The sequence below is a fragment of the Ictidomys tridecemlineatus genome, chromosome 9 (assembly GCF_052094955.1).
Source record: "Ictidomys tridecemlineatus isolate mIctTri1 chromosome 9, mIctTri1.hap1, whole genome shotgun sequence".
Taxonomy (NCBI): domain Eukaryota; kingdom Metazoa; phylum Chordata; class Mammalia; order Rodentia; family Sciuridae; genus Ictidomys; species Ictidomys tridecemlineatus.
Window position 1 is genome coordinate 65702068 of NC_135485.1, and position 144179 is coordinate 65846246.

The window sequence follows — 144179 nt, forward strand, 5'->3', positions numbered from 1 at the left end:
GAAGCTCCATGTGTCACTCAGCAGCAGTGAGACTTTTAATATCACAATCTTGAAACTTTTCAAAATAATTGGGAGATTTAGGGGGGTTATATGGGATTTTGTTTCCCCATTTTTATTTTTAAAATTGTAGAAAAAAGTTGATATAAACTGGACCACCATTAGCTTTAGAGAATGGCCCAGCACTGTACAAGTATTGAAACAGCAAGAAGTGACAATACATATTTTTATTTGGCCAGGAAAATTAGCAAGAGGGACCTGTGGTGCTGTCGAACTAAAGAGGGCACCACAGCAAAAGGAGGCCTAGATTTTTGTTGTTTTGTTTGTTTTTATGAGTCTTATGGTTTTCCTTTGTCTCTACTACTGGGCTAAGCAATAAAAGTATAAACTGGGGCCAGTATGGGTACTAAAATACAGAATTACAACTTGTTTGTCTTATAAGTAATCACCTTATTAATAATTAAATAAATTACCTTCAGTTGTTACATTAAAATTTGTACTTGCATAAGGCTTTACGAGATAATAGTTTTAAAACTTGTAAGGATAATACAATATAAAACTAATAAGAGTAAAAGATTTAATTTTATAATAGTTATAAGTTAAGGAATATAATTTTTATAATTTGAAACATTTACTTATTTATATATAGTGTTTTTGTTTACTTTAGGAATAGAGTAATCTTTATAACAAAAGCCTATCTTCTGAATTTAATTTTAAATAAACTTGAATAATTGTCTTAACTTGGAATGATATGAAAGAATTTTAACTTGGGTATGGTGACCACTTGTTCAATCTTAGGCAAGATGTTTTGATTTTGAAACTAGTCTTAATTTTTTACTTGAATATTATTTTATAAAAAATTATACAGAATTTTTAAATTAATGTTAACTAGTGAGCGTAGTTTATCATTATATATGAAACATGAAACAGACAAGGTAAGAGAGCCTTTAATTCCCTCTTAAGGGAAAGAGGCAAAACATTTGTAAACTTTAAATAAGTTAGGCTCTCTTTGTTGTCTTTTAGAGATATATTTAAGTTGACTTCTCAGGAGAACATAAAATTTTATAACATTTCTCTGTAGTCATCATGAACCATAGAGTGAAGCTGCTTGAAGAGGTATCCCATCGGCTTATAGGAGGGTGCAGTTGGCTGAGCGGGCAGGCCAGTGGTGATACCCTGTCTTTCATCCATAATGAGGTGGAAAGGGTGTTTAGGGTTAGGAAGAGAGAGAGAGTGTAAGAATATGTAAGAGCATTCCTGAGCTTTTAAAAGGAATTGGCTACTAGCTTAGGGGAGGTGAGGGTCCAATGAGGGGTCTCCTTAGTGGCCTTGTATAAGGGGTTGGTAAGAAGTGCAAAGTGGGGAACCCAATGCCTGAAAAAGTCTGCCAGACCCAGGAAAGAGAGGATGTATTCCACTGTTTTGGGTGGTTGTAGGTCATGGAGAGCTTGAATTCTGTCTGATGTGAGGCTTTTAGAGGTTGAAGTGAGAAGTGTACCTAAATAATTAACTGAAGAGGTAGTAAGCTGGGTTTTGGCTGGAGAGGCCCAAGAGTCCAGGGACCCCAGGAAATTGAGGAGCTGAGCAGTGTGAGTTCACAAGCCTTGAATGATGAACCGCATAGAAGGTCATTCACATATTGTAAGAGTGTGCTGCCCCCTAAGTCACAAGCAGTTAGATCCCATGCCAAGCCTTGCCCAAAGAGATAGGGACTATCCCTGAAGCCTTGGGGTAGGACTGTCCATGTCAGCTGATGATACCTTCCCATGTGAAGGCAAAGAGCTAATAAGAGTCAGGATGGAGGGACACTATAAAGAAGGCATCTTTAAGATCCAGGACAATAAAGTGAGTGCTCAAAGGGGGGACATGAGAAAGAAGAGTTTCAGGGTTGGGAACCACCAGGTGGATGGGAATAACTGTCTCATTCATTAGGTGAAGATTCTGGACTAAGTGATAGGCTCCTGAGGGTTTGCATCCTGGCAGTATGGGAGTGTTGCAGGGGGAGTCAGTAGGAAAGCGGGGTCCCTGGGTTTAAATTGCTCCCTATAGGTTTTGGAGATGGGAAAATGGGGACATAAAGGAAGTTTAGTTTGCAGTTTCAGCTAAATATGTACTGGCTTGTGGTGGGAGGCTATGACCGGCTTGAAGATGTCCCAGTCCTGGAGATCGACTAGGTCAGGGGACGATGGCACAGTAGATCCTGTCTGGTTATTAGAGAGGTAAAGATTAGAGGCAGAAGAAGGACATGGGTGGTAGTATTCTCTGGATGTGTTTTGGGCCGTGGCTCTTAGTAATTTGAGAACATCTCTGCCTAGGAGAGGAATCGGACAGGATGGAATGACTAGAAGAGAGTTTGTGAATGGGTGTCCCTTCAGGGCACAGGTCAGCTGAGCAGTTCAGTTTGGGGAGGAGGGTTTGCATTCAATCTCCATAACTGAGTCCTTGGAAGAAAACACAGGCCCAGAGTGGGCAGGCAAGACCGAATAGGTAGCCCCTGTGTCCACAAGGATGGTTGTGGACTTAACCACTACCTGAACTGTTATCCTGGGCTCCACCTAGCTGGTCATACTCTGATGTAGAGGCAACAAGGAAGGGCCAACCATGGGGTAGTCACTCTTCAAATGTTCTGTGTGCTTACAGATAGGGCATGGCCTGGAAGGAGTGTGTGGCTTTGGGCATTGGTGATTTCAGTGACCTTTGCATCCACATTTGAAGCAAGTACCTGGTGTAGAGGAATGATGGAACCTCCATGGAGCTCTTGCTTGAGCTGTAGGCCTCAGGGCTCTGGTAAGGCCTGGGTTTGAAGTGTTACCTTTTTCTGTAATTGAGCCTACCTAGCTAGTTCAGCTGACTCCTCCTGGACATTATAAACTTTAAAGGCCATTTTCACCAGATATTGGATAGGGTCCTGAGGGCCCTCCTCAGCTTGTTTGAGCTTTTTTCTGATATCATAGGCTGACTGAGCCTGCTAGATGTGGGCTCACTCATGGGGGTAAGGATGGAGGACAGAACAACTGAGATGTCATGCCAGATAAGATCATAAGTCTGGGAGAGGTATTGGCATTTTGAAATATAAGTAGAAATGTCAGCAGAGAAGGACCCAAGGTGCTCTTCAATCTGGGAAAGATCTTGAAGTGAGAATGGGACATGTACTTGGACAATCCCTTCAGCATGAGCCACTTCCCTGAAGGGACAATGGAACTTTGGGTTATCTGGTAAGAGGGTCTGGTGGGAGTGGGTGTGGACACTGACAGGAGAAAAGAGGGGTGAGTGGGTGGAGGTAATCATGGCTTCAGGAGAGGAGGAAGGAGGGGGGTGAGAGGGATTGAGGGGGAGGGAAAAGTTGTGTCAGTAGAAGAGGTGGGCAGAGGAGCCTTGGCTGCAGGAGAAGAGGGAGTTGTATGGAGCGAGGGAGGGAGGAGGAGCTGTGGTGGCAGGAGGAGGGGTGGGAGGGGTAAGAGGGGTGGCAGGAGCAGATTGGTGTGTATTGGGAGGGGGAAGACAGGTAAGGTAGGGCTGAGAGCAGCTCGGGTGGTTCTGAGGATGTGGAAAGAGAGGTTGAAGAACAATGGGAAGGAGTTTGGGATTTTCCAAGGAAGGAAGGAAGGAAGACTGGATCAGGAGAACAGATAGAACAGAGAGGAGGGCAGAGCAGAGAGTAGAGGGAAGGGGACAGGATCATATCTCAAAAAGCCTGAATGTTTTTGCCCACTTTCCTGTCCAGCAACAAAAATTGTACAATTCAGTGAGGGTTTCAAATCAAAGTTCCTTCTGGCGGCCATTGTGACTCATTGTTTAAGTCTGGTTCTTTTTCTAACATTCTCTCTCTGGGTTCATGTTCTGCCTTAAACCCCTTCAATCTTTCAGCTGAATTCTCTCAGATTCCATTGATATTTTTAAAAGATTAATGTTTTGCATAGTTTGTCTGGCAAGTTCAAATATTTGGCATCAGTGCCAAGAAAGTTATAGAATGTAGGAGGTGTCAGGTTTCCTTGTATTGTGAAATTTCTTGTATTTGTGCTAAATTTGCCCTGCCGATGAGATGGATGTGTCTCTGCTATTTATTTCTTTATTTATATATTTTTAATCTAGGATGGAACACAGAGGAGCTTAAGCACTGAGCCAGCCACTTTTTTTCATTTTCATTTTGAGAGAAGCTGTCACTAATTTGAATAGGGCATCACTATATTACAGAGGCTGGATTTGAAATTTCAATCCTCCTACCTCAGCCTCCCAACTTCTGGGATTAAAGGCAGGCACTGCCATGTCCAGCTGTGTCTCACATTTGTTTTGGATCCATTCTTATCATCTGCCTTCTCCTGGTGCAGTCAGCTAAGGATGGTTTGGTTTGTGATGTTGAGTTTCTTTAAGGGCTTCCTCCGATGTCATCAAACAAATATCTTGTGGCATTTTTTTCTATATTAAAGGGTAGGCTAATTGACAAGTCCCCTCTCTCCCCACCCCCCCCCAAACAAGCAAACAGTGGTTTTATGTGAAATGAGATACCTCTCAGTTTTTGAGAGCTATTCCATTCCCTTAATGACTGGTTGTCTCAGTTGTTGGGGTTAGTATCAAGACTTCCTGGAAATCTTTATCATTTTCCCCATATTTTTACTGATGCAATATGGCTCAGTTCCTTTACTTCTACCGCTTGGTCCCTTTTCTCTACTCATCTTTCCCACATTCCTTTTCCATTTTGTTCTTTATTTTTTGCATATCAGAGAAAACGTACATCCAATATTTGTGCATCTAAGTTCTTTGGAGATGTTGATGTGTAGGTTTTTTTCCTTGATGTGTCCTCATCTGGTTTGGGTATGTGTGCAATGTTGGCTTTATAAATGTGGAATGTGTTCCATCCCTTTGTATTTCATGGAGTAATTTGAGGAGCTTTGGCATCACTTCTTCTTCAAAGATTTTTGGTGGACCTCAGCTGGGAGTCCATCCAGCCCTGAGTTTTTCTTTGTTACAGACATTAATGAAGAGCCTTCCATCTCATTACAAGTCATTAGTATGTTTGTGTTTTCTTTTGCTCTGGATTCAGTTTTGGGAGATCCTATTTATCTAGAAATGTATTCATTTCTTCTAGGTTTTCCAATGTATTGGAGTACAAGTTTCAAAATAGTCTCTAATGATCCGCTGGATTTCTGTGATATCTATGGTGATTTCACCTTTTTAATCTCTGATTTTATAAACTTGGCATTTCTCTGCCTTTTTCTTGGTTATTTTAGCATGAGGGCTTTTCAATCTTGTTTACCTTTTTAAAGAAACAACTATTTCATTGGTCCTTAGTGTTGTTATGTTTGTTGTCAAGTTCATTAATGTTGGCTCCGATTTTATTTCCTTCCTTCCTTCAGTGTTTGCTCCTCCACCATAGCCTGGCTTTTACACCATTTCCCATTTACACAGTGCACGCTGTCGGCTTCCTCAGTAGAGGGCGCTGAAGTGACACCGCAGGAAGCAGAGGCCTCTTGTGGTTAAGCTACTGCACCATGGCTCTGTCATGCTGGTATGAGTCCATGTGAGGGCAGCGTGGATCAGGTGAGGAGATCCTCAGATCCTGAGGAAGGCTTTGGTCTCCAGGAAAATTTCCCAACACTTTCCAAGCTGATCTTAGGTGATGGTGCCCTCCTAGTGAATGGTCCAACTGTAGTGGGTGGCACCTGGCTCTGAGTTCAGAACTTGGCAGTCCCTGGCTCTACCCATGCCCACCTGAGTGGTAGCACACCAAACACACTGCCCTTACCAGGCACATATTCCCAAGGGTCCCCCATCCCTTTCTGCTCAGAGGACGCTGTGAGAGCCATGGCTTCTGCTCCCTCAGGTAAGGAAGGTCAAGGTGGGCTGGGGAGTAGACAGCCCTGGATGCTCCTACCATGTGGTCACCCATGCCCACCGACTTGTCCCCTAGAGATGAAGACCTGGCATAAGGCAGAAGCTGCTGTAGAGGATTGAAGCTGCTGCTGACCTTGAGGAAGGAGGTAGGTGCAGGCTGCACATCTGGGAAGGCACAGCCAACTTGGGTGGGGGCCAATGGTTCTTAGAGGGGTGCTCCCTGGTGACGGGAGCTGCCACACTGTAGGCAGGCACACCCAGGATGAGCATCTACCTCTGGAGGCCTGGAGGGGTGACCCATGTGTTTAGGGTTCTGGGGCTGGAGGTATGGGGTACCTGTGGTGTCTTTAAGCTGTGTGCAGGGGTGGATGCAGTGTGAAGATCCTCCAGGTTGGGGGCATACCTTGAGGTGTCTGGTTGGGACCCCCTGTTGTGCAGGAACAGTTGTGTGGGTCTCAGTGAGGGGGGCCTTAAAGGAGAGACAAGCTCCTGGGGACAGGTAGGCCTGTTTGGGGAGGCCAAAGAGGGCCCAGCGTTCAGCAAAGGAGAGGTTCAGTTTGGGGACAAAAAGACTCCCTCCTGCACACACACATTCGCGGTACCCAGAACCACCACCACCAGGAGACAGAGGCCACTTCTTGGGGGTCTCAGGTCTGTGGACTGCTCCATTGGCAGGCAGCGTCCCATCATCTTAACCACCTTACACAGGAGAATGACAAACAGACTTCTGCTGCCCTGCTGCCCATTTACTGTCCCTTGGGCCATGGTGGAGATTAGTCCAGCCTCTGGATTTATAGCTAGTCACCTCTGAGGTCCCTGTAGAGGTAAGGAACATTTATAGTGGTGGGGCTGATGATGGCATCTGCAGGTCTGGACTGAGTGTGCATGGGTACACACATGGCTCTGTGTGTGTGTGTGTGTGTGTGTGTGTGTGTGTGTGTGTGTGTGGTGTGCATATGTCCAAGTGCATTTCCAGACATTGCATGTGAATCGGTGTGAACTGTTTTTGTGAGTTTGTTTAGTGTAATGCATGAGTATATATGAATAAATAAGGTTATGATTTGTGTGTGTGTGTGTGTGTGTGTGTGTGAGAATTGCGCTTCTCTTGTCACCCCCCACCATTGCTCAGCTTGGCACCCCTTTGCAGCCATGTTTGCATCTTGTGAGCTGTCAGCTCGAGATCTTGCATGGTGTAGACATTTTGGGCCAGCCTGGTCTGTGTGTGTGAGTGTGTGTGTGTGTGTGTTTGTGTGTGTGTGTGTGTTTGTGTGTGTGTGTGTGTTTGTGTGCGTGTGTCTGTGTGTGTTAGGGGTGGCATCATGTGGTTGACGAACTGAGCACCACTGAGGCTCCCCTCCCCGTGCAGTTGCAAATTGAGCACTTACTCACATGCTTTCATTGAGAATACAATCCAGTCTGAGGACAGGTAGATAAATAGTAAGTTCCATGGCAGAAATAAAGGTCAGAAAGACAGGGAAAGGGCTCACCAGAGGTGGTGGTCAGCTTGGCCTCGCTGAGGGGATAATGATTGAGTAGAGCATTGAAGGAAGGGAGGACATACACTTGTTCAGGGAAGGGTGTTCCTGGCAGAATTATCAACACCTGCAAGATCTTGAGCTGGGAAGACAGAGTAGGAAGGTGGCCAATGAAACCAGAGCAGAGTGAAGGAGAGTGATGATGTGGACAGAGAAAGAACAGGGTCCACCTTGCAGAGTCTCGTGGCTGCTGAGGTGTTTGGCCCTTACCCTGGGTAAGATGGGAGCCCTGGGGGAGTTTGGACCAGAGGAGGAACATGGAAGTATCAGGGACCAGTAGGAAGGAAGCACGGTCACTAGGGTGTCAGGCCAAAGAGGAAACTTCGGCCTATTCTTTGCAGAATTTTGCCTCTGGGCTGGGAACCCCAGGCTCAGCCTCCACTTTTCAGCATTCAGAGTAGGGCTGGCAGAATCCTTGTTCATTGAATGGGCACAGAACTTCCAAGAAGGACATTTCTGGGTCCCTTGAGTCCTGTAGGATTGACTCAGTTGAGCCTGTGTGTAGGCTCATGGGGGCAGAACTTCTCATGAATAATGCAGTCCCACCCATATGATGTGTTTTGAGGCTGTTTCAGGACTCTGGCAGCACAGCTCCTGGGAGCTTTGGATAGTGTTGGGTGTCTGGTAGCCTTGATCTTCCTGGTTATCAATAGTGAGAGTGGCAAGAGGGGCCTGGCTTTCTTGTTTGCTTGTGTCTTCTGTGCCATGCTGTTGGGTCTCCCTGCAGAAGCCTCATGAGGTGCTGTAGTAGCTTGGGCGAGGATTTTGTCATGGGTTAACAAGTAGGAAAGGGCACTTTTGTCACCCCCAGGGGCCTGCAAAATTGCTAACGCTTCGGGCACCTGATGCAACAGGACATGGCCTGAGCCTTGTTCCCAGGCCTCTGTCCCTAACAACCATGTGATTCCTACAAAGTCCCTGCTCACATCCCCCTGTTCCTGCTTTCTAAGCACAGGTGGTTCTAGAGCTGACCACCACCTCTGGTGAGCCCTAGGTTCTAGCCACCAGCTGGCACCACGCTCTGTGACCGGTCCTCCCTGGAATTTGCCAAGGCTGTACTTAAGATATAATAAAACAGCAGCTGATAAGGCTTGCTCCCCTCCAGGAAGCCCAGGATTCAGTTAAAGACATCCTGAGTAAATAAAGGCATAAAAACAAACAAACAAAACAGAAAATTACCATATGATACCTAGCTGTTCAATAGACAATCTCATTTAACCACCCCCATGCTCTGTGGAGTGAACAACACACCTTCACTGGTGCATTAGAAAACTGGGACATGGACATGGCAGGTATCTTGCCTAAGGTCACAGAGCTAGTGAGTGGTTCAGCCAGGGATCTGGCTGCAAACCGTGCTTTACATTGCTCTGCAGCTGCAACCAACGGCCCCCAGGTGGTTGTGACCTATGCTGGGAGTGTGAGTTGGAGTTGGCAAAGGGCCAGAGTTTGGAATCAGACAGTCCTGGGTTCCAATTGTGGTCCTGCCCATTTAGTAGCACCTGAACCTCTGGAATGACGGTCTCTTTTCCCTTGTGCAGCAGTGTTGCTGACCTGTTCTCGTGGTGCCATCTGTATGCAGGAAGGACTGCTTCGCTCACTCCAGTGGGAGCAAGATGGACTCAGCTGCAGGGGGTCAGTTTCTGCCCTCTGCTTACAGATGACTTTGCAGATGCTCTCAGAGCATGAGCTTGATCACCTGGATAAGCCCTTGGTAGAGGTGCTGCAGGCCACAGAGCTGTGCTATATGTTGAATGCAAGGGGTATTTCTTGATGTCCAAAGGGACAAGCTCTGGGGGGAGCCTCCTGATCCTGCCATGGAGTTGTCCTGAGCCCTTGGGTGAGGGGTTTCAGAGTTGTAAATTCAGATGGGTCACTGTGTTTTTCTTTTAGTGATATGAGAAGATGGAAGATACATATTTTTATGCTTTTTCTGTTCCTGATATTTTAGGAGCTCAGATTGTGGGTGTTCTATGGAATGCAACAGTTGCTGCCATACCGAGGCCACATTGAAAAATCAGATAGCTGAGGCCCTAGGAGTCAGACACTCAGTGATACTGGGGTCTTTGAAAGCATTCCCTGTAGTTATTCTTCAGTCAATTATGCTTAATTAGTAGACTAGAATTATAGAATCTTCAGTTCATCAAACACCAATCCTAAGTGCTTTGCCTTGTCTCCTATAACCCACAAGGCTGACTTCCTCTTGTGTAGGTGAAAGTAGCAACTCCTCTTTATTAGCAAGGAAGTTGAAGCTCTGAGGGTTTAAGGACTTGAGCCAAGGCCAGACAGCTATGAAGCAGCAAAGCGGTCCACATTTCAAATTGGATAAACCCTAACAATGTTAGCTAGATCAATAAGTAAACAAGCATAACTTTACAGGAGAAAAAAAGGCTGACAAGTGCGTTGCTTTGGCTCACATGTTTGGGAATTGTGGGCTGAACACAACAGATTCAGGCACAGCTTTATCCAGAGGTTGCAGTGTCATCATCAGGACACTGCCTCTCTCCATCTCCCGACACTGCCTTCTTTGCCCACCCTGTCTCTGGGGGTGGTGGCATGCTGCCAAGCAGCTTTAGAGACACAATCTTCTAGTTTGGCATTGGAGGAAAAGACAGTGTCCTAACGATGATAGTGAAAGTCATGGGCCAGCCTGGGTCACTGCTTCTTTCTGCCCATCATGGTGGGATGGATTGATCTCAGTGGTCAAGCCTGGAGGGGCTGAATCATTGTGTGAGAGAAAGAAAGAGTCCAAAAATATTTGAGGGTAAATGATGAGACAGGGAGATGAAAGCCAAGCAGGCAAGCCACAGATGTCCCCACTGAAGAGGTGAGAGCAGCTGCATTTAGAGCACAGCCCCTTGCAGTAGAGGTGGCTGATTTTGCCCCTGTGCCTGTCTTTGGTCTTAAGTGCTGCCTGCAGGCTTACTATTTGCCAGGTGTCCACTCCTGTTATAAGGAGTGGACACAAAATCCTCCCCCAAAATCCTGTTATAAGGGCTCCTGTTTCATGGGGAGCTCTTACAAATGATGGCTGGGCAAATCCCAACTTCCACCCTGTGTGATTTCCTGCAGAGGACTCAACTCTGGGGTTTACCCTGTAGAAAGAACATATTGTTCTGCATATTGTTCCACTGGATCAGGTGAGCAGACCCTGATATTGTACAAACTGACACCAACTGGCTGCATGGAGAGAGCATCCTCAGCTTTCCTGGGTACCTCCAAGTGTCCAAGTGCAGTACCCAAGCCTGGCTCAGATTGCCCAGGTCTTAATCAGTGGAGGCAGTTGTATCTACAACCATCAACTGTGTGGCTTTGAAACATCGGAAACTGATTTCTCACAGATCTGAAGGCTGGCAGGCCAAGATCAGGGGGCCAAGATGGCAGGGTATGGTGAGGGCCCTCCCTCAGGGTGCAGCTGACCCACTTCTCATTATATCCTCACTCTATGACTTTTCCACAGCTTCCAAGCCCTCTTTTCCTATCCTGGGGGAGCTGTGGAGACAACAGTGAGCACAAGGAAGGCCCCTACCCTCTTGATGCCCACAGTCTAGTAGGAGAGACTGAGCAAGGACAAGTAAACTGATGAAGAAATAGGATGAATTCAGAAATGGTTGAGGAAGCAGAGGAGACAGAGGGTCAGGGTGTTCCTAGGTGGCAGTCAGAATGGGCTTCTCAGAGGAAGTGTCATGAGTGCTGAGAGCTTATTGATGGACAGGAGCTTCTGGGCCAAGAAGTGGGAAGGGCAGCTCAAAGGTGCTCAGGCAGCAAGCAGCTGGCAGCCTCTGAGGGAGCAGGGGTGGAATGAAGATAAGTAGGGACAGCCCAGGGACAGAGAGGGAGAGGTGGGCCACCCTAAATCTGAGTCTCCCCTCAAGGCCTTCTGAGGAGGTGTCAGGCAGGGCTTCTGAGCTGTCACCATCAGACAGCTTCTCTATAAAGACCCCAAAGCCCCTTGAAGGCCATGCTGTGCTGAGCTTGGAGAGAGGCAGGTTGGGAAGGAGGTGCTGGGTCTGTTTGCCCCAAGCTCTGGTTGCCTGCCCTCAGCCTCTCCCAGTGCAGAGTGACAAAGCACACTTCTTCCTCCTCTTGTTTTTTACTTGATAACTTTTTAGAGAATTTTTAAGCTCAAAAGTGAGGGGAAGAACAGAGATTTCCCAAATGCTCCCATCCCTGCCCAGCCTCTGCCTCTGTCACCATCACTACCCACCAGAGAGGCACATTTGTTCCAGTTCAGAAACCCACATCATTGTCACCTAGAGTCTGGAGCTAACCTTAATCTTTCCTCTTGCTGATGCACATTCTGTGGGAATGGACAGTTGTAGAATGACATGAACCCACCTTTGGCCATGACCATGATGTTTACTGGCTGTGATCTTAGGAAGCAGGTGCGTTGGCGATCAGGACAGAGCAACCTGAATCCATGTGGAGCTTCACTGATGCAAAGTGCAGTCTCCTCACAGGCCTGATGGGCCTTGCCTTCCTAGGTCAGCAGCCTCATTGGAAGCTTGGGAATGGTCAAAGTGACACCGACATTGCATGGGTGCTATGAATCTTTGGGCTTACACAGGAAGCACTCACTTCCAGGAGGCACCCATAGGGGTTTGTTGAATGCGTGGATAATGGTACTCTCTTCCAGACTTGGTGTGGGACACCCTGGATTTAAATTCCCCCACCCCCCGGCACTTGTAGCTGAGTATTCTGTGGCAAGTCATTTCATCTGACCATGACTCATTTTCCTCATCTCTAGAGGGGGGATATGACCATCACATTGAGTTACCATGAAGAGATGAAGAAACCATATCCATGAGCATGGGCCAGAAACACAGTGGTAGGTGGTGCTACTAAAACAAATGTATGCACACTTACTATGCAGCAGCTACTGTCTTCAATTCTTGAAAGGTACTGCATTCTTCCCAAAATTTGGACATTCCTCAGAAGGTGCTGGAGCTGCTGTGTAAAAGATGTGTATTGCTTCCAAGCCCTGGCACATGGCCATCTCCTGCTTGGTGCTGGGAATTCTGGGAACTCAGTCAGCTCTGGGGAAAGTAGTGTTTTCAGAGGAGCATCCTGCCTGGATGTTTAGAAAACCGAGTAGGATGAGCCCAAAGAGTGTCTGCCTCAGGTCTGGTTCTGTGTAACTATAGGCAGCCTATAGCTCTGGCCTTACCCTGTGAGCATATCCCCTCCCTGTGAGAAAGTTCTCTGCCTCAGGCCTCATCACTCTGAGGCTTCAGGAAAAACAATTTCCACATTTAGGAAGGAGTCTGTGGATTGCATCTGGGAGCATTCCAACCTGCATGTAGCCAGAATAGGGACACCTGGGGAGAAACGAATAGGGTCCTGGCCCTGAATAGCTAGGCAGTAGGTGGTTTGGCTCAGTCCTCACTCAAATGTATGTGTAGCACCACCATGGGCCATCATTTGGCCTATTATTTAGCAATCAATTCAGACAAACCTACTAGTCCTCCTGGAGTTCCAGTATTGTCAGGAAGTTAGTCAAGCCCACCAGCCATCTTGGCAGATGAGGGGCACAGGATGTTAGAGGTGTCAGCATCCTCACCATCTCTAGGTGTAGAAACCTGCAGCCAGTTGTTTGTGAGGAGTAGCTTCAAGGAAAGAAGGGGGTGTTCTTTGGGCCAGTCAGGAGGGCTCCTGTTTCATGGGGAGCTCTTATAAATGATGGCTGGGCAAATCCCAATTTCCACCCTGTGTGATTTCCTGCAGAGGACTCAACTCTGGGGTTTACCCTGTAGAAAGAACATATTGTTCTGCATTGGATTCTGGGCACCAAAGGAACAGAGTAGTGGTTGGGGCCTCAGAGCCAAGGCCTGTGGGCATCCCTTTCCAACACAGCCAGTCCAAACCCAGGTTGCCACTACTTTTCTGTACAGAGACCGGAGAGCAAGTGTGGGGAGCCCCTTCCCCACACATGTGCCTCACAGGTTTCCCTTCTGATCTGGTGCATGGACTTGCCTGGCTACTCTTTGGGAACCCATGATGCAGGGACCTTGGGAGGTTCCAGTTAAACGAGAGACCCTGTCCATCATGACTCCCTGTTTCACTTCACATTCCACAGCACCCTCTGCTCCATCATCAAAATGCAGCTGTACCTCTATCCAGAATATTTTTGAGGTCCCAAGACTTGGACAACCTGAAGCTTCTCAGGACCTTCCTGTTGATCATTATGCCTGAATCAGAGGGGAACTTCCATGTGCTTCCCCAGCTGAAGAACACAGATCCTGTAAGTCTGAGCTCTCTGGTGATGGGGTCTGGGGCGGATGACTGAAGGTGTGTGCAGAGGAATCTCAGCTGGTGACCCTGGGATCTGCCATATGTTCCCAAGCACACAACTCCTGACATCCTTCAGCTGGTGGAACCTAGTCTGGGAAGATGGCCAATTGTGGAGGAGGGCCAGGACTATTCTCAGAGGCAGGGTTCTAGTGTGAATTGGGAAAGGCCCAAGGAAAGTCAGTCATGTTGGGTGTTTTCTCCTGCAGCTCTAGCACCATATCAAGTGATAGAATTGCCTCCAGCAGCTGTGGCCCAATTTACTTGCTTACATTTGGGGGAGCATATCATCACATTCCCTGTGAAGGAGGAGAAATAGCCCTCAAAATCAGAGGTTGGTCCGACACCAGCATTGACCACACAGGAAGATATGGAGCCACCAGTGGCCACTGAACCTTCAAGAAGAGGAGGAAGCTTAGCTGCCAATAAGCAAGTCAGTGGATATTGAACATTATCTTCCACTTGGTATATATGTATGGTACATATGGTGCTCCAAGCTGCCATCCCATCCTCTGAAAGAGAACCACCTTTCCTGGCAGCAATATAAATTCAGGGTCCAAAACAATACAGGCAGGAGGTCAAGAAACTATTATTCCATAGCCCTCCACAACTCCTAGAATGTATCCTCACTTCCCTAGTTCTAAACTTTCCAAAGGCATCTCCCACATGTGAGCTCCTGAGCATTACCCAGTGCCAGAACCCCCAGCACAGCTATCCTTTGCCTCCCCTCTGAGATTATCTATTTTATTTTATTTTTAAAATTTTTATTGTTGGTTGTTCAAAACATTACATAGTTCTTGATATATCATACTTCACACTTTGATTCAAGTGGGTTATGAACTCCCATTTTTACCCCATATACAGATTGCAGAATCACATTGGTTACACATCCATTGATTTACATATTGCCATACTAGTGTCTGTTGTATTCTGCTGCCTTTCCTATCCTCTACTATCCCCCCTCCCCTCCCCTCCCCTCTTCTTTCTCTACCCCCTCTACTGTAATTCATTTCTCCCCCTTGTGTTTTTTTCCCTTTCCCCTCACTTCCTCTTGTATGTAATGTTGTATAACCCTGAGGGTCTCCTTCCATGTCCATGCAATTTCCCTTCTCTCTCCCTTTCCCTCCCACCTCTCATCCCTGTTCAATGTTAATCTTCTTCTCACGCTCTTCGTCCCTACTCTGTTCTTAGTTACTCTCCTTATATCAAAGAAGACATTTGGCATTTGTTTTTTAGGGATTGGCTAGCTTCACTTAGCATAATCTGCTCTAATGCCATCCATTTCCCTGCAAATTCTATGATTTTGTCATTTTTTAATGCAGAGTAATACTCCATTGTGTATAGATGCCACATTGTTTTTTATCCATTCGTCTATTGAAGGGCATCTGGGTTGGTTCCACAGTCTTGCTATTGTGAATTGTGCTGCTATGAACATCGATGTAGCAGTGCCCCTGTAGTGTGCTCTTTTTAGATTTTTAGGGAATAGACTGAGAAGGGGAAGAGCTGGGTCAAATGGTGGTTCCATTCCAAGCTTTCCAAGGAATCTCCATACTGCTTTCCAATTTGGCCACACCATCTATTTTATTTCTCTTCAGATCATATAAATCTTTCACCTTTTCTATTTTATTTTTTGTGATGCTAATTCTTATGGCATTGTAAGTATTTTTAGTGGCATTCTTTTATGTTGACCTAAAAGTGCTTAATCCATTTCCCAGGCTGTGCCACCACCAGTACTGCGTAGCTGCTGATGGAGCCCATGTAGAGCTCATAGGTGCTGTGAGAGAGGATACAAACAGGCCATCCAGGAGGAGGTGAGATAGATGCCCCAGTTATGGAGCAGGAGTGACTGACTCATGAGTGTTGAAGATTTTAGGCCATTATAACTCATACTATGATCTATTTTAACTGTCATGTGGCACTACAAATCTCACTCATATAAGATAAAAACCTTAATATGTACATTATTATTGCTCCACAGATCATGGCTCACCATCCTCTTATTCTTCAAGACACAATATTGAAGTTAGAACCGTTAATGACTCAGTAATGGTCTGTACTCTTTAAATAAAAGGAAGAGTCTTACGTTTTGCACTTCAAAGAAAAAGCTGTGCATCTTACACTACTTTGTCACACTGAGAATGCAAAGGAAAAGTTCAAGAAGGAAATTAAAGTGCTGCTCCAAGGCATATGTAAATGACTAAAAGGCAAAAAATGCCTTATTCCTGATCTGGAAAAACTTTTTATATTCTAAAGAAAAGAAGAACACCCCACGTTCTATGAAGATGAATCCAAATCCAGATAAGGCCATCACTTTAGATTGTTATACTGACAAGAGAAGTGAGAGAGTGGCAGAAGAAGTTTGAAGGTGCCAGAGTTTGGTCCATTATGTTTTTGGCAAGAGGCTCCTCTCCATATAGTAAAAGTGCAAGGCAAAGAAACAAGTGCTGATGTAGAAGAACTTGCAAGTCATCTAGAAGGTCTTGCTAAGCTATTCAAGGAAGATGTGTTGTGCTTGGAGGTATTGGTGTCTGAAGTTCAGTTATGGCAGTGGTGGCAAAGGAAACTGAGGAGTCTGTAGGTGGCAACGTCAAGCCAGGCATCCAGAGAGTTGCATTCTCATCCTCTGGCAGTGGCAGGAGTCTGGTCCCAGTGCAGTGATGGTGGCTGCGGCATCACAGGTGGCCCTGTGGGGACTCCAGTGGCTTCAGTGTGGAGCTCTGTTAGCGGTGATGGTGACAGCTTGGGACAGCAGGCCTCAGAGTCAGAGGGTGACTGGAGGCTGTGATGGCCTCTGCAGTGGCTCCTCCAGGCAACTGGTATTGCTCCTCGTAGGGCCTGCCTGCCCACAAAGCAGGGCGCAGGAGCCGATGGTACCCAGACACCTGCTGAGGACTTTATGCTGCCCATTCCAGCAATGCCTGGCATTGGCCTTGAGTCCACCAGGCTGCTCACCTAATCCTTGAGTTCACCTACCCCTCCCTGACTTGCACCCTCTGAGGGATGAGTAGGCCTGCTGCCAGCTGGGGCAGCCTTGGGAGAAGGCACCCACCCTCCCCAGCTACATCTCCCCTGGGCTGTGGTAGCAGAGTGCAGAGGCGGGAGGTGGGGGGGCCTAGAAAATCCTCACCCTCCAAGTGCATCCTGGGGTGGGACAAGGTGGAGGGCACAGGTGGCAGTGGGAGTCTAAGGGCAACGAGTTCTCTGTCTTGGTCTTCTGTCACTCCCAGCCACAGAAATGCACTTTGGGGGTGAAGATGTCCTAGGACCTCTGCTTTCTGCACCCACAGTCCACGCAGGAAGTGGCTGGGGATGGTGAAGTTCTCTCCCAAGACCGCCCCAACCTAGCAGACAACCTAGTTCCTCAGTAGAGAGGCTATATCAGGCGATGGGATGAGCAGCCACACAGTGGCCTCATGGTTGAACGAGACATGGCAGCTGTGGGAAGCATAAGGTCTTGGGCAGCTGCCAGGGTACCAACGCCTCCCGCATTCTTCTTCCTGAGCAGGCCAGTCGACCAGGGACAAGACCAGGGCCTAGAGCTTCCACCACAGATGACATTTCAGCTACTGGTTACCTTATCACTCTGACACCCACTATCCCATGCCCTTGCTGCCATGCCAGCCTGGAACTCTTCACTGCAGCCAACCAGACTCCCCACAAGGCCACTGGATGCCGCTTTCACTGACCTGCAGCTGGTCCCCAGTTACTTCTGCAGGAAGAAGATGCTCCCTGCTGGACACTGCCTGTGGTTTCTGTCCCTGCTTCTGAACTTTTATGGTGCCACCACCATGGTGCAGCACTCAAACTTCCAAACTCCAGATGGACACCAACAATTCCCACCAAGGCCCCAATGTCATTGTGCTTTACACCACACCTGCTGCCCGACCCCTATACTGAGGCTGGACACTTGATGCATTTGCATGTTGCTCCTTCACCTGCCAGAGTCTGGAGCTCCACCCTGCTGCCACCAGACTTTAACATGGATACTAGACAGTGACACCTAGTACTGGGGCCAACTTCACTGCAACTTCCAGAGTTTGGTCCATTATGTTTTTATCAAGAAGCCTCTCTGCATAAAATAAAAGTGCAAGGCAAAAAAACAAGTGCTGATGTAGAAGCTCTTGCAAGTTATCTAGAAGGTCTTGCTAAGCTATTCGATGAAGATGTGTTGTGCTTGGAGGTATTGGTGTCTGAAATTCAGTTATGGCAGTGGTGGCAAAGGAAACTGAGGAGTCTGTAGGTGGCAACGTCAAGCCAGGCATCCAGAGAGTTGCATTCTCATCCTCTGGCAGTGGCAGGAGTCTGGTCCCAGTGCAGTGATGGTGGCTGCGACATCACTGGTGGCCCTGTGGGGACTCCAGTGGCTTCAGTGTGGAGCTCTGTTAGCGCTGATGGTGACAGCTTGGGACAGCAGGCCTCAGAGTCAGAGGGTGACTGGAGGCTGTGATGGCCACTGCAGTGGCTCCTCCAGGCAACTGGTATTGCTCCTCGTAGGCCCTGCCTGCCCACAAAGCAGGGCGCAGGAGCCGATGGTACCCAGCTACCTGCTGAGGACCTTATGCTGCCCATTCCAGCAATGCCTGGCATTGGCCTTGAGTCCACCAGGCTGCTCCCCTAATCTTTGAGTTCACCCTGCCACTCCCTGAGTTGCAGCCTCTGAGGGATGAGTAGGCCTGCTGCCAGCTGGGGCAGCCTTTGGAGAAAGCACCCACCCTCCCCAGGTACATCTCCTCTGTGCGGTGGTAGCAGAGTGCAGAGGTGGGAGGTGGGGGGGCCTAGAAAATCCTCACCCTCCAAGTGCATTCCTTGGGCTTACAAAGGTATAGGGCACTGTGGCAGTGAGCGTCTAAGGGCAACGAGTTCTCTCTCTTGGTCTTCTGCCACTCCCAGTCACAGAAATGCACTTTTGGGGTGAAGATGTCCTAGGACCTCTGCTTTCTGCACCCACAGTCCACGCAGGAAGTGGTTGGGAATGGTAGGTTCTCTCCCAAGACCGCCCCAACCTAGCAGACAACCTAGTTCCTCAGTAGAGAGGCTATATCAGGCGATGGGGTGGGCAGACACACATTGGCCTCATTGTTGAGCAAGACATGGCAGCTATGGGAAGCATAAGGTCTTGGGCAGCTGCCGGGGTACCAACGCCTCCCGCATTCTTTTTCCTGAGCAGGCCAGTCGACCAGGGACAAGACCAGGGCCTAGAGCCTCCACCACAGATGACATCCCAGCTACTGGTTACCTTATCACTCTGACACCCACTATCCCATGCCCTTGCTGCCATGCGAGCCTGGAACTCGTCGCTGCAGCCAAACAGACTTTCCACATGGCCACTGGATGCCACATTTACTGTCCTGCAGCTGGACCCCAGTTCATTCTGCAGGATGAAGATGCTCACTGCTGGACACTGCCTGTTGTTTCTGCCCCTGCTTCTGAACTCTTATGGTGCCACCACCATTGTGCAGCACTCAAACTTCCAAAATCCAGATGGACACCAACAATGCCCAATAAGGCCCCAATGTCATTTTACTTTACACCACACCTGCTGCCCGACCCCTATACAGAGGCTGGACCCTTGATGCATCTGCATGTTGCTCCTGCACCTGCCAGATTCTTGAGCTCCACCCTGCTGCCACCAGACTTTAACATGGATACTAGAAAGTGCCACTCAGTACTGGGGCCAACTTCATTGAAACTGCCAGAGTTTGGTCCATTATGTTTTTGCCAAGAAGTCCCTCTGCAGAAAATAAAAGTGCAAGGCAAAATAACAAGTGCTGATGTAGAAGCTCTTGCAATTTATCTAGAAGGTCTTGCTAAACTATTCGATAAAGATGTGTTGTGCTTGGAGGTATTGGTGTCTGAAGTTCAGTTATGGCAGTGGTGGCAAAAGAAACTGAGGAGTCTGTAGGTGGCAATGTCAAGCCAGGCATCCAGAGAGTTGCATTCTCATCCTCTGGCAGTGGCAGGAGTCTGGTCCCAGTGCAGTGATGGTGGCTGCACATCACTGGTGGCCCTGTGGGGACTCCAGTGGTTTCAGTGTGGAGCTCTGTTAGCGGTGATGGTGGCAGCTTGGGACAGCAGGCCTCAGAGTCAGAGGGTGACTGGAGGCTGTGATGGCCTCTGTAGTGGCTCCTCCAGGTACTGGAGGTATTGCTCCTTGTAACGCCTGACTGCCCACAAAGCAGGGCGCAGGACACGGTGGTACCCAGACACCTGCTGAGGACCTTATGCTGCCCATTTCAGCAATGCCTGACATTGGCCTTGAGTCCACCAGGCTGCTCACCTAATCCTTGAGTTCACCCTGCCCCTCCCTGAGTTGCAGCCTCTGAGGGATGAGTAGGCCTGCTGCCAGCTGGGGCAGCCTTGGGAGAAGGCACCCACCCTCCCCAGCTACATCTCCCCTGTGCTGTGGTAGCAGAGTGCAGAGGTGGGAGGTGGGGGGGCTTAGAAAATCCTCACCCTCCAAGTGCATCCCTGGCGTGCGACAAGGGTGGAGTGCACAGGTGGCAGTGGGAGTCTAAGGGCAACGAGTTCTCTGTCTTGGTCTTCTGCCACTCCCAGCCAAAGAAATGCACTTGACGGGTGAAGATGTCCTAGGACCTCTGCTTTCTGCACCCACAGTCCACTCAGGAATTGGCTGGGGATGGTGAGGTTCTCTCCCAAGACCGCCCCAACCTAGCAGACAACCTAGTTCCTCAGTAGAGAGGCTATATCAGGCGATGGGGTAAGCAGACACACAGTGGGCTCATGGCTAGTGTGAGACGTGGCAGCTGTGGGAAGCATAAGGTCTTGGGCATCTGCCTGGGTACCACCGCCTCCCGCATTCTTCTTCCTGAGCAGGCCAGTCGACCAGGCGCAAGACCAGGGCCTGGAGCCTCCACCACAGAGGACATCCCATCTACTGGTTACCTTATCACTCTGACACCCCCTATCCCATGCCCTTGCTGCCATGCCAGCCTGGAGCTCTTCCCTGCGGCCAACCAGACACCCCACATTGCCACTGGATGCCACCTTCCCTGTCCTTCACCTGGACCACTGTTACTTCTGCAGGATGAAGATACTCACTGCTGGACACTGGCTGTTGTTGCTGCCCCTGCTTCTGGACTCTTATGGTGCCACCACCATTATGCGTCACTGAAACTTCCAAACTCCAGATGGACTCCAACAGTGCCCACCAAGGCCCCAATGTCATTGTACTTTTCCTCACACCTGGTTGCCGACCTCTATACTGAGGCTGGACCCCTGATGCAGCTGTATGTTGCTTCCGCCCCTGCCAGACTCTGGAGCTCCACCCTGCTGCCACCAGACTTTAACATGGATACTAAACAGTGACACTCAGTACTGGGGCCAACTTCATTTCAACTGCAGCCAAACCCTTGTCACTATGGCAGATGAAAACACTCATGGCTGGAAGCATCTGTTGTTACAACCACTGTTTCTGGATTCTTCCACCATCACCGCCACCATGAGTAGGAAGCAAGGAACTCCTAAATCAGAGCTGCATGCTGACACCGCCACATTCGCCCCCACCTCACACCAATACTCAACTCCTGACTTTTGACGCCTGATGCCCTATGCCCACAACAGCTGGATGCTGCTCTTGCCACCATATGCCACCATTTCATGATGGTGCCATTGCAGTGAATTGACCCCAACGATGCTTCTCTGCTCAAGATGTATAAGAGCTGGGAAACTGATCATTCTCCGTTACAGTCACCTCACCAAGTTCCACTGCATGCTGCCTGCCTTTTGTCACCCCAGGACCAGACACCAGTCCTCAGGACCCTAGAGGAGTTGTGGCTCTAACTCAGGGAACTCATCCAAATAAACAAGTGAGCACTCTAAATAAAGGCTGCAGTCCTCACAGCAGGCAGTGGGTGGGACTAGGTGGGTCCAGCTCACTGGTGAGAGGGTGGGGTTAGAGCCTGGGAGCTGCTGGCAAGGTCTAGACCTGATCCTGTAGGGCAAGATAGAGAGGGATCTTTGGCTGCTCTGGAAGTCTAGCCCTGGAAGAACCTTCTGGTCCTTTCTCCTGAACTTTCCATGGTGTCTCCTTCTCCTACTCCTCCGCTCTTCCCTGAGGAGACTCTGTGTCCTGGACATAGGGTCATGTGGGCACAGGGTCTCTGGGCAGTGGAGTGAGGCCCCAGTACATTGCGGCAGGCTGGGGACAGCCAGACTGGCCATACCTGGACTTGTAGGAAAAATAGCCTATTGGGAAAATACCCTCCTAGTTCTACCAAATTTAGCCTAACACTGGCTTCTTCCAAGAGATTATCAAGAAAGGAAAAATATAAGTAAGCAAGTTTGTCTGGCTAAGGGGTGGTTTGAGGAGAAGTAAAGACTTCAGATTGGGTAGAGCTGGATTTAAATCCCTCTTAACTGGGTGACCTTGACCAGGGTGCAGAACTAGGTACAACCTTGGGTTTGCATCTGGTAAAGTAAAGTTGGGTGAGGAGGATAAGCCAGGGGTAAAATTAAGCTGTTGAGCAGTACCTAAACTTTGGGAGCCAGGAAGGCATTTGACATGATTTCCATGCAGAAATATATTCTGAGATTAAAGTCAACCCACTTAGAGGTGCACCTTTGGAAGGCAACTGACCTGTGAGCAGGCGGTTGAATTTACTTCATTTTTTAGATGAAATAATAATATATTGGAAGATCATAGGCCGATGTTGGGTCAGGCTTGTGAAATTATAGGCTGTTTTCAAATTTGTTTAAAGAGTTAAATCTACATAGTTCAAGCCTCCTGGGATATCCCCCACCTCTTGTCACACCCCCACATAGAGCACTATCTACAATCCCTTACTCTAATTTTTAGAGTGTCACCAAATATGTCAATGCATGTATGTACATATGCAGAGATGTACACAATGCAAAACTTTGTTCCTTTTAGCCTGCTTTGGAACCTCCTGAAAATAAAATCTCTTATTCTTACGTACATTCTTTTGCAGCTTTCCCTCCTTAATTTGTACCCCTTAAGCTGCGCATCAGGAAGAAGGAAACACCAGAGAAACTCAAAGATCCGAAGGACACCAACCCTGCTCAAGTCACTCTGGAAGCTGACTAGCCTGAATGTGCCCAAAGCTTGAGGAGACATCAGCCCTGCTTCAGCCACTCTGGGTTGGATGTACAAGGTGAAAGATATACTAACCAAAAGGAAAATGGACTGTTTCACTCTTTAAGACAGCTCTTCTACTGTCATTGCCCACCCCTTACTTCTGTCATATACAGAGTCCTTTGTTTTGTCTTGACTCTAGGACTGATAACAATCAAACACATAGTTAATAATATCAGAAAACAAACACATGTACCAGTTCAATCCTGAAAGGGCATTGCAGTTGAGATCCAAGCTCACTATTTGGAGGATGGTTTCCTTTTCTTGGTGGATTCAAAAGCTTAATTGACATAGCATGGATTGTGCTCTGAACTTGTGTATTGCTTCCATGTTTGTTTCCTCTTTTCATTAAAACTAGTGGTTCTACAATAGAAGCAGGTTTCCTTTTTATAAAAAGAGAAACAACAACTATGATATTACATTATATAAAGCTTTAAGCCAAGAAGATAATAATGCCCTTTGACTTAGAGGATTAAATAATGAGCATCAAAGGGGGTAATGCTGTAGTTTCCAAAAGACTCCCACCTTAATTGTAACACACACGTCTCTCTCCTAATCAAGAAGAGATTATTTTAAGAAGTCAACAAAATTTCCAGAGCACTCATTGTGCTTTGAGCTCCTTTTTGTTGTAAAGGCCCGGTTTCTCTGTTTCTCTTTCTTGTAAGAGTTAGGCCTGCAGGGCTGGGGTTGTGGCTCAGTGATAGAGCACTTGCCTCGCACATGTGAGGCCCCTTGTTCAATTCTCAGCACCACATAAAAATAAAGGTATTGTGCTCATCTACATCCCAAAAGAAAATAGTCTCCAATCAAGTTTTTTGATGTGTGAAAATTTCTGTTTTCTGTGTAAAACATTGTGAAACCTCTGTCCAACCTATGAATGTGGAACAAAGTTAAGTTATATTAAACATTGTGCTGTGTAACCACCCACTGCAATGTTAGAGAATTTCCAGACCTGGGCTCCAGAGCTTGTTTGGTGTTATCCCCTCTGGGTTGCTGCAGCTTAAATAAATCTGCTTCCTCCAAATTCCTCAGGTGTCCAGACTCATCTTTCCTGCATCAATGCCTGCTTGAAATGCTAGAATGTCCTAATTCTCGAAGGGCCTGAAGAGACAGTCTCTCAGACTCTGTCACAGTATGAATTCTAGGAAAAGTAATTCACCACAATGAATCTAATTTCAGGTTTCATTATAGGGACTTCCTGGATGTAATATCAAAGTTGCATGATAAAACTTGTATACGTCTATTGAGTTGCCATGATATACTCCATAAAGATATATAAATGACATATTTGAATAAAAATTTAATCTGGGGGAAAATATGTTTTGTGAGAAATCTAAAGCCATGCTTGCATTTTGTGGTATTTTAAATATTATGCTGTAATAATATTATATTTTATTATTACATTTTTAAATCTGAAAAAGACATCAGAATTTTGTACCATAATATTGTCAAAAAGGGAAAATTTTATTGATTAGAACATATGCTTTCCTGTTTTTAGAGCTAACAGTTGAATTAAAGTTTTGCACCAGACACCAAGTCCATCAGAACCTCAGTCTGGTGAAACCACCTCTTGGTGCCTGCCCAGGCCAATGCCCATGTGTGCCTGGCTCTTTGCCATCCAATAGATATGAGGCCTGAACGAGGGTGGTGGAACCTGAATTGCAACCCCCTTAGTGATTATGTTTGGGCCACTTGGACAGCTGTGCTCTGCTTTAATTTCTTCTCTATGAGGACTTGTGTCCAATCTGCCCATGGGGCTGTTGAAGATCAGTGAAGAACTTCACCAAGTTCTAGGAAGCCTGGTTGCTGTACAGTGTGAGAAGGGACATCCTGACAAAGGTAGCTCTGTGACTGACCCCCACTCTCTACCTGCTTTCCTTCATGATCTTTGTGGAAGGCAGGGGGATTTTGTTCATCTGCCATGCCGCATGCCAGCTCCAAGGCAAAGGGACCCTCCTCTGACCTCTACCTGCCAAACCAAAGAAAGCCATTGTCAGTTGTCTCAGTGGGTGAGAGATGTTAGATCGCAGTTAGTAGTGACCACTGAAATGCAAACAAATAACAGCGAATGTCATGGGTTTCTTTATGTTGCTCTTAAGACTTTCTTTAAATTACTTTTAAGGCAAGTGGGTAGACAGATAATGCAGAAAAACAACAGGTACACAAATAATCAGAACAAAGAGAGTCAATTAAGAAATACACCAAGAAAGATTAATGGGGCTATTACTAACTCTTGTCAGGGTCAATTGGGGTCATTGTGAAGCTAGAATTTATGGTCATAAGTGTCTCAATAAATTTCAGAAGAGACATTTTCTTAGCATTATAGGAGAAAAAAGTTAAGTTCTTTCTGGTCTTTGACCCCAATACTCACAGTAACATAGTATTTACTTGTAAATGAAGCCCCCCACTTAATATGATGGCCAATATGACAGTTCTGGAGAAGAACAACTAAGTAAAAACTCTACCCCTTGACATGAAGGAGTTGAACACCTGATTGTCAAAAAGTGGTGAATGTGGACTCAGTTCCCAGGGCAACCATAAAATACCAATGAATTTGGAGACAGCACTCTTTCCTTCACTGTTCTCTGCTGGGAGTGAAGAACTTTTTGGAGAATGCTCTTTGTTTGAGCCTTACTTTATTTTTACTTTTAGAAAAAGTTATCTTGCATTATCTTTGGTTTCTGACTTCAAATTTTCTTTCTTTGGAACACAAGACCTGAGGTTGGAGTTTCAACCCCCCACTCTCCAGTGACATCTAATCAAGTGCCTTGACTCAGATTGACAGCCATCTACAGGAAGGAATTTAAACTTCACCTTATTCCTCTCCCAGCTTTGGTTGAGATGATGTCTAACTTAGCCTCTGATATCTTACAGTTTGCTTTGAGTTTCTCTGTCTACACTTTCCTCTGCAGAAACCTCTTCCATATATCACATTCATGCTTTGTCTAATGTCATTTATGTTGTCACTGTTCATCTTTTTTTCCTCTTAATAATAGTGACATTTTTTTTCCTACTGACATGTAGATGTACACTTTCTCTTGCTTTTTGTGGCATTCTTTTGCGCAAGGCCATCAGAGAGGCAATGAGGCTCCACTGTTGTGGCTGTTGCCTTATGGTGTCCCCCTGACTCTCTTCAGTAATGGGCATCACACCACCATTTTCATAGGTTACTTCCAGAATCTGGAGGGCAATGAGTTAAACCCCTTTATCTACTTACAAATCTTCTCATGGGGCACTAGTTGAAGATCCCTCATAGCTAAGAAATATATTCTCAGTTGGTATCTTTTCTTCACCCAAATGGTTGTTATGGTCCTTACTCTATAGTGCCTTTGCATGGACCCCATGTCCCCTCACATTTATTATTCCAAAGGAAAGCCAAGGAATACAATGATTCTTGCTCTTTTCTATGTCAGTAATCCTGCTGTTATTTTTGGACTATCTATGTTTCCAATAGAGTGACACAAAAACTCTTGCTCCCCTACCCCACTTTTCAATATCATGCCCATCCTACTCTGATGAGGCCTTTCTAGTCAAATGAGTCAAAACTTTACTGGCCTAGGAACCTCCAAACCACACCTTCCTTCCTCTCAACAATGTACCTAACACTCATCTGTCAATATCAAATTCTCCCACTCTCCTCTGTACCCACCATTACCTGCTCCCATTCCCGCAACACTGTTTTCCCTCATCATGAGTCTGTCCCTATTTAGCCTACTACCAGTTTATACACATTACAAGAGGAAAATGGAGAATATTGACTGGTAAGAACACAGGTACATTTTTCTATGCAAGATCTAAAACAGGCCCAACAGGATTTAGGAAGATTTGCTGATGACCCTGATAAATATATAGAGGGATTCAAACTCAGGCCTTGAGGTAATCTGGAGAGATATAACAATAATTTTGAGCCAAACTCTAACAGAGACCTCAGTTTGCTAAGGTTTGGGGATGATTTATATTTTCCTAACACTTTATACCTTGTGGGCCCTTCTGCTGTTCAAACTGAGCATCCTCATTGGAGTTATGATGAATCACTTTGAAGGTGATACAGAGATCACCTGATCATTTGTCTCAAGGCAGCACTTAAAAATTATAGGATGAAACCTATTCTATGACATTGGCATCAATTGATCAGGGGTTGGGGTGAAATCCCAGGACTTTTGTAGAAATATTGAAGGAAGGCTTAGTAAATATACATTCTTAGATCCTGCATCTCTTGAAAGACAACTTATTTTAAAAGATAAATTTATTCTTCAATTTGCCCTAGATGTTAGAAATTCCAAAATTGGTAGCAGGCCCTGGGACTTCCCTTAAAGTTAGCCATGCAGGTCTTTTATGATCAAACCAGGAGGAAACATGAAGGGACCTAAGAAAGGAGAAAACAGGGCCAAGAGACCAATGGAGCATTTCATGGCCACCCTCTTTTTTTCCCCACAGAACCCTTGAGCCTCTGTAGGTGTCTGTCATCATTACAGAAAGTGAGGGAACTAGAAGAAAATCTACCCAATTAAGGACAGGTTTCCAAAGACTTCTTGCCCTGTATGTGGCAGGACAAGCCACTGGAAAGTGAAGCACATGCCTGAACCCCAGTGGCTGGGGAGACTCAGGCAGGAAGATTGTAAGTACAAAGCCAGCCTCAGCAAAGTAGCAAGGCCCCAAGCAATTCAGGAAGACCCTGTCTTTAAATAAAATATAAAAAATTGTTGGGGATGTTGCTTAGTGTTGAGTTTCCCCTGACTTCAGTCTCTGGTAACCCCTACCATAAAAACCAGATTTACATTCCCCAAAAGATGCTCTGTCCTCACCACCCTTGCCATGGAAAGAAGTTTTAGTTAGGGGTTTTCTAGCACTTTCTGGTGGAAGAAATTTCTGGTCTTTGGAACAGCTCAATGTATCTAATATTTCTCTGTCTCTTGGTATATCAATTTTATGTTGATAGTTGTATCTTGTTGTTTTTCTCATAGGGCATTTGCCTCTAAAGGATTTCCTCTATTTCAGATATTGAGGCCCCATAGATAGAGCTTAACTCATAATCAAGAGCATTTCACTGACAGCAAGTATGGAAGATACCTACCCTTATCAGCAGAAAGTAGGTATTAGTCACCCTTGTCCCAGATATGATTTAGGGTCTTGAACCTTGGCAGGGGGTATTAGGTAGCAGTTAGTAGTGACCAGTGAAATAGAAACCAATAACATGGAAAGGTCATGGGTTTTCTTTAAAGTTACTTTTACCCAGCTAGTGCCCTTCTCGGACTATTCTCTGAAGACCTTAAGAGAGCGTACTACGGGGATACTGCCACATCGATATTCATAGCAGCACAATTCACAATAGCTAGACTGTGGAACCAACCCAGATGCCCTTCAATATATGAATGGATAAAAAAATGTGGCATTTATAAACCATGGAGTATTACGCAGCACTAAAAATGACAAAATCATGGAATTTGCAGGGAAATGGATGGCACTAGAGCAGATTATGCTTAGTGAAGCTAGCCAATCCCTAAAACACAAATGCCAAATGTCTTCTTTGATATAATGAGAGCAACTAAGAACAGAGCAGGAAGAGCAGGAAGAAAAGATTAACATTAAACAGAGACATGAGGTGGGAAGGAAATTGCATGGAAATGGAGGGAGACCCTCATTGTTATACAAAATTACATATAAGAGGTTGTGAAGGGAATGGGAACATAAACAAGGAGATAAATGAATTATAGTAGATGGGGTAGAGAGAAAAGATGGGAGGGGAGGGGAGGGGGGATAGTAGAGGATAGGAAAGGTAGTAGAATACAACAGTTACTAATAGGGCATTATGTAAAAATGTGGATGTGTAACCGATGTGATTCTGCAATCTGTATTTGGGGTAAAATGGGAGTTCATAACCCACTTCAATCTAATGTATGAAATATGATATGTCAAGAGCTTTGTAATGTTTTGAACAACCAATAAAAAAACTTAAAAAATAAAGTTACTTTTATGGTTTTCTTTACGTTACTTTTAAGGCAAATGGGTAAACAGATAACTTACAGAAAAACAACAGGTGTGGAAACCTTAAAGAATAAACAGGGAAAAGAGGGCCAATCAAGATATATATCCAGAAAGAAAGATTAACGAGGGCTATTCTAATTCTTGACAGGGTAAATTGGGGTCATTGTAAAGCTAAAAATTATGGCCATAGGTGTCCCAATATATTTCAGAAGAAAAATTTTCTCAGTAGTGCAGGAGCTGTAAGGTGAATTATGCCTTGTCATTAACCTGAATATTCATATTAACAGAAAACTGACTTGTAGATGAAGTCCTCTGAACAAGAAGGCCACCATTACAGTTCTGGAGAGGACCAACTAAGGTCAAAACTCCACCACCCAACACAAAGGAGGTGAACACCTGATTGGCAAAGAGTGCTGAAGGTAGACCCAGTTCTCAAGGCAACCACAAAACACCAAAAAATTCAGAGACAGCACTGTTTCCTGTTGTTCTTTGCTGGGAGATGACCTACTCTCTTGGGAGTGCTCTTTGTTTGAGTCTTAGTTTAGTTTTACTACTAATAAAATTCTCTTTTCTGGTTTTCAGTGACTGACTCAAAGTCTTATTTCTTCACAACAGAAGAACTGGGGTTTGGAGCTTTAGCGCCACCCCCTCCCCCCGCAGTCTCCTATGACAGGAGAGTCCCCAGTAGGAAATAGGAGATTTGAGGTGATGCTGAGATAGGTTTTCTTGAAAAGCTGGGGAGCTCTGCCCCGAGCTCTCAGAAGTCTCCAAGATTTGGGTTCCACTGAGCAGCCTGGTTCCCAGCACAGCTGAGTTGTGGGGAGGGGCCAGCTGTGTAAGCATCTTCACTCCAGGGTTCTGGCTACCTTATCTCTAAGCAGGCCAGCCCCTGGATGTGTGACAGTGAATCCCTGAATCTCCCAAAGAGAACCCTCTTGACATATGCCCATCTTGGGAAAAGAGACACAGTTGTTGGCCAGTTGGTGGTGTTTCCTCTGTCCCTCATGGGCAGTGTTTTGCAATAGATTGTCTTGCCTGGCTTCTCTGCATATAGGACTAGTTTATACCACAGAGGGTTGCACGGTCAGGTAGCCCAGTCCAGAGGATCGTGGGGTGCCCATAACAACCAAATCTTTTTAGGAGAAGGATCCCTGTCCAGTCTCAGACTGGAGTAAACATCAAAGGAGATTTGCAGTGCCTTTTCTTCATGGTGCCCATAGGACCACTCTCACTTCTGAGGCCAGGCCTCTCACAATGGCCCTGTCCCCATGAAAATAGATGCTTCCTGTGTCTCCTCCCTTCCCTTCCCCTCCAAACTCCCCACAATGTTACAAGTCATCCAGAAGGATAGCCTCACATTAAGACACAGAGTGCACACAAGCCAGACATAGCACAACTGTCCATCAACAGAATCAGGATGCATAGCTTATGAGACTCTCAGGTGCAAAATTTAATGCAGGAACAGTGAGTAAACAGGCTACATACAACCAGAAGATGACTCACAAAATACTGAGTGGAAAGAACAAAATGTGCTCTATGTTCCCATCCTTAAGACCTTCAAAACCAGGAGACATACAATTAATCTTTGGGGTGTGAGGACATGGTAATGACAAAATCCAGGGCCAAGGCCACCTTATGGATGTAACAAGTAGGTCAGGAATAATATGTGTGTGATTCTATGGTGCTGGGGATGCTGTAGGTCCTGAATGGGGAGGTGGGTGTCAGCCCACTCATGTTATAATTCATCAATCTCCACAGATACATTTCATGTACTTTGCATATGTATTTTATTTCACAAAGATCACACAAAAATAAGCCACCCTACCTTTAGGCCTATGTTGGTGTTCTCAGGGCACTGGCCCCCTTATGTCTTTCTCAGATGGTCTTAGTTGGGAAGACAGGGTGGGGAGCTGCCAGGGCCAGAGGACAAACAACTCAGGTGGCCCTCAGCCAAGGAACCTTCTAATACCACTTTCATTCCTTCCCCTGGGGTTTCCACCTGCCCTCTGCACTGCCATACATTTGCTCCATACCCCCTGTGTTCTGTTGTGTTGACCTGGGAACCTGGATTCCTGACTCTGACAGGCCTGCCTGGAGTGGCATTTTCTGACCAAGTTCTGTTTCTTATAAAGGATTGGCTCTGGTGAAGCAAGCACACCAGCATCCATGGTTAATGGAATCTCTGGAGTGGTATTTTAGTGTGAATTTACTCACTTACTTAAAGCTGAGTATGTATGAATATATTAGTTATATAATGATGGGAACTCCATCTCCTTGTTAGGCCCCTCATTGGGTATACAAGGTCAGAATACTTGTCCTTTTGGAGAGGACAGGTATGAGAAGACAGATTCATGTGATGAATGCTGCAGAGCAGTCTGGGGCCTGTGAGAGCCATCACTGAGCATAGCAGAAAAGGGATCCCTAAAGAAGTGATATTTAGCTGGGCACAATGGCAAACATCTATAATCTCAGTGGCTATAAAAGCTGAGGCAGGAGGATGGTGAGTTTAAAACCAGCCTCAGAAATGATAAGACACTAAACAACTCAGTGAGATACTGTCTCTAAATAAAAATACAAAACATGGCAGAAGATGTGGCTCAGTGGTTGAGTGCCCCTGAGTTTAATCCCTGGTTTAAAAAAAAGATGTTTATAGGAAATCAATGAACCTTAAATTATGCTACAAGTGATAGTAACAAAAACAACATGGTATGACACCAATACAGACATATAGATTAATGGTACAGACTAGATGGTACAAAGACAAACCCTCATAAATTCAGTTATCTCATACTAGACTAAGTTGCCAAAAACATATATTGGAGAAAAGATAGCGTCTTCAACGAATGGTGCTGGGAAAATGGAAATCCATATGTAGCAAAATGAAATTAAACATGTTTCTCACCCTGTGAGAAACTCTGCTCAAAGTGAACCAAGAATTTACACACTAGAAGAGAGAACCTGTGCCTAAGAGAAGAAAAAGTAGGCTCAATTCTTCACCACTTTGGCTTAGGAGCTGACTTTATTAACAAGATTCCTAAAGCATGAGAAGTAAAATCAATAATAAATAAATGGGATGGAATTAAACTAAAAGATTTCTTAATAGCAAAGGAAACAATTATTAAGATGAATTGAGAGTCTACAGAATGTGAGAAAATAGTTATCATATGCATAATCTCCAGGATATATAAAGAACTCAAAAATCTTGACACCTAAAAACCAAATAATCCAGTCAATATATGGGCAAAGGAAATGAACAGACATGTCAGAGAAGAATAAATATAATCAACAAATATATGAAAAAATGTTCACTCCAGTTATCTCACTCCAGTCAGACTGGCAACTATCAAGAATATCAGCAACAATAAATTTTGTTGAGGATGTGGGGAAAAAGGTACACTCATACAGGGCATGTGGGGCTGGAAATTGGTGCAACCATATGGAAAGCAGTATGAATATTCTTCAGAAAAAAATGGAATGGAATCACCTTTTGACCCAGTTATCTCACTTCTCGGTTTATATCCAAAGTAACACAGCAACATCAAAGTTTACTGTTGTTCAATTCACAATATCTAAACTATGGAACCAAACCAGGTGCCTTTGAATAGATGAATGGATAAAGAAAATGTGGTATATATATGTGATGGAATATTACCGAGCCATAAATAATGAAATGATGGAATTTGCTGACAAATGGATACAGCTAGAAAATACTGTGCTAAGTGAAATAAGCCAATCCCAAAGAACCAAAAGCCAAACGTTTTCTCTGATATGTAGATTCAAATTCACAGTAAGGGAAGGTGTCTAGGGAAGCATAGAGACACATTAAATTAGATACAGGGGAATGAAAGGAGGAGGGGGTATAGAAGTATGTGGGTTAGGAGAATAAATCACACATTATTACCTCGTGTGTAAATATGAAAACACAACCACTGTAATTTTATGTCATATACAGTCAGGAGAAGTTATACTCCATTATATATGAAGTGCCAAAATCCACTCTACTCTCATATGTAACTAATTAGGACAAAAAAAGGCAATATATTTGAACACGATAAAAAAAAAAAAAACTTATGATATTTTCACTGGTCCTTTTAGTGACTATGACCCTACATGCTGCACCTATGGGCTAGAAGGGATAGTTGGCTCTTTTTCTAGCAAGTCCACTATCTGTACAGAAAGGGGAGGCCTGGTAAGCATGTTGCTGGAAGGATTTCAACTACAGTTGTCAAACTGAGGGCTGAAAACAGTGCCTAGGCCTGCAGGGATTGCAGAGTCATTGAAAATTGAGTGGAGTCCTTTAGGAATTTACTGCCAGTGTCCATTCTCTACACCAGCCCCTAGTATACACCATGGCCAATCAGAGTTCCATGTGTGGCATAGATAGCATTTTGTATTATTGATAGACTTGTTTATTTTCTAACTTTTGAAATACCATACATATATTTTTTTTTCAAAATCACTAAATCAAGATAATTAGAATTCTCATTACCTAATTCATTACCTAATAATGAAAGTGATAAAATCAGAAAGTTCCTCTAATTTGTTAAACCTTAGTAGGAACCATTATCAACAGCACCAGCAGCAATGTTCACACAGGCACATCTAAAACAAGTGACCACTTTAACAGGACATATTTTAACTCCAGATTTGTAAACTTGAAACTGTAATTTGGGGGTCTTGGAGGAAAGAAACAACTTCTGACCTCCTTGTGGTTCTTCTTCAGATAGGCCAGCTCTTCAGTCAAGTTCTCAACCTGCATCTCCAGATCACCTCTGGCCAGGATCAGCTCATCCAGTACCTTGTACAGGCCAATGATGTCAGACTCCATTCTGGCATATAGCCAGGTCATTCTCATACCTGAAATTTTGTTTATGGATTTAACACAATGAGTTGGACAAGGCCAACATTTCCAATGCTGGCAGAAATGATCTGGAAAAGTAAAGGGAGACATGGAAAATAAAGTCTTAATATACTAATAGCTTACAACTATATTTTCAACACAAAATCAAGTGGTAATATTAAATGCTTTTATATTAAGAGTTAAAAAAATGTTACATTTAAACTATGGCCTGAGGATACAAAAGCAAGGATGATGGTAAAGCCCTACTCTCATTTCACGTTCTGTAATTACACTTAAAGATAAGTAGTATTATTCTCACTTTATTGAAGAGGAAACTGAGATTCAGTGAAGTCACCCAGCTAATATGTGCAAAAGGAAGACTCAAACTTCTGTCTGCATGGTGCAAAAGGTAAGAATTGAAAAGTGTGTTGTCAGTCATGGCCAGGAATAATGGTGGCATCCATGGAAAGGACCTGTTTTGCCTAAAGAGAGACACTGATGGTAGAAGTGATAGGATATTAGAGAGGTGTCAGAGATGACTACCTGTTTCTGCCTTGATCAATGAGGAGGACAGTGATTAAAAATTAGCAAGGTAGAGAAATGGGAGGAGTAGGTTACAGGAAAAAATGATTTATCTAAATTAATTTATCTGAATTTGATGCATTGTACTTCATTAAAAATAAGAAAATAATGTATGTGTGCGTGCATGCGTGTGTGTGTGTGTGTGTGTGTATCAAATAAACACACACACAAATACATATATAGTTGATTCAATGAAAACACAATGGGGATAATTCCCTGCCCAGAACCCCTGCCTTGTGTCTACCCCTTCTTCAATCCCAGCATGCTCTTGCATATTAGATTCTTTCTTCCTTCCAATATCCTCCTGTCATTATGTATTTTCTGACCTTTGGGCCCTGTAGTACTCAACTCCAGGCACATCAGGACCAGGAGAACCACTAGGGATGAATTTGTCCTTGGCCACCCCTCCTTCTCCCAAAGAAGCCACCCCAAACTTTCTCCTCATTTTCTTACAGTCTCCATTGGATGCAGAGGCCAGGCAAAGGCAAGAGTCTGCTTGAGGCCTTGACCTTCTGATCCACAGAGCATCCTGCCTGTGCAGACCTGGCTCTGCAGACATGCCATCTCTGCAGCCACCCAGCAATCTACTCAGAAATTCTCCACCTTTGGTTAATGATCATCTGCTGAAGATTTGAAATTCCTTAGATTTTTAAGAAGAGGTCCCACATGTTTATTTTGCACCAGGACACACAAATTCTGCAGCCAGCCCTGTACACATGTCCACATCCCAATGGCACAAGCCAGTGAAGGCAACATCTCTGATCTGTGAGTAGCAACCTCATTTCTATCTAGGAAGACACACTGCCTTAAATTACAGGGAGGTACAGGGAAAAAAGAGCTCCTTCTTTTGTTTCTATGAAATACACAGTCTTATGTGCAATTTCATGTTTCTTCCTAGGTAATAACTTAGGAGGGAACCCTTGGGAACAGAATACAGAAATATCAAATTATGGCCTATTAACTGTGCCTCATCATTTTTTAATGGCTTAGAGTGAAGGCTGCTCTCAATGTCGGTGGCCCTCAGTTACAAGTAGGGAGCATGGGCTGCTTAAATATGACATGGAGCCCTGGGGAGGCACAGGGAGAAGTGATGAAGTGATCCCAGTCTGAGTCTTGAAGCCCCAACTGCCACCCAGTTCTCCCCAGGATGGAAGATCTTCTTACCAGCTGGGGGGATTAGGGGAACCTGACTTGTGGTCCTAGCTTAGCCCTGAATGACATGAAAATCTGTCTTACCAATTCATCACATTGGAAGATTTTTGCTTCTTTCAAAGTTCTTCCTGAGATAGACAAAAAGTCCTCATCAAGCCTAAAACACCAGCTTTTAAATTATCTTTTTGCATTCTGCTTTGTGAAAATTAAAATATTTCCAGTATGATCAAATCAATAAAAATCAAAGCAATGGCAATTAGATATTTGCTAGTCATAACTATTTTTCTTCAATTCAAGATCCATCACTGCTTGTCTTCAGTGTTGAAAATACTGAAATTCAGCAGTGGAAAGATTTCTGTTCACAGTGGGAGTCGCTAGCTGAGGAAGGATGCTCTGAGTTCATTGCTGGGAGTTTATAGTATGTAACTATCTGAGGAAGGACATTCATCATTACAGGGAGTTCCATGAGCAGCTCAGCAAGAAGGTCTAGGGAGAGTTACCTCCCCACTCCAGTCTTATCATTGTATAATAGCCATACCCAACTTCCTTTAGAGAAGACTAATAGGATTTTGGAATAAGACATTGCTCTAGTTTCAGTAATATTTCCATTTTTTATCTTAGAAAAACATCAATTTAATCAGTAGAACATATTTTAAGACACTCAATTCAATGACTTGTATAATTGTGGGCCTTTCTCCTCTATTATATTCATCACTGTTGGCCTTGATTCTCAGTAGGATTTTAACTGTGTTACAAAAATTTTCTTAAGTGCTTTGTCATTTTTCCTGAGATAGGCACAAATTGCAAACCTAAATCAATTACCATATAATCAAAGCAAATTATTTCCCAGTATAGTTATATTTGAAACTAATGTCTGCTCCCTGCCCAAATACCACTATCTTTAGAGGAGTAAAAGAAAACAAAGTTCTCATATGTTGTTTCCTGAGTCTATTCAAAGAATCTTCTGAAGTGGAAAGAGCAACCTGTGTGGTTCCAGAAAAAGCATGTAGCTTCACATGAACTCAAAACTTCTGCTGATGATAGTGCAGTTAACATGGTATCACACTTGGAACATCAACCCAATAAAAAGGCTGAGATGAAATAATTTCATCTTTTGCAGAAAAAGTGGAAAAAGATTTCCATATTTCCAATCTGCCAGGTTCTGTTTATTACCTCTCTAAATATACATTTGTTCAAGATACAATCCATAGATGATAAATGTCTGATTCTTTTCAATTATCAGTGGCACTACTTGGAATGCGCCCATTGGGCACATTTAGTTACATAAGCTTTTCAACATTTGAAAAGGAAATTGCAAGACAATACTTTGTTCTTTGCAGTTCTTTGCAGGCTGCAAAGTTAGTCTTGGGTCAAGTCAGTGGTAATATTTTGAGTAGAAAACACTGCTGATTTGGACACCATCTTCTCAACACAGACCTATATATCTGTCAACATACATCCAACTTCTCACTCAATTGCCTCCTGTGGAATATGTGGTATAATAAGCAATCCCAAATATCAGAGTCATATTTCTGAATTTCCTTTGGGTATATATTGTTTTTTTCTTTGATTTTGTATCTCTGTTGCTAGTCAACATTCTCCCATGTGCAATAAAAAATGATTACAACTTTGATAAGAATCTATTTTAGATATCCAAAAGTAAAAAAATTAAAACCAACAAACAAACAAAGTACAAACTGTGGTTTTCAACATCACATCAGGTCTTTCTTCCTTTGTAGCTCAAAGGTAAGAGAGTTGGACTGTGATTTATTGGTTCTTGGTGACTATTCTGGCCCACAAGGTAAGCCAGTTTATGGGTATAGTGGCAAGGAGCAGGAACTCAGATGATGCCCTTTAGTAGAGAAAAAAAAAAAAAAAACTTTTACTTTACATCTTAAACTTACATTTACATTCTCTAAGTTTACACTGTCATAGATATCAATTCAGAGGTTGAAATTTGCTCAGTTTTGAACAGCACATTTTAGAGATCTGAAGGCAAATCAGTAACAAAATACTCACTGGCAAATTGTAGCTCTTGTGTACAGTTTGTAAGTTAAACACTGTCCTGTATCCAGGTCCAAGCAGATGGTGTCATAGAAAACATCAATAATGAGCAGAAGTAAAGTACCAGATTTTGAAGACTGATTCACAATGTAAAAGTCGTAACTGGAATTACAGAACACGGGGGTGTCAGCTTATTTCAGAGAAGAAATACGGTAATCCTTGTATCAGATGAAAATTTTTCATTTGCTGATTTACAGAAATGTGATTTATAGACAGATTTATAAGCCTGTCTAACTAACAATGATTTGATAAAGCAAATCCATAAAGGACAATTAAGTGCAGGCAGAAAATAAGTCTCCTGAGATTGAGACTTGAAATGTAGGTACTGAGGCTTAGGTAAAGAAATAGAATTGGCATATTTACATGGCAATAGGAAATTAGATGCAAAATTCAAAGATGAGGCTTCTTGTTTCTCCCTAAGAATTGGTGGAATACACTCAAAGTCAGTAAATGACACCACTAGTAAGATTAATCTATTTTCATTTGTTGTAAATACTGAATTTTATTTTTACATGTAGAGTCTTATGTAATGTGTTGGTTGTTCTACTTGTGCTTTTTAAAATAGTTCTTTCCTGCATTTGACTATATTGATCCATGTTTCTGCCCTTCCTTAATGCTACTTCATTTCTTCCCTTTTATTGATATATATCATATTTTATTTCCCATTGTGATTTCACACAATTCAATTATGCAAATGAAACATCTAAGTAAACTTAACCAGAATCTTTTTTTTCCCCAATAACTGGGAACCTTAAAATGTTTAACTTTATAGCCCTTTCCTGTGTAAATGTTATTATACTATCAGAGATCTACCTTGTTTGTTTTTTTAAAAACACACTTACAACCACAAGAATGAGACTCTTTTCAAACATGAGTATTTTCGTTTCATTTTCAAACATGAGTATTCATCCAAACCTCAGAGACTGTCTTTGATTATTATTCCTTCCCACATTTTTCATACAGAAACTTTTATTTGATATACAACAAGTCTTATTTTGACTTACAATTTCCTGAATGCTCTTTTTTCTTATGTTCTATATCTTTATGGCTCACCATTGCATTACAGATATTTTAATGTATTTTCTATTTAACCATTTTCTTTCTGTGTAAACTGCTCTTTGGTACTTCCTCCAATTTTTCTTCATTTTTGTAAAGTTTATCATTATTAATTATCCAAATTTAAATTGATGTTTTAATTCAGCATTTCTTATTTACTTTTCTAATGACTTTTATTCCTTTAATAATCTTCCCCACATCTAGGGCTGCAGTTCAGTGGCAGATCACTTGCTTAGCATTTGTGAGGCACTGGGTTTGATCCTTAGCACCACTTATAAATATGAAAATAAAATATAGGAATGTTGCAAATCTTCAACTACAAAAAATAATCTTCCGCTGTAAGCATATTTTATTTATTTATATTTTAATATTTATTTTTAGTTTTTTAGATGGACACAATATTTTATTTTTACAGGGTACTGAGAATCGAACCCACTACCTCATGCATGCTAGGCAAGTGCACTACCACTTGAGCCACATCCCCAGCCCTAAGCATATTTTAATATGGAGTTTTTGCAACCATTTTATTTTCTAAGAATTTTGGATGTCTCATCCTGTTGTCATAATGCATCATTTGTCCAGGTTCTTACAGGATAACTGTCATAAGAAAAACTGGTTTTTTAAATATTGTTCCCTTTAAAAGCAGCAAAATGTTTTTAAAAACAGAAAAATTCTTCAAACTATTACATAAGTAAGCATTTTGATAGGGCATATTTCATGTTCATTTTGTGATGGCTCCAAGCTCTCAAACACATAACTTGCTACTTTCATATTCATACTTAAAGGCATTTTAGGCCCACAATAAAATTAACCTTTATTTATTACAGACACAAATACTTGATTAAGAAAGTTAACTAATCACAATTTCTAAACCCTAATGAAGAGTCCCTGGACAAGAGTGAAAAACAGACAAAATTAGTCATCAAGGTTCAGAAAATGTTTCTAAGGTGAAGTTACTGGGATTAAGTGATTTGGCCAAGGTGAACTGAGAATGTTATAGATGCAGATGTCAAAACAAAACTGTCTCACCACTGCTCCCTGGTTAACACCATGTCAATAACAGTTCCTGGAGATGGATTTCCAAGTCGATTATTATTTTCAACAAGAAAAACAACAACAACAAAAAAACCCCTGAAATTTATTCATTTCTTCACCATAATAAAAATTAGCTTGATATTTTAAAAATTAGGATGTTTACTCAATCTCATCTCAGAAGGATTCAGAGTGCTAGAACATCACACATTTAGCACCTGTTTAAAAGCTTGAAGACATTGGACACCCATCCATACAGCACAGTTTATAGTCTTGATTGCATGTACCAAAGTAGGGGAGTAAGAGGAGGAGTCTCTTCAGAGGCACCCATATCCTATGAGAAGAAACCTTTCCTCTCAACCTCAGGAAGAGTCCTGCTGTCTCTCCTGGGCAGCAAGCCCAACAAACAGATGAGGCTGAGGAGACAGCTGGGAGGGAACCCCTGCCCAGAGACTTAAAAACTCTGGGATCAAAGGAGTGATATCTGCAAAACACTGACAGTGTGTTCATGGACATCTTTGAATTTCAGAGGCCTAAAAGAGCTCCACACAGCACTCCATGGAAGAAAAAGGGAAAAGATATTGCCATGACACTCCAATCTGTACCATGACTCAGTGTAAACCACAAAGTCAAAGGGTTGAGGCTGTTATCTATCCACCCAGCCACATGTCAGTTAGGGCTTTTTCTTCTCCCCAGAACAGATTTTTCACAGTACAGCTTACATCATCTAAACAGTACAGCTTACATCATCTAAATTTATGTATTCACCTGTGTGTACAATCATGGTCAAGCATAGCTTGAACCAGACCACCTCCCACTCTATCCTAATAGACTACAATAGATTGTGGTGCAAGTGATATGCTTCTAAACCAGGAAGTCAAGGCACTTGAAGGGAACCTGGAAACATATAAGTAAATCTCAACTTGGGACAAACTGCCCTCTGCTATTTTTTACAATATCAGGGTGCACCTTACTGTAGCTTTCAGGACTGTTTCACTCACTGAGTCCAAATTCAGACTAGTCCGAGGTCTCTTTCATTTATTTATTTATTTATTTATTTTAGTCTAGGGGATCTCAATGACAATACCATTGAAATTTGAGACAGACAACTCTTGGTGGTGTGTGTGATTGTATCATTGTGTTGTGTGGGGGGTATTTTGGATCATTTCTGTTCTCTACCCACTGGACTACATGCCAGCATAACACTGTCCCAGTGTGTCAACAAAAAAGTATTTTCAGTCACGAACAAATTGTCTCTGTGGGCATTGTCTCCACTTGTGGAGGACTACAGATGTACAGTTGGTACACCGACCCCAAGGCTGACCTATCCACAATCTCCACTCCCAGTTCCTGGAAGATACATTCAGAGTACCACCTATTTGCAGAAAAAAATAAATTAGATGGTATCTTAAAATTTCAGAATCATTTGGATTCTGAATTAATCCATGACAAAAAATATGTACATGTGTACATGTGTATTTATACAGACATACATATACACAGCAGTAGCCAAAGAATCCAACTAAGGATCAATCCTTTCACATATGTACTTTGATCAAGGTATCAGTCTCTTCTGATATCTTAAGCATCTTAGAAGGGTTTTTGAATACACACAAATAAGAACTGTCAAAATTACTACAAATTACTGATGTTGTCAACATGCATGACTGCTGTAGTTTTGCCTCCTGGAGAATGGAACCAACTGAAAACGCTGTTCCCAGAGATTCTTCCTTTGGGGTCAGTACCTTAGGCAAGGGCTCATCCATGATAATCATATGAGGGAGCATCTTGCTTTGCAAGAGTGACAGCTATTATGACAACTACAACATGTCCAAAAAATTATAAAATGTCTCAAATTTTTATCCCCTGAATGTTTACTTCAGAGTTAGCACACCTGACCATTGACATTATGTGCTATATTTATTTGTCTGCCTCTTTATCAAAATTTAACCTTCATGAGATACCTTATTCAGCATTTGGTTCTATGTGTTCACTGCTGAACCTAGAAAACACTTCAGAATGTCCATTCAGTGCATGGTGACACTGTTGTCCCATTATTGCAACATTGTTTTCTAATTTCGAAGAAAAAAGCTGTACCAAATAATTTTAGTGTTTTCAAATAGAGAATAGGGAAAATTATGACTTCTGTGGAAATGGAAGATAGATTTTCCCTAAAGAACACTCTGGAATTATCCTCAATTGGGCCACAAGCATCAATGGGGAGGGGCATCTATGAGGGCCATTTATCAAATACTTAAGGACTACAAACTCATTTTTAGGTGTGGTGTGGTTTCCACTCTAAGGATGAGGAAAAGTAGCTCCAGGAGAAAAGGAAAGGTGTGAAAATAGAGGCACATCTTCATTTATGGGTAGATTGCATAGAAAGGCCTAAAGAAGCCAAAATCCTATACCAACAGGCCTCTAGAAGAACAAGTACTTGATGTGCCCTGGCTGGTTGGAAGATGGGAGAGGTGTGTGGAAAGGAACTTGGACAACATCTAAGATCTGAGATTGGTCTACAGCTGACAGAGAGCAAAGCATTGGGACCTCTGTGCTACTTCCATAAGGAAATGGCTTCTGTCACACCCAGAAGAGCCTAAAAGAGAACCATAAGCCTCTAGAAATTGTGGCTTGCCTGACATCTTCATTTTTATTTCATGATGTCCTAAGAGCCTTGTGGTAACAACTGTCTCACACAAAGAACTACACAAAAGCAGGAGTTGTCAGCTGCTACTTTTGCACTCTGTTAGAAATGAAAAAAAGCATAGCAATAACAAAAACAAACATGGACCCAATCATTCCTGCAAAATATTTTAGAAGTTGAGAGTATAACTTTGCCAGAAATTTAGGACAGTTTTTGGCTAAGAACTACTTGAATGAACCCCCTACAAATATGAGTCAGGTCCACCTCTTCTGTTTGGTAACCAGGAAGCTGAGAACTAAATGTCTGCCAAGGCTTACTTACTTGGTTAATCCCTCATCCATGCTTGCCACAAATCCTGCTATTGACTTCCACTGATTTACAACATCATAGAAACAATCAATACCAATGAACGTTGTTTTTCCAACTTTTTTTCAGAAAAAAGTAAATTCAGAACAGAAATATGAACAAAACTTAATTATTAGTTTAAAAAGTAGACTTTTAAACTTCACTTTGCACAAATAGAAGAGAAGTTAATGAAATTCCTACATACATGTCTCCACCTTCAAGAAAGCTCCTCCCATCTTGCAAATCATCTGGTAGGCAACCTTTGTGGCCACAGTCAGTAATGACTAGGTTCTATCCATGGGATGTACTACCACACACTGGATTCGAGTCAGGCATTGAACACATAAGTATATATATTTTTTAATTTCATCACACCTGTTTTTCCCACCATTGGACAGTATACAAACCACCTGGAAAGTAAGCATACATCAATATCTTTAAGACCGAGTAACGATAAGAGAACTGAAAACTATCTCAAGGTGGAACACTGACAAACTAGTGTCTATTAAGTGACTATTGGAGTCTAAGAAAGCAGACGGTGTAGAATCACATTCCATCCCATAACTATGAGGGGGTGAAAGAAAAAGGCTATAGGATTGGCTATTTGGCAATGTGCAACCAATGTTTAAGTGTGCAAAATCCTTTGTGCCAATGACTCAATTTCTAGGAAGTTAGTGTGAAGTTAACCAGGATAGTTTGAAAGTATTGACAGAAGGATACCAGGATTAGGACAGTCACCATTTGCAGGATGACCTTTATATGTAGGGCACTTGCTAAATATTTTTCTTGACCCAATTTATTCTTTTAGAGACCCACTAATAAGTACTATTGTCCCCATTTTAACTCTGGGCAAACAATCTTGGGAGTTCACAGAAACCATCTGACTTACAAGGTGCCACACATTGCACATGACCTCCAGCAGGACACTAAGCAATTAGGAAGTTGGGCTCCAACTTGGTCTGTTCCTGATTTAATGAGAAAGAAAAAACACATTTTTTTTTTTTTTTTTTTTTTTTTTTACTATAAGGATACCTACAGGAAGGTTTGGGAAACATATTTTCTTATCAGATTATAAACTTAATTATATATTAAGTGAATTTTTCTTCCTTTCACTAAAAAGGATGTAAAATTTCAACTATATTGTCTAAATTGATCAAGATTAATAATTTTTCTGCTACTCATCACATTAGTTAAAAATCATTCTTTTTTTAGAAAAGTCAACTTTTTCAGGTTTTTAATTACTGGCACACGGTAGCTTGTGAAGTTTTTTAAAAGTTTCATAAGAATGAATTCTACTTGACTCTCATATTCTTTTTCTCTTCCATCTTGACAATGTCAAATGCAATATTTTCAAAAAACTAGCCTTCAATTTGTTGTTTTCCTTTTGTTTGCGGTACTCAAGATCAAACCCAGAAGGTTTTACTAGAGCCTCAACCTCAGCCTTTTGTATTTTAAGACAGGGTCTTGCCGAATTGCCCTGGTGGCCTACAGAGTTGTGATGCATAGCACTTTCATGCTCTTTCAGTTTGAAGTTGTCTTTCCATTGGGTAGTTTAAAGTAATCTCTAATATAGCTGTTCCTTGGAGGCCATCTAAGATTGCAGTTTTTTGAATAGCCTGGCCCTGTTGCCTCCTGAGAAGACAGAGCCAAGGTGGATCAAAGTACAAGATTGTGGGTGTTTAAGGCTCAACCCGATTTACAACCAGTAAAGAATCAAGGGCTAGGATAAGAAAGAATAGGGACTAGGTGAGATGATCTCAGCAAGTGAGGCTGTGATTTCCCAAGGTACCTCCCAATCCCAGTACATGTGGCTGGGAGAATTTAAAGAAACTGACACACCTCCTAGAGGAAGAAGTAGAGAAATTGAAGACCAGGACCTATCAAGGAAAGGCTGTTCAAGTTACATTTTGAACATTCACCACATAGAACTAACCAGATTAATTACACTGAGTGCTGCTGCTGATATTTGACAATAGGAATCTTTAAGCTAATTGTGGATATAAACACTGGTAGGTACAACTGTTTTGGAACACTGATTAACAGTATCTAATGACCTTGAACCTTCTACTCCCAGGTGTATCCCCAACAAAATCACATACTTGCATGCATAGTAGACATGTGCAAAAGAGTATCTATAGTGGAGCTATGAGTAATAGCAAGACTAGAAACATCCCAAATCTACACCTACAATGGAACATGTTAAATTCACTACAATGATATACTAAGCAAAGCAGGAAAGTGAATTTACTAAGGCTATGCCCAAAACTGAATTCAAAGATTGAGCAAAAGACAAAAAAGACTATGCAAATATGATTCTGAATAGGGAAAATTAAAAAAAAAAACAAGCATCACTAAGGTATGGTGACAGAAATGGGGGTAATATTTTATTTGCAGGATATGACTGAGAGAAACAAACTAAACAAGTACAATGAAGGAAAAATGGTATAATCCATTAAGAATTCATGTCTATGTAAGCAAATGAGAAAATAAAGCATGAAGAATCCCCCAAAACTCCAATAAATACAGGAGGAAAGTTTGGAGAAAAAAGATCATCAGTTGGTAAGAATTATTATAATTAGTAGCAATTACTTCAGGCAAGAATCAATGCATGCTGAAAAATGGGTGAAACTTAAATGAGAAACAAAAATTTGCATAGCCTTAAAGTATCTTCCCTCGAAAAACATCATAAGAAAAAAATCATAAAATGAAAAAATATCTTCTCAACCAAGGGTCAAAATTAAAATTACCATTTAAACCAACAGCCTGTGCTTGCATATAAAATGGATTGAGAAAAACCCACAACCACATGTGTGGTATTCTGCAAGAATGCATTACTTGAATCTAATTAGGAGGAAATTCACATTGAGAGACTCTACAAAATAGCTAGGAGTAAAAATTTGTTCCCAGGATGTAGGCTCCCTATTTACCTCTCTTATTGTTTCTCTTGCTGAGAAAAAACTTTTTAGTTTAAGTAAGTCCCATTTGTTTATTCTTGTTATTAATTCTTGGGCTATGGGTGTTCTATTAAGGAATTTAGTGCCCGACTCAACAATATGTAGATCGGAGCCAACTTTTTCTTCTATCAGATGCAGAGTCTCTGATTTGATATCAAGCTCTTTGATCCATTTTGAGTTAACTTTTGTGCATGGTGAGAGAAAGGGATTCAGCTTCTTTTTGTTGCATATGGATTTCCAGTTTTCCCAGCACCATTTGTTGAAGATGCTATCCTTTCTCTATTGCATGCTTTTAGCCTCTTTATCAAATATAAGAAAGTTGTAATTTTGTGGATTGGTCTCTGTGTCCTCTATTCTGTACCATTGGTCCATCTGCCTATTTTGGTACCAGTACCACGCTGTTTTTGTTACTATTGCTCTGTAGTACAGTTTGAAATCTGGTATCGCTATACCGCCAGATTCACACTTCCTGCTTAGAATTGCTTTTGCTATTCTGGGTCTTTTGTTTTTCCATATGAATTTCATAATTGTTTTATCTATTTCTACAAGAAATGCCGTTGGGATTTTGATTGACATTGCATTAAACCTATAGAGAACTTTTGGTAATATTGCCATTTTGATGATGTTAGTTCTGCCTATCCATGAACAGGGTATATTTTTCCATCTTCTAAGATCTTCTTTATTTCTCTCTTTAGGGTTCTGTAGTTTTTATTGTCTAAATTTTTCACCTCTTTTGTTAGGTTGATTCCCAAAACAAAATCAGACTCTTGTCAACCTAGATAAGGTGCTAGAGGAATCTACACAACAAACTTTATTTGCTAGTTGTTACCTATGATTCATTTGCCTTCTTATAATTTTCCTTACCTATGGTCCATTTCTTTTATCTTGTCTCTCTCTAAAATTCAGCTGTTCTTTGTTGAAGATGATATGTAACTTGGAGTTCTAGTCATCTCTTTGAGAACTACTCTTTCCCTGTGCATGTGACACATATACATGAGTTTACAGGCTATGTATGATCTTCTGCTTGTTTTTCTCTCACTAATCTGTCCTTATTTACAGGGGTCATTTCCAGCTAAGAACTGAGGAGGATAGTGGGAACATTATTTTTTCCTCCCTTACAGGTCAGAGTACCAGAGAAACAAGTGTGAGGGTAGAGAGATAAGTCACCAGGGTCTTAAAGATCAGGTTAAACATGCTGTCACCCCCCCATCTGTTATTTTTACATAATTTTAGACTTGAAGAAAAACTGTAAAAATAGTTCAAAGAATTGAGATATCTCTTCCACATTAACATTTAACTCTCTCTTTTTCTCTTTCTTCCAACCCCCCACTCTCCTTTGCCCCTAACAACTCCAATGTATTGTTTCCTAAAAGGGAATTCTCTTGCCTATAATGATAAAAATTAGAAAATGGAACACTGAAACAATACAATTATCTAATCCACAGACATATTGTGTTTTTTGCCAAATCCCAGTAACACTCTTTATGGCAAAAGAAAATTCAAGATCATTCACTTCACGGAGGAGTCATTTCACCCTCTTTACTAGGGAACAGTTTCTGAGCCATTTTCTATTTCACTTTGGAAGAGTATAGGACAGATATTTTGTAGAAATCCTCCCAATTTGGACTTACCTGATGTTTTCTAATAATCAAATTTAGATCACTGTGGGCAGGAGAAAACAAAAAAAGTGATGCTAAAATCTTCTCAGAGCTTCCTATCAGGAGACGCAAGCTATTCATTGGTACCATCAGTGGCAAAATCAACATTGATCATTTGGTTAAGGAACAGTCCATTGAAACTTTTTAAGGTAGAATTTGAGACTGTGTTAAAAAACAAACAAACAAACAAAAAAGCAAAACCCTTTCATCCTCTGTTTTTAGCAGCCAGTGATAATTTTTACCTGAATCAATTATTAAAACAGTTCACAGATGGAGATTATCTACCTTTTGACTGTAAATAAGAGCTATTTCTTATCTCCATTTATATGTTTGCTTCTGTTTATGTATTCATTTATTTGCTTTTTTATTTACTTTGATCTCTTCCTTATTTTCTGGCTAAATGTAAAATGTTTTAAGCTCATTTTGTTTCTTTTTCTTGCCCAGCCTAATAATCAATCATTTCTCTAAGGAGCCCAGGCTCCTTATAATGGAAAATGGTATTTAGAAATCATGTATCAATAAACAAATGAAAGAATGGATTTTAATGAATTTCTCTCAGTTTACTCAGATGTTATTTAAATACAAAGGTAGGTTTCTAGATAAGCAAGGCTGTTTCTTTTGGTTAAATTATTATTATTCATATTGCAGAAGTTAAAAGCACATCTCTGTAAAGAAACTACATGAGTCCAGATCTTGGCTACTCTGCCTACCACACACATACAGTGGGCAAGTTGTTTAAGCAGTCTGTGTGTTAGTTTATAATCTATAATAAAACAGGAATATTAATAGTACCTATCTTTATTAAGAGGATTAAATAAATAGATGCATGTAAATGCACACAATAGTATTTGACACATTGAAAGCAGTTAATGAAAGTTAGTTGTTATTACAATTACACTGATTTCTAGTAAGTGGAGAAATTGTTTTATGTTTATCTATTACACCTTACTTTTATTATTAAATTCACTTGTAAATAAATCAAAGTGAAACATTAATTTCAGTTTTGAGTCTAAAATCTTCTTATGATGAGATGCCAGTAATTATAGTAATGTGAGAAAATATGTGAATGTAAATCTTTGCAAAGCATAATGGTGTTGTGGAAAAAATGTGAGTAGTACTGAAATCTCTACCACTTGAAAGTTAGTCATATAAACATATCCAAGTTGCAGAAACCATCTAGCCTAAGTTTTCTGATCTGCTAAATAGGAATCTATTTATAGAACTGCTAAAGAATAAAGTGATAAAAGCCTATGTAAAACTTCTAATATACAGTTTGATATTTACTAGAATATAGATTATATATATATATATACACATACATACATACACATACATACATATATATATTCACACACACATTTGTGACATACAATGTCATGTGAAACATTTTATTTCACAGATGTGTAATACTGAGTGATTTTAACTGAATAGATAATATACATATTTTAAATTTATTATAGTGCTATACTTGACTGATACACTTTTTTATTTTATTTAAGATAATTTCTATAAACCAAGATAACCTGCAAAGTAGCAGTAAATCAATACATACTGGGAGATACAAATGACCAGTTTTCCAAATCTTTAATTTGTACAAAGTTGTGTGGATTTTTTTTTTTGATACTTTGAATTTTGAAATTTCCCTGTCTCTAATATTCACTTCAAAATAATGACAGATTTTAGAGAATAGACACAAACTTACCCTTAAAATGTCAGTCTTTAACTGCAGTTCTGTGGGTGGAGCTGAATGCATTAACCCCAGGAGAGTACCCATGTCATCGTCCCCATTTGGAGAGAGCACCAACTGCTGGATAGTCATCAAGGCATGCTGCCGGCATTGAGGGTACTTCACTATATTGTGTGCACATCTTGCACCTCCAAATTCCCGAAAAATTCCTTGAAGGGAGAACAAGTACAACACTGAAAAACTTAAAACATTTGAGATAAATCTGAATTAAAATTCAATTTCTTTCATTGGTAAAGTAATTCAAAAGAATCCAATTAAAACCTACCCAGCTATTTTGCCTTTTAAGTGAAAATTACACTGCAGAATGTCAGCAAAGGTATATGCACATTTTCTCTAGACTCCTAATACAAGATTAACTCCCTGATATGTTCACCATGTCCAAATTCTCCAAATCTAGAACATTCAGAATTTCATAGGTAGATACCAGGAATCCCAACACTGAAGTCAATTTCTATAGAAGGTTTTCATGAAAATACTCCATATAAGTGAGATTTAAACTAGAAAGGGCTTTCAAAATAATAGCAAGAATGGAATAAATTACCATAGGAAAAATTATAAAGAACCAAATTTTTGTCAGGCAGAGCATAAGAACAAAAAAAGACAAATTCTATGATAGAAAACATCAGTTATTGTTTTGTTCCAAAGCCTTCAGATAAACTTATTCATTTATTTTATTTAATCCTTATCTCCTTCCATACAGAAGTCCAAAGTGATATAGTTAGTAATTAATCAGGCAGTATTTGTTCACCACGAACAAATTCTCCAAATCCAGAACATTCAGAACTTCATAGGTGGATACTCAGAAACCCAACATTGAAATCAATTTATATAGAAGGTTTTCATGAATATACTTATGCCTACAGTGCCTACCTCTATAACCTGTACTTCTGTTCACAAATGATATTGTTCTCATGTTGAATATCATCTTCAAATACAAAAAAAGGACCAAGTGACATAAATCACTAATCAGCATTTCTTCCAAGTAATTCTACTCTTTATGCTTCTCCCCTCCTTTAGCTTTTTTAAATTTTTGATTGATACTTTCTATATTTACATAAAGATGGAATTCCCTGTCGTATATTTATATATGCATATACCATGATTTTGTTAAGTTCATTCTATTTCCTCCCCTTTCCTGTCCCTTCTCCTTCCTTTTAGATCTCCTTCTTCTATTTCACTCATCCTTCCTACACCTTTCTAATGTCCAATTCCAATTCCCCTTTGCCCTTATTTTGCTATATTTTATACATATGAAAAAAATCATTTGACCCTTAATTTTCTGAAACTGGCTTATTTCACTTAGCATGATATCCTCCATTTCCAACCATTTACTGCCAAATGACTTAAGTTCATTTTTCTTTATGGCTGAGTGAAATTCCATTCTGTATATATATGATGCTTTCTTAATTCATTCATCTATTGACTGTTACCTTACAATATAATACAATAATAATCCTCAGCATGTCCTAAAAAGATATCTGTGATCCAAGCCCAGTCCAACACATCTACCCCTACTTATTCCTCTCAAGTTGTATTGACCTTATTGCTTGCAGATTTTTTGAGGTTCACTGAAATTTCAAGTAATCTTGTTTTTAAAAGCAAGAATGATATTTTATAAATACAGTTGAGAACTTTGTAATGTTTGGAACAACTAATAATAAAAAAAATAAATAAAATAAAATTTCAAATAAAATAAATAAATAAATACAGTTGGGCTATCTATTAATTATGGAGAAAAGAAAGAAACATTGAGATGAAAGATAAAGCACAATATTTAATGAAATCTTTTATCTGAGAAAGATTAAGTTTTATTAAAGAATCATGTTGACATTTCCAAATGACACTCTTAATTTTTTATGGTTTGTATATGAGTTGTTCCCACCAAAGCTCATGTAAGAAACAATGTAAGAAAGTTCAGAGGTGAAATAATTGGGTAAGGAGAGTCCTAACCTAATCATTGTATTAGTCCACTGATACAGATTAACTGAATGGTAACTGTAGGCAGGTAGGGTATGGCTGAATGAAGGTAGGTCACTGGGCATATGTCTTTAGGGATTGTATTGTGTCTCTCATGTAATGTGTCTCTCTGCTTCTTGATTATTGTGTCCTGAGCTGCTCTCCTCTGCTATGCCCTTCTGCCATAATGTTTTGCCTGTCTCCGATGCAGAGCTATGGAGTCAGCTAATGATGGACTGAGACCTCTGAAACCCAAATAAACTTTTCTTCCTCTACATTGTTCTCATCTTTTGGTCACAGAGATGAAAAAGCTGACTAAAATACTGGTATTACTATAAGCTTAAGAAAACCATCAAATGAAGCAAATATTTTGAAAAAAATTTAAAAAAAACAAAATATTTGTACAAGAGTGCATATGTAAGTGAAAATTTTAAAAGGATAAACACAATGTACAACATAAAAGGCAATTTAATACACTTTGAAATAGTAACATGTTATATATTTGATCTTTAATGTGTTTTTAACAGTTAAAAGTATTTCATTGTTAGGGATACAATTGTACCATCTTTGAATTAACGGTTTTTCCTCTAAGTAATAATAGCATTTCAGTAGCAAAGAGCACTAGAGAAGAAGTAACGAAAGGTAAGTTTGCTTGTGGCTTTTCTCATTACCTGCATTTGTATTTGAACCTTGAAGAAGCACTGTCAAAGTCTCCATAACCAACAGAGCCAGGTGTTTTTGGTCTTCAACAGAACTATTATTTCTTGAGTCCCCTACAAAAAAAAGTTCAAAGATCTAAATCACAAAACTGACAGGATTATTTTTTGAGTCAGCTTTATATTAAAAATTCCTTTTAATATTTTTTAACATTCACTTTCCAGTAAAGCAATCAATATAATACAACTTTTAAAATTATACCTGTCTAACAATTACCAAAAGCAGGCTAGAAAGTTACAGCAATCTAACAAATCTTAAAAATAAAAATACTAACTTCAAATATACTTTCTCACGGGAGTTCTTATCAAGGAAAATACTAGATTTTAATGTATCAAAAAGAAAAATTTAAAGATAGTGTGACCAATTCAACTTGTGTTAATTCACATTTAATACTGTGAAATACTACTGTAGTTTCATCATATGTACACAAGTATGGCATACATATTTATATACATACATGTTACATATATGTATTATAACATCACAAAATAGGCACATTTGCACTATACTCAATAAAAATATTTTGAAATTTATATATTTGTTTATGCTTAATTCTAATTAATAATTTTCAATGATTTCTAGAAGTCTTACAAAACTCTCTTAGACACAGAAAGTAATACATACTAGTTATGTGGATCATAGATGCTTCTCCTCAGTTTTCATTTAGTTTAAGATGTCCTGCACTACAGTGACATAATTCTGGGATCCCCTTCCCCAATTTCCTAACCAAAATTGAACTGAACAGTTAAGTTAACTTTGGGAAGTACTCACTAAATGTCATAAGAATACTCACCAGGAAGTCATTCAAATCTATAATCAAATGAAAGACACAGCAAGGAAAAACAAAACAATTTTCCTAAATTCCTTTGTCAAATAAGAACAAAGTTATGGAAAAGGCTTTACCTTGTTCATCTAGTGCCTGGGTTGGATCCTTCAAGAGAGCAGCATATTTATGTAAAAGGTTTACCATGACCTCCTGAAGGCCCACCTCCCTGAACACATCTTTAAATATGTAGTCATGTCTTGTAAACTTAAGAAGAGTTTTCATTGCAATAATGCTACAATGGTAAGAAGAACTAGATTTTAAGAGGATACTAACACTAATAAGTTCTTTACATGGAATATAATTTAAGCTAAAAACGACAAACTCCAGCATCTCAAAGTATTTGTTTTGTACTTCTGGGAGTTTAGAAATCTTCTCTGCGAACTGTGACAGTGTGTGCTGTGACTCTAAGATGAAACAATTGGCACTGTCAGCCATGTAAATATTAGTGATGGCATCAAGGATGATTTGGACAAGGAAGTTGGTTTTTGCTTTTAAAAATGCATTCTGAAGAACTGCAAAGGCCTGAACATTTCTCACACTGTGACCTAAAATAGAAAATAAGAACAAAAAAGTAGGTGCTATGTGATATTTTAGCCATGGCAAACTAATCTGTTTAAAATACTTCATAAGTTTTAACATCAATGTACTATTTACTAAGAACATATCCTATTTTCACAAAAAGTCTTATTTTTTCCATTGGTTTAAATAATTTAATTAAAAATAAATAACACCAAATAAACCTTTAAAACATTATTATGAATATTTCAATTCAAGACTAGCAGATGTTGAAAACTAGATTGCTTAATTAAAAAAAAAAAAAGAACCAGTCTTCCACCTTGGAAATTTGTGATGATATCACATCTTATTATCTATAAGGCTGAAACTGATGTAAGAACAGTTATCTCTCAACTTGAAAAGTCTTTGGGACCAAGAATAGGCCCAATATAAGCAAGATGAAAGCAGGAAATTAGGAGGGGAAAATTTTTTTAAGTTTCAATTTTCCCTTTACAATTATAATAATTTTAATTTGAAATTTTTAACTAAAATTGTAATTTCTTTATATAACTGTTTGCTAAAGCAGTTTATGGCCAGTTACCAGTTACATTTTTAAACTTTGATTTTCAAACATATCAGCTGGAAAAGACAAAAATCTTGTTTCTTGTGAGGTAAATCGGTAACAATATTTATAAAGAAATTAACATAGATATTTATATTTGAGGCAGACCAAAACAAGTTGCCTTTAAAAGTTGTCCCCAGGTCCATAACTATTAAGCATTTGCAAGAGTGACAAAAAAAAAAAAATCACAAAAACCAAAACATGTAAATCCTTACAGATAAAGCTGGTTTTTAGAAACAGGGTAAATATAGAATTTAGGAAAAATATGAAAGTGGTTAGAAAGTTTGCTCAAAATTCCTGGCATGGACATTTATAAAAATATATACATAAAGAATTCTAAAAAGCTTCAGTCTATAGTCTATCAATTCTCATTTATGACATGAATTTATTCTACGTATGGCAAATACCAAAGATTTATCTTTAATTCCTATCTTTAAGCTTAGACACACTGATGAGCATATAAATGTGAAAGTATGACTAAATGTGACAAAGAAGTGACAAATTAAGTTAAAGATGAACTCTAATCAATATTATACACACTTCAGTTACGTGATAATATGAATCCTCACTCTAAAGAAAAGTTAGAGAGCTAAATTGAGGGTAATTTTGGAAAATTTAGAGTTTTCCAAGTTTGGTCATTATCACTCACAAAAAATAAGTTATATTCATAACCAACTACAAGGATAAATAGTCCACTACCAAGAGAAACAAGTCGTCTAAACAAAAATGTATATGCATAAACACAAGTCAAAGGTAAAATGTACTAATCTTTACATACAAAGATAACCTTAGAAACACAGTGGTCAGCAGGGCCTTTGGCTCCCTAATAATGAATATGCTCTGATCCATTTTTAATCCTACTTGTTACCCAATTCATACAGGGGCCATTACTAGCTAAAATATATTGATCCTAGTAAATAACCAAGGAACACTGAGACTGATTTCCATGGCTGGTTTTTTTAAGCAGGACATTTTATTAAATAATCACCTAATCTTATATTGTATGTAAATCCCAATCATTTCTTGATTGGGAAATGATTATTTCAATTTAAAAAATCTGTTCATAATGAAAATTAACAGAATTTGTTAATTTGGTTTTCTATCAGGAAAAAATATCTAAAGGAATGTCTGAAAACTAATATTAAAATAAGTGATTTGCAAATTTGAAACATTTGTATTTTGAATGTTAATAATGAGAAGTTATTTAAGACTAGCATACTCATCAAATTCCTCAAATATTCAGTTAGGAAAGGGGGATAACAATTAAATTTTAAAAATAAATAAAGATTACCCCATATATGACACAAGTATATTTCTTAAAAATTGTCATATAAGAGCTCCAGTGTTTTAGCTAAAGAGCTGTATATTGCTTACATTTCAAAACTTGCACTGATTCAATCTGGCACAAAAAAAGCCAAAATAAAGTGAGGAAGTCATTCTAAAGGATGACTATCACCACTCTTTGCTCTCAAGTCTACACAAACAGAAACAAAATAAATGAATTAATCCAAGGTTTAGAAGTATACCTGCATAGACCACAAAGAATAGAGCCTCCCCATTTTCAGAGTCTGATAAAAAAAAATTATAACAGAGAATAACAGTGAATGTTAAAAAAAAAAGAGCCTACATAATATAGGCACAAGTAAAATGAAATAAAAATACAGGTCTAAATAAAAAATTCAGGATACTTCATATTATTTGTTAGACTCTGCATCACCAGAGTCAGTTTCTATTCAACACTCAGAAGATGGGCCTAAAGAGAGATGAATAGAAAGGAGAACAGGAAAAGCCACCCATGGAATTCCAGAAAGAGTGCTTTATAGGGCCTAAACTAAAGAAGTGGCAAGTAAGGCTGGTAAAGAAGGGAGGAAATCAATACACACTCAAGAAGCATAGACAGAAAACAACGACTAAACCACACATGGGAGTAACAACTGGAGCAGTGGTAAACCAGCTGTAAGGTTATATTCCTAGGTGCTAGGGAACATGAGCCTGGGATGTGCTTACATCCAGCACAGATAAAGCACACCATGTGATCTTCACAAAAGCCCATGATGAAGGCTGCACAGCATTTCACTTACTAGACCTAACAAAAATGCACACAAGGGAAAATATGTTATCATCTGAGTGGAGAGGAATGACTGCAAGGGGAACACAAAAACATTTTAGAGGGATGGAAATATTACATATCATGATTATTGTAGTGATTATACAATCATTATAAATTTGTCAGAACTAATCAAATTCAACATTTAAATGAAAATATTTTAATGTACCCAAATAATACTTCAATATTGCTGACAAAAAAACAAAGATGACATACTTAACATTCCATCTATATGGAATACCACTCACTCCTTTGGTTCTTACATCAACCCTACAAAATAGCCATTGGAAATAAGTAATTTTGAGATATACAGGAAACTCAAAATGATGTTATGTAACCTATCCATTTTATAGAATATTAGCTCAATTTTTTCTGAAGAAGAAATTGAAGTTTGGAAGGTCACTATGACCACATGAATCCTGACTTTTAGGGTAACATCTTTCTAGTAACATAAATATATGTCACTGTATTCTCACAAAATCCCCAAGAGATGTAGGACATATAATTATGATCCCTATTATAAATGAGACAAAATCAAACAATGACATTACACAAAAGATTAATTTTTTGACATTAATTCTGTTATTACAAAATTATACTATATTATACATTGTTATTATCAAGATCAGAGTAACCAACTAAATAAAACAATAAAGAAGTATGAAAAAGGAAGTACATCACTGAAATATTTTTATATTAACTCATAGAAAAAGTTAACTGGAATATTGAAATTAAAGTCTATAACTTATTTTGAGGAGGTTACTATTTTTTTATTATATTAAAAAATGAAATCTTGACTCACTCAAACATGAGAAATGACGCTTATTTCAGGGACTCATTTAGAAGGTTCTATACAACCCATGCACTGAGGGCACAGCATATCACACTTTGATGGCTTCATATATTCTCATGACTATTAAGTTTATAACTGTTGACTTCTATGTCATAAAAACTTAAATCACCAACCAGATATGTTATTTTTGGTTAGTTAAGTTTTATGTGGAAATATCATGATCCTCTTCAATATTTAATAAGTAACAAATCACGTTATGATGATGTTCCAAATGTTATAAAATCTAGACTACAAAATTTAATCTCTGACATCAATGAAATAACGTGACTTCTTTTACTTAGTTTTATTTAGCTTTAAATGAAATATAAGCATTTATACCTCATACTTTTCCTATATTAAAAATTATAGAGTGTGAATTTAAGTTCCACCCAAGCATGGTAAAAAAGCATGGAGTTAAAAAGAAGTGTGTTAGTATATAAAACTGTTTGAATGTTATAATGAAATACCACAATATAAAACTTTTCATTTAGTTTGTTTTTACAATATTATTTTCAAGTACTTAATTTGCCAAACACTCTCAGGAAATTTTTATCTAGACTTAACTAAATATAGCACAAACTTGAATGGAAAGCAACAAATTATCTTTATGCAAATAATATAAGGAGTAAAGTAAGACAAATTCATTCCTTTTCTACTTCTCTGAGTTGCAAAAATGGGGGAGAAAATTAAACTCACCTTTGCCAGCAGGCTGAGGTACTGCAAATCCAGGCAACAAAAAGGGTGCTCCTGTGGTAACACCAGCTGGTTTGAGTTCACTGACACCATATGTTGTTAGGGAAGTTATCAGATTAACCAGATCTTTCAAGGCGTCTTTGGATTCTGCCTCTTTTGCTTGTTCCAATCTAGAAAAAGGATGATTTGGGCAAATTTTTTTCTGTTTTATTGTATCCTCAAAGTTAATACAGAAAGCATTTTTAGATTTAGTAAACAAATGTAGAAAGTACTCTGACAAGTTTCCTTTTACTATTTTTCCTATATGAAAACACATATTTTTAAAATTTACCAATTTTATTAAAACACATTACGGTATATTGGAAAAAAATCAGATTAATAATCAGAAAGCACGACTCTGTGTAAGTGCTGATTTTCCCACTAACAGTGCTACTTTAGATAAAACACTAATTTTTGGTACAAATTCTACAACGAAAGAACTAAATTACATAATCCTTCTAGGTACTGCAAAGCTCTGGAGTTCAAGTTGAACTGTTTATAATCAAAACTTTATTTAAAGTATTCTTTCCTAAGACATTTTATATGAAGAGTTCTAAGAATTTTATCTGAATTTCATTAATTTTTTTAATATTTATTTTTTAGTTGTAGTTGGACACAATACCTTTATTTTACTTATTTATTTTATGTGGAGCTCGAATGTGAGAGGTGAGCACTCTACCGTTGAGCCACAACCCCAGCCCTGAATTTCACTAATCTATTCCAGTATTATCATTAAATAAAGTTCTAGGAATCTAACAATTTTTTTAAATGGTCATAATTTCTTTAGAAAGAACTTTGGAGTCATGAAGGAATTATCTTTGAAAATGGCTTTTCTGAGAACACAAATGTTTAAAAGAATCTTATTTTTTAAAAGAATCAGATTTATTCGGCTTTTCCTCTTAATAGAAGTTACTTGTTCTCATGAAAATAAACTTGGAGCTGGCTATGGTGGCAAAGACCTGTAATTCCAGAGGCTCAGGAGTCTGAAGCATCAAGCATGAGGACTGAGAGTTCAAAGCCAGCCTCAGCAATTCAGTGTGGCCCCAAGCAACTTAGGGAAGCCCTGTCTCTAAATAAAATATAAAAAGGCTAGGGATGTGGCTCAGTGGATAAGTGCCCCTGGGTTCTCCCTGGCACCAATAAACCAACAAACAAACTTGGAGAAGACACAAAAGTATGAAAAAAGAAAATGTATTCTTAGTTCACAACTCAGATAATCACTTTTAACATGATATATATATATATATATATATATATATATGTATATGTATGTAATCACTGAGCCACATCCCCAGACCTATTCTATTTAGAGACAGGGTCTCACTGAGTTGCTTAGTGCCTCGCTTTTGCTGAGGCTGGCTTTGAAGTTGCAGTTCTCCTGGGTCAGCCTCCTGAGCCACTGGGATTACAGGCGTGCTCTACTGCGCCCACACTGATGTATATTTTTAAACTTGTTTTTTTTTTTTTTTAGTCTGAAAAGTTTAATTTTTCTAATCTCATACTATATATATAAAGCTCTTCATAGAGCTTGGTATTCTACTAATATCATGCAAGCCAATCACAGATTTGGCAGGGAGAAGATGAGACAGAATATAAAAGGACAAATACACAGAATATTTTGTCACATTTATCATTATATCATTATAGGATCTATAATCAGGGATAAAAAAGTATTTTGTCAGATTTTCAACCTTCTTTTTTTTTTCTTTTTTTGAGAAGGGTCTCCCTATGTTGCCCAAACTCTCTTATATTATCCAAACCCAGCCTCCCAAGTAGCTAGGATTAACAGGTATGCTCCATGACACTCAGCATGTACCAACATTTTTGAGGTTCTTAGGAGTATTCTGTCAATCTGCATTATCAAAGGATTGTACCAATTAACACTCCACTAGTAATGTAAACTGATTACTTCATCAACATTCATATAAACTCTTTTATAAGTGAGGATATAAATACAAAAGTATATTCTTGGGAGGTGCCTAACATTAACTAAAGATAAGTAGGTTAAACTGGTATTAGGAATAATATGTTCACAAAACAATGCTTTCTTACATTGGATCAAATGATTTAAAAATAACTAGTGGTCCAGGAACAGCTGGAAAGGAACAAGTATATTCTTCCTAATAAAATTTCTAACAGCAGCTTCCTCAGTATACACGTTCACCATTTAGAATGGCAAGGGGTAGTTAAGTCAAACATTTTGAAATGACTATTTTTATAGTCATTTGTTTTATACACATGTTTATAAGATCTCATTTAATCTACATAATTGTTCTTATTATTAACTACATTAATAACAATACTAAAAGTACTATAAAATAAGAGCAACCAAAAAGTATAATTAAGCAAGAAGTATTTCTTTTTTTTAAAACTGGTGAAAAATATCTTTAATAACAGCTCTATAAATGAATACAGCTCATTTTACCATATCATTAAACACCATTGTTTAATGGACTAGTAAGCACTTTTCCTTACTAATCTTAACCCAAGACTCTTTAGATCATATAAATTTTTCACCTTTTACTAAAGCAAAGAGTATTTCTATTTTTCCTCAGTTATTAAACAGTAGTTTTATTCTTCCTATCTAAACTTATATTTGTGTTCTGCTTTTGAGAATTTTTACTCTAAATTCACTACTTCTACTCTGTAGTCAGAATAGAATAAAAAGAAGGCAGTAAAGCCAAGAGGATACCAAAACATACAGTCAATAAATGTTTCCTTTTTTTGTAATAACAAATCCCATTGTTTACTTTGTTTTAAAAAACCTGAGTAAACATTGAAAACATATTCTTAAATTTTGGGGTTTTACCTAAGCAAGAGATCACAAAGAAAATTATATCCTTGCCATATCCGAAAATCATCCAAAAGTGTTTGAGAAACATCACTGGAGTCTTTGAGGAAACAAGAAAGCCCAGCAAACATTTCAACAATCTCTAGAGGAGATAGGTCATCTGATTGCTGCATATTCTGAACACAAGTAGATAAACATTCTTTTTCTGTAAGAATAAAGAATTAAATAAATATGTATTATGTCCACTGCTCAAGAAAATTTTCTTCATTCTTACCTGGTATTTAATAAAACATTAAATTTTAACGAATATGTGAAACACTATGAGATAAGTGTTAAACCTTCTAAAATTAAATGTAAGATTCAAATTCATTGTAAAAGTCCTACCTCTAAAGTAGATAATGAAAGGTTATATAGAAATGTGCCTAGAAAGAATTGACATTTATTATAGTTCTTACATCACAGTTTTACATTTTATCATTAAACAAAAGGATTGGTCACTGATAATTTTTTTGATTTTTTTTTTCCTGATGGTACAGTAACAGGATGAAAAAAAAATTAAAAGTATCTTCAAAGTTTAAGAAGGAAAAAAATCCATTAATTATTTAACATTCATATCAGACTGAATATACACCAATACAGATTTAAGGTATAGATATCATAAGTGTTTCAGAAATAAAATTTCAAGATTATGATTACACTACATGTTCCTAGCTTAAACTACAGTTGTACCACATCACTGACTTTGAGGATCCAGTGTCACATGTAAAAAGCTAAGTTCAACATAAGAATAAAAGGGAAGAAACTATTTAATGACTAATTCACATATTAAGTAAGAGTTTACACATGTATCTTTCATATTACAAGTGAACAAATAGTTGTTAATATTTTGAAAGAGTTTCAGGACAATAATAAAAACTTTAAAAGTGAATAATTTGAGACACTATACAAATGATCTCTATAGATATTTTAGAGAATAGTTGAATGAATGGATTAAACAGATAAATTCCTCCTTAGTAGTGATAAAGAATCCACTTAATTCCCTTTATTTTCCACTGGAGAGATTATCAGGTTATATATGAGACATAGTCAGAAAGAAAGAAAGACTAGTAACAATAGCATATTTCTCTTTTTCAGCAAATATGCTACTGTTACTAGTCTTTCTTCAGAAGACAGAAGAATAGGCTAGGACATAGGACTGAATATTTACACAACAATGAAATAGTTTTGACTCTTGAGGATATATATCATACAGAACTAATGAGAATTTATTACTTTTGAAATGTTCCATAAATTTAAAAATTATTTTCTCCTAGACAATTTATTTTTTAAATTAGAGGCCAATTTCTGGATAATGGAGAAATAATTTAAAAATTCGTCTCAAATGAAGTAAAGCATAAGAGATTCAGAACATTTAAAATGAATATATAGAGATATTCACCATGAATATACTTGACTACATTGACACTAAGACCATGTCGGGATATGGTCATAAGGACTTCTCCAGCACTCTTCCTCCAAGGCAGATTATAGGGAGGGCACCAAGAGGTTATTGCACTGAATAAAAGCTGGAGATCATCTTTCTGAGCCAGCTAACCTGCTGGAGAAACAAAGCTGCAGAGTTTCACTAAGATCTAAAAGACAAAACAAAACATGTCATAAAGTAAATAAATGGGTGAGGAAAAGGGAAAAACTAGAAAAAGATGTGATCTCAACATTATTAAAAAAAATTGAGGGTAAGTGTTGGGCAATATCATTAAAACCACAATGACTAGTTTTCATATGCAACATTAAAAAGACATTTGAAATTTAGAAGTGTGCTATGTTAAAACATTTCCTTATATCAGTTTATTTTTTTAAAAAAAATCTTTATTATCTACTCTCTTCATCATGGTATTTTTGCCTACCTGTCTAAAACAGGATAAAATAGCACTACCTTTCCTGTTCAATATTTTGTCATTCTAATTTAGTTCATTAGTTCTTACACAGGTGAAATGTGATTTTCTTCTCTAAAAAAACAGTGTCACAGGATAAGAAATTTAAAACATCTTGAAAATAAAGACATTTTCAAATTGGTTTCAATTCTGTCAAGGTAGAAAAGAATATTTGAATAATATAAATCATCTTAATTTCAAAGTATTTTTAAAATATGTCTAACTGCCATAAATCTTGTTAAGTCCGGATTTCTTCAAGTCTAGAATGAAAACTGATTTCTAAACTATGAGTTGCACAATATACACATCACAAGCATTTGCAGCACTGAGCACCTGCTTTCTGGGGACTTCAATTTTGGTTTCTGCCCTCAATAGAAATCCTTCTAAATCCAGATCAGTATCAGGAAAAGTTAACTTTTCAGTGCTAAATCCTCAATTCAATATTTTTTAAAATATAAAATATGAATAAACTATTAATTATGAAATCAGTTGATTCTCTTAAAGAGAGCTTTATGAAATCTGGATATTTCAAAATTGGTAGGGAAAATTTCTAAATAGGAAAAGAAGTATTTGAAATATTACATTAACATGTTTAGATACAAAAGTTTCCTAGTTCATAAATGCCAAATATCAGAAAGAAAGAAGAATAAAAAATTCACGAAAACAGTAAAATATTTATATAATTAGTAAATATGGATGCCCCAGGCCTAGAAAGGCTGCTAGATAAAGAATGTTCATAAATATGGGTAGTATGTATATCTTTTCCCACATGTAAATACAGATCATCAAATGTAACAAAAGGTATATGCTCAGAGAGGTATATTATTGATTAAATTCTTTATTGCCTTTAACCCTACCTTATGTGATCAGAGGGACAGATGACATTTTTCTAATTTGTAACACAGAAAACAAAACTAAAATAACAAAATGTTTTTTTCCCAGCCAAATCCCTGTTCTCAAAAATAAACCTGATTTAATGACTCTTTGAATCTGTTGACTGCTAAGATAATTGGTTCTTAATCTTTATAGGCAAAATGATTCTTAAAATTGTCTACTATAATCCCTTCATTTTACAAAACAGAAAAGTGCAGAGTCTACTTCACATTCCTCGTCTGCCCCTATAATAATCGCTTCTATTCGAAGTGGCTCTGTTACAAAGTCCCATCAAGTGTGGCAGAGCAGTAATTGGCCACATCAACAAAGAATGAATGCCTGCATGAAACAGTACCAACCGCTAAGGTCTCAGGAAACCATCTGTCACATAATACAAACACAGGGATTTCATCTGTCATAAAACACTTAATAAGCGTTATCTCTATCGGCTTTCTAAACAAAATGTTGAAAATAATATCTAGCCCTTGATGAGGCACTAAACCAAAAAAAGTGATGCAAAAAAGCAGCACTGGGTTGGGAGTGGGGCAGTAAGGTTCTCAGCACTGCCACTCTTATGCACAAGGACATCAGTTTCTATAACTCAAGTGAGGGGTCTGATTTAAATGATACTTTCAGTTCCTTTTGGTCTTAACATTCAATAATAACAGTATATTAAAATGAGCCTCACATTATTACAAGTCAGCATCCAGTGGTATCAAATATAGTAAATTTTTTTAAGTATTAAAAAAGAACCCTTTGCTATGCTTACATATAAAATGCAGCTTCCATTTGCTGCCTAAGACATTAGTTAGTTCTGTAGAATGGCTTTAATGAAATGGGGCTGCTATTCTAAAAAGCAAAGACTAATCTTCCATATTCATCAACAAGGTCTTCAAGCAGTTTTCATTCCTATGCCACTTATTTCTTCACTTATTCCCATAGTTTTTCTCATTAGATCTGATTTGTGGGTCCCACAAGTCTAAATTCTGGCTCAGTTTCATTTGCTCACATGATCATTTTGGGGGAAAAACAAAAGCACTGAAGTTATGGGATAGATGAGATGAGATGTTAACCACAAGCACAAAAATATCTACTAAAGCAAATGTTGTACTAATTTAGTATTTTATTGAATAATCCCAATCTGTTCCTTCCAAAAATTGTGTTGGCATCCCTCTCTCCCCCTGTCCTTTCACCACTAGAACCTGGTAAAGGCAGTTACTGAATCATGAAGGAAACACTCCTGAAACCCAAGGTGAGCATGCTTCTGTCATCTGCACCTGGCCCACCTCTCTACCTCAAATACACCGTCCTCTATTTTCTATCTATGTTCATGGCAACAGTAGCAATAAGACTTATTTTTACTTAAGTGTCTACTTTGTGCTGAGCAGAGAACCAAAGCTTTATACATTAGCTGATTTAAACCTTACAAAGATTCTTTAAGTAGATATCACTTTCATTTTAAAGGTGCATTTCAGATTACACAACTTCAGGGATGTTGATTCAAAGGTGCTGTCGTTGCTTTTTACTGTGGTCAAAAATTCATAAAATTTATGATCTTTTTTAAAATATTTTTTTCAGATATAGTTGAACACGGTACCTTTATTTTATTTATTTATTCTTATGTGGTGCTAAGGATCGAACCCAGTGCCTCGCATGTGCTAGGCCAGTGCTCATCACTGAGCTACAGAACCCCAGCCATCAAATTTATAATCTTAACCATTTTAAGTGTGTGGTAAAGCAATGTTAACTATATGCATGTTGTTATATAACAGATCACTAGAATTTTTTCATCCTGCAAAACTGAAATCTTATACTCTGTGAACAACAATTCCCTTTTCTGCTGTCTCCATAATCCCTAGAAACCAGCATTCTATTTTTGATGTTGTTATTGTTGTTCCAATCATTAATAATTTTAGATACCTGGTGTAAGTAAAATTGTGAAATACTTATCTTTTTGTATTAAATGTATGTTTATACTATATTAGACAAAACCATGGGCAGACTGCATTCTATTTGTTTGTAGTTTGCTTGTTTTAATTTTTTTCTCCAAGAAACACCATCATTTTTCCCCATGATGACTGTAATAGGAGACTAGCTACAAAGTCCATTAAACCTCAGTTTACCCACAATGCTATTAGAAGAACACTGGTAACAGAGGAAAAGAGCTTTCAGGACAGGGAACAGAAGAGGTGTCAGAGGCCACTAAAATAAACTGTTTTTTATAAGTTAAATATTTACAGGCTCGAGAATTCCTGCATATAAACAGCTACTGAATAAAATTTCTTGACATTTTTAGAAATGTTGAACAAGTCTTAACATGACAATCAAAAAACTTTCCCTGGTTAGTTCATTTTGAAGATGTTACCATATATCAAATGTAATATTAATAATATCTGTTTAGAAAAACAAATTTGCTAATGCTTCAAATAGCCTTAAATTTTTTTTCAACATTCTCTCTGCAGATATAAAGAATGTTACAGTTATATGAGATAAAATCTCATTATAACAAACAGAATGAAATACTATAAAAATGGAAATAAGCAGAACATTCACTTCCGGAGTGTACCATTTCACTTTAAATAAAGGTAGGGAGACACCCAGGAAAACAATCCCTTTCATACCTGTACAAAAACTTTCTGGAGTAGTCCTCGACCTTCTGCTAGAGGTAGCTCATTCTGTGCACCTCCAACTGCCTCAGGCACATGTGGAAGGTATAAACATTCAACCAGGGTGGAAGGCACTGACATTGTTGTCATGCAGTCCACGGTTTTCTGAAAAAAATAAATAAATAAAATAAGTGAATAGACAAATAGGCATAACAGTAATTGGTAAAGGTGAAGGACTCATAAATTTTAAACCAGAAAAGTATTTATCAAGAAAACTTTTTTAAATGTAAGAATTACAAAATAACACCTTTCTTAGAGACACTCAATTTCTAACATTTGGACCAATTTGCTTCAGATCAAATATTGAGATTGATTTTTTTTGTTATGTAATGTTATTTATTAAATTTGGTACTTGTTTGTTAAGCAGCAGATGTTTCAAAGAATATAAGCTTTGGGATTTTAAGGAAAAGGCACTTAATAACCATGAATTTGGGGAACTACTTATTTTTCCTGGGCCTCACATTCCTCTATGATAAAATGGATAGAACGTTACATACATCTTAGCTTAATGTTATGGTTATATAAAATAACAAATGCAAAAGACATATGAGTACTAAAAAATATTAGTTTACTACTATAATTTTTATCTTTACTCTTTTTATAGATTATTGAAGCTGGAAGGACACTTGAGAGATACAATAATCACTGATCTAACTAAATACATCAATACTTATAATTTTCTTTTTAAAAGAAGAAATTCTAGACAATATTCACCCAAATTTTCCATGATATGGTTTTGTATAAAAAATCTTGCACTGGAATCAACAAGTTGGCATCAACTGTTCATTAGTTTATTTAGTTTCTCATCAAACACTTATTGAATGCCTAGGGTAAACCTAGCAGTGTGCAGGAGGCAGGGAATGCAAAGACAAAGCAGTCCTGCCCTTCAGAAGGCCACAGTTTACTAGCAAATCTAATAGATTTGTAAGAACTACTATCTCTGAAGTCTAACAATGGCAGCATATAGAGGCTAACATAAAGCGGAAATGATAAACACTGCCTGAAATGAAACAGAAAAATACACAAAATTAAAATAAGGAGGAAAGATTCACCTAAAGGCACAGAGGAAGTTAGGACATATGATGTATATAATACACTTAAGACACCAGAGCTGCAAACTGTTGATTACTGAAAAGCCACACAAATAAAAGCTAATCTTTCAATTAAGTGTTCACTGTTCAACATGTGTACCTCAACTACTAGTCAAGTCAACACTGAGATAGATACTATTGTCCTATGACTCTGATCTTACAAAGAGGCAACTGAGGGGCTGGGGATGTGGCTCAAGCGGTAGCGCGCTCGCCTGGCATGCGTGCGGCCCAGGTTTGATCCTCAGCACCACATACAAACAACGATGTTGTATCCACCGAGAAATGGAAAATAAATATTAAAAAAAAAAAAACTATCTCTCTCTCTCTCTTAAAAAAAAAAAAAAAAAAACAAAGAGGCAACTGAACCTCATTATTTACATACCTTGCTTCAGGTTAGAGAGCTAATCAAGTGATCCATAAAGTGTGTAAGTAAACAACCTATGAAAAGAGTTTCACATTCTAGTTTGACTTTTATTTACTGGCAATGGACACCCAATTCAATGTTACACTCAATTAAAAAGTGACACAATCAGAATTCAGGTATTGGCTGGTAGTACATATCATAAATTAATATAGAGAGCCAGGTGGCAAGGGCAATTAACTAAAACAGAAAACCATATGCAAGATGGGGCCTGAATTAATGCAGTAGCAGTATGACGGAGAGGAGAATGAGCTTCAGGAATAATACCTTGAAAAATCTAGCTTCTTTCTAAATATCCAATATTATTTTCTGCCTCAAGAATACTAAGTCCCTGCTCTATCCAACTACCATTTATTATCACTTGCCACCACAATTTTTAGTTAAAGTGTCTGCTATGTCTCAAACATTCCCTTTAATTCCTCATTATTTCTCCTACTCTTATTTTTAAAACGTTCTACTCTCACATTTCTATTTTAATAGCACTAAACATATGCCATTATTATATTTTATGGTACTATCTTTCTCGATTTCATCTCTGTCATCTGTATGTTGAGTCAGGACCACATTTCCATCATCTCTGTATCTCACTGTTGTCAGCAGAAAATGGCACTCAAACAAACAAACAACAACAACAAAAAGCAGCTCAAAGCATAACAGTATATTTGCTTTTAAATATATCATTTTCCACTTAAGATTACTACCTAGCTTCCCTTTCCCATTAAGCAAAGCAGTAATTTTTTTATTTTCTTCTTATCACAGATAGATTTAAGGTATAACTTGGCATCCCAACTAGTATTTGGCAACATTGATAATTGTTGTAAGTGATTTGGTTTCTCCTAATTCTTTTCTTACACTTTTAGGGGTGTGTATTTGCGCATGTTTAGGATAATCCACACTACTGAGTTGCTATTGTTGTTAGGTATCATGAAAGGACACAATCTGCTCACAAATGAGAAGGAGAGAAAAAACATCTAAAGAAAATATGAATAAAACTAAGAAATATTTCAATTTAAAACTTCATATTAAACACATTAAATCAACAGTAATTATTTAAATTAAATTTTGAAGTTTCAATAACATGAAGATATGTTACTTCAAACCAAATTTTGATACAGCAGCATAGAGGCACTTAAACAATCAGTAGAAATAGAATTGGGATTTTGTTAGTTATCCAGCACAGTGACTGATATCTGAAAACTGGACTATTTCAGTTTATGTAGGGTGACCGACCATTTCTATTTGCCTGAAACTAAGGGGTTTCTATGCTAAAATGTGGAAAGTTCAAGAAAACAAGGACAAGTTGCTCTTGCCAATTCCCTGAGTAAAACACACAAAGAAACAAAATAGTGAATAAACAGAAAGAGACTATTCCAAGTGCTAACTACTTTAGGGCTAGTGACTAATTTCAGGGTACTGTAAATAAAAAGTATGTATTATTTCTGCATGGACCACTCATTGTAATAGGTGTCATAGTCACCTTTATTAAATGATGTGAGGTGTTTAAACTCTGCTGTAATGTGGACAATAGACATGTCCAACATTGGTACTGAATTTTATAGGTAATTCACTCTGGATCTTCCTACAAATAAACCTCCTTCATTCCAACAATAATGAAGACAAAAAATCAGGTGTCTAAATGGCTCATAAAGAGTATGTACAAGATGTACCATGTCAAATACTTAAAATTGACTTAAAGGAAATAAAAAGCAATTTCCAGAATAAATCAAGTGAGAAGGGAAAATCCATTATCCTGAAAATGTCAATATCTTCTATTTTCTATTAATACCAAAAACATTAACAGTATTTTCTGTGTCATTCACAACTTACCAGCTGAGCGGAATTAGATGAATACTGATTTTCTACCTTAGTTTCCCTAACACAGGTTACACAAGTGTTGGGCTAGGCCTGATGAACCCAGAGCTCCTAGGCTACTTGCCTCTAGCCATGAATAGTCCAACTCTGCCCAGCATGCTGTAAAGACGACATCAGATTTTTGTGTTATGACAAAGATAGACTCCTCTAAGTCATGCATTTTGTCATGAATGAAGTACATAAAATACTAAGTTAAGCTTGTCACAGAGATTATAAGAAACATGAAGTAATGTTTTAGAAGAGTTAGGAAAACACAAAGGCCTATCATATTATCTTATTTAGATACAATGATCAACTTAATAAAAAAAAAATCCTACAAGATAACAAAGAGTACATTTGTCAAAAATGAAAACTAAAAACTGACCTGACCAGAGGATGCCAACAAATTAATTGTTGTCAGAAGCATCCAGCCTCTACTGGCTTCTTCACTCTGATTGATCTCCAGGAACTGGACTATGACCCGACTTGCAGCCTCTATAAAACCAAAGAGAAAGCCATTAGGTTGCGGGTAAAATCAATTATAAAAAAGTTCTTCTTAAAAATCTACCAAGGAAATAATCATTTACTAAGCTGATCCTTCTTATATCAGCACTATTACACACTCTATGAAAAAAATATTTAAAGTTATGATGTTTTGATGGTATACATAAAAACTAACTTCACTAATACAGAAATGTAAAAGTCAACCTATATATATTTTAGCAAAAAGAATGACATAAACTAATCAAAAAGAGTCATGGGAAAGAGTGAAATAAGAATTAAATCTGCCTGGAAAACATGTACATGTTGTCCAAGAAATGGGAGGACTGAAAGGCATGGAGAGAAGAAGCAAGGCACTGGAACAAGTGGGGCTAGAGGAATGAGCCTGCTGAACACGGATCAAGACCAAGAACTGCATTAACACTGTTGTAAAAGAGCAAATGTTCAGAGGCAGAGCCTAATATCAACAGCAGTGATTAAAAAAATATAGACACCTGATTATGAAAGAAGGCAACCTAAGGGCTGTGGCTGACTCTTAGAACAAAAACAGTTTCCTGGGCAAAGTAGAAAGGGCTATTCTAAGACTACCTATCTAGTTGTAATGCATAAGGCAGACTGGAAGAACAAGGACTGGTGGAAAGGAAATAAAATGAAGAGTCTACCTAGGTAAAACCTGAGAGGCTGACAGCAGGCATAGAGAAACAGAGATATAGGAGAAAGTCATTCACAGAACTGTTGTTGAGTGAGCAAATTTAGCTGGTTATGTTTTTAGAGAGAAGAAAAAAATGAACAAATTCTAAACATGCACTTAATTTCATCTGCAGTTTTCCAATATTTATATTGATTTATAAGATGAATTAAAGTTATCAGAAAATAAGTCCAAACTGTTCACTATGCCTGAAAGACACTGATGTATACTTAACTTCATAAAATAGAAGCAGTAAAATTTAGAGGCTCAGATGTAATTTTTCTTCAATTTAACCCATTCAAAAGTGCTTTATTAGAATACTGAATACAAGACCTATATATGATTCTGTACGGACATTATTTCCTTATATGCTTCCATCTGAGAAAACATTTTACTGGGACAACTTTTAAAGTAGCTTATTTTATTGAGTCTAAATTATAATTAAATTATATTGAAGTACTTGTGTGTTTAACTCACTTAATCTTCACAAAAACCTTGAGTTATTTTCTATTAATATACCCCTCATTCCAACATAAATCGAGAAATGGAGAGGATAAGCAATTCGCCAACAGCCACATAACTAGTCAGTGAACTCATATTTCAATCTAGGCAATCTAATCTATAAGAGATAAAGATAGTGATTAACAAAAAATTACAGGAAACAAGGGAAGGCAACAGAAGCCTGATTTATTTCTAATACCTCAATATCTCCTAAGTGTTGAGATTATTGTTTTCTTGTATTAACTAATTTATAGTCTCTCATCTCTATCTAGAAAATAAACACCATGATTAGACTCTTTGTAAGCCTCATTCACTGTAAATCCTTGTTATCTAGCACATTACTAGCATATAGACAGTACATCTGAATCAATCAACCTAACTAGACCAAAGGAATGATTATAACAAAAGGACACATTGAGCTCAACTTCTTATACACACCAAGAGTTTGGGCTTAATATGGGTAAGAAAGATTAAGTTTTAAAAAGGGGAGTAATACAAAGAAAAAAATACTTTGGGTTATCTAAATTCTACAGATATACTGTAAGAGAAGAGGCAAAACAATTATTTTGGGGGTTCAAGAAGATAGAGACTCATAGTTAAGTTTGAACAAGTTAACAATACTAACTTTAAAAAAAGCTGTGCAATTATGGACATTTATTATTATTCAACAGACTGTAAAATATAAACAATGGAAGCAACCTTATTTTGAGAACCAAAACACCAAAATTGCACTTTTGCTTTAAAATAGTTCATTTATGAGTTCAATGGTGGGTATTTATACTTTAAGTATGTGGAGATTTTTGTTTTAGTTGTCAATCAACATAAAGAGATTCAACAAGATAAGAAGACAAATGATAGTTAGAAAGGCAATATTCTATTAAACATTATAACATGCTACACAGATTGTTGGCTGATAAGACAATATAGTAAAATAAACCAAAAAGAACCAAAATACTATAATCATTTATATGTATCCCTTTAGTATCTTTATCAACTTAATATTACCAATTATTCTACTTGAAGAGAAGCTGGAAAGATCACATAAGCAAAAGCATGCACTCCTATTAGCTGGCTATGTGTTCATGCTCATCCAGATAAAGCTTTTTGGACCCCAGTGTGGCCAACTGATGTAGGTGAGTCCCAAACCCCACTGACCTATCTACCTTTACATAAGAAGTGTATTCAGAAGAACCATTTTTACTTTTACCCACCAATTTAATTATGCTGTCATTCAGAATATCTCAAAGATCTCCAGCTTTTCATTTGAAGTTAGGTAAGCTGGTCACTTTCAAAATACATAGATTTAAAGCAGTGTTTAAAAACAAAAAACAACATGGTCTTGGGCTGGGGTTGTGGCTCAGTTGTAGAGTGCTTGCCTAGCATGTGTGAGGCACCGGGTTCAATTCTCAGCATTGCATATAAACAAAATAAAGTCCATTGACAAATAAAAAAAATATTTTAAAAAATGGTCTTAAAAAAATTATGTACAGTCTGAGGTGTAGCTCGGTGGCGCATCATTTGCCCAGCATCCACAAGGCTCTGAGTTTGGTCCCAAGCAGGACAAAAAAAGGAAAAACAAAGCAAAACAAGAAATATAAAAAAGAAATTTTAAGTAACTCTTCTATAAATCATATAGGTTCTTAAATCCAGGGGGGAAAAGCACTTCTAGAACAAACCCATTGCATTAAGATCTTTTAATTTCAATAATATGTAACAAATACAAATTTAAGTAATGATTTAAGCAAAGGCTCTAAGTGTTAATGAAAGACATTAATGTTAATTCATCTTCAGAAGCATCAATCATTTGATTCAAGCTTTAGCTTTCATACTTCATTTTGATAGTTAGAATGAAAAACATAGAAATGGAGTTAGTAGGTCATAAATAGATTAAATAAATTAAAAATGTAGACAATTTAAAGACAAATGTAATTTTCCAGCTTACACTGAAAGATTCTAAGTGAGTTCAGCTAGACAGCATTCAGAATGATCATAATGCAAAACGTGTTAATAACAAGTGCAATACCATAATTCTTTCATTCCTCAGGATGATGGTATGAGACATGTCAATAGTATTATTATACTCGTTTCATATTAATGAAGAAACAAAGTCCTAAGCAGATCTACCCTTCCAATAGAAATTCCAAACGTTAGTCAGAAAACAGTATTAGAACTCATAGCTTTCATGCTTCTTTTTACTTGATACATGACCACACCTTGGGAATTAAATTACCTGAAGGTGTTGTGGCTCTGAAATCCTTGGAGGGCAGCAGGGTACACTGTTTTTCTGTTTAAAAAAAAGGCTAGGTTGTCTAATTGGGGCTTCTCTATATTCCACCAATCCCATCATAGGAGTACTGTGGTCAACAGCATCTAGGCTTTCATCACTGAGTTGCCATCTACTGGGAATTGCGCCACTGGGTTTAATAGAGGTTCCTTGCAAGTAGCAAAGTCATTAATAATAAACTCAAGATACTATTTTTATATAGGTGTGAATTTTCTGCTTTACTAATATAAATTGACCATATACCTTTAGAATTAAGCAGAATCAATATAGCAGAACTTAATAACTCATAAATAGATTAAATAAATTACAAATACAAACATTTTAGTGGAGAGAAATCTGTGTACAACACAGCCAGTTATGTTTTATGTGATGTCTCCTCAAATTAACTGACAGTCACTTTATATTTATAACAAAAGTCACACAGAGGCAACAACCAAGAGAGAATTAAAAGGAGAAAAAGAGAAAATTATGAAGATATTCTAACATATAATCAAGAATCCATGTATTCATTTTGCTTTTGATATTCCCTAAAAATTTTCCCTCTTTTCTGACTTCTGATAGATTTAAATAGCAGAATTGTTGGCACACCTGTTTCTGTCTGAAGTATCTAGTTAGAAGGGATTTGACAAAGACTAGGTGGGTGGTGATTCAGTGACACATACAAGATTTCCACCTCAAATTCAGAAGAGTCCTAGAAAAGAAAACTTGTCCTGATACAAAACAAATATAGTCAATTTCCAAAGGAATAAAGAGGATTAAATTTAGAGAAAAATTATGGTGACTGTAAATTATGACAAAATTCCTTCCAAAGATAACTACCCATAAAATAAAAAAAAAAACTGTATATGTTATCTAAAGTAGTCAAACTCACAGAAGCAGAAAGGTGAATAGTGGCTGGAAGTCAGAAACTGGGAGTGAGGGAAATGAGGACTTATTGTGCAATCAATATAGTTCAGTCAAGCAAGATGAAAATGTTCTGGAGACTGCTATATAGCATGGTACTTAACAATGCTGTACAGTTAAGAGAATAGATCTTATATCATGTGTTTCTCAACCATAATAAAAATGAATAAACAAATAAATCTGAATAAAATATCAAAGAGATAGATGACTCAGGATGTACCTAAATCCTAAAAAGTTAGAAATTTATTTATACTTCCATGAAAATATTTTTGATGACACTGACCAAAAAAATCTTCCCGCATTCAAGATTAAAAATGAAAGAAAGAATAAGGATTCCCGTAGGCAGAGTTCTTTAAGGCCAAATGAAGAGATATCCAGAATTATACTCTTCTCTTTAAAATCAGTAAGGCTGGCTCTTTCTCAAAGCATTAGGGGGTGGGGGGAGGCAGAAAAATCCTACGTCAAAAATCAGTAAAAATTTATCAAACACCTAATATGAGATGAGCATCTTCTAGATGTTAGTGATACATGGTGAACACAACAGACAATAAAATAAGTAAATATCATCAGATGATGACAAAGCTATAAATGATACACAAGTGACTGAATACATAGAAGATTAGAAGAACTATTTGAAAAAGAGTGATTAGGAAAGGTTTCTCTCATGAGGAAGTAACACAATGAAGTGAATCTTGTAAGAATCTAAATGAAGTTCAAAAGTTTAAAACTACAAATTACATGATATAAAAAATTGTACCTTAAAAATCCCCAGTAGTGGGCTGGGGTTGTAGCTCAGTTGGTAGAGCATTTGCCTTGCATGTATGAGGCACTGGGTTTGATCCTCAGCACCACATAAAAACAAATAAATAAAATAAAGGTATTCTGTGTGTCTACAACTAAAAAAAAAACATGAAATAAAAATCCCCCATAATAGGATGTCAAAAATAAAGACAGGGGCTAGGGATGTAACTCAGTTGGTAGAGTGCTTGCCTTGCATGCACAAGGCCCTGGGTTCAAGCCCCAGCACCTCTCTAAATAAATAAATAAATAAATAAATATATATGTTTAAAAATAAAGACAGGCGAGTGAAGGGCACAGAATACTACTATTTTGGCAACACTCTATGAGTATAATTATAAAAATTAAGAAAATATTTGTGTAACTATTACTATAATTTACAACAAGACATCTCTATTTAAGATATCTTTGGTACACCTAAAAATAACCCTGTTAGTATTAAATCATAAAAGAAGTTAAGAAAACAAAGTTCTATTGTAGCAAAATTTCTCTTTACAGACATGCAGATTGGGTGTTTAAAAAGAGAAAGAGAAGTAAAAAAATAAACTATTAGAAATTATTTTCTAATCTAGAATGTCACCCAAAAAGAAAAACCTGGAGACAATGTGTGACAGAGAAATTTTCCTTTATATCATCTGTTTAAAGTAACTAACTAGGCATAAAATACTAATCTTATATACCAAATTTTCACTTCCAGCAGAGTAACTGAGATCAGGAAAGACAAAGGCAGATGTAATTTCATTTTAACTGGAAAAGGGAGAAAACAGGGACACATACTTCATTTTACCACCATTCATTAGATTTGTTTCAAGGACTGCAAATATAATTAAAACCAACTCACTTTAAAATCTATAATCAATTCATATAATGTATTACTTCTCAATAAGGGATTTAATCCTCAATCTGAAATCATTTTAATGGCTATTACATCAACATATGCACAATAGGTTCCAGTTAAGATGAACATATGCATTTATTTCTCTTCTTTCCTGAAATGCCATGGATATAGACCAAAAATTCGTATGTGAAGCCATAAACTCCAATGTGATGGCATTTAAAGGCGGGGCCTATGGCAAGTAATTAGGGTAAAATGTCATCAGGAGGGTAAGACCTTCATTATGGGAATAGTCTCCTTCTATGAAAAGATGCCAGAGGGCTTGCCCTCTTTTTCTCCTTCATGTGAGCCAGTGAGAAGGTGATAGTCTACAAGCCAGGAAAAGAGCCCTTTCTGGAACCCAACCATGCTGGCAGCTGGTCCTTGGACTTCCAGACTCCCAAGGCTGTAAGAAAATATATTCTTACTATTTAAATCCATGGAACTTTGTTCCATTAGCCTGGGTAGACTGATATATCCACTAAAATGGTCATAATGGGAATTTTCTTTTTTAAAAAGGCATAAACCTCTCAGTACAAAGAAAACAGGAAAAATAAGAGAAACAACATTTTGGGTGCTAAAATAGAAGAGATTAGTGGTAACTGATTTCAACAAACTCTAGAATCTTACAGCAATGCTCAGGGAAAGTGAAAAAGGAACCACTGTGGAAAAGCTCAGGAACTGACAATACCAGATATATTTGGAAGAAGAGGCAAGTATGAAACTACACAGGGAAGGACTGGTGGAAAGTATGTTTCATAGAAATTAGAGCCCCTGAGCTCTACCACGTGGGCAGTGGACTGGAGGTTTATTCAATGGAAAGGGTAAGAGAAGAAGTCTGTATTGGGATATATTACAAACATTATGGACATACAGGAAAAATACTTATATACTGAATGTTGAGGTTCCACAAACCTTCCTCCCACTTGGCTTCCAATATGCTAAGAATTAGACATGTATTATCTAAGCAGAGACTGGACAATTCTCTGAGAAATTCATCTGTATCAGGGGAAAAATTTTTAAAAACAGCCAGGCAAGATTACCTTATCCAGAAGTCAGAGTCAGAAGCTCTACCCATAATTAAAAGGCTACCCATACGCTCCATTTGTATATAAGAATAGATAGTCATGAATGAGATATGAGGACATTCTTTACCATCAAAGTCAAAAGAGATAGAGGGAGGGAGGGAGACAGAGAGAGAGAGCTCACATAGAAGAAAATACACCCATGAGAGGCTCGAAATCAATAAAAAAGAAAATAACTCTTAGAAATGAAAAAATATAATGTCACACGTGAAAAACACTCCATAGAAGGGCTAGATGATAAAACTGAGGTGTTTTCTTAAGAAGCAGTCAAAAGACAAAAAATAAGAGAAAAGATGATAAAATGAGAATGGTCTAAGAAGAACATCTGACAAGAAAGAAAAAACAGAGGGGAGGATATTATTTAAAAAAAAATCATTAAACTTTCCCAAAATTAAAGGATATAAAGTCCCAGACTGAAATGGCCCAATGAGTATTCAGCATAATCTATAAAAATAGGCATACTCCTAGGCATGTTATCATGAAATTTTAGAACAACAGAAACAAAGATCCCAAAAGTGTCTAGATTAAAAAAAAGTTTAGCAGCTCCCCAAAAATAGAGAATCTAGATAGCTTCAGAAAAACTCAGAAATCCAGAATATAATAGAGAAATTACATTTTAGGTTCTGAGATAAGACCATATCCAACATAGAATCTGACTCCCACTGAACAGGGATTGACATAATACAGTTGAAGTTTATCCAAAATCCTTGAGAACTCAGCTGGGCTGCCTGGAGAAGGAACTAGCTAAGACACTCAACACCTCCCCACAGCGGGGGGGCCGTACCCAAGCTCAATTTCCCATGACAGAGGTAGCTCCCACTCAATGGCCTTCTGGGACTAGATAGCTAGCATTTTCAAACAGTTCCTTTACATGTCCAACAAGTAAACCAATGTAGTATGCAAACAGCCAGCTTAGCAATTCATGTGTTTCCTCACTGACTGAATGGCTCTCATATTATTCTACTGGAGATGAGAGCAACAGGGGATGGAGAAGAGGGCAGAGGTATCGCTCCACCCAAATGCAAACTCAGCTGTGTTGAGTAGACCTCCCAGCACACTTCTTTATGAGCATTATAAGGACCAGAAGAAAATTATAGACATGTTTAGGGATTATACTCAGCTCAGTCTGGTTGAAATACAGAAAAAGAACAAGAAAATTTTTTTTAAAAAGTATATGCCAAAAAACACATGGTAAAAATCACAGATTTGCCTGGAGCACTGTTAAGGAATTTGGATTTTATGAGAAGGAAAGACTGGTTAAAAGGGTTGTAGGGAGGTAGTAGTGGTCCAAGAAGAGCAACTTCAAGTAGAAATACTCTATTTTAGAGTAGACCTTGAAACCAACAGAAGAATGCCACAGAATAGGAAGGGGCAATGCTAAGCAAAATCCATGTGCTTAGAAAACAGGCTACTTTCTATTTAACCATAGAAGCACTTTAAAGAATTGCACCAATAAAAACTAAAAAAAAGAATAGAATTGCCTGTTTATTCAAATAAATCTGTTTTTTCTGGCTTCTGTTATACCTGTGGATTTGTTTGATGCATGCAGCCCGGGTTCGATCCTCAGCACCATATACCAACAAAGATGTTGTGTCCGCCGAGAACTAAAAAATAAATAAATATTAAGAATTCTCTCTCTCTCTCTCTCTCTCTCTCTCTCTCTCTCTCTCTCTCTCCTCTCTCACTCTCTCTTCAAAAATAAATAAATAAATAAATAAATAAATAAGAAACAGCAAAAGATATTCATGGGCCCGTTATAAATAATTAAGAAACAGGTAAAGATATTCAGGGAGAAAAACAAACATGATACATGATTTATTTCCTACAAAACATGCAATAAGACTAAATATAACCAATTTGAAAGGTCAAAAATTATGTGATAGGAAAAAAGAAAGGGAATAAAGTTGTATAGAAGGGAGAAAGACCATAAATTATTTCTGCTATTTAGAGGGGGAAGCATCAAAATATCCCAATTTTTATAAGAAAACTAAAAAATGATTATGTTAAAAAAAAAAGCAAAGAAAAAATTTGAAATCTGTACTTCTTTCCCTATATGTTTCAAAATCAAATAATTCATTAACTTACACTTTAATTAAACATACAGACATACACAAAAATTATTCATTCAGTCAAAAAATATTGAATCTGTACTTTTAAAGTATGATTTTAGGATAGGCTTTTTGAGATCCTTCTCAATACATACAAAGAATTAACTGAATAGCTTGAGAACTTATGATTTAGATTTTTTCCCCCCATTTCTTACCTTCCTTCTATATCATTTATACTAACACTTCCTAATTACAAACACTTAAGGAGGGCAGTGGTCTTCTTTTTCATTCACATAAAGCATACACCCACATGTGTACACACACACACACACACACACACACACACACACACACACACACACACACACACAGAATGTTCATGCGATTGTTGCTGTTTGACCAAACTGGGATAAAATGTTCATGAGTAGGACTTCCTCCTAAGCTCCACATTTCTCTTAATTAGTCATAGATATTTTTCTAAAAGAATATTAAATGTCTTAGGGTGCTACTAAGCAGCCACAGTCATCTTACAAGTATATTGATACAAATAAAGATGCCTTTAAGTAGAAATCTTCATAAAATGGAGGGCCACACAAAGAATGCTCACATGACCATAGACAACAAGTGCCAAAATGATACACCCTTTACAAGACTGTGAAGAGAAAGAGCATTCCCCCACTGCTTTCACCCATGTCAACACAAAATAAAACATACAACAAAACAGAGTGGCTAGTAGTTAATTAAATTTAAAAAGAAAATGATAACTTGGGGCTGGGTTTGTGGCTCAGTGGTACAGCGCTTTCCTGGCATGCGTGAGGCCCTGGGTTCCATCCTCCAGCACCACATATAAATAAATAAAATAAAGGTCCATTGACAACTAAAAAGTTACTTACAAAAAAAAGAATGACAACTTGATATGCTAATATTCCCAACTTTTTTGAGGGGAGGAGCGCAGGGCAGTAGCAGGGATTGAACTCAGGGGCACTCAGCCATTGAGCCCCATCCCCAGCCCTATTTTCTATTTTATTTAGAGATAGGGTCTCACTGAGTTGCTTAGTGCCTCGCCATTGCTGAAGCTGGCTTTGAACTCACGATCCTCCTGTCTCAACCTCCCAAGCCACTGGAATTATAGGCAGGCACCAATGCACCCAGCACTGTTTCCAATTTTTAAAAGTGTATTTAGTAACTGCACAAGTCTCCACTTATGTCCTCCATTTCTATTTTCTTTCCCTTTCTTGGTAAGTTAATAATTTAAACAATGCTTCAAAACTCCTATCCTTTTATGCAGTTGATTCTATTTTTCAAAAACAAACTGTATTAATAAAATGTGTTGTCAAATAACTAAATAGTAACAGACATACATCCTTGTATTAAATATACAACCTTATATTAAACAGATAACAGACACACATCATTACAACCTTCAAATATTCAGAAGTAAAAATGGTTAAGGTTAATGTTTGTAGGAACAAATGGCAGCTAACACAAAGCCTTGCTCTTACTATGTGCCAGGGACAGTGCAAAACCCTTATGAGCTTTATTGGTTTCCCACCTCTAACCACACCAACATGGTTTCTTATTTTCCTCCACTCCCTGAAACCCAAGAACCTACCCTTTAATTTCTAAAACTTTTCTTGCGTTTATGTTCATCTTTTTAATACACTGGAAATAAGAATTCCTATGAATTCAGTTTGAGAAATACAGCTTTGGCTCATGTTTTGATCCCAACTTAAATGCAAATACATCTAAAAGGAGTACTCCTATACTTTATTATTAGGCATCTGCATTTTAGTAGGAATAAGTCAGATCATGATCAGAGAACACGTTTTGAAACAAAGAGCCAATGCAAAATTTTAAAATGATCTTGCTCTGACCCATGATTTGTTTGGGGGCATCTCATTGAGGAGTCAGTCTGTTCAAGGGAATCTGGGATGGGGTATATAAGAAGAGACCTGTCTTTGGAAGTCCGGAATGCAAGACCCAAAGCTTGGAATGTAGTGGCTACTACTCTTCCCATCACAAAGATTGGAAACATGAAGATAGCCAGTTTCCAAAGAAATGGTAAAGAATGATATGGACCTGCCCAAAAGAGGCACCCTGCTCAGAGCTGACAGGAAACCTAACTATGCTTACGTCACAGGTTCCCATTGTGCAGCCCCACTGCACTTCTGTCTTTGTTTTTTTTTTTTTCTTTTTTTTTTTTATTGGTTGTTCAAAACATTTCAAAGCTCTTGACATCATATTTCATACATTAGATTCAAGTGGGTTATGAACTCCCATTTTTACCCCAAATACAGATTGCAGAATCACATCGGTTACACATCCACATTTTAATATAATGCCCTATTAGTAACTGTTGTATTCTGCTACCTTTCCTATCCTCTACTATCCTCCCTCCTCTCCCCTCCCATCTTCTCTCTCTACCCCATCTACTGCAATTCATTTCTCTCCTTGTTTATTTTCCCATTCCCCTCACAACCTCTTATATGTAATTTTGTATAACAATGAGGGTCTCCCTCCATTTCCATGCAATTTCCCTTTTCTCTCCCTTTCCCTCCAACCTCATGTCTCTGTTTAATGTTAATCTTTTCTTCCTGCTCTTCCTCCCTGCTCTGTTCTTAGTTGCTCTCATTATATCAAAGAAGACATTTGGTATTTGTTTTTTTAGGGATTTGCTAGCTTCACTAAGCATAATCTGCTCTAGTGCCATCCATTTCCCTGCAAATTCCATGATTTTGTCATTTTTTAGTGCTGCATAATACTCCATGCTGTATAAATGCCACATTTTTTTTATCCATTCATCTATTGAAGGGCATCTGGGTTTGATCCACAGTCTAGCAACTGTGAATTGTGCTGCTATGAACATCAATGTGGAAGTATCCTTATAGTACGCTCTTTTAAGGTCTTCAGGGAATAGTCTGAGAAGGGCAATAGCTGGGTCAAATGGTGGTTCCATTCTCAATTTTCCAAGGAAGCTCTATACTGTTTTCCATATTGGCTGCACCAGTTTGCAATCCCACTAGCAGTGTATGAGTGTACCTTTTCCCCCCACATCCTCGCCAACACTTGTTGTTGTTTGTCTTCATAATAGCTGCCATTCTGACTGAAGTGAGATGCTATCTTAGAATAGTTTTGATTTGCATTTCTCTGACTGCTAGAGATGGTGAGCATTTTTTCATGTACTTGTTGATTGATTGTATGTCCTTCTCTGAGAAGTGTCTGTTCAGGTCCTTGGCCCATTTGTTAATTGGGTTGTTGTATTATTGTCTAATTTTTTGAGTTCTTTGTATACTCTGGATATTAGGGCTCTATCTGAAGTGTGAGGAGTAAAAATTTGTTCCCATGATGTAGGCTCCCTATTTACCTCTCTTATTGTTTCTTTTACTGAGAAAAAACTTTTAAGTTTAAGTAAGTCCCATTTGTTGATTCTTGTATTTAACTCTTGGGCTATGGGTGTCCTATTAAGGAATTTGGAGCCCGACCCCACAGTATGTAGATCGGAGCCAACTTTTTCTTCTATCAGACGCAGAGTCTCTGATTTGATATCTAGCTCCTTGATCTACTTTGAGTTAACTTTTGTGCATGGTGAGAGAGGGGATTCAGTTTCATTTTGTTGCATATGGATTTCCAGTTTTCCCAACACCATTTGTTGAAGATGCTATCCTTCCTCTTTTAGCTCCTTTATCAAATATAAGATAGTTGTAGCTTTGTGGATTAGTCTCTGTGTCCTCTATTCTGTACCATTGGTCTACCCGCCTGTTTTGGTACCAGTACCATGCTGTTTTTGTTACTATTGCTCTGGAATATAGTTTGAAATCTGGTACCGCTATACCGCCTGATTCACACTTCCTGCTGAGAATTGCTTTTGCTATTCTGGGTCTTTTATTTTTCCATATGAATTTCATGATTGCTTTATCTATTTCTACAAGAAATACCTTTGGGATTTTGATTGGCATTGCATTAAACCTGTAGAGAACTTTGGGTAATATCGCCATTTTGATGATGTTAGTTCTGCCTATCCATGAACAGGGTACATTTTTCCATCTTCTTAGATCTTGTTCTATCTCTCTCTTTAGGGTTCTGTGTAGTTTTCATTGTATAAATCTTTCACCTCTTTTGTTAGGTTGATTCCCAAGTATCTTATTTTCTTTGAGGATATTGTGAATGGAATGTTTTTCCTCATTTCCGTTTTAGAAGATTTGTCGCTGATATACAGAAATGCCTTTGATTTATGCGTGTTGATTTTATATCCTGCCACTTTGCTGAATTCATTTATTAGTTCTAGTAGTTTTTTTGTAGACCCTTTTGGGTCTTCTAGGTATAGAATCATGTCATCCGTAAATAGTGATAATTTAAGTTCTTCTTTTCCTATTTTTATGCCTTTAATTTCTTTCATCTGTCTAATTGCTCTGGCCAGTGTTTCGAGAACTATATTGAGTAGAAGTGGTGATAGGGGGCATCCCTGTCTTGTTCCAGATTTTAGAGGGAATGCCTTCAATTTTTCTCCATTCAGGATGATGCTAGCCTGAGGCTTAGCATAGATAGCTTTTACAATGTCGAGGAAAGTTCCTGTTATCCCTAGTTTTTCTAATGTTTTGAACATAAAGGGATGCTGTACTTTGTCGAATGCTTTTTCTGTGTCTATCGAGATGATCATATGGTTCTTATCTTTAAGTCTATTGATGTGGTGAATAACATTTATTGATTTCCGTATATTGAACCATCCTTGCATCCCAGGGATGAATCCTACTTGATCAGGGTGCACATTTTTTTTGATGTGCCTTTGTATCCGATTCGCCAGAATTTTATTAAGGATTTTTGCATCTAGGTTCATCAGAGATATTGGTCTGTAGTTTTCTTTCTTTGAGGTGTCTTTGTCTGGTTTCGGAATCAGGGTGATGTTGGCCTCATAGAATGAATTTGGCAGAGCTCCCGTGCACTTCTGTCTTTGGATCTCAGTGTCTCCTGGAACACTCCCAAAAGCCTGATAACTTCCCCTTTTTGATTAAGCTAATTTTCACTGGGTCATTTGCAATCACAACAAAAGTAACATGGTCAAAAAGGTGCCCTCTCTAAAGCTAAATAACATTATGGAAGGATAAATAACTTCACATAAAAAATAAACTTTTCAATGACCACAATGTAAAGTTAAATATGAAAATTAAGACAATTGTTTTGCTGCAGTACTCTTGCCATAACTACCTGGCCACTGAGCCATGCAGCCAATCCATTAATCACTGCCAAGAGGCACAGGGAAGCAGTGTGGAGCTGTGGAGCAGTGACCCACGTAGACTGGAGCATGAGCAGCAAGCATGGGCATGGTGACCGAGCCCACCAGGCTCACTTTGGCATACAGAAGCAGGGAAGACCTGAATGGGACTACAGTGCTAACCAATAGTGTTGGTACTTTTCCAAACTCTGACTAGCATAACTTTGGACCAATAGCATTGACCCAAGAGCTATATAAACCCCTACACTAGCGCACCCAAATGGCAATCACTGTTCAGTCCCCTGTTGGGTGTCCTCTCACCCTGTGGAAGTTCTGTTTCTAATTACACTTGAATAAATTCTAATCTTAAACTCACTCATTCTCCTCCTGGGAATTGAATTCACAAGTCAAGAACCCAGAAAGAAGAAACTGGCAGTGAGTTGCTGGAGTCTTCTGCAATAGTGGAGGGCGCAATCCACCATTAGGAGCTACAAAACATTTCTCAGCTGCAGAGGCATGCAGCTTACACAGACCTCAACTGCCAGCAGGAGTGGAGAAACTCTGGTTTCACTCTGAAGTGCCTTACAATGTCATTTATCTCTTAAACTAGTCATTCAATTACAGTACAACAGATTGATGTTCAAAGCCTGTGCTTCAAAATCATTTACAGGTGGTCCCTGACTTAGGGTAGTTTGACTTATGATTTTTTGACTTTAGCAATACACATTCACTGAAACCTTACTTCAAATTTTGAACTTTGACCCTTTCCACAATTGTTGATATGCAATATGCTACTCTCTCTTGATGCCGGGCAGAGGCAGTGAGCCACAGCTCCCAGTTAGCCACCATTACAAGAGTAAACAACTGATACTCTACACTGTACTGTGCTAAGCTATGAAATTCAGTAGGGCAGGTGTTTTCAAGACAGTTGCAACCTAGGACATTTTCAAATTACAATGAGTTAATCTATCATAACTTGAGAAGTACCTCTAGATTTTTCCAGGAAAAAGATATAGGAAATGATGCTTTAAAATCATGATTTTGTCCTTCAGGTATCTACAACAAAAGTGATAATGATTTCAATCAGAATTGAAACTGATGATAATATATTCTAACATAGCCTTTTTGTGCAGAAAATTAAAAGCCATCAAAGGAAAAGTGGCTTTCCCTAGTTTACCTAGCTATTAGTGCTAAAGAATGATTGAAAGCCAGGTCTTTTGAATCATGGTTCAGTCAACTTGGTACCACTCAACAATTCAGTAAAGACAATCCTGATACTGTCCCTGGGTCCCTTTTCAACAGACTTAAAAAAAAAAAAAAAAATCCTAAATCTCACCTCATTCTCTGTTCTGGGCTGGCATGAACCCACGGAGAAATAAGAATGACAGGCACTTTCTTCCTGAAGCAGATGTGGAGAACAACTATACCTGTAATAAAGGAAAGAAAAAGAAAACCCAGTTTACACTTAGAATATAAACTGACTCAGTACCATGCGTCATTCGTTTTTAAATGATTCTATCTCCTTTCCTTGCCTTACTTTAATGATGGAACCCATAAGAACACTTTAAAATAAGTAAAATCTGCTCTTAAAAATCCATGAAAATTATAAAGTGATTTGAAGTTGGTCTCTACAGACCATCTGATTCAACTTCTTCCTTTTACTGGTGGGGAAAGCGAGATCTTGAGAAGTTGTGCAAAGAATTAATGACAACATGGACACTTATTGACAGAACTTGATTCTGAACCCAATTCTACCACTTCCAATCCAGAACTCATTTGTACATGATAGATCATATTGACTCCTTTTTAGAAAGAGAAAAAAAATCATGTTATTTGTCTAAGTGCATTTATCAAGCATCTGCAAATAAATGAAATATAGAGTTAACCTGATTGGTTCTAAATTAAAATCAGAAAAATCATCTCCTCAAAGGTCACATTCCAGCCTTAAGTTATTTACCTTGCCTAATAAAGAACATCTAAATGTTTCTTTTATTTATGATTTAACCTTCCAACATGAAAACACTAACACATACATCATCAAATCTAGGTTCTAGTCTTTCTTAACTTTGATCTCAACAAGTTTCATGGTCTTAGTCAATTATTTCTTTGGTCTCAATGCTCCTTTATTCAAAAATGAGGAGACTGAACTAATTTCTCAGGGTCCTTCTAACTCTAAAATGTTTATTTTTAACAATATTCTACTTTTCTAATCAAATATTTGGGTTTTTTTGTCATGTAGCTCTACATTTTCATCTCTTTAATCATATTATAGTAGTTCAGGTAAAATTAGCTAATTATCATTCAAATACCTATCCAACGATAATCTAGTTTTGATGTCTGTCTCACTTTCTGGGTGTTTTTCATTTTATAGGAATCTAGCTAGAGGTGGGGGTGGTATTCTTTAAAAGTCTACCTCTTGAATAGATTCTAAGAAAAATCCCGAATTATTTTCCCCAAGACACTGATTAGATTATACATCTAACAAGTCTTTCTTGTGTGACTTATCAAATGGCAGACACAGAGAAGAACGGCTTTAAAACAAGATACCTCCAGTGAAATACTGAATGCTGTTTGAAAATCAAGCAGCAGTGGAAGAACAAGAAGTGGTGAAATATCTCCAAAATTTTGACTTATGAGTATGGCTTTGTTCATTCTTAAACATACTGATTGCTCCATACAATAATTATTTGCAGCACAATAAAATTCAAAGAAACATATAAAATGAAAATCTAGGTGCCTGTTACCCAACTCAAGAACTGAATGTGAATTACTGGCTTTGTTCTACTCATTGGGTCCTTCTTGATTCCATGCCCATCACTCTCATCTCCCCTACCCTCTGAAATGTCTACCCTATATTTAGTGTGTATCATTATTTTTTAAAAAGTGTAACACATATTTATATATCCCAATAACTATTTTGCTTATTTGCAATTCTGTAAAAATGATATAAAAAAGCTCCTGTCTTGTAGGATTTGACATCTCCATTCAATGATGTTCCCAAGATTCACCCATGTTGTTACATGTAGTTTACTGTCACTTCAAAGTAATACAATATCATTAATGTGCCACATTTTAATTATTCATTCTCTTGTCAAGAGCTTGCTTTTGTTTTGTTTTCTGTTTTAGACATTTTTGTTACCCAAGTTCAGATACTTGTCTCCTGTTCCACATGTCCAAAATTTCTCTTAAGTAGGAGTTAAGGATTTCATGCATGTTCAATTTTTCAGAATGATACTGATTTTTATTTCCCTCAAAGTGTTTAGCAATTTATAATCCCACCAGCAACAAGTAGCTGATGTTCATCCACATTCTTTACAATATTAATGTGAATTTCTTAATTTTAAGATATAAAATGATATATAATTATGGCCTTAATTTGTACTTTCCTATTAATTATGAGCATTTCTTCATATTTATTGTCTAAATCATGCTTCTCCGATGAAACACCTATTCATATCTTTTGCTCATTTTCCTCTTGAGTTGCTTGCCCTTTGCTTATTGTTTCATAGAAATTTTATAAGTATTTTAGATATTGATTATCTGATTTTACCCGTTTTGAATTATTTGGTACAGAAAAATATTGAGATAAAGAAGCAGAAACAGAAATGTGAAAAGCCAAACAATTAGAAATAGCAAGTTAGAGTAGCCATGTTTTTCTCAACACATTTTTTAATATAATGCAATCTACTGCTATCTTAAGGTACCAGAAATATAAAATATTATATAATCAATCCAGCTTTATAATCTTTCATTTTAATATAGATTCAGACAAAAGCAAAGGCTATGAAACTACTTCAGTGCATTCTAATTGCAGTATGCCATATAATTTCAAACAAATTTTACAAAGGTCATAATTTAGACAGAGTGCTCCCATTTTGACCCTGGCATTTTACATCATACTTTTTTTGAATAAGTCAGTAACACTGTCAAAAGGGTGAGTTTAGCTGTGTATTCAAATATGTATGAGAACTGAATTTCAAAACTAGATTTTAGAAATTAGAACGGAAACTTGGAGTCTAGACTTGGCTATAAATTTAACTATACCTCTTTGGTCCAGTTATGTCTTGAGTTAATTTTTTTATACTTAACATGGGAATTGTGTTGGGTAAATTCTAAGGAATATATTCTTGAGTCTGAAGATCAAATAGGAAAAAAATAATAATTTCCCAGGTAGTCTTGAAAGACTTTTAATCTCTTTCCAAGTTATACAAAGTAGACAAATGTATGTCAAGGTCATTGTACTCTCATGTGTAACTAAGTAAACAAATAAAACAATAATTTTTTTAAAAAAAAACACCAAAAAAAGGTAGACAAACTAAACAATAACCAAACACTAATTTTCTGAAAGAAAATTTTAATTCATAGTTTTATAGCCTTCCTATTGCTTCCCAAGACTTTTGGCAAATCATCTGATGAAAAGCATCAGGAAGAAATCAAAAGTCAAAACCTGAATATTCTACCCTCCTACTCTGCTTCACTTTCAGCGGTCACATCAAAGTTTAACTCTCTCACTTGGCTATAGATGTTATAGCCCTACTCCTATGCAAGGACATTGCTCTAGTTAAGTCCCACTTTTCCCTCCTACAGCATCAGCTTCCCCCTTCAGATAAAGCAAAACCAATGGCAAATACATCTCCAACAAACAAAAACATTTTAACCCCAAACATCCCTCTAGATGGTCAATGATTTTCATGTCCTTTATGGCAAACATCACAAATACGTATTTCCTGCCTTCAAGTATATTTGCATTCAAACTGAGCATGCTCCAATGAGACTTTTACTCCACACAGCACCACTGAAACTTGACCAACAACATACAGATCATTAAACCCAAAGGCCACTTAGTTCTCACCTCTCTAGACCTATGGGCAGTATTGATGTCATTCACCATGTCCAATACCTTTTCCTTCCCTGGCTCTCAGGTTCTCCTGGTTTCATCCAGTTATCACTGGCAACTCCTTCTCAACTTTCTTTGTTCCTCCTCCTCTTCTCCTTGACACCCAAAGTACAAGTTCTTACCTCTTCCCCCTCACCCATCAGCTAATACCATTGACTAGCTATCAAATATATCCAGAATTGCACCACTTCTCACCACCTACACAGAACTAGCCATAATCTGTATCATCGCTTACTCTGGTTTTGATCGTAGTGGAGTAACTGACCTTCCAACTTCTACTCTTCCCTTTTTGCAGTCCCTTCTCATCAAAGCAGCTAGAGTTAACCTGACATCCTTACATAAATCATATAATACAACATCTGCTCCCCTCATTTCCCAATGCCTTCTCATTTCAATCAGAGTAAAAGCCTTTTTTTTTTTAAGGTCATAAAAGAACCTACATAATTTGGCCCCCATTGCTTCTGACCTCATTTCAAAATGACCTCGTTATTCTTTTTACAGGCCAGGCACACCACTGCCTTAGGGTCTTTATACTTCTATTCTTTCTGCCTACATGTTTGTCTATGCATTTATGACTTCTGCATGCATCACTATACTGCTTCATATGGTTGTTTCCTTATGGTTCCTCAAATGTCTCCTAGGCAAAGTCTTTACAATCCCCTCTACTTAAAATTGATTTAAATTGCAACAAGTTGCCCCAGTGTACCCTAACCCACTTGTGATTTCTCTCCAATGTTACCAAATGACATTAATTTATTTTACTTTTGCTGTTTATCTGTCCTCCCATGAAAATATAAAATCCATGAGACGAAGATCTTTGCTTTGTTTGGTACTACATTTTCAATGCTTGAAAAAGGTCTAGTGTACAACAGGCATTCAATAAATTTTAATGAACAAAAGAATTACTTCCTTATGGGGAAAAAAAAAACCAGAAATCTCTTGAGTTTATAAAACAAGACAATCTAAATAATCAGGGGACAATAATTGGATTTTGGAAGTAAAAATAATCATTCTAAACTTTCTTCAAAAGATAAGTGTTAAAAGACTACAGTTGACATTGCAGATAATACTTAACAAAAACTAAATATAATCAATAAAGTAACCAATTCTCAAAAGCCTGAGGTTTTAAATTCTGACCATTCGCAGAATGACTTCTTTATTTTCCACTAACTGCTGATATATTCAACAAAGGGTGGCTTATAGAGACATGACACCAACACACAGGAAAATATTATAAAAATGTTCATTCCAAACTGGTTCCAAAGAAACAGGCTCTTTTTAAACAAGGAAAGTCTAAAATTAAAGGACAGATATTTTTAAATGTTTTGAATAGTTTGCTTGGAAGTAATTTAAGCCTCAGAAAAAAGTTGCAAATACTATATACGAACACAAAATACCCACAGATTGGCCTGTTGTTAAAGTTATTCCCTTTGCTTTATCATGTGTGTTCACAGGGTCTCTCCACTGTCTTGCCATTCACACACACATACACACCTACATTTTTTCCCCTGAACCAAATGAAGATAAACTATATACATCATAGTCCTTTGCTTCTATGTGCATTTCCTTAAGAGATACTCTCATATAAATAAAGCACAGATATCAACTTCAGCAAATTTAACATTGTTATATTTTTTCTACTCTGTGGCCTGCATTCCAATTTCTCAACTGTCCCAATAATATCCTTTACAACATTTTCCTCCATTTAATATAAGATCCAGTCCAGGGTCAGGCATTGTAGTTTATGGTTCTCTTTCCTAAGCCTCCTTTAATTTGGAATACTTCCACAGCCTTCATCTTTTATGACATTAACTTATTTGAAGAACAAAGGCTTCCCAGCACCTTGTTTTTAAAGTAGAACACTCTGATTTTTTATTTGTATGATGTTTTCTCCTGACTAGATTTAGATTATGCAGTCTTGGCCATAATACAACATAGATGATGAGGAGGTGTCCTCATAAAGTGTCATATCAGAAGTCACATTGTGACCCTCTACCCATATTGTCGGATCTCACTAGTGCATAATCACTATTTTATGCCTTATAAATAATACAGAATCTGTGAGGAGATACTTTATAACTGTGGAAATACATTTCTGATCCATGTCTCCCATGGATTGTCAGAATTCTTGCCCTCCCTAGTTTTTATTATGCTAGCTACAAAATGATGATTTTCCAACTGTACAACTTAAACTTCCTTATAAGCAAGAGCCCTTCATTCTCCTCTACTTACTTATTTGCAGTTTATTATAATTGTGGATTAATTCCTATTTTTAATAGCTCACAGTTAATTATTATATTTATTTGATGATCAAATTTTCCTATTTAGAATAGTGGAAATATAAACAAGCTTCTTATGACATGCTCACATCATTTAAAAAACATCTTGTTTTCTAGCATTAAAAAAATAATAATTTTGGTTCACCTAATAAATATCCTGCCCTAGCCTGAAATCAGCTATTTCTGAGAACTCTGGTCCCAACTTTGAGTTGGGAATGATAATAGAGATCAAGACTTAGGAATTAGGCATGCTCCATGCTTCTTAGACTTTTCATTGGACAAAGCTAGAAAATATATGCATATATATATATACATAAGACAAATGTGTATATATGTTATAGATATATATGCTATTTTTAAAAATGAATTCACATGGATACTTTCAATACCAATTCATCCCCACTGGACTTATTTTTGACTTATATTTCCATCTCATATTTGTGTGTCCCTCCTTCCTCACTCTTCAAAATTGATATTACTAACATATTTAATGAAGGAAGACTGAATGTTTTTGGTCTTTAACATTATACTTAGGAAGCTCTAGCCAGTGTGATAAGGTAAGAAAAAGAAACAAAACACACACACTGGAATGGAAGAAATGAAAAATAATACTCTCTCTATTCTAGACAACAATGTCCATATAGAAAATCCCAAGGATTCTATCCCCCCAAAACCCATAAAAACTACTATAGTTAATAAGGGTACATAGGTAGATAGACTGCCTGACCATTTCTAATAGCACCCCCCCCAAAAAAAAAGTAATGCATAGGGAGAAACCTAACAAATTATGTGCAAGATTTGTATTTTGAAAATGACTAGGGCTAGTGAGGTAACTCAGTAGTAGAACTCCTGTCAGTCTAACATGTACAAGGGCCTGAGTTTGATCCCTAGCACTAGAAACAAACAAATAAGGGGGAGGGGGGAGAAACAAAGGAAAAGATTACCCTCCAAACTACAAAATACTAAAGAAATTGAGATGATCTAAGTAATGGAGAGATATTCCATGTTCATAGATTAATAGACAATAAATATATTGTTTATCACTATATTTACCTATAAATTCAATGTAACTTAATTAAAATCACAGCAGACATTTATTTTTTGTAAATTGACAGAAGGCTTCTATAATTTACATAGAAAAGCAAGAAAACTAGAAAAGCCAAGAAAATTTTGAAACCAAAATTGGAGGACTCAATGTTAACTTAATTTAAGACTAAATTAATCACAACAGTAGGGTATTAATATAAGAATAGTTCAATGGAAAAGAACAGAGATTCTAGAAATCGATAAACATATATACAGTCAATTGATTTTTGCCAATAATGATCAAGTAACTTAATGCAGAAGGGAAAAACTTTCACCAAAAAGTACTAGAACAACTGGAAATCTACATGCAAAATAAATTCAAGGAACATAAAAGACACAACATATGCAAAATTTAACTCAAAAAGGATCATATATATAAAACTTTTAGAAGTTTAGGGCAAAGTCATTATAATCTTGGGTTAGGCAAAGAAGTCTCTGAGGACATTAAAAAGGTCAAATCATAAAGAAATTACCAAAGTGGACTTCACCAAAATCGATTACTGCTCTTCAAAGACACTGTTATAAAAATGAGAAGAAACCACAAACTGGGACAAATTATTTGTAAAACACATACCAGAATGGTATTCAAATATACAACAAACTCTCATAACTCAATAAAATGAGCAAACTAAATTTAAAAAGATGTCAAGACACAGACAGCAAACAAGCACATAAAAGGATGCTCAATATTCATTATTTGTGAAAAGCAAATCTAAAACATTTATATAATGCTGCTGTAGATGTCAGTCTTTCCATGGATATCTGCTTTCACTTCTCTTGGGTATACACCTAGGGATGGAATTTATAGTTCATAAGGAATGTTTAAATTTGCAAACAATGTAGCACTTTTTCCTAAAGTGGCTTTACCATTCCACTAGCACTGTATTAGAAGAAACTTCAGTTTTACACATTCTTAACAAACTTAATATTGTTAGATTTCACTTTTGCTGTTTTAGGGAATATGTTGTGGTATCAACCCTATGGTTTTAATTTACTTTTCTCCCATGAATAGTGATCCTGAATATATTTCTATGTAACTGTATCTTTCTATGTAGTAGGTATTGGTCATTCATATGTCTTTGGTGAAATGTCTATTTAAATCATTTGTCCATTTTTTGACAGAGTTCTTTTTCTCATTATTGAATGATGAGAATTCTTTATACATTTTGGTTCAAATCTTTTGTCAGATATGTTTTGCAAATATTTTTTCAATCAATAGCTAGCTTTTTCATTTTTTTCAAATGGCAAATGTTCATCTTGAGAAAATTTATTGAGCTTAAGCTTATTATTTGTCAGGGTTTTTTGATATATATTATATATAATATATATGGGTGGATGAATTTATATATATATATGGGTGGATGAATTTATTTTTCAAAACGATAACAAGGCTGGGGATGTACCTCAGTGAAGTGCTTGCTTAGCATGTGTGAGAACTGCAGCAGCCACTTTCTTCCCAGTGCAACAACAAAAACAACAAAAGATAATAGATTGCTTTTTAGAAAGTGATAAAATCAGCACCTACCAGTAAACAGCTTGAAGATGATGAAATGTGATCCACACTTACTAAAACTGGACTTTGGAAAGTAAGTTTATATTCCTACTTACAATCCCCTCAGAGTATTGTATCCCTATCAGGTGACCAGTTGTGAAACCTAAAATTAACAGGGGAGAATAACAATGTTGAAGGCCTTCCTCCTTCAATTTCTTATTGCCATTTGACCTCTAAGCTATAGACATTTAAGATTAGAATATACTACAACTTTTGTTTTTTATAGAGCAAGTTTTAAATGGAAACTTTATGTTGATATCAAAAAAAAATCAAATTAGATGGAAAAACTAATTCATGCAATGACTTTCAATAAGCATCCATTAGTGAAATATATACACTAAACAAAAAATAAAAGGACACTACATATCCTTTTGTTGGCAGCACAACACAGCTTTATATAAGACTTTATCAGTGTTAATTATCCTCAAATTCTTTCTCCTAACTTTAAGAAGCAAAATCTATAGGCTGGCGTTTTTCATAGTTATGAAAATGCACTCTTAGAACACATTCTTTCACGTAAAACAATAAAAGCTACTCTCTACTACAATACCAATTCTTCCCCTAACTCAGTGAGTCAAAGATGTTCTGTTAAGTCTGGAGTATTTAAACGTAAACAGACATTTTCTGTGCTTAAATGAATATGCATGTGTATTACATTCACATGTACACATGTACACACAAACACAGGATATATGCCATATACCATTCTATAAAAACTAAAATTTTTAAGTGAGCTCCTTTCTGAGGAAGTACAAAATACTAAATCAAAAAGTCAAAGATTTGACTCAACTAAGATAGTAAGTTAAAAGTATATTTATTGGACATGGCCAAAAATCTTGCTTAAGTCTTGGGAACTTAGAAAATAAATTACTCTGGACAAATCTCTAGGACTAGCTCCACCCTGAATCAGGACTCTCTCCTATTTCCAGCCAAACTATGCATGTAGAAGCCACCCAGTATCTGGTGCATCACAGCCATGGCACACTGGTACCAGCCCTGACCCCAACTATTATGGTCTGGGGATGTACAATATGGAAATAGCAGCTGAAGCAGAGCAAGGTGTACCAGTGGCAACTGCAAAAGCAGCAGGAGCAGAAGCAGCAGCAGCTGCTGCAGCTGCTGCAGATGGCCACATAAAGGAGCTGTAGGCTTCATGGAAGAGGTGATTCAAGAGGATTACCTCAACCACAAGGGCACTGTGAACCAGGGAGGTACCCTATACCATGAGGCTGGTGGCAGTAACCAGCAGCCTATGCAGCAGCAGCAGCCTGGACAGGAACAACAGCCCTGGCAGCCTGCTACAGTTTTACAGCCCAGAGCAGCCTTCCACAAATAAATCGAATACAAGTTCTCAAAACAACAGTTGCAGGAACTAGAAAGTGTTTTCTTTCTTTTTTATTTATATGCGGTGCTGAGAATTGAACCCAGTGCCTCACACATGATAGGCAGGCGCTCTACCACTAAGCCACAACCCCAGGCCTGGAAAGTGTTTTTCAAGTAACTCAATACCTGTTGGAAGCCATCCATGCAATACAGGAGGATTTTCTCAGCATGAAGCCAGAGAGATTTAGGTTTGGCCTTGGGAACTGTGCTGGCTCTCCCAGGCAACAGATTGCCCAGGGCACATGACCTTTATCTCCACTCTGCAAGGGAGATCCCTCATAGTAGTTCCAGAGATGGGCATAACCCATAGGAACTGAACAGCCCACCTTTAACCGTTTTTGGTGAAGAACATTCTATGGAAGGCCTTTGAAGTTTCCGGGTAGAAGCAGGCTCCATTTTGCCAAAGTCTTAGCAGTTGAGTCTGATCAGCTTACCTGTACTGCCCACTTTTGAAACTACTTTCTGTGTTCTGTGGGTTTTTTGTTTGTTTTTGTTGTTGTTGTTTTTTGTTTTGCCATTCTATTTTTCTTAGCCAGCCTATTTCACCATAGGGAATCCCACTTCCACCACCTGTGAGGGATGCAGGCAAGAAATATCCTGATGTGGGGTCTGGGGATGTGGCTTAAGCAGTAGCGCGCTCGCCTAACATGCGTGGGGTGCTGGGTTCGATCCTCAACACCACATAAAAATAAAATAGAGATATTGTGTCCACCTAAAACTACAAAATAAATATTAAAAAAAAAAGAAAGAAATACCCTGATGTGACCACAAGAAAGGGACTTACAGGATGCATCAATGTGAATGAAACTAAAGCACAGGTTTAGTTTAACAACAAGAGAGTCAAACATAGGAAACATCAGAGGAAATTAATGCTTAGAGATGCACAATCTGGTTCTCAGAACCACATGTTCCTGGCAAACAAGAACAAACCCTAGAATGCTATCCTTCAAGAGCCAGACTGGAGATGGGTCTACCTGTTGCAGCTCACACATGAGCCACTGTTGATCTCACGACACACTTATCTCCTCAGCAAGTGCATTAACAAATAAATAAGTGAATTATCAAAAAAAAAAAAAAAGAAAGAAAGAAAGAAAAGTTACTCTCTAGTAGACAGAAGTGGCTGGGAAGACTGCAGTCCTCCTCTCTCCTGCACCATGATCACTGACCTTGAAAAGATCTGGAGGATAATAGGGAGATTCAGGGAATGTACCTCTCATAACAAGGCCACAAACCCCCAAAATTCCTGTCCCATGTGTATTTTTAAGAGAATTCTGCCCCTGCCAAGGCAAACATAGTCTGGAGGAAAAGGATGACCTACATTACAGAACAGGTCATACTTCTACACCAGTCTGTCTAGTCATTACTCCACAGGTTCATGGAAACTACCAGATGGAAGAAGCAACAGTTATGCAAGGGCTTAACTGTATTAACTTATTAAGACAGGCCTCACTACTTCTACTGCTGAGAAACCTTTGCTTGATGCCACCATTCAGACTGCCTCTGATCAGGCAAATTACATCAAGCCCTTCACGTTACAGCAACAGTGATGGTTAGTCCCCAGTATAACAAACACCAATTCTGAATTTGACTATGCCAATACCACTATTTAAGATGAGTGAATGCTTGAAATAAATCACAGGGCCTCTGATCCAAGAATTTACTTTAAATGGTGAGGGTAGATAACCATCTACCATCAGGAGTCTTATCAGACAGACTCTTGTCCAGACACAAATGTCCCCAAAGTGGGAGATAAAGCCTTCTGGAAGCCTGACATACATGCTTCTGCCCCAGCTAAACCCTGAAACTAGGGTACTGTCCTGCAGTACATCAACCAGGCTATGTTTCCCACCTCTAAAACACACTGAATGTGGGATCTAAGTGGTGATGGTGCTGGTGGCATCTTTTATCTGCTCTCAAAGTTTTGATTCTTTCCCCAAGACCTTTGAAATCTGTTGATCTAGTTTTATTCAGTACACAAGGAAGAAATACAGCAGGAGACAAAACTATTTCTACTGAAAACTGAGTTTTTCATGCTGTTTGGTTTTCTCATGACAGGAGAAAAACAACAAAAATAGAAGATATAAAGTTGGATGGATAGTGCAGGAGTCATAATTCCATACACCTAGAACTACCAAGGGTAAGACCCTTTCAGGAATGAAGGGCTGAGTCAGCTTGCTAGAGGCAGAGAGCCCTTATAAGCCAAGATATTAGCCGAAAGCAACAGAAATACAAAATCTGAAGTAAAACAGGTTAGGGCTTTGTACACAGATGCAAAACTAGGACTGCAGCCAGTTTCTTTCCTAACTAATCAATGGGGTATAATAAGTAACCCTATGTTTCCCCTTTGATAAATTTTCCTTTAATTTCTTCTTCCTGTCCCCTTTCAACCTAAAGATTATAGGTAAAATCACTGTATTTGTGATCCCTGTTAAGTGAGCATATTTTAGCTGCTCTTTTACACTCACAAAACAAGAACAAAGTGGGTAACTATGCGAGATAATAGTTATGTTAACTCATGTAGCAACCATTTTACTATATATACATATCTCATAACATCCTGTGTACACTTTAAATATATACAATAACATTTAAAAAAATACATGCCAGGGAAGTCATATTTAGTACAATTTTTATGATGACCTAGTTGTTAAATGTTTCAGGAGCAAAGAAAGTAGCATTTTTATGTTAAAAGTATGTTGTTGCTGTTTTTTCCTGAAGTATTTTATTTCTGATACTTGTCTTAATTTTAAATATTAAATTTAGGCTATTTTTCCCAAAGTTTCTTCTGATTCACTGATAGTGAAGGCAAGTGAAACTACAATTTTCTAAAATATTGATGTAAATAAATTTTATAATTTTCACCATGAAAATTCTATCAACCCTTTGACATTCAGATCAAATATCATCTTATGGTTCTCCTAATCACTTCAACAAAAAGTAATCTTGCTTCCCATTGGGTGTCCACAGAACTACTCACGTCTCAGAGTAATCACATACTGTTCAATAATCCATCTGTCTATCTTATCTCCACTATATTAAAATGTTTTCGTGGGCAGAACTACCCAGTCTTCAACATTAATTTATAGTATCAGTAATCCCCACTACAAAGCACAAGACATTTAATATTTATGAAAAAAAACTTACAGAATTATTAAATATCACAGCATCACTCAGGTCAACTATGTTGTATCATTATTTTGGAAAATAAGAACTAGGATCCCAGGCAAAAAGTTTAATCCCCTATAGTTGTTCTAATTTAGTTACTACTCTTATACAAATAAATCAAGCTAAATAGAATCATTAGACAATCAATATACAGTTATTCTAAACAATAAGTCATAGTTTATTTTTATTTTACACTTGTTAACTATGACATTTACCACCTAGAAGACCTAACACTGTGTTTTCATGAACAATGTCATGGAGACACAACTTGAAGTTCAAAGTAAAAATGCGGTTTTAGTCCAAGAAATCTGATTGAGTTTACCCAGAGATTTGTAGGGTAAGGGCTGGGGGTGTAACTCAATGGTAAACAACTTACTTTCCTAGTGTGTATGAGGTCCTGGGTTTGATCCCCTATCCAGCGAGAGAGAGAGAGAGAGAGAGAGAGAGAGAGAGAGAGAGAGAGAGAGAGAGAGAGATTTCTAGGGTGAAAAGAAAAAGGAAACACAGTAAAACATGTATTATCATTCTTTCACTCGACAGCAAATAGTCTTAGAATTTCTAAGTGTAACAGTAAACATTTATTTTCTTAAGACTTACATAATTTTCTAACAACATACTTATTACTAGGCACATCTATTCTCAACAACTGTATAATGAAAGCCAATTACATGCCCATGTTATATATTTAAGGAGACAATAAAATCTGCTGAAATACACTATACAATATGTGGTAATGTTCTATCACTGTTTATTTAGCTACATAATAAACACTACTTCCTAGTTTTCCAAAATCTTCTCTATATTCAGCATAGTGATACCAGATACTTGTTACATTCCTTGACTAACTGCTGATAGTTCTTCTTTTATATTCAGTTACATATTAAGAATAAAAGTTCCCAGTAAGCAAGTTTAGTTGTGATTAAATAAAGAAGTCTAGCAAAGAGGAATTAGGAAGAATGCCATGTAATTAAAATTTTTACATGACTATGTCCAGGGCTGTGACAGAATTATCCAGTGGGAAAAAAAATGAGCCATTTGCCTAGTTATCTGTCACCCTTTGATACAAAATACAGAGAATAAATGCATCTGTGGTCTGTTGCAGATAACATCTTTACTCTCTAAGGAAGATAAAAACACCAACATTCTTATGTTTGTCTACACTTTTCAAAAGGAGTAAGATCACTAAGATTTTAGTAATTAAATATAGTTTTCTACTATAATTAAACAGGATGTTACTATGGAGAAAAGACAGGTGAAGGGTACATGGACTCTGCACTTTTTTTGCAGCTTCTTGGGAGTTTATAATTACTTCAAAACTTAAAATTTTAAAAAATCTGAAAAGTAATACAGTTTAGTAAGTATTAAGAGAAATTAAAGCAGGTAAATTAATTCTTTTTCTAAACTAAATGCTTAAAATATACTAAATAATTTGAATATTTTGAGAAAATACTTGTAGGAATTCTTTTTAAAGTGTTCAGTCCTACAGAAAATAATTAACCACCTCCTAAATCACACAATTTTTAAAGTGAAATTTACATCTAGGGTAATTAAGTTAGAGCAATGCAATAAATGTATAAGTTAAACAAATGAGCTGTCCCCCCTGGAGAAAAGGGCAGATAAAACAATTTTGGCTTAACTTTTTAATGGACTAAATAACAGCCCTGTATCAGACTCCTGTTTTTCTTAGGCTACTATTAAATTAAGTTGGCTTCCTTTGAGTCCGTACTGGCTGATGAACAGAGGGTAACGAGGAGTAAAGATTATACAGGAAGAAGAAGCTGAGACTGATAATAAAAATGTAGCCAATTCATCAAGTGTTGACCACATACCAATTACGACATGTCAAAAAGCACCCTGTCCCATGATCTTCACTTACAACCTAGATACCAAGGGCTTAAGAAACTCAGGAAAACTAAGAGTTTCTTAGAACCCAATTATCACTATTTTCTCCAGGACTTAGAATGGAAATGTTTATGACCCATTATATACAATCTACTAGGCAAAATGATTTTTGGTTCAACAAAAATGGTGGGGAGGTGATGACTCTTACCACTAACATCAAAGATTTTGCCTTAAGCCTTATAGCTTCTGCAATTACACTATTTGGAATCTACTGGTTTCCTTCCTAGGCAGTTTCCTAGGCATTCAGGTACTTTGGATCAAACAGGATATGGAACCATATCCTGGGGGAAGCATTCACTGGGGGACATGGAATTATTGGTAACAGTTCCATGCCCATGATGATAACTAGATGTGCCAGGGCTGAAATATACATGCTTGAGCCTTCTTAGAGACTTCTAGGCTCTAAAACACCTCAGACCTGAACCAGTAGAGTCAGATAAATAAATCAAGGAACAAATTCTTGTATAGCCATATGAACCCCTAAGAAATTCACTGACTTAATGATTTTTCACACTCTGCAGGGCCAGAATTTCAGTTGTTTATAAACTTCTATTCTAAACCTATTAGTGTTTTTTAATTAAAGATTTAGAGGCCCAATAATAAATTAACCTCAAAAAATTCCCACCAAAGAAAGCGAAACATTAAGTGTGAATAAGCCAGAACATTCTGCAATGAACTTTACCAATTTGGCCTGGATATAAATTATTTCTAATTTATTTGCTACTGTATTTCTTTACTATTGTATTTGTTTATGATGAATGAATGCATAAATTTCCCACATATTTAGCATTTCTTGAGCTTGACATCAGTGAAAACATAAGGCTGTCATAAAATACATTAACAGATCTTGGGGAAACTAATCCATGGGTTTTAAGGAAGCAGAGTAGAGACAGCAGAGAGTGGCACAAGGACATGCACCCAATCATTCACCAAGTATTCACCAACTATTCCACACAACTCATTACCTAGGGTACTGAAGACACACTGTTCAGCAAAACAAGAATCCATGTCCACGTGAGCTAGCAGTCACTATATAATGTTGTTAGTATCTTCTACCCAGTTTTCAATGATTAATCCCATATTTAGCAATTCCATAACTCAATGAGTAGGAATTTGGAAGCTAAAGAGAAATCTAGGTCTTCCCCCAAGAACCATGACCTAGGAAAAGAAGACAAGCAAGTTGAGTTACAACAAAGGGTGCCAAGGAGGGGTGACCAAGAACTAGTCTAGGCAGAAGGAAAAGTGTGGGGCAAGAGAGGATGGCAATTAAGAAACATCAAAGTGAACACAGGATGCATCTCTGTCCATGAAGAGGATGCAATGCAGCCTCAAACTCACTGAGCTCAGAAGCCACAGTCCTCATATTAGCAGTATACAGATGGCTGGTGCCTCCACCATCCTGACCTTATCTTTCACCTCTGCAGCCAAACCATTAAAGTTCTCTGAACATGTCAAGCATCCTCCTGCTTCTGGGCCTCAGTACCTACTCTCCTGTCAGATCTACAACTACCATCTGCTTCAAATCTCTGCTCAAATGTCACCTTAACAGAGAGACCATCTCACATGGTCCTTGTTAAATGGTAATCCCACCCACATTTTTACACCTTGGGGCTCTCTTTCCCCCTTAGCCCAGCCTTAAGCTTCTCTATGGCACTTACAACACTCTGATGATGTGGTATAACTGACAGTTATACTATAATACAGTATATATTATATACTATAATAACTAGCAATAATTGTCCATGGAACTGACAACAATGTGTGTGTGTGTGTATGTGTGTGTGTGTGTGTGTGTGTGTGTGTGTGTGTGTGTATATATATATATGTTATCCATACCCCTCAAGCTAGAATTTAAGCTGCTTTATAGTAATATAGAGCTCTATTACTTAACACTGTGCATAGCAGACAGAAGACACTCAAGCCCTTTTTTTAATGAACAAAATGAATGGCTATCAGATGATACTGGAAAAACCGAGGCCAGGTCACATGAAGCTTTGTATAGACTGGGACCTTGCTTTTAGCATCTATCTGATAATGACTTAGGAACTATTCAACCATTTGAAGAAGCAAAAACAAAAGCATACTGGAAAGACCATCATTTCATATTTTTCAAAATTAAAAAAGGGAAAATTCATTATGTAAAAGGCGTGAGGGGATTCCATGAGAAGGGGTGAGGCTGGAGATAAAGGCATTTAAAGACCACTAAAACATTTCAGCAAAATACAGACCTGAAAATAGGCCTGTTTTCAAGCAGAGAAGGGGGTTGATTAGGAGAAATGTTTAAAAGATAAAAGCAGTCAGATCCAATGTTTACCTAGACATAAAACCTGAGGAAGACTGGAATGTATGTATAAATCAATGACTGAATAAATTATTCATTTTCTATGAGAATTGTTCGGAGAGGTTTATACAAATATCTTTTATTATTGCAGGACATTCAAATTAGGAATATGGCTATTCCAATTTATAATCTAACATGATTACTTAATTATAAGGTTATTCTTCTAAATCTTATATTTTGTATTCCCTTTCTAATCAATGATACATATTCCAATAAAGCAACACAGTAATTTACATTAAAAATTAAAATTTCACATGGGTATATGTAATTAAACCCCTTGCCCACATTAGAACTACCCAAAATTTCAATATTAAGATTTCAATATTTCAGAAAGTAGTTTCAGAAAAACTGGTTTAACTGTTTAACTGTTCTTGAGATTTAAAATAAGATATAAATTTTATGAGTTTATAAAACCTTGATGGGAAATTCCTTCAATCCAAAGTACTGGCATGTACGTAGTAACATAATCTTTTTTTTTTCTATAAGTTCAAGTAAAAACTAGAAAAAATATTTTATGATAATTTTTGACAACCATTTTATTCTAAATTTTTCCTAAAACTATCTACCTTTTTAAAAAGACACATCTAAAAATTTTTAACAGCTAAGTATTAGAATTACCTAATGATCCTTTACTGAAAGTAAATATAACAACATGAAAGGCAAGTATACAGTAAGAAATTCAAGAAACATCATTTAAGATCTCACTATCACAGTGAGATCTTGAGTGACAAGACAAAAAAATTTGTTTTTAGAAATGTCTATCCTAAACTTCCTATGTTAGTCCAAATACTACTGAAAATAAGAAATAACAAATCTAAAATGTTACAGTCACATATAATAAAGATATAAAAAAATGGCTAAGATTTTATTAACCGACAATTCCAAGTGCTATCAAGGACTCGGGGCCACTAAACTCTTATATATTACTAATAGGTATGCAAAATGGTATAGTCATTTTGGAAAACAGTTTGAGAACTCAACAAAAGATTACAGATACTGATAAGTAGATCATTAAAAGACTACAGATATTGAAAAATATATTATTACAAGATGCAAGAATCCCACTACTAGGTATTAACTCAAGAAAACTGAGAACTTCTGTTCCTCACAAATCTGTATGCAAAAGTTCAAAGTATTTTCATTCATGCTGACTAAAACTAAGAAACACTCAGAAGTCCATCAATTCATGAACAGACGAACAAGCTATTGATACCCTGATAGGAAAGTAGGCTACTCAACAAAAGAAAAAAAAAAAAAAAAAAAAACAAATTCAGTGGTATGCTCAAGCTGGTTGGTACAGCTCATGAGAACCCACTGTTAAGTTTTCAGAATTTTTGCAAACTGTTTTAGGAAGTTTAAAATAGGCCAAGGTGACAAAGTTTACACTACAATAATTAGCAAATGTAATAAATTAGAGATTGGGTGGAAGGGGTAGGTTCAGATTGTTAAAACACCAGCCCATTACTGAAAAACCTATCACATGCAACAATGAAATGATTACCAAAACATTATGCTGAGTGAAAGATGACACAAAAGGTAACATTCTGTATGATTTCAAGTATATGATATTCTAGAAAAAACAAAGCAGACATCAATACAGACAATAGCTAGATTAAAGGTTGTCAGGGGTTAATGCTAATATAGAAAGTGAACTGACAAAAAAAGAGGCATGAGGGAACTTTTTGGAGTGACAGAGTGATGGAAATATTGTCTTGATTGTGGTGGAGATTACCCAACTGTACTCACTTGCAAAATTTTTACTGCATGTAAGCTATACCTTAATAAACTCAACTCAAAAAAAAAAAAATTAAAGGAGGAGTCACTTATTTCTTCATAATTTTATGGAAGATAAATAAATGCATCATATATACAAAGAGGAAAACTGGAACTTAGTGAAAAGCAGGAATTATAGTCTTTGATATGACATAAATAAAGATTAAAAATGTCAAAAAAGAAATGAATTTGTAATCATAGGTAACAGTACAATCAGAGGGTGAATGATCCTGCCAAGGATGCTGTAGAAATGTTCCTACTTTGGGTGTGATTTCAGAATAATACCATGAACTGGGAGTCTATGACTCTAAAATCCCAAGATATGGTTAGTGTATTAATATAATCTCCAACACATTTTTCATTGCTAACTAAAATATCGATTACTCATTTTAACATCAATTGAATGCTATTACTGATTTGAAGTCCAGCATAGCCTGGTTATTAAAAATACTGACTCTGAATTTAGACAATCTGAGATTGGCTCAAATGTTGGCCTGTCAACAACTATGTGACTTTGAAATAAGCCTCTCTAAATATTTATTTCCCCACCTCAGGGAATTAACATTTTCCTGAGATCTGAATGAAAATATATCAAAAGCTAATCTTGTGTGCTAAATTCTCAATTACAAACACTTACAATACTCAGACATAATTAGAAGCATATGAATTATTTAATATAATAATAAGAATTTTAACTTTCCAAATATAGAAAGTTTATTTAGTTATTTGTTTATCTTTAAGATGAGGTCTCACTATGCTGCCGGGGTTGGTCCTGAACTCCTGGACTCAAGCCATTCTCCAGCCTCAGCCTATCAAATGCTGCCACCACAGTCAAGGGCCACAATGCTGGGCTAGGAAATTTATTCTTTAACTGAATGGCCAGTGGTTCATAATCTTTGGTGGAGTCCTATCCTTTTGACTTCATGGACTCTTTATTTGGAAAAAATCCAGATCTATGCTACATTATGAATATAATTTCTGGAAATTCAAGGCCGCTAGGAAGCTCATGCATGAAATGAAGAATGCCTGGTGTAAACTCTTAACAACAGTAGTTGAATTTCAAAATCTTCAAAGAATTTCACTGATACTGAAATAGTACACTACCATTTTTTTTTCAGATTTTTGCAAGTAGGACCAGAAAATGTTTTCTAATTCATATCTTATTTTTGTAGAAATTTAAGTTAGAAGCACATTTTTACATGAATCAATTTCAACTCAGGAAAAGGACCTTGTAAAAAAACTGAATTTCCAGAAGCCTGAGAATGGTCTAAAGCATAACATACACTAACAATGCTCAAATATCACAGGCAGAATTCTCAAGAATAATTCAATGTATATTTTGAAATATAAACATCCCAAGATAATCCCTAGACTTAGAGTTCCACAAAAGTTTTTTTTTTTAAATCTGTTTAAAGTGGGATTTATTTTTTACTAGACCTATGTATTAATACCACATCGTGTTTTTGTAAACCAGCACATCCTTGGGTTCTATTCTGTTAAGTTTTGTTATATGGCCGGTGGAAATGAATTCTTCTAAAGCTGCTACCAAATATTAACCTGAAAATATGCTATCTTAGTGCAAAAGGTTTTGTTTTTCTTTTTTTAATATGTTTTCAGACTACAAAATAATCAGTTGGCACTAATCAATTCATTCCCGTTACAGAACCAAAATAGTTTTTTCGTATGCATAAGCACCATCTTCCTACGGAAAAACAACCATTTTTAAGGAACTACAAGTCCATGAAAGAGTTTACATATTACAACAACCCTTCTATGGGTCTTAAATTATTTCTGTGAAGAAAGACACAATATTTTATATCTCTGAATTAAATGGTCCAAATCAACGAAACGTAGCACCTCAGGCTCAAACACTGGCCAGATGGCTTTGATTGGAAAGGTCACTGGTGCTTTTTAAACCCCGCTGTAACCGTGAATGTTTGCAATGCCACCACATCCCCTGTACAGGAGAATAGGAGCATCTCAGGCTGCAGAGAAGGGTTTCCAGCGCAGAGCGTTGGGGGATGAGCTAGGAGGCCCACAGCCCTGGAGACTGCGTCCAAGGGACAGAGGCCTCGCTCTGCTGCGCCCGGGAGCTGGGGGCTCTGGGGCGCAGACCACGCGGGTCCACCAATAGGGCCGGCCGACCCCTCTCCTTGGGCGCCCAGGACCTCCAGGTTACGCCCCCGCTGCTGATTACAAGCAACATGCAGCCCTCTCCTCCCCCATCCCCCCAAATACCCCATCTCTGCTCCCCTCTGCCTGCCACCGTGACCCCGACCCCGACCCCACCGCGACGGCGCCCTCTCCAGGCCGCAGCGGAGGGCACGGGCCAGGCCGCCAGCCCTGCTGGCAGCGGCAGCTCCCGGGCAGCGCAGCCCCCAGGGAGGACAGCAGCTGGGCCCAGCGCGGCCTGTCCCCAGGGGCAGCGGGCTCAGGGCCGTGAGTGGGCAGCGCCTTAGCCCAGAAGCGAACAAAGCGGCCCGGGCGCGCCCGGCTGGCAGCACCGCCTCTCCGGGAGCGGGGGGCGGGGAGGCTGGCGGGGGGCACTCACCGGAGGGCCGGCGGGAGGGCGCAGGAGGACGCGGGCGGGCGGGCCTGGCCCCGGAGCAGGACCGCGACGGGCGCCTGCGGCGCGCGGGCGACGGGGAGGGGGCGGCGGGCGCGGCGTCCGCGGCGGGGCCCGGGAGCCCCGTTGCGGGGAACTCGGCCACGGGCCGGCTCGATTCTGGGGCCGCGAGGTGCGGGTATGGTCCGCCGGGGCGGGCAGCGGCGCTAGGCAGCCAGGGCAGCGACGCTGCCGCCTTTCCCTTCTCCTGCCTTGGTCCTTGCTCCTTCGCGTCTTCAATCTCGCAGGGTCCCCGCCGCCGCCGCCTCAGCCTCGGCGCTCCTCGGGCCTCTCTTCTCCATTAAGGCCGGGCCAACCCGCAGGGACCATCCCGGAAAGTGAGGGGTTGTTGCCGTTTCCCGCAGCTGTTGGTGGCCATCTTTAATCCTCCTCCTCCTCCTCCTCCCGCTTTCCCCACCTCCCGCTGGCAGGCTGACTGACTGACTCTGGATCCTCCTCTTTCCCCTCCTGCTCCTCCTACTGAGCCGCCGGCTGAAATTGCAGCCACTCGGCCTCTTCCCCCTCCTGCCTTTCCTTCCTGGTTCCTTAGTTCCTTCCCTTCCCTCAGCTTCCCGCCTGCCTGCCCAGCACTTAGGCGATGGCTTCGCCCCCTTTTGCAGGCGGCGGGCGCTGGAGTTTAGCCCCGGTTCTTCCTCGTCCCTCTGCCCTCCGCCTGCCTGACGCAAACAGCCCGTCACTCCCTTTCTCCCCGCGCTGAGCTCCCCTCTCCCACCCCACCTCCCCTCTCCCTTGGTTCTCATCCCCCTGGGTTCCAGTTTCTCAGAAGACTGAGCTGAAAAAGGACAACTGGGTTCTTCTCCCCGCTGCACCATACACCCATTTGCTGGATGCTTTCACGCAGCAATGGAAAAACGCAAAACTGCGTTAATTTTACTCTAGCTAGAGTACAAAAGAACTGCCCACGCGAGCTATTTTACTACGTAGCTTTGAAACTCCTGCAGGGTCTCCTTTGTGGCTCTGGGCCATTACCGAGTTGAAGAGCCCCGTTTCCGATGCTGCTTTCTGTCAATCACCTTGAGTCTGTCCCCTGAGATTTTAGGCTTTCTTTTCCCTTCCTGGAAAAGGCATTATTTATTACCTTCACGGTCCTAACAAACGTACTGAATAGACGGAATAAGCAGAGTTTGATAAACCTTGAATTGTTGAGCGACCATCAGTTTGCCCCTCCGTTGTTTCTTCCTATTCAACCCAGCAGATAATTTGGGTCACGTTTCAGTTTTGGCCCTGGGGACAAACTGAGTCAGCAGTTATGAGTGGATTCCCTCAAACAGCTTTAAGTGGGGAAGTGGTGGTGATACCAATGCTCTAGTAGCAAATTTGTTTTTCCTAGCGTTGCAATTTACAGCAGTTTCAGGATTTCCTCTAATAAAGATGAAGCAAGTTGTTTCCTTCTTAGCCAGTTTGCCTTTGGAATTGGACCCATTTGTAATGATTTACTCACGGATTACCCCGAGGTTCAAATACTGCTGACAAACGCAGGGACATTATGTGTGAGCACTTTAGGGGTCACAATCCCTGCTTCTGTGGGACACCTGCTATCAAGAAAAAGCACCTTGCCCTTTGAGAAGAAGACACAGACTAAACGTTTCAAAGGTCATTCCCTTCAATAGGCCAAGTAGAGAAATGCCTTAAAATATATTTTTAGATTCTACTTAAAAACTAGGGTTTTTTTAAGTTTATATCTAAGATTTTGTAATTATAAAAATCCAGGTATTTCAAAGCTCTGAAAGAATATGCCAAAACAAATCTAAAATATGAAAATACTAGTAGCCTTTGAGGCGGGAGCAGGATTCATGTTTTTCTCTAATTCTCACAAAGTAACCTGTAACCATTTAGGTTCAAGATTTAAGTTTCCATCTTTTAATACTAGTACTTCTGTTTGAAATTAACAATCTGCACCATTGTCTAAAACTCTTAAACCCAAATAAACTTATTGAGAGAGAATTGTATAATACATTTTGAAATAAATTATTAAAAACCAAGTACCTATGTATGTGGGGGAGAGGTTGTGCCCATATTTTGTTGTTGTTCTTCTTCTTTCCTTTTGACCTCTGGGTGTTTATTCTTTATTTAGGTTTTGTGTTTCACCAGACAGTCACCTAACAAAATTACCACAAGATTCTGACCCTTAAGTATTCATTACTATATATATGTTTGGAGAAAATGGAAAATATTGGATGACGTGAATGCATAGAGAGAGAAAAATCTGTGTACTTCTTTTAAATATTGAGACCACCATGCATTTTAAAAGAAATATTTTGAATTAAACATGAGGTTTCAGGACTCTTGTAATTGAGATTTTGTTTATACTGAAGGAAGAATCCTGTTATAATTTAAAATTCATTAATATTTCAATTACAAATATTTTTCTGTTGAAAAAATACATTACAATGAAGTTCATGGATACCTCAGTGTACAAATACAGCAATTTTCTTGATGTTTTACAAACAAAATCTCAAAAGGGGTTTTCAATGATACACATAAAAATAAATGCAGCAAGCTCTTTTTCTTTTTTTACTGAAGCCACATAAACCTAAGCACTATAATAATGGAGAGAATCCAGAGAATTCAAACCCTTCATATTTACTTTTTGTCAGCACTGTTTCAGATCTGTCATCATTAAACAGCCCTTACCTTCTTTAGCCTTTATTGCCAGCTAAACCTAGTTTCTGTGATCTTAGATTTAAGTGTTAAAAAAAAAAAATGGCCAGATCAGGTTCTCCTGCAACATGATTATTGTTTCATATGTATTCACTCTCAGATGAACTCAAGGTCCTTTATAAAACAAAGAATTGTGTTAAAGTGGGATAAACCCTTTGTGCAGAGGCCAGATGGAAGGAGATCTAGGCATGTGCAGCCAACTCCTCTGGGAATAGAGGAGCAAGCATGAAGGGCTATTTCTAAACAGTTCTGCACCAGGAGCCTGGTCCCAAACTTACAGTTCATGAATAAGGTGATTAATAACAAGAGAATATGCATGATAAACAAAACTGATATTTTCCTTTATATGACCAAAAACACTGTGAACATGCATTAGCAAAACTTATCTTTAAATGAAATAAGGTAGAGATGAAAGATTCATGAAATATCTAAAAGTAAAAGGAAGAAAATTAAAAAATGACAGGAGTTTAGGAAAATTATTAGGTAAGTAATATGTATTGAAAATGTGCTATTTAAACAATTATTTTCTTTGCATTTCTTTTTAATACTAAAGAATTAATTTAAACATGGGCAGGTAGGATTATCTCAGAAATATACATAAATAAATTTTACAATTGACAAGAACAGTGTGAAGTGATGCTAGAATATAAAAATTATAAAGAATTTAAACTGAAACTGAGCATTTGAAAATTATGAATGTACTAAATTATATAATTATTATATTTAAAATACATTTCCATATTCCCAGGCTATTAGCTACAACAATAGAATTACCATACTGTTTTTCCTTGTTCAAAAGAACCAGATGGAAGAGAAACTGGGCAAGCAAATGAAAGTCTCTGGGGATCATGGGAATTGAATGCTTATAAAAACCATATTCCAGACAAGAAGGTAGTCGTAGGTAAACGGTCAGTTTTATTCTCATAATTTCCATTCTTTTTAAAAGATAATAATATTTCTGTTCAACCTCTTCCTCTGATGGACTATCTATAATATCAAGCGATAAATGACAAGCCATATTTTTCTGTGCTGATCAAAATTTAGTATCATTCTTTACTCCTCAATTTAGAGAACTCCTTATTATTAACTGATGAGCTGTCCCCAAGACAATGCCATTTAGAGTCATTACTGCACTCTAATTGGGGAGAAATGTTTTTAGAAAGTTTCAATTAGAGTCATTTTCTATTATAAATACATTCAGAGGAGGTACTGGAGCGTTTATTTTGTTTGGGGATTGTGTGACTTGGTGTATTGTTTATGTTTACATTTAAGTAAATAATACAAGATAAAGCTTCTTCAAATTTCAGAAAAACAGGACCAAGGAAACTGATTAGTAATGATTTTTTGCTCTTGTTCATCATTATGATCAGGATTAGACTAGAGTAAGGGTTTTGAAAAGATTTCATAATAAATTGTATTTCTACAAAAAGTCGTCAAAGCCTCTCTTTATTTTCAATTCATTCATATTTCTTTAAAGAGTTATGAAGAATTTAGACTTTTAAAATCAATATCTTTGTAAGTTAAATGTAGTACATGCAGCAGATTTATTTCACTAATTTAAAATTTTGTCAGAAAAAATTCAAATGGCTTCCTAAAAACCTTCTAATGCATATTGTGTAGCAATAGAATGAAACCTGTCTTACTTACTTTAGTCTGAAGTTCAAAAACTTCAGAGTTAAAATGGTTCATTTACAGGTGAAAAATACAAGCAAATAAAACTTTTAGCTGTACCATGTTAATTTAAAGATAATTTAAACTTTATTTTCAGAATTATTGTTTAGCATTGACCTTTCTTAGAAATAAAGCTAAGTAAAAGTAAACACATTTTCTTGCCTATACAAAGAAAATTTGCAATAAAATGTAAAAAGCAAATTGATAGTTTAAGAAAGTTTCAGTTGACTAAAACATGTGCATACCATTTTTAAAATCTAAATCAGACCCTATACTATATTATTTATTTATGGGTCCAAAAATACAATGTTAACTTTCAAAAATTCTGTTATCTCATAGATTCAGTGGAAATTCTGAGTCCTGCTGTACTCAAGGATGAGAAACCTCAGTTACCTAAATAAAGTAAAATACTGCCATCTGCTGACCTGAATGAAACAATTACTTTTTAACATTGGTAAGTGGCAAGAAAAACATATTCAAGTCTTTCCATCATGCTAAAAATGTACTACACTGGGTGATATAAAATTAATCAGTCTTCTATATGGAAATTTAGGATTATAGATAAACTAGCATGTGATTATTACTGTAGCATTATTTGAAAACAACCCCCAAATTAAAATTGACACTACCAGTAATGTGAACATATTTAGTTAAAACCACATTAAGTTTTATGGCTAAAATCTAAATGAGGAAATAAAGTTTTTAATTGGGAATTTTGAATTTGGTAAAATTTTATGTAAATCTTTTGTTTATAAGTGTATAGCTACACTAAAAATAAGAAAATTGAAAGTTTGAAGTTTGATTCCTTCTCCCTACAAATATTTGAGTGGCTGCCATGCCAGAAATCTTATTGCCTGCAGAAAATATATAAATAAGATCTAGTGTGAGTTTTTATGGAACTCACAATCTAATAAAAGAAGTAAACATAAATCAGAAATCTAGTGTCCTAACAAATAAGAGGCACCTGCAGGTGTACTTCATTCTGTTTTAGTGATGAACAAAATTCATTACCAACACATATAAATTAAAATCTAGTAACTATTTGCCCCGTCCTCAATTATTATAAATAATCCTTGGACTTTTCAAAGAACTGTATTTTAAACTTTCATCCTGAGAGTTGTTCTTTTCTGTTGCTTTGCTTAAAAACCTTGAAAGAAACATGCATAACACTTCAATTTCTCTAACGCCCTGCATCAAATCTATTATCAAATACTATTAATTTTACTTGCTAAATATCTCTCCAATATGAAGATTTCTTTTCATCTACTCCAGGACTCTGGTCTCCCTTCCACAGCTGCAAATGACCTCTTATCTTGTCTACCCACATTCCTATGGATCCCATGCAATCCATTCTTTCCACTAACAAATTTCCCATGACTTTCAGGACCTGGCATAATTAGTCAACAACCAATCTTTCTAACATCAGCTCAAACCATGATTTCTTGCACTTTCTCTGCTGCTATCACCCTGTCCTACTTTCAGTCCCTTCTCCTTGGCATGTTCCCTCTGCCACAGGCCCTTGGCACCATCTAGGCCCTGTCCTCCATTCTTCACCTATTTTAAAGATGCCTTCACTGAATTACCTAAGTCACAAATCCTACCATTAAATATTTCATAGAAGCACTCAATCTTCATGGTACTCATCATAGTTAAAATTTTATATTTGGTATGTTATTATCTGATTCTGTAATTTAATGAGGACAATAATTATGCCTGTTTGAGCTTTTTATTATTCCAATTGGGATAACAATACTTTCCATTATAAAAGTCTCCTAATTCATAGTAGAAAATTTTGACAAGCAATTAAAACTATCATAACTTAATGAAGCATAGTAATTTAAGTCATGAATAAAATATGTTGGATTATTGATGATTCTAAACACAGACTACTTTCTCTTGTTGGAATACTAACATTTATTTTATCCTATGTTTTTTCTGTATGTTAAGATTGGAAAACATATTTATTTTCTTTATAATTTCCTACTGAGTCAGCTATCCTAATCACAATACTTGCTAATTGCAGGGCAGTCTTTCCTTGAGACAATATCATATGTGGGCAAGAATTGTGCATGAAGTTAAATAGTGACCTATTTTTTTCTGTATCTTCTCTATCATTGAAATGTTTTGTGCTTCCTTTTTTGTTCTTCCTTACGCTCACTTGACCTTTCTTCCACTATTATGAGTCTTTAAAACTCAAGTTCCTCTTCTACTTCACTTTTTGAAACTTCCAGTGTTGTGTTTTGGATGTGAAGTGCACCCAAAATCTCACTTGTGAGACAATGCAAGAAAATTCTGAGAAGAAATGATTAGGTTGTAAGAGTCTTAGTCCAATCAGTGATTTAATCCCCTGACAGAGATTAATTGAGTGGTATCCGAAGTGGTAGGGTGTGGCTGGAGGAGTTGAGAATTATGGTGTGGCTTTGACTTATATATTTGAGTCTGGAGAGTGGAGTCTCCCTCTCTGCTTACTGATCATTATCATATGAGCTGCTTTCCTCTGCCACATTCTCTCACCATGATGTTCAGCCTCACCTTGAGCCCCCAAGAATGGAGCCAGCCTTCTAAGAACTAAGACCTCTGAAACCATTAGCCTTCAAATAAACTCTTCCTCCTCTACAATTATGCTGGTCCCATCCTTTAGTCACAGCAGCATAAAAGTTAACTAAAACATCCAGGCAATGGAAGTAGAAGGACACAATAGCAAATAAAACAAACAAAATTATAACCCACAGCTCTTTATTTTTAAAATATCTCAGTTGCTTGGGTTTCTGTGTAGAATCAGACATCAATAAAGTTCTATTTTCTTGCCTTGTCAAGAAATTAAATCATTCTGAATTCAAGTTGAGTTTACGCAAAATCAATTATATTTTACATACAATACCAAACGCTCATTTTTCTTTCAGTAAATCCAAATTTAATTTAATGAACTACTGTGATGGTTAATTTTATATGTCAATTTGACTGAACCAGAGGGTACCCAGATATTTGGTTAAACATTATTCTGGTGTGTCTATGAAATTGACATTTGAATCAGTGTACTGAGTAAAGCAGATTGCACTCCACAATATAGATGGGCCTCATCCAGTCTATCAAAGGTTCAAATAGGTCGAGAGAGAGAGAGAGAGAGAGAGAGAGAGAGAGAGAGAGAGAGAGAGAGAGAAAGAGAGAAGTTAGAGAGAATTTGCTCTCTTTACTTATTTTTGTTTTGAGACATCAGTCTTCTGCTTTCAGACTTGAACTGGAACTGGAACTGTACCAGTCTCTAGTTTACCAACTGCATATCTTTGGACTTCTCAGTTTCCATACCCACCTAAGACACATCCTTATAGCAATCAATCAATCAATCAATCAATCAATCAATCTCTCTCTTCTTTATGATCCTCTTGAGAACCCAAATTAATCAATGTACCGTGACATGTCAGGTTGCCTTTAGCAGAGCATGGTGGTATACTTTTGTAATCTCAGCTGCATTTGAGGCTGAAGCAGGAAGATCACAAGTTCAAGGTCTGCCTAGGCAACTTAGTGAGACCTGGTCTCAAAATTAAAAAAAAAAAATTTAAAAGATCTGGGATATGGGCTGAGATTGTGGCTCAGCAGTAGAGCGCTCGCCTAGCACGGGTGGGACCTGAGTTCAATCCTTAGCACCACATAAAAATAAAGGCATTGTGTTGTGTCCATCTACACCTAAAAAAATAAATATTAAAAATAAAATAAAATAAATTTAATTAAAAAAAAAAAGATCTGGGGTATAACTCAGTGGTGAAACACTTGCATAGAATGAACAAGGTCTATGTTCAATCCCCAGCACTGAAAAGACAGAGAAAGTGGGGAGGGAGAGATATCTTGACTAAAATTACATGGATTTTGCACCATTTAAACATAGCTATGATTATTTATTTGGTTTTAAATTCTAAGCAATGAATTTGTAAAATAAGAATGAATGTGTATATACATACAGACACACACACACACACACAATCTTTGGTCCTTTAAACATTTCCATGTCTCTTCCTTATTCAAATGTCAGGCAGAGGATCTCCCAATCTCTATTATTTTTTTCTTCTGAATTTTTTCAAATAAGTGGTCTATTTATACTCTATTTCTTCATTCATACTTCTAATATTACTTGTTACTGGCTTCCTAATTCACTGCTTTGTTGCAACTCTTACCAAAGTCTCTGATGATCTCCTAATGCTACATAAAATAATTTCCTTCCCATGCCAGAGGTTCTCTATCCTAATTTTGACCATGCTGATTTTTCCTTATCCTCATACTCTCTCGTTCCTTGGTTTATATGATATTCTTCTTCCTGGTTTCTCTCAAATTATCTGCTTATGCTTCCTGCCTCCTTTACCAAATGTTTCCTCTGCCTGATCCTTAGTTATTGCTCTCTAAGGTGATACCATACCAGCATTCTACTGCTCTTTTTAGTAATTGTAATCAAGTCCATTCTATACACTGATTACATAAATCAATGTCTGCAAAACAGGACTTTCTTCATACTTTCTACCTCATACCCAAGGGCCTGATAGGTACTTCGCACTCAACTCTCTACAAGTGAAATCTTTTTCCCCTAAACTTATTCTAACTCTGGTCTCCTCTAAGTTTTATTGGTCTTCATTTAACCTGTCTTGTGAATGAAAATGCCAGCATAAATGGAGCAGGGTCTGTCACATATGGAGGGTATGGTAAATTGTTGATTAGTCACAAATATTTACTGCCATTCCTAGAAGACAATTGTACTTCTTTGCTTTACTGACAACAGACTTTAGCACATAATTTGTTCTCGTAAAGAAAATACAAGTGTAAATGCCTGTGTCACTTAGGAGCTAGAAAATAGTCTGCTATGCTCTTTCCTCCCTATGTTACATTAACCAGCAATATTCTAGATGCTCCATGAAATGAGGAAGAATATGATGTATAACTACAGCCAAATTGCAAAGAAGTAGTAGCATTATCAAACACAAAGCTTTGAAACTATAATGACTGAAATTTTAGGTACTTTTGTTAACAAAACACATCCTGGCTTATACTGACTAATCTGGAGCTGGCAGTTTTAGCCATTGTATATCTATCCACATGATCATAATATGTATAGGTGAATAGAAATACATTCTCAGATACACAAGGTATACAACCTATTCATCATTTTTTAAACACCTTAAATATTACCCCCCAAAAAGTAAAATATGGAGCAAAATTAAGAGCTAATGGAAACCAAGGGCTTGAAATGACTAACAGAAAGCACTAAAATTTGGTAAAAGGTAGACATTGGGATAATGATTGCAAGTCTGCTTACAAACTGAATGCAAACATCATTAGTAATTCTTATAAGGAAAGAGATATAAAATATTAAAACAATAAAAAAGAGAAAAAGTGTATAAATCATTGGATCAAATGGAGAGAAGTCAAAATATACCATTTTACTCCACACTCTGAATATTACAGAAGAAGAGGTTAAATAATTATCTTAAAGTTCTTAAGATAATTCAACAGAGGGCAAAATAAAGATGTTTTAAAATGTTCATCTCTCTACTTGAAACTGACCAATAATGAAAAATAATTGAAAAAGAATGCAGGATAAACACACAAACATGAGTTAAATTTCATTTTCAATGAAACAAGGAAATGATACCCCAAATTACAAAATAGGAAGTAGATTTACCAAGCAATGAAGTGAAATGAATCTGATTACTGAGAACCAAAACATGTCTTCTCTAATCTTGAGCAGAACACAGATTTCTCTCAAAGGAAAATGTGCGATCCAGAAAGTCTGTGATTACAGTAGCGATCAGAGCCTCAAGTAGCCTCAGAAGTGGAATGCCTAGTTTGAAGGGAAAGAAAAATCAAAGAAGAAATTAGGCTGGTATGCTAGCTGTATAGCCTTCAGTTTATTCTCTAAACAAGGAGACTGCCAGTAGTCAGAGTGATGAAAGGGAGAGATGAAACAGCAATCTCCTCTCATGCCCCACCCCAAAACAGTTTTGTCAATAACTTCTTAACAAGTTCTGAAAAAAGAGGAAGGAATAGTAAATAATTTGCATTTCCATCTTCTGTGGTAGAGACAGGCAAGGACGAGTAAGAAATCTGCAATTTCTGCCCACTACAAAAAAAATAAAAAGAAAAATTAGATGGAATATACAATTAAAAATGTAGAAAGGGAAAAAGAACATACATGAACTGCAAAAAGAGAGCCTATTGTAAAAGATAAATTACTTAATAAATAGACCAAGAGTTAAATAAATGTTTCCTCATAGTCTATATAGTAGGTTGGACAATGTCTCTTTCAAACCTGTATTTATCTGGAATCTCAGAATATGAATTTATTAGGAAATAAGTCTTTGAAGTGCCAGTAGTAAGATGAGGTCTTATCAAACTCAGATGGGCCCTATACAATAACTAGTATTCTTATAAAAAGAAGAGAAGACATAAATAGACCCAGAGAAGAAAAGGCCATGCAACAGTGGAGGCATAGATTAGAGTGATATACATACAAACCGAAGAACAACAAGGGTTTTTGAGAACTTGTAGGGGGTAGGAAGAGGCAAGGGATGATTTTTCCTTAGATCCTTCAGTGAGGGCATGGCCCTGTAGATACCTTGATTTTAGGTTTTCAGCCTCCAGAACTGTGAGTTAATCCATTTCTGTTGTTTTAAACTATGCAGCAAGTTTTAGCATCCCTAAGAAACTGGTAGTCTTCAAGAAGTTGTATAGTCTGTGACTACGGTGACACTCTAGGGTGGCATTCCATGATCCCCAACTTGTATGTTCATAACCTTATGTGAACTCTTGTCTTTGTGTGTAGGTAGTACGTGTGATTTGTATCTAACCAATAATATACAGCAACTAGAATAAGGTGTATATGATTTCGTGCCTGTGATTATACTACATAAGAGTGTAATACATCTTTCTAGGAGATTCTTCTTTGCTGACCTTGAAGAAGCAAGCTACCATGTTGCCAGATGCCATATGAAGAGGGCCATAGGGAAAGGAGCTGAGGGTGACCTTTGACCAATAGGCAGCAGGCAGCTGAGACTGATGTTTGGCAGACTGCAAAGAACTGAATTCTGCCAGTCATCAGGTTAAATTTGGAAACAGATACTTCCCCAGTTGAATCTCATGTGAGTCTACGATCCCACCTAACACCTGTTTGCTGCCTTGTAAGACTCTGCAAATAGAAAACCTAGGTGAGTGATCCTTAACTCCTGACTCAGAGAAATTCTGAGATAACAAAGACTTGTTGTCTTAAGCCACTAAGTTAGAGCTAAGATTATTATGGAACAATAGATAACAAATATGATGTCCTTTCTATAAATAGAACTCTGAAAATAAAGTCAAGAGTTCAATAAAATTTAAGACGCTAGAGAGGGAAATATGAGGATAGGTGAACTTAGAATATGAATGGAACAGTTAAAAGCTTGTTAGGAAAATAAAATAAAGCCAAGAAGAACACATGACTGAATATACAGTCTAAAGAAATACAATGTAACATAAAAAATGCAATGATATATAAAATAATAAGATTTGATATGAGAAAAAAAGAAAATGCTATATAGACATATGGAATAAAACATATTTGAGGAAGAGACAGAAGTTGAGAAAGAAAATAGAATAAATGAAATTAAATAAATAGTAAAAAGATAAATTAGATGATACTTTCTGGGAGTGAAGACCATATTTGCAGCTTGAAAAAGTTCACTTTGTATAAGGGGAAAACTGACAGAGAATGACATATAGTGAAATGTATTCTGGTGCAATTGAATTTTAAGAATAAACACAGAATTTTATGGACATCCCAGGCAGAAAAATGAGTACTCTTCAAGATGAAAAAAAAAGGAGAAAAAAATGAAGCTTTTATTCCTAACCAAGTAGTTATCCTTCAACTATAAAAGCAAAGACATTTATTCTCAAGAGTACAAAATCTCAGGGGATACATTGCCCATAAGCCCTTCTTGAAAAAAAAAAAAAAACAAACATGTTAATGGAATTTGGTCAACTAAGAAATGTATAGAAATGTAAAACTCAAGAATGAAGAAACTGTGGCAATAGGACTGACATTAGCATAATCTCTTTATAAAGTCACAATGAAAAAATGTTAGACATTTTGATTACAGAATAAAATGTGAAAGCTGGCCTGGGCTTATAGCTCTGTGGCAGAACATGGACGCAGCAGGCAAGAGGCCCTGGGCTTGACAACCAGCACTGCAAAACCACAAAACAAAACAAAACAAAAAGTGAATTCTATTAATCTTGATATTGTAATGTTAATAATGTAATATAAATCTGGGAAAGGTTTTTGGAAAAAACTATTAAGTGCATAAACCACCTCATCTTTCATAACATAGATGCCATGTAAAGTTACACATAACAGTTTTAAAAATTCATGAAAAAATAGCCAGGTATGGAGGCACATGCCTTTATTCCCAGTTATTAAGGAGGCTGAAACAGGAGGATTGCAAGTTGGAGGCCAGTTTGGGCAATGTAGCAAGACTCTGTCTTAAAATATAATTTTTAAGAAGGGCTGGGGTGTAGCTTAGGAGTAGACTATTTGTCTTAACATGTGCAAGGTTCTGTAAAAACAGCCAGTAAAATAAAGTCATGTATCTAGCTTTTTAAGATTTATTTTAACTCTATAGAAATTTCAACCTAGAAGATTATCTTTTGTAATAAAGAAACATTTACTTTGAGTAAATTCTTTCAGCTCCAGTTTTTTCTTTCATTAAATTAAATTTTAAGCAAACAGAATGAAAATAAGATACAAATCCTTCAATCCCTATTTTATAAGATTTTATTTGCAAAATTGGATATAGAGAAGTGAAATTATGCAAGCCAAAGTTAGTCAGGATTATTTTAGTGCAAGAGGATTTGGGATAGATAGTGCATGTCTCCTTTTGTATTTCTGTGTATTGTTTAGAATATTTATAATGATAAATATGTATCATTTCCATGAAATTGTTTTTTCTCACAAATAAATATTAAATTATAGAATTAAAATATAACTATATATTTAATTATGTTTAATTAATACAATTAAAAGTATAATAGATACACCTAATGAAGAATTAAGATAAAACAAATAAATTATTGTGTAAATGTGTCTACATACAAAATTTATTTAAGTATTGTTTACAAAGAAATATACATAGAACAAAATGATAACTAATTACATTAAAAAGGCACAGAAATGCTAGGCAAAAGTAAATAAAGAGAAAATAACTATAAGAAGTGAATGGATTTAAGGGGAAAACCTACATTAAACAAGTTTTTTGAGAAATAAAAGAAATAATTGACAATGAAAACATCAATTAATGAATATACATATGCATTATAGCATATTAAGCAAAGCTGTTTGAATAATAAAGGAAATTGGCAAAATTGAAAATGAGAAAATTTAATTCAGTATGGGGATAAATGAACAAGCAAAAAACTCAAACAAAAAATATAATTTTTAGTTCCCAAGAAGATCTATAAATTTATAAGATTTGATTATAATTAGGTGAAAAAGAATTTATGATAATTTCCAAAATGTAAGTAGGCCATCTTTTCTGATTATAATGTAATAAAGTCAGATTTAAAAATTAACTAAAAAGGGACAAGGAAGAGGAGGAAGGGAGAATCCAATGCCTTGGCAGTAATATTTTGCTAAACAATTACTCTTTAAAGAGGAATGGGCCAGGTGCAGTGGTGTATTCCTATAATCTCAGCAACTTGGGTGACTGAGGCAGGAGGATCTCAAGTTTGAGGCCAGCCTCTGCAACTTAGGGACATCCTGTCTCGAAAAAGAAAAAAAAAAAAGGAAATGAAATTTGCACTTATACACTATTTAGATTTGACAACAATAGTACTACTTATCAAAATATGTGTTGGGTCCGAAGCTGTTCTCAGAGAAAGATATATAGTGTTTGTAATCTGGAATAACCCCCAAAAGTTCATGTGTTGTGTTAGCCCCAATGCAGAAGCACAGCTTTTGAGAAGTGATTGAATCATGAGGGCTCTGACCTTAGAGGTGGGTGAATCTACTGATAGCTGAATAGGCTTCTGCGGGGATGTTGAAAACTATAGGACATGGGGCATAGTTGGAGGAAGGTGGTCACTGGAGCATGCTCTGGAAGGGTAGTTTTTGTTCCCCACCCCTTCCAATCTCTGTCTCTGTCTCTTTCTCCCCCACCTCCTTTCTTCTTCCTGGCTGCCTTGAGGTGAGCAGCTTCTTCCAGTACACACTTCCACCATGATGTTCAGCCTCCCTTCACCTCAGGCCCAAAGCAATGGAGCCAGTCAGTCATGATCTGAAACTTCTAAAACCATGAGCCAAAATAAATCTTTCCTTGTCCAAGTTGTTTTTCTTGGGTATTTGTCACAGTGACAAAAAGCTAGTTAACACAGTGTTCAATGCTTTTACTCTTTTTCTAAGAGATTAAGGAAGGGAGGGTAGAGGAAGAGAAGAAAAAAAAGAAAAGAAACTAAATATGGTACCTAAGATGAGGAAAAATAATAGTAGAAGACTATATAGAGAAACAGAATAATAAAGTTAAATTCAGTATTAATAAGTTACAAATAGTAAAACTGTATAGCCATTACAGTAAATAGTATAGAGTTTTCTCAAAAAATTAAAAATATCATTAACAATATAATCACCAGGGGCTGGGGCTGGGGCTCAGTGGTAGAGCACTTGTCTGGCATGTGTGAGGCACTGAGATCAATTCTTAGTACCACATATAAATAAATAAAAATAAAGCTCTAGTAACAACTAAACAAATTTTAAAAATATAATCTCAGTATGATAAAGCAACCTCATTACTGGATATACATTCAAAGAAAATGAAATCAGCATGTTGAAGAGACATCTGCATTCCCATTTTTGTAGCAACACTATTCATAGTAGCCAAGAAATGGAAACAGCCTAAACAGCCTAAATGTCTTTCAACTAATGAATGATGAAAATGTGGTACATATACACAATAGGGTATTCAGTCATAAAAAAGGATGAAATCTGTCATTTACTACAACATAATGACTTCTCATAAGAGGTAATTTTGACAAGAAAAAAGCTAGGCCCCAAAAGAACAATACTGCATAACCTCATAGGAGAATCTAAAAAAGTTGACCTCCTAGAAGTTGAGAGTAGAATAATTGTTACCAGAGGCTGGGGAAAGTAGGGGCAAAGGAGGGATAGGAAAGGTTGACCAATGGTACTAAGTTACAGTTAGAAGGAATAAGTTCTGATATTCTACTGTACAATAAGGTCACTACAGATGACAATAATGTAGTGTGTGTGTATTTTTTTAATGGAAGGAAGGGTTTTGAAAGTTATCACCACAAAGAAATGACTTTTGAAGATTCAGGTGTGTTACCCTATTAGAACATTGCCCAATGTATGTATGTATGCATTGAAATATCACATGGAGCCCATAAATATGTACAATTTTTTATGTATCAAAAAGTTTTTAAAAAGAAAATAGTAACGCTGGGTGCAATTGTGCCTACCTATAATCCCAGCAACTTGGGAAGCTGAGGTAGAAGGACCACAAATTCAAAGCCAGCTTGGGCAACTTGGTGAGACCCTGTCTCAAAATAAAAAAATAAAAAGAGCGGAGATGTGGCTTAGTGGTAAAGTGTTTCTGGGTTCCAAAAAGAAACAAACAAACAAAAAGTAGTAGAACTTAATTAGCCATAGGAAACATTTTAACTATTTTGACTAGAAATGGATTTAGTATTGCAAATTTGGTGCTTACATCTTCCAGTTAGGGCAGGCGAATAAGGCTTTGTTCTTCCAGGGCTTACTCCCAGAATAATAGAGAATAATACTGCTGAACTGCACTGCTAGTTTCCACCTTGAAACAGTTAAGATTGAGATTTAAGAGGCTACAACTGGAGCAGCTGAGTTCAAGATCACACTTACCAGATATTTTTATCCAAGAATCAGAAGTCTTGGATCAAGAGATACCACTGCTGCCATTGCAACCTCCTGTTTGCCACTTTTGCTTTTGCAGAAAGACTTGATATTGTTGTTTCTAGGACAGACACTAGCAATAGCTAGATTTGAATTCATATCCAGATCCCTGTCTCAAAAGGAAGTGAGGGGGTTTGGTTTTAGATTTTCTGGGTGTACTGTTCAGAAAGTAACATTAGAAGTAGGCTGGAATGAATGCTGAGTGCCAGTAAACTGCATCCAACCACAACAACAGCTACAGTCTGGAGATTATATGCTATAGATAATGTTCCACTAACTTTACATGTAGTAACTGGTTTAGTTTATATAATATTTCTACAAGTTTGGTTCAACAATTAACTTCTAGCTTACTGGCAAGAAAAATGCATATAGAGATTGAATAAGTTACCCTAGGTCTTATGGTAGGGAGCTAAGTCAAGATTCAAATACAGTAAATCTCTAATTTCTAGAACTTAAACTCTAAACTTCTACATTCAACACTTGTTTGTTTTCTTTGTTATATATATTTTGTGGTACAGGGGATTAAACCAGGGCCTTGCATGAATTAGGCAAGCACTCTACTGCTGAGCTACACCCCCACCACATGCTTTTTTTTAAAAGACCTGTGAAAATAGAGGACTTCTTTCAAAGTTAATAAGGAGAAAAACCTCACAAAGTAAATAGATGCCATTAAGCATAATGAGTTCTACTATTGAGACAGAGGAAATTACAAATGTTACATAATGGTGCCAGAGATAATTTGATGGCATAAAGTTTGTAAATATTAAAAAAATAATACTTCTCATTTCAAACAAAATGTACAAGTCTGAAACTGATGCACATCGAATTTGGAAACCAAAGTTTATCAATAGCCATGGAGAAAACAGAAAAACTTGTTAAAAATGAAAACTATCCTCCTCAATATACAAGACCAGACAGCTTTATAAGCCAATCTTTTGAAATTCTCAAGGGACAGAAAATTTCTAGGCCATTAGGACATTTATAAAAATTCTAAGCAACAGTATTATACATTATCAGGTATAGTAAAATATCACCTTGTTTTTCTATGGCTAAACCCAACCACATTGAAAATAGCCATATTATTTCAGGGGCCTATTATTGTAGACAATAATCATTTTCAGATAGACAGAATTTCCTTCTCTTCATCTCCTGGTCTTGAAAGCATTTACCTTCAAAGGACTTAATTATGTGTATTCATAGTGTGGTGGTGTGAGCTGTCTCCAACATTCTCCTCTCAGAGCTGCTTGGCATCTACTTTTGGGGGTACAATCCCAAGTATAGCCATCTTACACAATGTCACCTTCCAAGTCCTGGCTTACTTTTTCTGACTTTTGACTGTAAGTTTCAACGTTCTCTGCCCAAGTCCCTCTCTCACAATGGGACCGTGAATATTGAGTATTCAAACCACCAGGAAGATTTGGCTGCTTCATCAAGAGTTCTTAGAATACAATTTTTCTCCATTTAAAATGTTGGTCTGGGGCTTAACATAGATAGCTTTTAAAATGTTGAAATATGTTCCTTTTATCCCTAGTTTTTCTAGTGCTTTGAACATGAAGGGGTGCTGTATTTTGTCATATGCTTTTTTCTGCATCTACTGAGATGATCATATGATTCTTATCTTTAAGTCTATCGGTGTGATGAATTACATTTATTGATTTCTGTATGTTGTGTAGTTCTCTGTGAGTCTGGGTCATTCCTGCCTCCTAGACATTGGGCAGCGGTTTTACTCAAAATTCCATTCTTTAAAGTCAAAGAATTCTTCTGGGCTCAGCATATTCTGGGGCAACACACCAGACACTAAGAACAGATCTCTTGTAATCTCAGATTCCCAGTATTTCCTGGGAGATCATCACCATCCTCTTTCTCTTTCAGGAGCTAAAGGGACTTAATAGTGTGGGCTCTGTATGTAAGGGTGGAGAGAATTTTTCCCTTCTCAGATATTCTATCAGTATCCACTGCACTCACTTCCTCTCCATCTCTAGAGAACAGAGAGAGAACAAAGAGGAGCTCTGTCCAGATAGAAGACCATTCAGAAGCTTGGAAACTAGAACCATGGTGGTAGGGAAACTAGTTATGTTTATTTATATACCCAGTCAGATCATTTCTTAAACTGACCGTGATCTTTTAACTGCAAAACTAAGGACTTCAGGCTTTTGTTTCTCTACTTTCGTTAATGATAGGAAATTAAAAGAGAAAAAGAGTTTGTGGACTCATTTGAAAACAATTGCTAACACTATTTAAATTCTTCTAGAAAATAAAAATGAAAACACTGGAAAAGTTCCATTTTTAGCAACCTACCATAACTTGAAACCACAATCATGAATATAAACAGCATGCAAAAATATGCCTGCAATGTCAATATATCTGAAACAGTTTATTTAAAGAAAAAATAATCTACCAAATTGGATTCCAGGTATGCAATATACTTCTTATATTTTGTGTAATTTTTTTGTATTAAGCAAGTAAGTAATGAGCAAGTCACTATGTGAGGGGGTATGGCACATAAAGACAATTATATAGTCTTTAAAATATTAAAATATGTTTGGAGAAACCTACAAAATAAACAAAATAAGAAATGTAAATAATTCCTGATATGCATGAGAACCATTTAAAGATACTAAATTGCTTTTCAATTGAATTATATATATAGGTGCTAGGTGTTCAAAGAAAGTCAAATCATTTTACCTTAAGGTGGTAGAAGATATAAGAAAAATAATTGCAAATCTGCTTGTAAACTGAATTCAAACAGCATAAATAATCTTAGAAGAAAAGAGATATATTAATTTATTAACAATTCAGATTTAAATTCCACATCATGTTAGCAAAACATGAAAGTTGGAAAAGGAAAAACTTTTACTAAATTCATTGAATCAAATAGAGAGAATTCAAAACATACCATTTTACTCTCAACTCTGACTATTATAGAAGTGGCGGTAGTAGAAGAAGGCTTGATAAAGAGGGACAATCTGAAAGCAGACTTAAAAATTAGTTGGGCATATGGATTAAGGGTATTTCAGGTTGGTAAATTATCAAGAAGAAAGCCTGAATATACACATGCTCTGTCTTCCAGTAACGAAAGAGTAAAATATTATGATTTAGAGACATTACAATTAATACTTGTACCCCTGAGGTAATGTTAATTTAAAATACATACAGTGTGTAGTATATTCTTTCACATATTCAGTGGGCAAAACAATTTAGAATATCTTTCTACATGAGGAGGCATCTTGTTCTGTGTGAATAATGAGATTTATTGGCTGTAAGTTCAGTGTATGCTTCCTGAACACTTAGTGCCAGAGTACTATTAAAGCCCCTCCTGCTTTCTCTTGATTTCTCTCTCCTAAAATGTAACTGCAAAAAAGAAAAAAAAAGTCAGCTCCTCTGCCATTGGCTTTACCTCTATTTTCTGAACCCAGATCCTGGATCCTTTTTTACTATCCTCATCAAGAAATAATCAATCTAGGCCTGAGGTTGTAGCTCAGTGATAGAAGAAATGACTAGCATAAACAAGACCCTAGGTTCCATCCCCAACACCACCCCCACGTATGCATTCGCAAGCGAGCGCGCGTGCATACACCCACACATACACACAAATCAATCAACATAGAGATAAAATTGTTGCCAAAAGTTATGTAGAAGTGAATTCAAGTATAGTGGAACTTTTACAAAATGAACTTGAACCTGGGGAGGAAAACTGTGCTGAATTGAAAATATTTTTTTTCCTCCACATAAACATGAATAGTTTGTCTAATTGAGCTGTGGATTCCTTGGGGGCACAAAGACTCAATATTTATAGTTCGTTGTGTTTACAATATGGTTAGTGGGAACTCCTCAACAGCTCCAGGGATGAAATTACTTAGCTGTTTCAGATGGGAAACATAACAAAGTGAGTTCTCTACTCAAGGAGTACAGACAGAAGACTGTCCACCTGTTCAGAAGTTGTAGGACACTCTCCTCCTTGCCTACCTCTCCCACCCGCTGAAGGTGGTCCGGTATCCTACCCCTGTATTTCTGATGTCTGGTATATCTCTGAACCTAGTGCATCCCTCTCTCCCTTACACAGATCTCTGTGCCTAGCTACTAAATCTAAACAATGTTTACTTTTTAAATGTCTACTCTGCTTTGCCTCAGTTTTCTTTATTCCTTCCAGGAGGGAATTATAAAGGCATCTGCTCTTACTCTTCATCTACTTCATCTCTCTTATCTTTTCTCAAAGTCCCATTTTGTCATTGTTATTAGTCCAACATATGCACTTCCTCTCCAGATATTGATTGATTGCTTGGTTCTGCATAATACAAAAGGGTTACTGACTCTACTTAAAAAATAATGAGAATTGTGACTTCCTGCAAGAATGAGTAGAAAGCAGATAAACTTTTGCATGACAGATTGAGAAAATAAACACTTTATTAGACTGTTTCCACAAGGATGCAAATGAAACAAGTGATAGATCACCACCAACTGAATTACAAACACTATTTAGGTTTGTACCATCCATTATTATACATATGACCATTTTTTTGCAGTCACATTTGAAATTACTGTCTTGGTCCAAGGGAGCATAGAAAATGCCTGTTGGATCAATAATGTATCCTTTTAAGCTAACCCCAACTCTGAACAGTGTGGCTGCCAATATGGTAAAGTCTGGATAATGCAGGGCTTGCTCCATCAGGGTATTTGAGGTCAATACCAGCACAAATAGCAGCAGATGGGAAACATAACAAAGTGAGTTCTCTACTCAAGGAGTACAGACAGAAGACTGTCCACCTGTTCAGAAGTTGTAGGACACTCTCCTCCCTGCCTACCTCTCCCACCCCCTGAAGGTGGTCTGCACTACCCTCTATCCCACTTGCTGTTCCATGAACACATAAGAGATGAGTTCTAGAAGTATTTGAAACACCATCTGAAATCTGCATTCACTTTAATTCATTTGGTTTTTCTTAGCTCTAGTAGGTTGACTCTACTTAATCTCATTCTGAATTTTACTCCCCATCCATTCAGGGTGAGCAAAGTAGACTTCCCCACTTAAAGTTTGAATCATGCCTCTGAAATTTTAAAAACAAAGTTAAATTGGACTGTGTAGCTGATGTTATGAGGACATCTTTCCATTTGTTTATGCCTCTATTACAGGATTGTTGCATTAGTTATTTTGTATCTTCTGAGCTCATGAGTTTATTGAGATAGGGGTCATGGCTTAGTCACTTCTATTGACATAGCACCTGGAACAGGTGATGACTGAAACATGCTTAATAAATAAGCAAATGGAAGTGTGAGGAACAAAGGAGGAGAAAAAGCATTTCCATCCATCTATGATGTGATGAAATGTGAGGAGGCAGGAAAGAGCAAAACATATTTGGAATAAAGGCATTTCTCCAGCTTGTGTGAAGGTTGTAATGTGTGTCTTAGGAAAAGTTAAATGTGGTTAAATTTGAATGCCAGATTTGATGCCAGATTTGGGAGTATGTATTCTATGGATAGTAGGAAGTTTGAACATTCTCTAACAGAAGCATGCCACTGGGGAAGTAAGTAATACTCTAGGAAGATTAGTCTATCTGCAGAAGGCAGGGCCTGTTAGGGAAGAACTGGAGATTGGAAGGTGAGAGAAAAAGCCTAACTATAAAGCAAGGTGAAGCCTGACCTGGAGTGGTGGTATCAGAATAGGAAAGGAGGGAGGATGACATGAATGTTTTTAAGGAAAAAACCAAGAGGATTTCTCCTGGATTTGGAGAACAAGAAAGAGCTGTTAATAATGAAATTCCAACTCAATCAAGATAAGAAGAGCGCTTAACTCCTAGACGTAAATAGACGTGGGGCTAGGTGACTGGGTAGGTGAGGAGGAATTGAATGTGGATTATAAAAATTAATTTTAAGGAGGTTGGGAAATATGAATGTAAATGTCTCAAACACAGTTTAAGATGAAGAACTAAAATTCTAAAGAGAAAATTGGATCAAAGATAATTATTTGGTAGTAATCAACATAGAAGTGATAACTGATTTTTTTTTTTGAGAATGGAGAGATACTGTAAGAAGAACAGAAGTAAAATTTTAAATTTAGAGTTATCTATGTTAAATTTGGTCATTTGTGGGATTCTAAAATGTGCATGGAAAAATAAGATTATCTAGTTGATGTTTATGATTATCTGTCACATTATGCAAACAAATTAATTTGGTTGTAACCTCTTTATATACATATCTTAAATTGATTTAAGCTAAAGCAATGGGACTGAGGATAATTAAAGGGATTCCTTCCCTCAGAGTTACCAATGTGGGAGGTATTTGGAAATCTAAGCATGGATAGTATTCTTATTTATTGTTTTCTTCTGCTACCATACATATTTTGTATGAATATTTCAGGGTAACTGTCTTGGAGAAGATTTATTATTTGTCAGTTCCTAGCATTCTGTGTTATTATAATGTCATGAAATCTTAATGTCATTTTTTAAAAGTCTTAGAAACAGTAAAACTTCTATACAAATAATATTATGTAGGTCACTCACATAATTCTTTGCTCATCTTCTGTCTCAATACCCTACAGGTATAAACCTCTTACTAAAATGTTTAATACTATTAACTGACACTGATAGAATGTCTCACAATGTGCTTTTACAAAATGTTTAAATTTGATGTTCATAATAAATCTGTCAGCATGACATTATTGTTATTATAATTGCCATCTTAAAGATGAGTAAAATGAATCTCAGAGAGATTAAATAATTTTGCAAAGATTTTTTTTCCATATTAAAAAAATTCAAAGTCTCATTCATGGTCTCTCATATAGATACACAAAATATTCATTGGATGTAAAAAAAACATTGATCACTTCTACTTTTTAAATTTAAGGAAAAGATAGGAGTTAAGTTTACTAATATTTAATTTGCAGGCTGGTCCTTGAATGTTGACCAGTCTCCATGTCAAATGGTCACATTCCCTGGTCCGGGAGATGACAGGAGCAGGCATGGGCGCCCCATAGTATAGGTGACATCACAGAGGCTTCCTCTTGCTTGCTCACTCTCAGGGTGCTATGTCATAAGCAGTTGGCCTGTGCCTGGTTCAATTTTATAATGGCTACTTCATTTTTGCTTTAACATTTTTATTGTTAAAAGGATGAGTCTTTCCATGTATGCTTGTGTATCCTTATGAATTCTGTTCATATTCTACATCCCATTTACCTATCTAGTAATCTAATTCAAAAACTGTGACAGATGGTCTTCTTCTTGTGCTCTTCTTCCCTAGTCTGTTCTTAATTACTCTCCTTATATCAAAGAAGACATTTGGCATTTGTTTTTTAGGGCTTGGCTAGCTTCGCTTAGCATAATCTGCTCTAATGCCATCCATTTCCCTCCAAATTCTATGATTTTGTCATTTCTTAATGCAGAGTAATATTCCATTGTGTATAAATGCCACATTTTTTTTATCCATTCGTCTATTGAAGGGCATCTAGGTTGGTTCCACAGTCTTCCTATTGTGAATTGTGCTGCTATGAACATCGATGTAGCAGTGTCCCTGTAGCATGCTCTTTTTAGGTCTTTAGGGAATAGACCGAGAAGGGGGATAGCTGGGTCAAATGGTGGTTCCATTCCCAGCTTTCCAAGAAATCTCCATACTGTTTTCCAAATTGGCTGCACCAATTTGCAGTCCCACCAACAATGTACAAGTATACCCTTTTCCCCACATCCTCGCCAGCACTTATTGTTGTTTGACTTCGTAATGGCTGCCAATCTTACTGGAGTGAGATGGTATCTTAGGGTGGTTTTGATTTGCATTTCTCTGACTGCTAGAGATGGTGAGCATTTTTTCATGTACTTGTTGATTGATTGTATGTCCTCCTCTGAGAAGTGTCTGTTCAAGTCCTTGGCCCATTTGTTGATGGGATTATTTGTTATCTTATTGTCTAATTTTCTGAGTTCTTTATATACTCTGGATATTAGGGCTCTATCTGAAGTGTGAGGAGTAAAGATTTGTTCCCATGATGTAGGCTCCCTATTTACCTCTCTTATTGTTTCTTTTGCTGAGAAAAAACTTTTTATTTGAGTAAGTCCCATTTGTTGATTCTAGATGTTAACTCTTGTGCTATGGGTGTCCTATTGAGGAATTTGGAGCCCGACCCCACAGCATGTAGGTCGTAGCCAACTTTCTCTTCTATCAGATGCCGTGTCTCTGATTTGATATCAAGCTCCTTGATCCATTTTGAGTTAACTTTTGTGCATGGCGAGAGAAAGGGATTCAATTTCATTTTGTTGCATATGGATTTCCAATTTTCCCAGCACCATTTGTTGAAGATGCTATCCTTCCTCCAGGAGGGAAAGGGAGAGAGAAGGGAAATAGCATGGAAATGGAACGAGACCCTCAGGTTTATACAAAATTACATACAAGAGGAAGTGAGGGGAAAGGGGAAAAATAATACAAGGGGGAGGAATGAATTGCAGTAGTGGGGGTAGAGAGAGAAGAGGGGAGGGGAGGGGAGGGGAGGGGGGATAGTAGAGGATAGGAAAGGCAGCAGAATACAACAGACACTAGGATGGCAATATGTAAAGCAATGGAAGTGAAACTGATGTGATTCTGCAAGCTGTATAAGGGGCAATATGGGAGTGCATAACCCACTTGAATCAAAATGTGAAATATGATATATCAAGAACTATGTAATGGAGGGGTAAGACAAGATAATACAAATGGAAGAAATGATTTACAGTAGAAGGGGTAGAGAGAGAAAAGGGGAGGGGAGGGGAGGGGAGGGGAGATAGTAGAGAATAGGACTGACAGCAGAATACATCAGACACTAGAAAGGCAATATGTCAATCAATGGAAGGGTAACTGATGTGATACAGCAATCTGTATACGGGGTAAAGTTGGGAGTTCATAACCCGCTTGAATCAAACTGTGAAATATGATGTATTAAGAACTGTGTAAGGTTTTGAACGACCAACAATTAAAAAATAAATAAATTAAAAAAAAAAAAACTGTGACAGAGACACTTGTTCTAGATTTTAGAATCCCTAAATTAGCTTCTTTTAAACCAAATATGCAAAGATACTCCTGCTAATTCAGTTTTTGCCATGTGACGATGTTTTAGATTCTTGACCATGATCTACTTTTAACCAAACTAGTCCCTTCAAAATATACATACAGAGACAGCCCATACAGAAAATGTGAATTGGAACAAAGACTGACAATGTTTAGTCAGCAAATAAGAAAATGCCACACCTGCCATGGCTTTCAAATGTGTGGATTTTGTCATTAATTTCAAGATACAATAATGATAAGAAGAGTTGTGTTAAAAGCTTGATCCCAGAGTGGTGCTTTTGGAAAGTGCTGTGGAACCTTTAAGACTTGGGCTGGTGGGAAGTTTTTAGGTCATTGGGGACACATTCTTGTAGGGGATACTAAGCCTTAGCCTCTTCCTCTTCTCTCTTTGACCTCCTGGTCATGAAGTAAGCAGATTTGCTATCCTGTGCCCCCACCATAATGTGTTGCCTCATCACAGACACAAAAGCAATGAGCCAACCAATCATGAACTGGAACATCCCAAACTGTGTACCAAATAAATGTTTTCTCTTTATTATTTGATTATCTCAGATATTTTGTTATAGTGATGAAAACACACTAGTCTATAACTTGAATGATATAACCAATCAGTCTTACTATACAGTATGAAAAATTTCCATGACCATTGCACATTAAGAAATATTTAGAGATTTTATTAAAAATTTAAATATTAACTTTGTTTATGACATCCTAAGCACTTTGTGTTATGTGTGAAATTAAATTTTGCTTTTGTGTTGATGAATGAGGAAATAAATGAATTGAGTTGCATTGTCACTAAAATGCACTTAGGAATATATTTTTTTTTAATCTCAGGCAATTCAGCTTGGTTATATATGTAATTTTTCTAGAAATCATTCTTATGAAACAACTTATTTATGAAAGATGTATTATTTGTCTTATATTCTTTAGTGACTTTACACAAAAAGATGTGCTAAGTGGACTTCATTATTGAAATTGAATCTAGTGAATGATACCTACTTAGACTTTGATGAAACATTGATATTACAGCATGTGCTTATGTGTGGAAATTTGTTCTAAGAAACATGTTTCATATCCTCAACACTGCTCATTATGCCTCTTCTGATAATTTTTTTCTGTAACAGTAATGCCTGTTGGTTTGCAACTATATTGGCTATATCATTTCAGCCATTTTACCTATGATAGGGTGAAGAACTAAATGCTTGTTACCTCTTGTTAAATATGAAATGTTAAAGGAGACTCTTAATAATTTCATTATTTTTTAAATATAAAGAAACAAATCATTTAATGTGCAATCTATTTCATTTGGCAATGTGTAATTTAAATCAAGAGATAGACACTTATACACAAATAGAATATAACAAAAGGAAAATATGATTTAATAAGTGATCTCAGGTCTAGAGCTTTCCAGTTCTTCCAAATTTGTAGATCAGTGTACTAAAAGGCATATGAGCATTTTGAAAAAACACAGCTAGTCCTGGATAAACATCAGTATTTTGGGTAACATATGCACCGAAAAGAATCTAATTGGAAGCAATAAGTGACCCAAACATCAACATTAAACCAATGAAGAATCAAATTTGAGCATTGTTCCTTTTAAACAGTCATTTTCATAGCTGCCATCTCTCACTTGTGCATTAGATACAGCATTTATCATGAAGAATCCCAATGAAGAAAATCTGCCATATGTGTGAAAAGCACGGTATAACTCTTTAACTGACATACTGTGGGTACATCCATCATGATCGATCAACTTGTAAGAAAACAGTATGCTTGTGACCACAGAAGCCATAGCATTTCTTTTCTAATTCTAGTTCATACATTCTCATTCCAGCCCATACATTCTGTCCATCAGAAATTACCTAGGAAGTCTGCCATTTTAACTCCACAAGCCTGGATATTTCCTTAAATACTGCATCTAGTTTTCTATCAAATGCCCACTCTGACAGGCGCAGAGAAGAGGAGGTTGTGACACAGCTGGAGTCCTCTAATTTCATTAGTTTTTAGTAAAATTTTGTAAAGTACAGGATTGGTATGACTTCAAACACTGCTGGAATAGTTATAGAGCTTGTCTTCACATTCTATATACTTAGTGTTCAAATGGCTTGCTAATCTTTGACTAATCTCAAGGAAAAAAAAATCCATGATATTTCATGAATAGTGGCAGTGGATGTATACCTATATTTTAAATAACTCACAATGCAACAGTGTTAAGAAACTGCCCTTTTAGTCTTCTCCCATGTGAGGACACAGTAAGAGGTGTGTCTTGGAAGAAGAGAGCAGCCCTCATCCAACATGGAGTCTACCAGTGCTTTTATCTTAGACTTTCCAGCCTTGAAAACTGGAAAAAATTCCATTCTTTATAATTATTCAGTCTTAAATAATTTGTTATAACAGCAGAGATGGACTAAGACAGACTACTTAAAATATATTACACAGGATTAATGGGACTATATCATATTTTTCCTCTTTAATTGCCACTCTCAAAGAAAGGGATGGGTGCCCTATTTACCTTGGATGGTTTCTGATGCATTCTTATTAGTTTTGGGGTTTTGGCTCACTATCTTTATGAATACCATTAAGACTAATGCATTTCTATAAAATAATTTTTTAATCAATTGAAGTCATTATTTTTTATGCTCAAAATATTCCATCTTTGTCCAAAAAGTCTATTATGTATTTTTGACATAATCCTATCACAGTTTGGTGACTTCCTTGTCATTTGTTATAACAAGATGTACAAGATTTGTGTTATCCATTTCCTGATCCATAGCTGAATCCAGCCACTTTTCTAAGCAGCTTTATTTCCTTATGATACTTAAAGATCAGAATCTGGCACTAGGTTTGGCTATTTCTTTTAGGTATTTTCAGTAAATAGATCAAGGAAATGCATTTACAAATTTAGCTTTTTATTGTAGAAACTAAAAAATACAGAGGATAAACACACAGAGAGAATAGCATAATAAATCTCACTTGTGCCATCTTCCAGTCTCATAAACATCAATGTTTTGTTCAACTTATTTTATCTTGTTCTCATCCTTTCTAGAAAAGTTGTGAAATATATTTCTTGCAAATATATGACAGAAAAAATGGTCAAGGGATAGAAACTAGAACTTCATAAATGAGGACCCATAAATGATCAACAACCTCTGAAAGATGTTTATGTTTCTTGATAGTTTATTTTTACATTTAAAAAAAGTAATGAATGGACTGGGGTTGTAGCTCAGTGGTGGAGCACTTAACATTAAAAAAAGTAAATGAATACTCTAATATGAATTAGTTACAGTAAATTAGAACTTTCATACAATGCTAAAAGAAACAAAAGTTGGTATAAGTTTTCTGGACAGCAATTTAATAAATCACATAAAATATTTGGGGTTGGGATTGTGGCTCTGTGGTAGAGTGCTTCCATAGTACATGTGAGGCACCGGGTTCAATTCTTGGCACCACATATAAATAAATAAAATAAAGTTAAGATGTCCGTCTACAACTAAATATATTTTTTAAACAGGTATTTAAAAACTAGCTGGATGTTGTGGTGCAGGCCTGTAATCTCAGCTACTTCGGATGCTGAGGCAGGAAGATCACCAGGCCAGCCTGAGGAACTTGCAAAACCCTGTCTCAAAATAAAATTAAAAAAGTACTAGAGGTGTAGCTCAGTGATAGAGTGCTTACCTTGTATGCATGAGAACTTGGGTTCAATTACCAATAGTAAAAAAAAAAAAAAAAAAAAAAAAAAAAAAAAAAAAAGAAGAAAGAGAAAGGAATCTTCTTTAATAGACTTCACTTGAGTATCACCAAAGTGTACTTCTTTTTATTTTGCTCAATCTGTGTTCAGTCTAGAAGGGAGGCTCAGCCACACTATAAGACACTGTTGTCAGGTGCAGGGTCAAATTTAGATCACCATCACATCCAAGTTCCAGTTGGTAGGAAGGAGAAAAAAAGCACAAAGAAGGCAAGACCAAAGTTATGAAGATCCAGGTCTAGAAATTGCACACATCACTTCTGCTCATTTTATCAGTGAAAATGTAATCAAAGGGTCACACTGATCTGTAGAGAAGGCTGGGAAATGCAGATTAGTTCAGCAGCCATGTGTTTAAGGGAGGAGAAAACAGATTTTTGTGAATACCTCATAGTCTCTACTATACCTGCGACTCAGTGAGTATCCTTCTAAGAACTTAATTTTAAAAAGTTTAGATATTCCCCCAAATATACCTATAAGCATTGCAGCTTAGTGTGTAATTGAAAAATCGAAATCAACATGAATATCCAAAATAACAGGTTATTTAAACAGATTATCATTAATTAAACACCTTGAAAATGAGGTAGTGAGTGCAGGCTTGCGGGTAGAGTTTAATGGTAGAGTGTATACTCCGCCTGCAGAAAACCCTGGATTTAATCTCCAGTACCAAAAGAAAAAAAAATAATGACGTAATGAGTATATAATGATGATGAAAGAAGTTCAATGTTATAGTAGAAATGTTTGGCGTTCTCATCTTGCTTTTAATCATTTTACATTTAAATTACTGGCCCTACTTAAGGGGTGAATTTAGGTAACCTTTTTTTCTGTCAGGTGATGCTACTGGAGTAATTATAGGTATTTGAATCAGGGATCATATCACTCAAATTTTCTCTCAATAATTTGAACTAAGGCACACAGAAAGTATTGTGGTCTTATTTTGGCAATGGAGTTGTAAGATGGTGTGTAATCTGTACTGAATGCATATCCTCAAGCATCTGTATGCCAACCTTACTTTTATTCTAAGAGTATCTGAGTATTCTGTTTCTTGCAATCCAATGATTATAACTAAAAAAACTATACATTTTTATCTGAAAAAGAAAACAGTTTATAGAAGTTTATATATAATATGATTCCACTTTAAATAAAGACAACTGTATAGAAGAAGGTTTATAGTACTGGTAACAATGGGTATTTTTGGATGATAGAATTGCAGGTTATTTTTATTTTCTTCAATCTATTAGTTTCTGTTTATGGAACTTTCTACAATGAACATGTTTTATTTTAAATTTTAGACAAAGTAAATTGCATGTAGTTTTTGTTTGGCAGAAATTATAAAAATTAGCCTTTGGTAAGAGGGAGCTCATTCCCTTGAAAATCCCAGGCAGAATATAGAACAAAGAAGTTGAAAAATTGCCACGTGGGAGATTATAGGCTCTATATTTTGTGAATTTATTGAAAACATTAATAGTGAAGATTTATAAATTTCAATCTAATTTGTTTTTATAATCCCCAAAGTGAGGCTAAGGGGATAAAAAGATTGGCAAGGAGGCGTGATAGGTATTGAAATCCGATATCACTGCATTATTTGTGCCTGGATTTGAACTATAGACAGAGGAGATAATTCTCAAAGAATGAGACTTGTGACAAGAACACCACAAACCTGAATACCATACATATAAAGCACAAACATTATTATACGTAATCTGCATGAATCTGGAAACTCTCAATTGAACTAGTATATTATATTTTTTGCAAATAAAAAGAAACTGGAAGAGAAATAAGGAAACAATTAGATCAATAAAAATTAAATTAAAGAAAACTTACTTTAAAAACTAGCTGTGGGGCTGGGGATGTGGCTCAAGCGGTAGCACGCTCGCCTGGCATGCATGCAGCACAGGTTCGATCCTCAGCACCACATACAAAGAAAGATGTTGTGTCCGCCAAAAACTAAAAAAATAAATAAAAGTTCTCTCTCTCAAAATAAATAAATAAATAAACTAGCTGTGACACTTGGAATTTCAGTTAAAAATTCTGCCCTTCATACAATGTAAAGCATGACCTAGACTTTCATACTGCACAATAAATTTTAATCAGTATCACAAAATTAGAATATATAAAAATATTGGCAATCTCTGAATCATCAACCAAAAAAGTGCTTTTTGATTAACTTAGTCTTAACTTGAAATTTTGCTAAGTTATACTTGAAATTCTACTGTTTTACTATATTCTTAATAAAGTTCAACTTTAAAATAACTTATTCAGGTGACTTTTTTGTACATTGGGAAATTGATAGTAGTTACATTTTATTAGCTTTGATTAATAACTCTTGGCATAATAAGTGACCAAAGATAATTACTTTACCATTATGTGGTATATTTATCTCAAATACATATTTGCTGCTTTTTTGTTATATAAACTTTTGTTATATATATTATGTAAACATGTATAATGCAAGTCTAAGTGTAGGTGTCATGAATTATTAGTTCATTATAAAGTAGTTATTTGCTAAGTATAAAAGACATAAATGGTGTGAAAATACTTTGTGTACAATTAGTGACTTGAAAAATTGTGTTTTATATGTGTAATATGAAATAAATTGCATTCTGCCATCATGTATAACAAATTAGAAAAAATATATATATATTTAAAAAGGTGTGATTCTAGAGGATAAGATGTTAGCAAGAGTGCCCCCTAGATTTTAATAGTATCAAGTTAGGGGTATTGTGACTGCTATATTTTTTATATAACTTGCACTTTCTATAGAAATGTGCTTATTTATGTCTTTCAAATTGCTGGAGTTTGTTATCTCAAGTTGTTTGATTTTTATCCTTATTGATGTCCTACCTGAGGGCAGGAAGAGTTGGGCATACATCCCACCTTTAAAACTAACATTATAGGAATGGACTATTATTCAGGTGGTGGAGCACATGGTGTTAGAATGTATTTTGTTGAATCCTGTGGAATATTGGTATTTTATTTCTAAAATATCACCTAAAATTTCTCAGTTCCAATTCTGTCTATAGTTAACAAAAAAGTAAATTGTAGCTAAAAGCACAGTTTTCTCTGTTGCTTTCCTGACCACCCCATCACCAATCAGAGCCAGACCCTGACCCATAACACTATTACCAACAAGCAGCCTTAATCTTTACCTGGGGTTTTATATTCACTAGTTGTATTGTCTATGGTGCCTGTGGTGGTCATTAATCATCATTAATGAACTCATACAGAGTACAAATATTACCTGCTCCTAGCATTGGAGCACTTTATCTAGAGTTGCTCAAGTGAGAAGCCCCAACATTATAAGTCAATATCTTCATTTCAAAGCCTCTGCCCTTGTGACTTTTAAATTAGAGCTCCAGTTTGACATTACAGTATGTCTCTATTTCTAGCCACCACTTGTTAATACACATGGCTTGCCTCTCCCAATTCCTGATCAGGGCTCTCAGATTGTGTGTCAAACTCAATTACTCTGTAGGAAAACTGCCTTCTCTTCAAGGTTTCCCCTTAAGATCTCTCAGTAATTTTTGAACCTTCTATTTTGAAATAGACCCTCTCAAACTGTGTCATTTGTCAATTTATTGCCCATCAGCTACAATGTGCCATTCATTGTGATGCCTTCTGATACTGGAGCAGTGCCCTACCCTACCCTACTCTATTGCCAGTTTGTGCAACATTCAACATTGTCAATCAAGGGTGCTAGAGAGTCACTTCAGGCCACAGCAAGAAGAAGGAAATTTCTCCTGAGGGTCAGGTTTGTGCTTTTCTTCAGCAAGGCTGCCAGTGGATTTGCATGTGGAGTTCCATGACACTTATCTCTGTGTCCATTGACAGCCAGCATGAGGTTTAACAGCACTCCTGGACGTTTGTTAGCCACCCAGTGAGCTACTTCCTGTGAATCCCCTTCAGCACATTCTTTCTGGCCTGTGCCCTGCTGGGGCTGTGTGTTCCTCTGGCCAGCACACCCTCCTCAACAAGGTTGGGATGGGAGGGTAGATTTTTTTCTATGATTTTAGTTCCTTCCTTGTTCACTTTACCTCAGTTCCAGAAAAGAAGCTATTTTCTGCATTTGTTATTTCTATTCTTTACAGTTCTCGTTTATCCCTTTTATTATGATTAACACAACATTCCTTTGTAATAAACATTTTCTTGTTCAAATTTCTGGTGTGGTCCTGAATGCAACCTGAAGTTGGTATGTCTATCTGTTTTCAGATGTTGTAGAAAGAGACAGAAACTTTATGTAATTTTAATAGATTTGCTGTGACAAAATATTTGAGATAAGTATTTGAGAAGTTTGAAGCAAGAAAATGATCGAATTGAATTACGTTATTATGTAAATTGAGAAAGACCCACTTTAGCAGCACAGTACCTCTGCTTGGCTATCATGACTGCCCTTTTCTGTAAGAGCAAATTTAAAGAATCACTAAAACATGGCCAAAATGTTGCTTGAGAAAAGACTTTATGAGGCTATCAATACATTTTATTAGAGAACAATGATTTTTTTTGTAGACGTTCAATTATGGATGGCCTAACTTCGCTAAAATCATCTTCCCTTTCTATTTCCTTTTATCAATATCATCTTTCTTCTTTTTGCTCTTCAGGTGTAAAATATTGACATTATCTCTGATTTGTTCCAGCATTGTTAAATGTCTTAGTATTTGCAGGGCATTGGCTAGGGAATGAAAGGTTACAAATAGTATATCATTTCTGTCCTCAAAGGGCTTCTATGTGTATACACAAAATTTGCTAAAATGTAAGTGACTAATCCTTTTAGAAACAATGAAAGTAACTAATACATTCAGAAATAATTCAACACCACCATTTTTAATAGTTCATTGGACTTATAATTTCAATGTGGATGTTAAGAATATTATCCTTGTTATAATGTAAAGCCAAATCTTTTACTTTACTCTCTAGAAAAAGCACAACAAATATTTATTAAATTTTAAGACACAGTGTGACAGTTAAATAAAATGTTAGGGTTCATTAATTTTTGAAGGAAAACAAAGCTATGATTCAAAGGAGCTTTTGAAAACACTTTTGTTTGATTGGCTATTTTATTAATTATTAATTGTTATTGGGCATATACAACAATCACTGCACTTTAATATAAAATTAATAGTTTTCCTCTCGTGTCCCATGGTAGAAGTATGGAGAGTATTCATTAACACCCTCTTCAGAAAGAAAAATGTATAAGCTTCTAATGGCAAAGGGCAGGGTGATAGTATGTGAAAGTAGTAGGCAGGAGTCCTGCGTCCTCTTCTTGAATATTGCCTCTCCTGTCACCACTGTACTGCAACAAAGTAGTTGCCTTTATGTATTTGTTTTGTTTTTAAATTCAATTGTTCAGATAAATATCTTAAAGCAACAAAAATTGAATGGCTGAAGTTTCTACTTAATTAAATTTGCTCCTGTGTTTTATAGAAAAGTGGTAAAACCTCTAATAAGACCAATTCTTATCTTCATCCCCAATTTGCTCTTCTCTCCCTGTCTCTTCCTTCAGTCTCCTTTCAAGCATATTTGTCTTTTGGTGTCCATGGGGCATTGGTTCTAGGACCCCTGCAAATACCCAAATCCCAGGAGGCTCAAATCCCTTATATAAAATGGCTTAGTATTTGCAGATAACTTACACACCCCATCCATACACTTTAAACTATCTCTATATGGCTTATAATAGCTAACAATGTAAATTCAATGTAAATAGTTGTCAAATTCAGGGAAAATAGCAAGGAAAAAAAAACTGTAAATGTTTAGTATAGATACAATTTCTTTCCTTCCCAAATGTTTTCAATCTTTGGTTGGCAAAATCTGAAGATGTGGAGCCCACAAATATGGAGTATTGATTGAACTCTTTGTGTTCTAACCCCCCTTAGAGGACCTTCCAACTCTCCAGGAGAATCTTAAGAGAGGGCTGGTTTCAGAGTCCTTCATGTCTCTTTTGAGTTCTCCATTGCAAGTGCCAGCTGACAAAGGCTTTATCTCTGCCTGGGACAATCCTCATTTGAGGGCTGCCAGAGATTCTTTTCTCCTGAGAAGCAGATGAGTTGGTGGCTGCTTTGACTTTGCTGCTGGCTCTCCATCTTCAATGACTGAGACTGTTTTCTTCCTGAATTTACCTAACTAAGAACATACTTTACCTATCCCAGCTTTCTTCTAAAAAACAATCTGTTTTCATTGTGAAGAATTTAGATTTTTTTTTTCCATGACACCAATACAAAGCTTTAGGATACAGCAATATGTGCTATTAACACTGGGCTAAGGGAACAAGCTCCTATAAGGTGTAGATGATGTATTATTTATGTAGGCATTTCATAATGCTGGATTGAGTTAGAAACAGAACCACCGTTTTAAGCCTGAATGATTGGCAGGAGAATGCAATATTTCCCCTGATACTAAAGGGTGAATGTCAGTTTATTTTTCTCTTAAAATATTAACTTTATGCAACAAATAGAGCATATTTCCCAAGACAGAAATCTGGGATTCGAGTCTCTATTTTCTTATCAAATCTAATTTGCTGCAATATCTGGTTAATCCTACCTCACAGCTATTTTTTGACAGTGCTTTCTTTTCCAAAAACCTTTTCTTATACTGTAGGACGTATGCAATAAATTCTAAGCTGCATAGCACTGTATACAAGGCACTTCATCATCTGACAGCTGCCTACTTTGTGGCTTCATTTGCAGCTACTCCTCATCTGTGGTTGTGAAAATGCAGCATTCAGGTTTCTTTCTGCAAACAGCATAATTGACCAGTGGCCCCAGATGCTGCTCTTCTGGATGCATTCTTGGGTTTATATAGATGCCATGATTCCCACAGGCTTCTCTCAGCCAAAGTCTGAGTATGACAGGGATACTAATTCAGGACCTTTCTTAAGAGATACAGAATTCCTTGAACAGGTGACTGGCTGAAGGACTCCAAGACTCTTCCTACACAGTCTTTCTCCATTCCTTTTCTCCTTCATAGGTGTCAGACCTGCATTAGGATCTGAAGTCTTCCCTTACCCTCTCTGGTTTCTTCTCCTTTGTTCTTCACAGTTGTTCCCCCATCACCTGCCTCCCAGTGAATCTCTTGACAGTTCATCTCAAATCCTTTCTTGGCATTTTCTTTTTCTTTTTTTTAAGAGAAAGAGTGGGAGGGGAGAGAGAGAGAGAGAGAGAGAGAGAGAGAGAGAGAGAGAGAGAGAGAGAGAGAGAATTTTAATATTTATTTTTTAGTTATCGGCGGACACAACATCTTTGTTTGTATGTGGTGCTGAGGATCGAACCTGGGCCACACACATGCCAGGCGAGCGGGCTACCGCTTGAGCCACATCCCCAGCCCCTCTTGGCATTTTCTTTTGGGGGACACAAATTAGCACAAATGGTGCCAAGAGTGGTTTAAAGAAACAGGTGATAAGACTCGGTCTAGAAACTGACTTCATCACTACCTGCAGGCAGAGGAGGTCCTTCTGAGTGTTATCTATTCTGGCACTAGATGGTATCTTAATTCCTAAAGATCTCACCACAGGTAATCCAGAACAGGAAAATATTTCACTGGAGGGGAAAACTCTGGCAGATGCCATGATCTAGGCATTTGAAACATATGGGGAAAATGATGCTACAAAACTAGTAAAGTGAGCCGGTTTATGTTAAGTTTGTACTGCTGCTTTGCACAGGGAAAATGAGAAATTGAGGGTCATTAACAAGAAATTAAAGGCTAACAGTAGAAGGTTGAGGGCTGCTTTTATGCTTCCAAAGGGGCCCTTGTCTTTTGCAGTGAAAGGGAAGACATAGCTGAGTAACAGATTGAAAAAAAAAAAAAAAAACTCAAAGATAAACCAAGTGGAAAGGCCTGAGTCCACTATCAGATGGTAGAGAAAGAGGTAGGCTTTGGGTGTGGGCATACTGGAACAGGTACATATTATGTGCAGTTAAAAGGCATACCAGAGGACATGTTCTATGAGGGTGCCCAGCAGACATGTAGAGCAAGGCCATCAGGAATGCTCTGATAAGGGACTCTTAGCATCATGATACGTTTGGCAATGACTCTCCTCTATAGGCCAGGGCTGACAGAAAGGCAGGTTGCACAGAACTAGACTCATTTATATTCATGGAGCTATCCATAGAGGTAAGTCCCCTCCTGCCATCCCTAACCTTTTCCCCAAAGTTTTTATTCAGTTATAGACATTTATTTTTTTGCGTGGCTTTGTCTTTTCTCCTTACAGAACTTTACCAGTGTCACTATATGAGTATGTAGAGGGAGGCCCCAAATGGCTATAGTTAGCCTCCCTTGCTGAGGCTTCTGGCAGGCTCTGTTTTTAATATGCAGCCAAGATTGGTTATTTTATGGGTAGTGTGTATTCAAGGTTATAAACATTTGCTTGTGAGCGTACACCTACTTATGCAGCCTGCTAGTACTGTGCCTTCTTTGACCTGCATATAAAAAGGAGTTAAATGGAACTGACTGGGGCAAAAATGGAACCAGCTGGGGGTTGAAACTAAAGCTGGAGGCTAGAGGCTGTTGCCATTTCTGAAA

At 37.4% G+C, this 144179-nt stretch overlaps 1 protein-coding gene, 1 non-coding gene and 1 pseudogene across 12 annotated transcripts; 1 reads left to right on the forward strand and 2 right to left on the reverse strand.

The window, feature by feature from the left end:
• Positions 1 to 24204: 24204 nt before the first annotated feature.
• LOC144366758 (WD repeat and FYVE domain-containing protein 3-like) lies at positions 24205 to 85049 on the reverse strand. 11 transcript variants are annotated; one of them, XM_078021557.1, is made up of 12 exons: positions 68708 to 68834; positions 65324 to 65473; positions 61337 to 61529; positions 59917 to 60103; positions 57072 to 57238; positions 52397 to 52864; positions 51448 to 51549; positions 48776 to 48969; positions 37340 to 37486; positions 37019 to 37172; positions 33449 to 33675; positions 24205 to 24730 (listed from the first exon to the last, which is right to left on the reverse strand). In XM_078021557.1, the coding sequence occupies exons 3-9, from the start codon at positions 61386 to 61388 to the stop codon at positions 37424 to 37426; spliced, it is 1233 nt and encodes a 410-aa protein (XP_077877683.1). In that variant the 5' UTR covers positions 61389 to 61529; positions 65324 to 65473; positions 68708 to 68834; the 3' UTR covers positions 24205 to 24730; positions 33449 to 33675; positions 37019 to 37172; positions 37340 to 37423. The 11 variants fall into 11 exon arrangements, with proteins under 11 accessions (XP_077877683.1, XP_077877682.1, XP_077877681.1 ...); XM_078021556.1 differs by having other exon boundaries at positions 35405 to 37172; XM_078021555.1 differs by having other exon boundaries at positions 33449 to 37172.
• Trnaa-ugc (transfer RNA alanine (anticodon UGC)) lies at positions 74568 to 74640 on the forward strand. The gene has a single exon. It is a non-coding gene; the product is annotated as a tRNA-Ala (tRNA).
• Positions 85050 to 133323: 48274 nt separating the features above from the next.
• On the reverse strand, positions 133324 to 133804 carry LOC144366515 (transmembrane protein 50B pseudogene; annotated as a pseudogene).
• Between the last annotated feature and the right edge of the window lie 10375 nt (positions 133805 to 144179).

Excerpts from the sequence above, each read along its gene's own strand:
- LOC144366758 (XM_078021552.1), bottom strand. The coding sequence starts at position 61,388 with ATGACCATATCCCGACATGGTCTTAGTGTCAATGTAGTCAAGTATATT. Across the intron at positions 60,104-61,336 it reads TGTAGTCAAGTATATTCATG|AAAAAGAATGTTTATCTACT; the intron begins GTGAATATCTCT and ends TTATTCTTACAG. Across the intron at positions 57,239-59,916 it reads CTTTGTGATCTCTTGCTTAG|ATTGGAACAAGCAAAAGAGG; the intron begins GTAAAACCCCAA and ends TCCTTTTTCTAG.